The 143368-nt window shown below is 44.2% G+C and overlaps 3 protein-coding genes and 1 long non-coding RNA gene across 8 annotated transcripts; 2 read left to right on the top strand and 2 right to left on the bottom strand.

The window, feature by feature from the left end:
* Window positions 1–45506: 45506 nt before the first annotated feature.
* UQCRB (ubiquinol-cytochrome c reductase binding protein) lies at window positions 45507–49696 on the bottom strand. 2 transcript variants are annotated; one of them, XM_024572324.4, is made up of 4 exons: window positions 49597–49696; window positions 47179–47250; window positions 46355–46521; window positions 45507–45710 (listed from the first exon to the last, which is right to left on the bottom strand). In XM_024572324.4, exons 1-4 carry the CDS (start codon window positions 49613–49615, stop codon window positions 45633–45635), a joined length of 336 nt encoding a protein of 111 aa, XP_024428092.2. In that variant the 5' UTR covers window positions 49616–49696; the 3' UTR covers window positions 45507–45632. The 2 variants fall into 2 exon arrangements, with proteins under 2 accessions (XP_024428092.2, XP_045037658.2); XM_045181723.3 differs by having other exon boundaries at window positions 47179–47264; window positions 49597–49619.
* Window positions 49697–49760: 64 nt separating this feature from the next.
* On the top strand, window positions 49761–67237 carry LOC112315471 (uncharacterized). Of its 2 annotated transcripts, XR_011651531.1 has the most exons (7): window positions 49761–49900; window positions 50870–51303; window positions 62192–62385; window positions 62661–62957; window positions 63916–63972; window positions 65159–66099; window positions 66850–67237. It is a non-coding gene; the product is annotated as an uncharacterized lncRNA (long non-coding RNA). The 2 variants fall into 2 exon arrangements; XR_011651530.1 differs by lacking the exons at window positions 50870–51303; window positions 62661–62957 and having other exon boundaries at window positions 63869–63972.
* MTERF3 (mitochondrial transcription termination factor 3) lies at window positions 53062–74985 on the bottom strand. Of its 3 annotated transcripts, XM_045181722.2 has the most exons (9): window positions 74823–74985; window positions 70736–70753; window positions 69328–69661; window positions 67679–67831; window positions 63193–63382; window positions 59034–59181; window positions 58560–58631; window positions 57240–57401; window positions 53062–53350 (listed from the first exon to the last, which is right to left on the bottom strand). In XM_045181722.2, exons 3-9 carry the CDS (start codon window positions 69644–69646, stop codon window positions 53156–53158), a joined length of 1239 nt encoding a protein of 412 aa, XP_045037657.1. In that variant the 5' UTR covers window positions 69647–69661; window positions 70736–70753; window positions 74823–74985; the 3' UTR covers window positions 53062–53155. The 3 variants fall into 3 exon arrangements, with proteins under 3 accessions (XP_045037657.1, XP_024427950.1, XP_024427951.1); XM_024572182.3 differs by lacking the exon at window positions 70736–70753 and having other exon boundaries at window positions 74823–74982; XM_024572183.3 differs by lacking the exons at window positions 58560–58631; window positions 70736–70753 and having other exon boundaries at window positions 74823–74984.
* A 241-nt stretch (window positions 74986–75226) lies between these two features.
* Window positions 75227–137691, top strand: PTDSS1 (phosphatidylserine synthase 1). Its single transcript, XM_024572098.4, has 13 exons — window positions 75227–75552; window positions 86972–87063; window positions 99071–99115; window positions 102136–102260; window positions 107035–107193; window positions 110485–110636; window positions 113415–113556; window positions 115407–115519; window positions 119483–119548; window positions 127918–128017; window positions 133775–133843; window positions 134575–134644; window positions 136756–137691. Exons 1-13 carry the CDS (start codon window positions 75374–75376, stop codon window positions 136863–136865), a joined length of 1422 nt encoding a protein of 473 aa, XP_024427866.1. The 5' UTR covers window positions 75227–75373; the 3' UTR covers window positions 136866–137691.
* Window positions 137692–143368: the final 5677 nt, after the last annotated feature.

The raw sequence follows: 143368 nt of genomic DNA, 5'->3' as shown, positions 1-143368 counted from the left end.
GAGCGACCCGCCTTGTGATTCCTTCTACTTTCCCCAGTGTATATTGACACTGAGTTTTTCATTTCCCTTGGTTGGGCACTCCCATTCTTTCACAGAATGATTTATAGACAAGTTAGGAGAAACGGAATGAAGAGTTGTGCCCAAAGGATAAAATAGTCACAACCTCGCTGGGCCTCAGCTCTCCCACTCTGTCGGCTGAACTTGGTGTGACCCCGAGGTTAAGTCAGTCCCGTGCCTGCCACCAGTATGAGAGCTCTGAGATGGGGAGGTAATTGGATCCAATTCTGGATATTGAAAGAAGCGTGAAGACCCACTGTGGGCATCAACTCCATCCAATCGCTGCTCTCCCTTGTTTGGCTTTACACAGGGCGCACAGATATCCAACTGTGTTGTAGTTTGCCACCCCAGTGGTTCTCGAAGGACACCCCTGGACCAGCAGCATCAGCATCACCTGCAAACTTGTTAGAAGTGCACATTTTTAGGCCCCACCCAAGACTCTGGGCCTGGGCCCAGCTACCTATACTTTAATAAGCTGGTGGGGGCCGGGGGGTGGGGGACACATGCTGAGGGCCACAACATGAAATAGGGGCAACATACCTGCCAAGAACTTCAAGAAATGCTTTGAGTTTTAAGAGAAAGCTATAAAGGAAACACATACTATGCAACTTTATTATCAAATTAATGATTTTCATTTCTAATGAGCAAATAATTTTCATTCCCCATGCAAACCAGGTGTATTTAATTGCTCACACTCATACCAGGCTGAATGTGGCTAATCTGGCCAGATCTCTAAAAATCAGTAAAGTTGGGCCTGTTTAGAACCTGAAAGGGAGACAGAAACTGCGTCAGAGTGAAGCTGACGGTAGACGTCTTCTCGTAAGCTCCGGATGTTAAACGGAAGAGGAGGGCCACAGAGCCCACGGCTTCGCCACGCCCTAGCTATACCAACCCAGAATCTTCTAACATTAGTTTTTTCACCTCCGTCTGATGTTTTCTTATTGCTGATTATATACATCTGCATACATAAATTCTCATTGCAGATAACAGTAAGCATGGTGATTATTAGTTACTCAACTGTGTGGAGTTTTTAAAATACCAAATAATTCTGTTACTTTTAGTAGTTCTCAGTCTTTATACTTTTTCTCTGGACTTACATAATAGAAGTTCAATTTAACTACCTTTCATATTGAATTTTTTTTTAAGTAATTTCTCTGAAAAGGCTAAATTTGTTTGTCATAGTGAGCTTTCACTGTACTTCACCATGAATTTGTGGCAACACTTTGCTTCTGTAATGATTCACCATGTATTATGCTTATCCAAACATTCTAGATTAAAAACACATTGCAGTTTGCTAATAGGTATTGGGATACTCAAATTGAGCGGACCAAGTGCCTTTGCAAAGGAGCGTATCAGATGCTTATGACAGAAAGACGGTTACGTTCTAAGAATGATTTGATCCTTGCATAGAAAATTACAATTACATAGGAAATTATCTTTCCTGTTTGGGATCAGATTTGGTTTTAAAAATTACTACCAACTTTGTAAACATTCAAATAGAAGCAATAAAGATGTGAAATTTCACACAGGGGATCTATAATATTTGGATAATTATGAGCATATGGCTACTTTACATGAGATCGCTGTTAAAAGTCTATTTACTAGGGCTCTGGGAAAACAGAGGTTCTCGAATTTAGGGTTTATTTACATGTACTGAGAATGTCACGTTTACTATCAATTTATCATAACCTAGTTTTGCTTTAGAACTCTGAATAGTATTAGCTAAGTGATTGTAGTATCTGTTGTTTATTGCTCTCGTCTATTTGTCGATATGCCAGGTTTTATTGGGTTGGCCAAAAAGTCAGTTTAGTTTTTTTTCTGTAAAATAAAGACACATTTTTCATTTTCACCAATAACTTTATTGATTTGGATATTTTGAGTATGTCGGCTCTCTCCCGCTGCTGGCTTTTAGTGGGTAGAAGCCAGGGGTGCTGCTAAACATCTTCCAATGCATAAGACAGCCCCACAGCAAAGAAGTAACTTGGCTAAAATGTAAATAGTACCGAGAAACTTCACAAACCACTTTTGACACATTTGATCAGTCACAGCACCTTCTCCATACACTGCACAAATCTTTTATTTTTGCTTTAGCTGAAGTTTTCCTTTCTTGAAGTAATAAAGCATAATATACCAAAAATGTTGCATATCTTCTTCCATCTGCAGTATTCAAATGGCTGCACAAAAATTCACCAATTTTGATAAGTTTTTTTTTTTAATGCATGCTAATATGACAGCTGTCACAATACAATCTAACAAAATTGTTTCAAATGAAGTCAAAGACGAAGTCCTGGTCAACTAGCTCGGTTGGTTAGAACATTGTCCTGCTGTGTCAAATGAAGTTGAAGACAACGAAGCACTACTTGGGCCATTTTACAAAAAAAAAACCCCAACTTTCTGTCCAACCCAATACCTGCAAAAGAAATCACAAAGAACAATTGACTATCCATCAAAAGTGGTACATACTTTCTCAATCACTGTAGATACTATTTCTTACATTTCATGGTAATATTTAAGGCACAAGACTAAACTGACTGGCTTCAGTGTATTCTAGTCAAATAGAAATGATTGATATGACTATTTAATGTCATGTACTTTTCAAAATAATAATGTGTTTATTCCTAGGAATCACTAAAAATAGAGATAAATTTGTAGTTTATTCACTTAGAAATAATTAAATGAACACTTTAAATCTGAGAAATGTTGAAATTTCATTTTGAAATTGATAAATACGAGTTTGAAAAGTCAGTGTAAGCCCTTCCTTTCCTCAAAACGCCTTCTGTCCATGACTTTTCTTCTCAAAAGCTAAGATTATGAAATGCTACAGTTACAAGTTACAATGAATGAGCTTTAAAAGCAAAGTGCAGAGACAGAAAGTAGAACAGTGGCTGCCAGAGGCTGAGGGAGGAGGGAACGGGAGTTAGTGTTTAATGGGCACAGAGTTTCAGTTTGGGAAGATGAAAAAGTCCTGGGGTTTGATGGTGGTGATGGTCGCACACTATGAATGTGCTCAGCCTCACGGAACTGTGCACTTAAAACTGGCTAAAGCGGGCCCTGGCCAGGGGGCTCAGTGGGTTGGAGTGTCATCCCGTGCACCAAAAGTTTGCAGGTTCAATCCCCAGTTGGGGCGCAAGAGGCAACCGATCTATATTTCTCCCTCACATCAATGTTCTCTCTCTCTCCACTCTCTCTCTAACATTAATAAAACCTATCCTCAGGTGAGGAAGATAAATAAATAGCTAAAATAGTCATTTCTATATTGTTTTTTAGCACAAAAAGTATAAAGATATTTTTCTTTTATTTTTATGCATATTTATTCTATTACAGTCTCAATTTCCCCCCTTTTGCCCTCTTCCATCCAGCCCACCACCCACTCCCACAGTCTACCCCCCACTGTTGTCTATGTCCGTGGATCATTCACACATGTTCTTTGACTAACCCCAAAAAGTACAAAGATTTAATCAAGCAATTTAAGAAATACCCATTTGTAAATTAGTATGCTTAGAGACAGAACTTTCCAGAAAGCTTTGTTGAACATTTTGTCTTTTTAACCCCTTTGCACAGACTCTGCTAATAAAAATAACTGAGGATGAATTTATACCTATCTATACAAATGTCAAGTGGAAAATTTGTATTAGTCCTTTGGGGATTAAAACCCAACTCTTCTCTACCTGTTTGAATATATCTAGTAAACTGTCCTCAACTCCTCTTCTTACTTTTCTCCTTAAATAAAATCATTTCCATTTGTTTTCCATTATTTCTACTTTCCTGACTCCTTCAGACTTTGTTTGAGGGGTGTGTGTGTGTGTGTGTGCATGCATTCTATGGGTTGCCTGATAAAATTCTAAGGGATGTAGTGCACTTTTTTTTTAAAACACTTCTTTAGAAAAACTATCTAGAACTTATTAGAGTGGCATATAGCTAGAAAATAGGGGATCACTGAGGGACAATCGCATCCTAATTCCTTTGGAATAAATGGCTCTATCAGCAAAGGCTTCTTGTGTTAATTCCTTCACGTGGGTGCTCACCTACTTCAACAGCGTCGGTGATTCCAGCAAAAGAACCAGGAGAAAAGAGGGGTAAAGGGGCGGCGGGGCTCTGGGTGGGGCTGCTCATTGCTGCTCTTCTCCAGAAAACCAGTCAACGGGCCAGCCAGGCCTACGCCCCTGACCAGAGCCCCCACACTTCTGCCAGAACAGGTTGAGTTGGCCTCATGACTGGTGGCTGAAAAAAATAGTAAAGGCATCTACTCGAATGAAAGAAGGATGAAAAGCTGGAGTTAGCGTCTGCCAGGGCAGAGCTTACCCAAAGAAGCCTGTCAAGCAAGTAAATGTTTCCTTACAAGCTGTCTGCAAAATGTGCAGGCGGACAAAGTGTTTATAAAATCCTTAGTAAGCCACCAGCTAGGTGGATTGCTACAGTCCTAAAGATTTCCCGGTCCTGTGGTTGGTTATCTTTCTTTCACACTGGAGATGAAAGGAAACCAGTTAACGGAGGCCTGTTAATACAGGTTGCCGTTCTCCCCCACAAAGCACTGAAAGATCTTTAGAGCAACGGGTTGTTGAGTGTGACTATTTCATTCAAGACTCTTGTGAAACTCAAATACACAGACAGCAAACGTCACCTGGTTATGCCCTGCCCTCTCCCTCGATCCCACCAAATCGCTGCTTTTGAAATTTGTTAGGAAACCTCAATCCATGCCATTTATCTTCAGGGTGCAGGAATGTAATTTAGGACCAGGTAGTTGAAGAGATATAAGGCCATTGATTAATTTTAAAAAGCCTGTGGGAAACTTTAGCAGAGTGCCCGAGAGAAGGGCCAGCCATCTGGGTGCTGGTGAACTTTGGCGCCTTGGACGGACATGCTGTCTTTAACACTGAACTTTAAAATGTCTGGAATCTGCATCCCACATAAGGTGAGAAGAGCAGCATCCCTCCTGTTCCTGATATTTCTGGGAGTCCTTAGAGGAGCGTGTTTATCCTAGTTCCCTCTTACTGCAATATCCTGTTTAGGCGAATTCTTAGCTTCTGCTGTCCCCCTATGACTGCCCCTTCTGGCCATCTTGCCTTGAATGTAGTTATCCCTACGACCTCTGATTCCCCACAGCACACAAAGCTGCCCAGTCTGGCAGGTTGGTGGTGAAGGGGTGGAGAAGCTAGACTGTTACGTGGCCCAGATGATGATTTAAAAGGCAATATTAGATCTCTTTGTTCTTAAACAGTCCTAATTTGGGACAACCTCTGAGACCTTCTCGAAGGCCATGTCTACTCCACTTTCCCCTGGCTTCTGCCATGTTCCTCCCCCTTCTCCTTAGATTATTTTTGAGAGTCTTAAAATCCTACTTCTTCATTATATAAATCAAAGCAGCTTCTGTTTATTCCCTCACTAGTGCTCAAAAGACATAAGACCCATTACAATGCTTGCAGAGAAACCAGAGTCAACCATGGTGCCTAACCTCCATTCATTACACGTATAAGCTTGCCAACATAGTGAAATCCAAAGCTTACTTTTTTGAATCAGCCCAAATTCTTGGCTAAGGCACCCTTATTCTGATCTGAAATATGCTGTCCTATCTTTAAAAGCAGGAGAAAAAAATACAGACTTTGTGAAAATGTGTTTCTAACAGCATTTTTGCTTTTCTTACTATTATGAGTATTTAATAAACCTCTTGACTCCGAAACTCATTTTTAAAACATGTGACATTTAGAGTGGTACAAACCGACAACGTTGAAGGAATTTTCTGAGCGATGCAATGTGTGCTCACTCTTCCAAGACACTTCAATGTAGCGTTTTCTTGCTGGTGTTCTGGATGCATACTAGCCAGTGCACTGTGCGGCAGCCACACCTCCGGCATAAAGATCAGTGTAAATCAATGGTTAGCTTCACTTTGACTAAAGGAAAAACCCCCAACCGAGAGCTTCAGGTGAGTCTCTCAGCCTTTAGACCACTTGGCTGGGTGTTCATGTCAACATTTGGCTGGCCCGATTCCTTCAAGGCAAAAAGCGAGAACCGGGCAGGGCAACGTATACACATCACCCAAGCAGAAGGCCATCACAAAAGCCAGCTTTTTGCCATCTTTTCTTGAGCTGCCCTGACTAGGTATGCTGGAGTAAGGATCCGAAGGCTTAGTTCAGAGTTCATTCTGCTTAGTTACATGTGGCCCATAAGAGAGGACCCAGCACGTACTGGCAGGGTGTTTTCACAATAGCTGTATTCGCAGAACATGGCATTGGAAGTCCCTAGGGGCAATACCTTAGATTCCATATTGAAAATCTTATTCTTGAAAAAGAATTGTTTTAAAAGTCCATGCTCTAAATCTTCGGTAGGCTATATATCTCTTTTTAAAATATGTTTTTTGTAATTTTATCAATTTCAATATTTCTAGTATGAACCATTTCATCTGCCTGATGTCCAAGTAAGGTTTCATCTCTTTTTAAAATTCAAGTAAAATTTGATGTCAGCAGAGCATCCACTCTCTCGTGTTCTCTCCTCTTCCTGCCTTGACAGCTCCAGTTGAAAAGTTCAAGAACCCCAGTGACTTATTGAGCCCAAAGGAGTCAGTCTTTCCTCTCCCTCCTGTATTTTACCCTCAACCAAGCGTGCTCTACACCTGGGATTTCTGATGGAAACTTTAATGTTCGTGCTTGGACACTTCCCAACTCTGCCCTTTCTGCCAGAACCTGAGGGTGAAGACTGACTCCCAGACTCAAATATACACTGGACACACTCCTTTCCTTCATATGCGTTCTCTTGAAGGGTCTCGGGGGTCCTTCCTGCCATGGACTTGAGCTGAGAGCATCTCAGGTCATCAGAAAGGTTCTAATCAAAAAGGAAGTACTGGGATTTTATTTCCTCCCAGGAGGCTCCTTTACCCCTGTGCACATTTCTCATCCTTCTCCTAGACTGCCAGACCTACACATTAAGGAGCGCTGGGAAGAGTACCTTTGCTTTGTCACAAAAAGTCCTACTGTAGCTACTCCTCTGCCCAACTCCAGTGAGTGCCCACTCGCATTTACGCATCTGAGAAGGACCACCCAAATTACTTTTCCCTGCAAAAGAAAGGCGGCCAAGTGACATTTTTCTTACACACTGTATAGTGATTCCCTTTCACATGTATTTATTCCCCACGTGACAATGAAGAGCCCCAAGGCAAAGGGCCATACACAGTTCACCTCCCGATGGGGCACCTGTGGGTCCCAGACCTCAAGAAGTAATAAGCAGTTCTCTCACTGTATAAGACATGATCACAATAAAAGTTAGAAGTTAAATTCCCACCTATCATAATGTGTTTAAAAATATACTTGTTAAATTAAAGTCTCTATTGTTGTTCCCTCTGGGGGACCAGCTAAAGCCTACATTACAGATTTGGAGGACAAGTTCTTAATAAAGTAAATTTTAGGTTCAAATACAAATGTCAAGATGTGTGAGATATAATGCATGTATCTGGCACTTAATAAAACTTAGTAAACTTTGTAAACGCCTTCCCCAATCTATTTCTTTAGTAGCAGAACTCTGTTTTGTGGTTTGTTTGCTTGTTTTTTCCCAGTATCCTTTACTCTTTCTTCTGGACAGAACATTCTTTTGGGAAATCTGTGTCTCCCTACTCCAACCACCTCTTACCTCAGCCATAAGGAAGGGCCCAAGCCAAGGCTGGGCCTGTCTAACCAGAGTACCTCAGCGGTGCCCCCAGCCTCTGTGATTGATTTAGCATTGGGAAAGACAGGCTCGGCCAATCAGGACCCTTCCCCAAGGTTTTCTAAATGGGGTTGGGGAAGATGACCCTTTTTCACTCTACTGGCAAAGTTAAAACGATGTCAGCAGAGAAGAGCCGGCAACCTTGGCTCAGGCCCCCTTACAGAAAACTGTAAGTCCACAGAAAAGAGTAGAGATCAGAGCCCAGAGAGGCTACGGTAAGAGGAGAGGAAAGAGAGATGGAGAGATGGCATGGGGTCTCTAGTTCCCTCCACCGATGATCCCTCCTTGCTCTGTTTGGCCGAAGCTAGTTTCAGCTGGGTTTCTGTCACTTGCAACCAAGAATCTTGACTAATACAGAAGTTGCTTCCAGCCACTGATGACCCCGGATCTAACCCTAAAGCTCGCAGGACCAGATGCTTTTTCCATTCTGTAAGCGATGCCAAGTGTCATTACAGTAAACACCAATTTTAGTTTAAGATTGTTCAAGCTGGAGTTCTGAAACTGGCATTTGACTTTCCTGGATTCATTTCCTCTTTCCTCAGTTTCTCCATGGCTCAGTGATCTTTAGGAAGAAAATAGTTTTCTGCTCCTCCTCTGGAGACATACGACACATTTGGTTCCATGAATGTGGTCAAGGAGAGAAAAAGGGAAAAAGGGAGTGCTGCTCCATGAGGCAGGAAGAATCTCAGACCTTTCTCCTCAGGGTGGGACTTGTTCTACCAGTGAGCCTTATCTGGTTACTTTTGAGAGCTTCTCCAGCCCTGGTTGCTCCAGGCTATTCTGACCTCATAACAGATCCATCCCTTTGATCTAGCCTGCCTCACATTGCCTGGTAACAGAGGCCCTGTGCTAAGCAGATGCAGCAGGAATGAGTGCACGATTAGGTACAGTGTGACTGAAGGGGGAAGTCACCTTTAGTCCTCCATATTGAGTTGTTCTCTTCCCGTGTTCCAGGGGTACTGGTTACATTCTGGTCCTTATCCTCTGTACAGTGGTCCCTTCCCCCGTGTTTATCTCCCACAAGACAATGAATGGCCCCAAGGCAAGGCCACCCAGAGTTCATGCCCCTATGGGGCACCTATGGGACACGTGGCAAAACCAGAGTTTAATAAGTTATTAATTGGATGATGAATGAATGATCAGAGTCTGAATTATGGATTTTAAGTGTGTTTTTATTATTTTCACAAACATAGCAGCTACCGGTGTTTCCAGGTGAGTGCCCTGCTGAGACCAGCTTTTGTGGCCCTGTGGGGGTGCATTTACGACCTCCATCTACGTGTAAGGACAAAGAAGCTGCGGGCACACGCTTTGATCACAGCCCAGAGATCTGCGCAGTTTTCATTTGCTCACCCCAGTGTTTGCTCCGGAAGCCTGTTCTGGATCAGGCCAGATTCAAAAGGGTGGTAAATTCTCAACAGAAGGACCCAGCTGGCTGCTCTCGGTCCCTATGGTGGACTACTTGGAAAGGGACACTCTAGAAACACTCTGGACAAGGTGGCCTGATGGGAAGTGTGGCTCCACAGAGCAAGGGAGAGGATCTGCCGCTTGGTTTTGAGATGAGTGAAGTGGCAGCGCCTGGATAAGCTTCCCACTGAAATTATTTGAAAGTGTTCCTCATCCTCCGTAGAAGGTTCTGTGCTTCTCATGCCCAGGATCGCTGTTATTTGTCCCTCTGCCTGGAATTACCAGTTCCTTGGAAACCGTTTAAACCAGACTTAGTCATACTTATTCATCTTGAAATTGGGCAGAAAGAAATCAAGGAGTGTCTGCCCTATTTTACTGTTGGTGAGCTTAATTCACAGCAAAGAGCCCGCTACTGGCTCTAAAAATAGATCTAAAATATTGGGTTTTGTTTCACAGTGTCACATCTGTAGGGCTCTTTTTGATCAGAGCAGCGCTGGGAATCCAGAACCCCGGCCAACGGCGCCCTCTGGTGTTCAGACGGCAACTGAGCCTTTTTAAGGCCGCCAGGACAGGGGCAGTCTAGCTATGTGACTTGATTTGTCCTGTTCTTGTCTGGCGTGGGGATTTGTACAACACTGCTGCCCTGGAAACTCATCCTGATAGCCCAAAATTATCCTGGGGGACTGCCGGCTGCGAGGAGTTTGGCCAAACCAGACTCCTTTTATGTTTAAAAACACAGAACGTCACTGTCTTCCACGCACTGGGGAGAACAACGTCCCAGGATCCCATCCTTGGCGACCGGCTCACACTCCAACTGAGACGAAGCGGAAGGGACTGTGTGTGTTGTGCGCCACTCCACTGGGTGTACGATGGTCATACGGGCCGACACTGCGTTTAGGTTGTAGGGGGCTGCGCAGAGAAGAACGCCCAGGGAGGTGGCCCCCTGCGTTCCTGCACAGCCTGACCTCCTCCCACTGAGAAGCGATCCCACCCATGCAAAGGTATTTAAAGTACTTCTGCCTTCTCCTCAGAATGGCCCCAGAGCAGCAAATACAGCCCAAGATTGGCCCAGAGGGAGTGGATGCTACCAAGGGGGTTGCTCGCCACAGGGTGGGCCAGGCAGCTGGAAAACGGGCGTCTCCATGGCTACCACAGAGGCGTGCTCACCAGAGAGTGCAACCTGCCCCTCCACATTTTCTGAAAAGTGGTGGTCCAAGGAATGAGGAAGGAGCCCCAATAATTAACTTAGAGTGAATGAGTGTCTCACCAACGTTGGAGAATGGAGCTCAGGGCAGGGTTTTATTTAGAAAAGTAAGGAAATGAAATGTTTTTGTATTTTTCACCTTGTGGCATGGAGCACTCCACACCTGCTATACGTATTTGTTGATATCCCACTTCATTCCACAAAGGCTTTGAGGTCCGTAAGAGAAAAAAAACTACGCAAGTAAAGATAAAGTAATGAACGGTTACTTGGGGGTGGGGGTGTGTCAAATATCTGAACCCTTTACCCTTGTCTGAGGGATCCCCTACCACTTGAGTCTGGGTGGGAAGCAGGGCCGTCTCTCCTACACAGGCCTAGAAGGCCCGAGCCTCACCGCGCACTGCTCCGCCGGCTGGGAGGGTCTGGGTGCGTGACAGCTCTTGTCCAAATGGATCCCCTGCTCGGCCTGCATCTGCAAGATCAGAGGCCGGTGTCCGGGGCCACGGCAGCACTGTCCTCTCCTGGCCATCCCTGTGATACGGTTAGGCTGTGGTTTTGACTGTCTAGCCTGCAATGGACCTGCCCCTTCCTAAACCAAACTTCTATTTTCCTAGAGACTAGTCATAGCGATGATAAATATAGAGTTCCGAGCATAGACTTCGGAAAAAGTAAAATGCAAATATGCAGACCCTTAAAGCTTCTATAGATGCGGTATGTGAGTTCGGCCCCGAGCTTCCTGGAAGCTGACGCGAAAGGAGCAATATTGCTTGTCACTCCGCTCTCAAAGACAGAATTAGGCACTGTCTTCCCCAAAGGAAGTGAACATTCTTCTAAAGAGCTGAACTTTGAAAGGCATTTCTCACACTGGGGTTTCTCATAGTGGCTCCGGGACGATCATGTACCACCTCTCTAAAGTTATTCCAGCAGCAGGTGAGTCTCAAGGTGGTTTCTCCTAGAATTCTACAGTGGAGAACCGGGGCAGAGCACACAGTTTACCTCGGCTTAAGCCACTCTTCGCAAGGGGCAAGCTTTATCATTTTCTAAAATTTAGGGTCCGGCACAAATAACAGCCCTTGTTTTTATTACAAAATCACAAGCATGTAATTCTGTAACGTACCACTACCACACTCAAGCACACCACACGACACTTTAGGGGAAATGTTCAAGTTGCTGTCCATCTCGTGTGACACGTTCATGTACCCTGCCACCCACACTCAAGCACTTACTTCTGCCAGCCCCTGTGTTTAGAAAAATGAGGGAAGGACGTGCTTCTATGGGTACTTTTCACTAAGCTGTGTTTTTAGGAGTTTAACAGGACATTGTTTAAAGTTATTGTCTATGATAAAAGCCTGGGGAATTCTGAATTGTCAGAAATAAAATAAGACAATGGTAAAACTGACATTCTTTCCTGAGAAAGCAGTGATAATAATAATAGAATTGAGGTTTAGGGGCTGAATACATAGGTGCTTTGAATACATTATTCACTCATCAGATGGGCAAACTTGGTGCACACCACGGTGATTCTGCACTCACGGGACTTACACTCTGGTCGGGGGAGACGCACAGTAACAGAGTAAACCGACAAAGAAGGATCGCGACAAATATGCTGAGGGTCATGTAAACAAAAAAATGAGGTGGTGTGGTAAAAGTGTCAGGGCATGGGCTTTTTTGACGGGATGGTAGGAAAAGGCCTCTCCGACAAGAGGGTATCTGCTGAGGCCTGAAGGATGAAAAGAAACTAGCCACACAAATCTGCTGGAAGAGCTCTCTGGGCAGAGGGAACAGCAAGTGCAAAGGCCCCGAGGTGGGAAGAAGCTTTGCATGTCTGAGAAACAGAAGGTTTTTACCTCATGAGTCATTATAAACACTCATGACACATTGTTATTCTTATTTTACAGATGAGGAAAAGCTAGAGAGGTAAAGTAAGTAGCCCCAGATCCTGTACCTCAAGAGAGAGCTGGGATCTGGGTCAGGCTTCCCGGATTTCCCCTGAGGAAACCAGCCCTCTGTGTTCTTCATGGATGAAGGCCAACGCCAGAAAGCCCTTGAATGGCAGGGGTGTTCCTATTTTCCCAGCTTTTCATTTGCTGGTTTGTTCCCTGCGCTTTTGCAAAATGTTCACCTCCTCTTCCCTCTTGAGGGGCTAGCCCTGTGTCTGGCTCTTCTGGCTCCAAATCCAGGGGCAGCTTCAGGAACCTGAGAAGCAAGCTACAGTGATCTTGCAAAGCAGTTGAGATGAATTTGAGGCATGAAAGCTGAGGGGCTGCATGTGAGACATCGATGGAAATCTGTCTTGTCAGAAGCATCTTTGTGACATTGTTTTTAGAAAAAGAATCTTTAAGGTGACAGGTGGTTATTTAGTCCATCTTTCAGTCTCAGAACAGAAGTGGACTCAGATGCCTTCAGACAGATAAAAACCTGGACCTATGGTGAGGAGTGGGTCTGAAAAGCTCTTCAGAGATAGAAATTAGTCATATTTTGGTGGGCATTTGTTCATCTGTCCCTCTCAACAGGAAACTTTGCTGACTTCTGGTATTTAGCAGATGGAAGGAGGAAGCCCAGGATCTGGGATCAAGGCACAAAGTGGAGATGGCAGTTCCATGCCATGGGCCCCAAGGTGTGGCTCATCAGAGAAACATACAGCTGGAAGGAAGAGAGGCACATTTGGCTTGAGAAGCAGTAACAAGGGCAAGGTTAGCAAAGGCTCTAGAAGGGCCAAGTACCAATGGGCAAGCCCCTGGAGAGGCTGGAAAGGAGATTGGTGGCTTGGAAAAACCACCAGCTTCAGTTAGCTGAAGTATCCAGGGTTTCAAAAGGCAGATAATTCACAAGAGATACCCTGCTCTCTGCTTCCCTTACAAATGGCCCGTTTGTCCTGGAAGGATTCTAAGACCCCTCCTGTTTCTCTAGCTCCTCTAAGGCTTCCCCTCGGTCTCCCCGGTGTTGCAACACTGTTTTTGGATCCCACACCCTGCTTCCTGCTCCAGAACCCCATTTCTTGAATTTGCTTTGACTCCCTACTTCTCTAGGGCATGATTCTGAGCCTCTTCTCTTCAGCTTGTAATATCACACATTTGAGACATCAGCTCACCTTTGTGACATCTGCTTGAGCCGAGCTAGCCCTCCTCCCTCTGCTCACCTCTAGAAAGGGGATTATATGTTAACAAATAATGGTCACGAATCCTGAAGTAGACTTGCCTAACCCTCTTAACAGAAGGTCATTAGCTAGATGTGCAATATGGTGCCACCTGGTGGTTTGGAACAACCTGGAGGTTCTCTCAAGGTCATGGTCATTTTCTGTCCAATATTCATGTATGTGTGTTGAATATTGGGGAATCTGAAACCAACTGTAGTGATTCCATTTATATATGCACATGTGTGCACACACACACACTTTGGGGATTCCCATGGCTATCTCCAAGATAACATGCTGATAACATGTGGATATAGTTTCTTCCTCTGGGTTAGCCGTTGACAGCTGGGTGCAGGGAGAGGTACCCACAGAAAATATAGAGTCAGTGGTTTCCGCATGGGGAGGCAGCCAGCTGCTTGTTTCCTCTCCAAATTCCCAGTAAGATGCCCTGGACTCATCCTGGCTGGTGTGGCTCAGTTGGTTGGAGCGTCATCCCATGGACTGACAGATCGAGGGTTCAATTTCTGGTCAGGGTGCACACCTGGGTTGTAGGTTCAATCCTCGTTCAGGGTGTCCATGAGAGGGCAACCAATCAATGTTTCTCTCACATCAGTGTTTTTCTCTCTCTCTCTAAGCAATGAAAAAAAAAATATTCAGGTGAGGACAAAAAAAAAGATACCCTGGACTCACATCTTCTCAGTCTTCTACAGCAGGCAATCTTGGAGCCAGGAATGGGAGCGCTGGAGCTTGAGCTCGGCTTTCCCACTGTCACCGAGGATTTGTCACCACGGGAGGCACCTCTAAAGCAGTGGTTCCCAACTCTGGCTGTATAGTATGAGAATTCCCAGGGGGGTATATTAAATAGTCCCATGACCTACACTGCTCCCCAGACCATTTAAATACAAGTCTTTGGGGTGAAATCCAGGTAATTTTTGAAATTTCCCAGATGATTTTAATTCGTGACCAAATATGAGAACCACTGTTTTAAAGAAAGCCATGATTCCAGTGGTCACCGTCATCACTAACATCATCATCATCATCATCTCCACCCTTATTTATTTAACCTCTTGCCCCATCTTCTCCCACAGCTACATATTTTGACATAACAGAAAAATTAGTTGGCTCAGAATAAGGCAACTAAGAATTTTTTAGATTTCATCAGTAACTAGCTGTGTGATCTTAATAATACCACAATCACTAATGTTACCGATGATGAAGATGATGATGGCAGCTTATATTTATTGCATCCTTACTATGTGCTAGAAACTGTGCTAAGAGCTTTACATACTTTATTTCACTTAATCCTCAGAACCACTCAGTGAAGGAAGGATGAGTTTACAGAAGAAGCAACCAAGGCTCAGCAAGGTAAAGGCAGTTGTCCAAGATCGTAGAGTAAGTAGCAGAACCAAGATTTCAACTGCAGCTGTCTGGCCCAGAAGCCCTTCTCTTTAACCACTCTGATACCACCGCCCTCAGTAACTCACCCTAATTACAACACTGGTCGAGAATACAAGATTCCCTTCCACGTCTGCCCGACTGCAAAGTTCAGCCTTTAACTAGTTTGCTGTATTTTCCAGGTCATGTACACAAAAGTTAAGGCAGGCTGATATCTCTCCTCCTGACCTACTCACTTTCCTGAAAGGAATCTGGATGACAAGGAAAAAATACTCCTGGCTAGAGAGATTTAAACAATCTAATCCAGTGAAGGGGGTCACTGCGTTGAACAACAATTCAAGGGAAAAGTGAGTCCTCCATTTAAATGCTCAGGGATTTCCATTCGTAGGAAGAAAACCACAATTCATAGATAAGATTTAAGACCAGAAACTGCAGATTTGAAAGCTGGTAAATTTTTCTCGCACTATAGTCCATATGGTAGTTGCAAATGGAGCCTCTAATTTCTTTAATTTCTTTAGAGACCATAAAAAAGTATACACGTGCAAAACTCAATATGTGTTTTCTTTTCTGCCATTGCACACGATAGGCAAACACAAGCTCGTCCCAACACAGAAATTACATTGCAGGTTAGAAGGCCCCAGAAATATGTAATAACAACATCTGAACTCATAAGCATTTAATTTCAAAGGGTTCTGGTGTCCGGGGCCAGAATCTCATGGGAGGGCACATTCAGATGGTTCCTGGTGAGCTTCGAGGATATCTACGGCGATGTCTGAAATTGATTAGAGTAATATATTACAGGAGAAATGTTTTGCATGACCTTCCTGGAGGAGACTGTCATCACACGCAGATGAGACCTGCGAGTACACAGTAACTCACGCCTGACAACAGGACCTGGTAGGCAGGAAGAGGCGAGGGGCCCACGGTCATCCCAGTGGTATGTGGCCAAGTCATGGGTGTCTCTCCCTTTGCAACCAGGTGAAGAAAGCACCTTCAAAGGCTGTGTGCTAAGGGTATTTTATTACAGACTTGTTCTAAGCAGAGGAGGGGGAGGGGAGGATTTAGGAGGTCCTTATGGAGGCTAATCTTCTCAGGGTCCTGGACCATATCAGTGATTTGTAACGTAAAAAGTATCTGAGAGAGAGAGAGAAAGAGAGAGAGGGAGACAGAGAGAAATGCAGGAATGCAGAAGAGAGAAAGAGATATCTGTTTTCTTTAGGTGCTTCACTGCCACTTGCAGGTAGAATGGTTGCCTAAAGTAAGAAATAAAGAAGAAAAAAGAAAAACATTCAAGTCGTGCTTCATTTAAACCTAGAATTAAAGGTGGGCTCCTTCATTAATTCATATCTTCATTTACACATTCAACAAATGCTGACTCCCCATTTGACATAATTATACTTGCTGTATTCATCCAAAGAATCATGCAGGAAGAGAAACAAAAGTGAGGGCCTTAGTGACAGGAGAAGCAGGGGATGGGAAGGCTTGGAGTGGGTTTCAGGTAAGTGAGAAGAGAATCTGGCCTAGGGGTGAGAATGTTCTGTGCTGGAGGAGCAGCAGGGCCTGGGAGGAAAAGCAAGACATCTCATATTGGAAGCCTCTTTGTTTCACTTCCAGGTCTCACATCACATGGTTTATGACTTTAACCAATTACATAGCTTCTTTCTCTCAATTTTCTAACCTGAGATAATAATACTTATTTCTTATGGAAGTGATCAGAAGTAAATAGTATAGATTTTAAAAAACCTCTGTGAAATAAAAATAATTACAGAAATGTAATCATTGAGCCTGAAGTGTAGAGAGATAGGGAGGAGTCAGGGACAAGATTCATGCCAAGTGGAGGTGTGGTTTGATGCGGGGTGGGGGGGGCAGCTCTGCGGTTACAGGATATTGGAAAGGGAAGAGAGGCTGAGGTTTATGGAGAGGCTGCTACGGGCTGAGCGTGCCTCTCTCACACTTACCTCACTTAAACTCCACAGCAGCCTATAAAGTGGATTCTAATATTCTTCTTTTGTAGCTGAGAACACCAAGGCCCAGGAACGTTAAAGCAGACAGCATTTGCTAATGAATTGGGAAAGATGAACCAGGAAAAGGGAGACATTAAGACGATTCCTAGCTTTTTGCTTTATCCCCACACAAAGAGTAGTGGTACTTAAGGAAGCTGAGAACACTTGGCAGGAGGGGTGGGCAGCAGGTGCAGAGCCTCGTGGTGGACGCACTAAGTTGGGAATGGCTTGGAGACATTCAAATGCAGAAGGAGAGTAGGGAGTTGGCGTTTTTAATATGAAGCTCAAAAGAGAGGTTAAAGTTGGAGCTATAATTTGGGGACTCATAAATGTTGTGTTTTTGTTTTTTAAACCCTGTTATTGAGGCCACTGAGGAGGTTCTGGTTTGATTGAGGAAGAGGAGTGTGGTTAAGAGTGTGCCATGTGTAGAGGTTGAAGGAGAAGCATATGGAATGTGGGGTGCCCTGGTAAGCAAGTGAATCAAGTGTTTTGAGAAGGAAGGATAACTAACTGGGACAAATGCTGTGGAGAGGTGGAAGAGGACGAAGACTGAGAATTGACCTTGGTGGCAACAGGGAGGTGACTGGCAACCTTGTCTTGAGGGATTTCAGAAGAGAGATGGTGGTGGACCCCAATTACAGAGGATTGAAGAAAGGGTGGAGGATGAGGAAGTAGAAGCAATGAGTGTAAACATGCCTTTGAAAAGTCTTGCTATAGAGCAGAAAGGGACATAAGGCAATGTCCAGAGCAGGGGTTCAGGAGAAGGAAGATTTTCTTTAAAACATGGAAGATTCTACAGAATGTTGGCATGCAGAAGGGAGTAATGAATCAGAGAAAGAAGGAAATGGCAGCAGCAGACCCCTTGGCGGGTGAGAAGTGGTGGGACCTAGTGCACAATGGAGGGGTTCGCTCCAGAGTGGAGACAAAGACAATCAAAAGGTTGCCCTTCCTAACAGGAGGAGAGGCAGGGCATGCAGGCAGGTGTATGGACCAGCTGTTGCTCTAATGGTGGAAGGATGGAGTAATTCCCTCCTGACTGCTTCTGTTCTCTCTGTGTTGTGAGATTGGAGGTCCCAGGGACAGTGTGAAGGGGATGGCAGGATAGATGTTTTAGGAGAGGAGAGAATGTGTGAAATACTTATCTTGGGGACAGAAAGTACAAATTGAGGAGAAAAAGATGATAAGATTGCCCAGTGGTCCAGAGGGCCTACCTAAGATGTATAGTCATAGATGCAAAGGAGGAAAAAAATCAGCATTCTGGTGAGTTTTCCCCAGCTGAGTTAGCTGCTTGGGTGCAGGCACAGAAGAGTAGTCAGAGAGTTGGGCTGAATTAGAATTGGGGGTTTTCCAGGTGGGGATCATGGGGCAAAAGAAGGGTCCCAGAGTTGAGGGTATATGTAAGAGAATGACTACCATAATGGATTACAGATTTCATGCTGGGTTAAGACAGAAATGGAGATTTGGGGAATGGAAGAGAGAGTGTTAAGGAACAATGAAAAAGGGATGAAGCTTGCCCTGGCCAGGTAGTTCAGGTGGTTGGAGCATCGTCTCAATGCACCAAGGTTGTGTGTTCGATCCCCAGTCAGGACACATACAAGAGTCAAGCAATGAATGCATGAATGAGTGGAACAACAGGTCTATGTTTCTCTCTTTCTCTCTCACGCTCTCTCCTCTCTCCTCTTGTCTCCCTAAAATCAATTGTTTTTAAAGTGGCAAGGCCAATGGTTTTGAGATGCTGATGGGAATGACGAATTTTTGATATGAGAGTACTAAGCAAAGGAAGGAATGTTGGATGCTGGAAATTAAGATTTGGGAGGGATGCAGTTACATATAATGAAAATATCTTGGGTCAAACCATGGGAGTCGGGGCTTACAGGGGCTTCAGGAAAAGGTCACTGGAAGTGATGAGGTCAAGGGACGGGGGCCAGAGTGTTGAGTGGATTATTTATGTGGATGCTGGAGGCACCACATGTAATCACAGGAGTAAAGGCTCAGAAACGCCAGCATCGGGGGTGCTCTGAGCCATCTTTGGCCCCCACGCCCCGCCTATTACACAGTGTGCTGTGATCCCCATCGTGTCCAGTCTTCTTTATTGCAGAATCCCCATTTCTGAAACTACACTGAGGGAGTTTCCGTTTCTGATACCCTTAAGCCACCATCAGAGATCACCAGGAATTCCTCCTATTTTCTGCTAAAAAAAATAAATTTCTATTTTATTTCTCCTGAACGCTGCTAACAGAACCTGGGAGCAAGTATACAGATGAGACGAGGTTGGCTCCTGGAGTGGACAAGAAGAGGAAGGCAGGCTGTGTATGTTCTTGGTTTATTTGTGACAGGAGACTGGCCAGTTCGCTCTGCGATAGCCCTGAATTGCTGTTACAAGATACAGGAAATTCCCTCCGTTGCACACTCCGGCCGAGGCGGATGCGGACCGTGCTCTGCACGTGCAGGTCAGCCATACTGTGCTTTGCAAATTCTCCTTTTACATTTTGATCTATGTCCTAGAATCCTAAACGCCATCTTTTTGCAGAGAAACTACAAAAGTTTTCAGTCATATCATGCATTTTACTGGACTTTCTTAATTCTAGGACAAGATTTATGATGAGTTAAAACTCAATTGAAGCACCTAGAAAGATTTATTTTCAAAAAACAAAAGTAAAAAAGGAAGAAATGAAAAATATACACCATGATGTCATTTGAGAGACTCTGCTTCACTAAAACTCATTAGCACATCATTGAGAGTGATTGAAATTTTCACCAACTCCTAAGTTTTGGCTGCCTTCACTAGACTGTAACCTGCAAGGGGACACAGCTGTGGCTGTCCTTCCAAAATGAAAAGAGATTATTCTCAGAAATGAGCCCCTAAAATGTGTGGCATATGTGCCCCACAGGCGAGAATATCATCAGAATACCAGTCCTTCCCCTGTTTCTCTGCAGGAAAGCCATGTAACAGAAATGGATTTATCAGGTGTATTATCACTAATGTTCTCTAGACGCTGAAGTGTCCCTGTGGATTGGCCCAGATAACTTAAAAACAGCTGCGGCCTAACAATTAGGACACATGGAACAGATGAACCAGTGCAGCACATCATAAGAAACGAAACCCAAAGAAAGGAGGCCTTTACCCAGGCACGATCATCAAAAGGCACTTGGCATGTGGAACTCTTGCTTCCCTGCCCAGTAACAGCACCAGCACTTGGGAGACACATCGGGACCGAGGCTCCTGGGAATTTGTCTGCCTTTTCCTCACCCGTGAGCTATAAGGGGATTCTGGACATAGGCCAGGAAACCTGCCTACAGGTTTCTGGAACTAACCGTGCTAGAAAGCTTTTTCAGCCAAAGCACCACCAGCCTCTGCACAATGGGATTTTGGCATAAAGAGGTTTTGTTTGTTTGGTGAGTTATTTCCAGAATGTGTGCTTCATGCAACACTGTGTGTGCGTGTGTTTAAGTTCTGTTGGGTTCTGTCGGAGGAGAGGAGGAAGGTAGGAAAACTAACCTCATTTCTTGGATGAGAAACCAAGGCATGAAATAGAATATCATATCTGTAGTTATCAGAAAAAAGCTAACACTTGATAGAGAGTATCTTAAAGGTGCAAACGGAATCTTACTCATCTTTGAATTCTTAATGCTTTGAGTATTAAGAAATAGTATATGACTTGAACACAAACTGCATCATGTTTGAGGAATGTGTTTTGAAATTAAATATGTGATGCCTATAATTCTCTGGACACATATGTTATCTCATGTGATTGTTGAAACAAGGCCATCAGATAAATCTCATCACCCCCTCTCACACATAGGAAAACGAACAGAGAGGTTCAGGAGCTCTGTCAGTAAGGGTCACACACACCTGGTAATCGACTATAGTCTGTAAAATCAAATCCTGGCTTCCCAACCTGCAACCTTTATATTAGCCATGCTGTCTCCTTGTCAGTTGTCACGTAGTGGCTTCGCATGACCCTGTTCAAGGCAAACCTCGATTACAGCTCCTGCACAGGGTTTGGCTGACTGTCTTTGCAACCAGAACTTGAATTCCATAAGGGTGGGGCTTCCTTTAGGTCATATCTTTAAAGGAGTACAGCCCACCCTGGGTAGACACACTAATGAATTTATTATTTATCTTTGTATTCATATGGCTGGCTCAGGGGCTGGCACATTGCAGGTGATAATGTAAGTAATAAAACTAAGTAAATCAATAAGCAAGTTGATTCTGAGTCAAAACTAATCTACATGGAAATCAAACCCTTGCCATGAACTGTGCTCAGAAACTTCATGTATGTTATTTAATGACTGTGAGTCTCACCATGAGAAATATTTCTCAGTAATTCAATCTTTCATTCCTTCGACACTGTACTGATATGTAGCCCTGACTGTAAGGAAGCCAATTCTCTTTTGAGGATAGAACTTCCCAAAGTTCTAGTCTAGAAAAGCCCTGGAAGGAGAAACTCCAAGCATGACCAGGCCTGATTACGGCCTTTGTCAACCCCTCCACCCCATCTTCTCAACCTCCTGCCACTCACTTTGCCATTCCCTATGTCCCAAAGGACCTAGAGACCCCCACCCTCACTCCACGACACCATTATCCTATCTGTCAGCACTTCACCTTTGCTCATGTTGACCCCTGTGCCCTATATTTTCCTCCCTCCAGACACTCTGCCTGGTCACCCCTAATTCCTATTCACATTTTATGACTCAGTTTAGATGGCACCTCTTTTTGGACTCCCTGGATTTCCTTCCAGGCTGGCAGATCCACCTCCTCGGCACTTCTGTGTGTCTCCCAATCACTGCATTTCTACCTTACACCAGGCTGTGAATTTCTCAAGGAAAAAAAACTGTGATTTACTTGTGCCACCCCAAAGGAAGAAGAGAGAGGTTTATGAGTTTGGGACAAGGAAACATAAGGAAAGCAGGTCCCCAAACTGGGGACAACTTAAGAAAAGACTAAGTTGGTGGGAACACTTATAAATATTAGAGGAAAGGATGTAATTACAATAGGACCAACAGATAGAAGCAGGAGGGAACCAAATAAACTTCCTTGGTATTTGCTGCCCATAGCAAGAAAACAGGCAACTGTAGAAGCAATCTGATTCTCTAGCTATATAGACATTGCTGGGATTTTTTTATTCTCATTACTTAAGTGAGTCTTCGAGCATGTGCTGGACTTTTATAAGCTTATGTGGCTGGGCCAACTTTGCATAGTGCACATATTCTGTAGAAATGAATATTTATGCTGGGAGAGTTGGACAAATACACAACTCACTGGAGTTTCTTTCCACAAAAGCTATCAAACTGAAAGAAAAGCTGAATCTGTGTATAATGGGATTTGTTGAACGTTTGTCCCAGGGTTGTGCCAATGTGGGGCTAGTAGAAAAGTAATTCTATGTCTATTAGGTGGTTAAAAGCAGTTGCATAAAATCATCACCAAGTATCATTTTCATAGGGCCCCAATTCACTCTCACCAAGTAATTCTAGAGTTAGGAACCTTTCCAAAGAATTCCTGCAGAGCTATACTGGGATAAAATCTGGCCCATTGTGAATATAAAATGGCAATTTTATTTAAACAGTTGTAACTCCTTGGGTCTCTTCTGGCTGACTCTAATATTGCTCCTTGTCTATGTACTTTGGACACATTTTCACTTTTCTCTAAAAAGTGTTCTACAGCTTAATCATCTTCCTTTTGCTACCTCTGCTGAGTTCTGTGTTGAAAAAGTGGATTAATTCTTACTTGGCAGTATTTTGATGAGTTCCACAGGAAAGTTATCACTATTAATGCCTAATACATGTCCCTAAATTTGGCACTCTGATCAAGCCACCTCACCTTCCTACACTGTTAGTTTTTTAGCTGTTAAATTCAGCTAAGTCTTAATACCTTTACTTTCTACCTCTAGTTTCTCAGCCGCTAAGGGTTCTGCTGCTTTGCCTTCCTACCATTTCTTTGCCCAGAGTGAGTAATGGCTTTCAACTCTGTTTAGATTTTTTTTTTTAAATAATAGGGAAGACTCAGCCATCCCAGGTATTTTAGAATCCTAAGGATATCAGAATGAAGTGCCAGTTGTCAGATTCTTTTAATAATAATGTATCTTCAGAGCTTTTGCTTCAACATCTAGAAAAGAATTCATTTTCTTATTTCATACCAATTAAAAATGCTGGGTGAAAGAAGTCACTCATGGCCTATGACTTCATAGAAAAAGTTGTTTCATCAGAATAGTGTACCCACTATTAATCTGACTTTGCATTGACTAGGTTTAGTGTATTTATAAATGATGAACTTAGTTTCTGAAATTCAACTTTTTATTAGCAATTAAAAAAATAAGTAAATAAAAGGCTGACAAATTATTGTCCTACCTCTGTCACTTCTGTGGCAAACATGAGCTAATAAAATGCATATGGCCTGAAAAATTTTTAGTAGTTGTTTTGCATGGGATTTCTAGTTTATGACCGTGAACTTGAATTGACTATGCATTGGCCAAATAATCTGATTCAATAATAGATTATGATTTAATTTTTGATTAGAGGAAAAATTAGATTGATTTGTGTAATCAAGAAACAATTATTGGGTGTGTATTATGCACCTCGGGTGGTGAAGGATGGTGAAAGTGTTGGTTGGCTGTTTTTCTTTCTTTGGTGGTGACAGTGAACTATGGGTGAAGTAGTTTCCATGGCAATAGGTGTTAAGAAAGGTGCTTATAGGTGCCCAACAGGTAGTGTCTAAGCAAGGGCTCTGTCCTTGTTCCAACCTTCTGGTGCCAGTTAAGCATGGCCACGATTTTATCCTTTTTCTCTAGAACCCTTTGGCAGAGTAGAGAATCACACGTGACTTCTTGGGAGTAATTGGTATCTATGGGAGAGCACACCACATGAGCAACCCCAGCCCATGTGTGCAATCTTGCCTAAAATCTACCCTAAAACTTCCCCTCCAACAACCATCCAATTTGCAACCAAATGTCTTGAAACAGAAACCCACATTTACTGCCAATATTTTTTACCCCACTTTGTTCCCTCCTCTGTTTGTCTGCACCGCCACTCACTGTGGCATCCGATCACGTTACTTTACTGCTCCTAGAGCTTTCCTGGTTCCCAGAGGCCTACCCTGTGTGGCGACACCCCACTCCACCTACCAGTGACCTCTTCCTCAGTGGGGCTCCACTGCACCCCATTCAAGCTTTATCAGGTCAAGCATTTTGTTTTAATAATCTCAGTAGAAAAAACCCTTAAGGACGTATTCCTTTTCATGTGTTTGCACCCTAGCATTTAGCAGAGCCTGCACATGTGTTGAATGGCTTAACTCCATCTCCAGCTATTTGAGATTTCCCTCGCTCCAACCCACATGCCACCTCTCACAACCAGAATTAACAAAGCCCTCTTCGGCACCCCCAAAGCACCGCGCTGCACCACCAGCAAAGCACGAGAGCCACAGAGAGTTGCATGTCTATCTGTCCCCTGCCATTTGATCCCCATTTCTGTCCCCGATCTTACCTCCTCTGCTGTCCCCTTATTTTTTTCTGCTCCAGCCACACTGGCCTCCCATCCTTTGCTCAGGCAAGTGCATTCCCAACACAGAGCTTTGTGCTTTCTGGGAACTCTTCCCCAGAGCCAAGTGGCTCACTCCCTCTCTTCCTTCAGGTTTCTTTGAAGGGTCACCTCCTCAGAAAGGCTGCCCTCAAACACCCTATCAAAGTAGCAACCCTATTGTCATTCTCTAGCTCATGTTCTCATTATGGCACTGACCCCTACCTGCCTGAAAACTTCCACTTCTTTGTATGATAATTGTCATCTATAGTAAAAGGTAAGCTCTTTGAGTACAAGGATTTTGTGTATTCTTAGAACAGTGTCTGGCATATAATAAGCACTTAATAAATACTTGTTGAATGAATGAATGAATGAATGAATTCCCTAAAGGACTATGAGTCTCCAGAGCCAGACTGTGTCTTACTCATTTTTCAACCTCCAGGTAATGGTCAGCCTAGGGCAAAATTTGAAGTTACCTGATTTATGATGCAAATTAGTGGTATGCGCCACAAAGCAACTAACCTGTACTGAGTGTTTACCCAGTGACAGGTCTCCACTGGGTGCCTCAGGGATGAGGCTTTGTCTCGTCCTCACAACTTGAGGAGTAGTTGCATTTAAGAGTGGAAGAGGCTCAGTGTCAGATTGCTGATGCAACTTGCCCAAGGCCACAGAGCTAGTGAAGGGCTGACTTGGGATCCGAACCCAGCACTCACACCAATGCCTATATTCTTTCTTCTGCCTCGTAGCCTCCCCTGAGACCACAGCCACATTTAAACAAATGGATATTTGACTAATATAAAGTCCTGTAATTAATGAAGCAAATTAAAGTAGAGATATTAGAAGATGGTGTTCTAAGTAAGCAATTTTACTTTCCCTGATTTTTAAATTTATTTTTCTCTTGGTCAGTGATATTGTCAGGCTCCCTGTCAAGAGGAATAGGATGAAAGTTATTATGATAATGAACATGGCAGTTACCGAAACCAAATGTGAAGACCAAGTGCTATATAAAGCAGTTATTGTGAAGCTAAAGCCATTGTTATTGTTATCGCGTTTCTCACGAAAGTTAACTTGCTCTTGCAGCTCTTTTACCTTCACATAAAGCATTCACAAATTCATCGTTAAAAAAAAAAAAAAAACCCCGAGGGATTTGTAAACACTCCATGCTTGAGGTCTCAGGGAAAGACATCCTTTTCCCAGAGGCACACTGTTTGGAGTGTGAGGGAGAATGCAGCAGGAGACAGAGCTCTTCTCCAAACTGTGTTTGGGGAGAACCGTTTGGAAACTGGGGGCTGTTTTGCAAGAGGAGTAAAGCTTGGGCTGATTTTATAAAATTATTGATTTTTAAATAGTTTGCATTTTCCTGAGTCTGAAGGCAACACCATCGCCAGATGACACCGTTTTCCTGGTGGTTGCCGTCCATGCGCTGCTGAGTCAGCCGAGGACACACCAGGTGAGTGGAAGCATCTAGAGGCAGTTGTTTGTGCTGCTTTGACTAAATAAAGGTTTTGCTGGGTGGTGGTCCTGTCAAATAAAAGAAGACAACACAAAATAAACACTTGCCTTCACTGTTTAAGGGCTAAGTTTCCTCAGCTTGAAATACAAGCTGTGTGCTGCTGACCCCTCAGCTTACACTGTTCATCTGAGCCCCTTATGTGCACGCTGTTGCCCATCTGTCAGCTGCTGCTCTGTATGTCCATTTAGATGTCTAAACGGCATCTCACAGGTAACGCAGCCCAAACTGAGCACTTACCTGGCCCTTCACCTTGACCACCCGAACCAGCTCCAGCGGCCACCTGCCCTGTCTCAGGAATGGGAACTCTACTTTTCCAGTGGCTGAAGTCAAAATTTCGGAGTCATCCTTGACTCCTCCGACCTCTCACACCGTACCTCTGAGCTCCTGCCGGCTTTACCTTTGAAATATACCCAGAGTCTGGCCCCTTCTCTCCACCTTCGCTCTGCTACCCCAGGCCTAGCCACCATCATTGTTCACTTAAACGCCAACCATTGTCTCCTAACTGGTCCCCTTGCTTCTGCCCTGTACCCAACACCACATGTAGTCCCCAAAGTGATTTAAAAAAATTTTTTTTAATCCTTACCCCAGGGCATTTTTTCATTGCTTTCAGAGAGAGAGAGAGGAAGAGAGAGAAACATCGATGTGAGAGAGAAGCTTCAGTTGGTGCCTTCTGTATGCGGCCGTACCGGGGATCACATGCACCCACACTGGGGATTGCAGGTGGGCCAGGGATTGAACCCACAACCTAGGTATGTGCCCTGCCTGACTGGGAATCGCACCCAAAACCTTTTGGTTATAAGACAACACTCCACCCAATTGAGCCACACCGACCAGGGCCCCAAAGCCACTGTTTAAACAAAAATCAGATCATGTTGTTCCACTACTCAGAATCCTCCAGCATTTCCCCACATCACTGAGAAGGTAAGTCAAATTCCTCAATGTGACCTCTAGGGCCTGGATTACTTTCCTAGGGCTTCTGTAACAGATTACCACAACCTCTGTGACTTAAAACAACAGAAATTCACTCTCTCGCAGATCTGGAGGCCAGAAGTCTGAAATCCAGGTGGCGGCAGGGCTGCACTCCCTCCAGAAGTTCTAGGGGAAAGTGCATTTGTTGCTTCTTCCCATGTCTGGTGCTTGGTTCCTTAGCCCGTGGCTTCTCTCTCTCTCTGCTCCGTCTTCCCATCACCTTCTTCTCTGTCTTATAAGGGTACATGTGATTGCATTTAGGGCCCATCTAGATAATCCAAAGTCAGCCCCTCCTCTCAAGATCCTTAGTCATATTTTTGCCATACAAAATATGGAAAAAATACTCAAAGCGCTCTTTTGTACTATAAGGGAATATTCACAGATTCCATGGATTAGGGCATAGACATATATTTTGGGGGTCACCATATAATCAATACAGGGTCCTACACGACCCACCCCTGCCACCTCTCTTGCCCCATCTCCTGCTCCTTTTACCCTTATTCTCTCCTGTCCATGCTCACTGGTCTCCTTGCCGTGCCTCATGTACGTCAAGCTCATTCCTGCCACAGGGCCCTTGCACTTGCTCTTTCCTCTGCTACCATGCCGGTTCCCTCACATCCTGGGCTCATAACTCAAAGCCCCCTTCCCAGTGAGGATTTCCCTAGTCACCCCATCTAAAATTTCAACACCCCCTAAAATTTCAGTTACTCCTTCCCTGATTTACTTTTTCTCCTTAGCACTTCTAGTATAGATTTTTACCATTGTATCTAACTTATTATAGACTTACGTCATTATTTATTGTCTGCTTTCCCCACCAGAATAAAAGCTCCCATGGGTGGCTTCTGAGCCCCATATTCTGAGGTATGGGGGTTAGGAATTCAACATATGATTTCTGAGGGGCACACAGTTCAGCCCATAACATTCCTCCATCAGACAGCTGACAAAAAGGAGCCCCTTATTCTTAAATTCTTGACCCATAGTTTATTTATGTCTGCCATCTTTACTCTTTCTATCTTTACCAGCTCCTTCTCTTCTGCCCACAAATACACATACATTTATCCAATTTTTTAAAACTCTGAAGTTTTCCATCCCCTTCAAGTTTGCATCCATTCTCTTTCATTTCACTGCCAAACTTCAAAGGAGTCGCTTCTGTTCTTGTTTTATCCCTTGAAATTGACGAGGAGAGAGATAAGCCCGCACACCAAATTTCCAGAGATCTGGAAAAAGATACTAGGTACTCACCTTACACGAAAAAGAATCTCAAGCCAATTGATTTCAACATCGAAGGAAACAATTATTCGTATTATCTGTAATTTGACTTAGAATAATCCAGCATAGACAGAATGATCTCATATATGTAGTCTACAGCCTAGGAGTTCCCTATCAGAAATGTGGTGAGCGTTCGGAAGGCCTTATTAGGCGTCTACACTCCAGAAAGAGCCACTGCAAGGGCTTCAGTGCTACAGTCAGGTTTGTAACTGGCATGAGGGGTGTTACAGATATGTTTCACTGGGACGATGAGTGGTGCTTAAGATATGGAGGGTGGCTTCCGTGAATGGGGCATAAGATTCGGTGAATCCGGCAGCCTAATGCCTTTGGAGGGTCCTGTTTCAGTCACCTCCTATTTACCCCATCAACGAAGGGAGCATTTCTACCCTAAGTTTATGGAGAGGACCAAACATGTGGCACTTGGCACTGGACAGGTCAGATAGCGTTTTATTAGTCACACATACTCACAGGCTGGGGGTGGACACCAGTGCCACAGAGTCACACAGGGGCTGCACCTGGGAACAGAGTGAAGCAGCAGGGGCTGTGGGAGGCAGGTGTTGTAGTACCCACACTGTGAAGGGGCTCCTGGCTCCGTTGAGAGGATGTGATTGGCCTGTTTGAATAATTCCATGGGCTGTCAGGGAACGTAAGGCCTGACTCAGGGATAAGCAGGAATTGTGTCTTGTCCCCATGTTAACGAGGTTTGTTGGGCTAGAGGACATTTTCCATGGGAGCAGAGTGAGGGGGGCACTTGCAGTGAGCCATTCGAGGCCCTCCTGGTTTTACAAGATGTCAAGTCTTGTAAAACTATTGCACCTTGATTTTAGACCACATGACACCTAAGCTTAGGACTCCACTTGGTCCTGGGTGCCCCTACTTCAAGGAGGACTTATCCCATTAGCCTGGGATAAGCTGGGACAAGCTGATCCCACCACTGGAATATCGTCACACCTGCCTTGAGAGAACACTACATGAAAAGCATTGTTGGAGGTCTAGGCCTTCACCAGATGTAGGTGGTTAGATGAATGTCTTTTGCTGTACCTGCTCATTATGTGTGTGGCAAAGTCCCTCTGAGATTTGCTTCTTCCACTAACATAACTTCTGATGGACATGTCCTGTGGGAGAGACCACATACTTCTCACGAACCTCTACCTCTCAGACTTCAAATCAGTCCGGCACTTGTGAAAGGCCAACAGGACCTCTGCCCTGGTGAGCTGGAAGACTTGGGGATGCTCAGGGGTCTGACACTAGGGAAACATAAGCAATCCCCCAAATTGGTTTTCAAGACCTTTTTCTTCTGACTCACACTTACTCCCCAATGCATTTATTCACAGGGCTTCAATTATAATCTCTGTGTGGATTTCCCAGGATCTCAGATCCTGGTCTTCTCTGGACCACCTGATTTACTTTCACATCTGTATGGTGGGCATTTCCACATGGTGCCATTCATTCATTAGTTCAACTGTTTATCGGACATCTATCGGGTAGCGAGTCTTCTAGATACTAAAATATATGAAAAGTCTTCCTGTCTTCATGGAGTTTATGGTCGGGTGAGGATGCCATTCAGGCACATAAACTCAACACGTCCAATATATTATTACCATATTCAATCACAAAATCGATCCCCCCCTTTTTCAGTTAGGGACATCACCATCCCACCACCTGCTAAAATGTACACTTCCGAAGTCATACTTGTTTCCTCTCTCTCTCTCCATCACCCCCTCGATTCCATGTTACCTCCCTGCCCTTGATCTGGTTCAATTACCATTTGCTAAGCAAGACTATAGCAATACAATGGCAATAAAGGTTTGCTGGCTTGAACCAAATTTTACTACAACCCCCTTAACTTCCATCTCCAAACTAATCACCCAAATGTTTTATTAAGTTATCATTCCTAAGGCCCTCTTGTCAACAGAGATTGTTGTCTACAAAGACTTGTACTTGGTGTGTTAACATTTGGCTTACATCTTTGAAACGTATCTCTTAATCAAAGTTCTCAGTATTTTTAAGGTTACATTTCTAAGACTTCAAAAATTCTGAAAACTTCATTGTCTAGAAGATGGAAAGCAAGCCAACAGACACGGTCTGGCTTTTTAAGGCCAGATCTGAGGTAGAAAAGAAACGTCTTTGCCTCTTGGAAAGATGCTGATGGTGTTATTCAGAAAGGGACTCTGAGGGCTCCAGTTTTAAACAAACTCTAGTAACAAAACACTTTCAGCCAAAAGAGAAAGCTGATCTCTTGACATAAAAGGTGCCAGCAATACCACCTTCCTCCCAATGACGCCCAGTGACGCATCTTCCCCCCCGGGTTGTGGGAGAGCCAATCAGTTCCCTTTGAATGAAATCTTTCTTCCACTGTTGAAACACTCCTGGGGGAAGGGAGGGGAGAGACAAGAGAAGTATTTCAGAAACAAATGGAGACCCACATGCCAAGTTTCTGTTCTTGTCACTGTTCAGGCTTTGGCCCTGTGAAGGCAGTCTCAATTCCATGTTTTTCATTAAACTGGTTTGTTTGGCAAAATCCGATGATACACACAAAACTCTGAGGTCAGTCTCACCTTACTCGGAAAGCTGGAGCTGGGAAGTTCAGCTTTCTGTGGTTGGGGAACTTGGGAAGCTGCTGATCTGCCGTTGACAACGGGAGGCAGTGATACGAGCCAGATAATTTTTTCTTTACAAATGTACAAATCTAGGACTTTCTCCCCTTAAAAACCCAACATACAAGCAATCCTTTGTTGATAGCCCAGCAATGGTGGCTGGGTAGGAGAGGAGAAGGCAGGGTGGATGTTCAGATTGGGGGAACAAATAAGATCCATTTATGGGCCATGCTCTCTTCTTTAGTTGCTAATAATCACCAAAACTGACCCTTGCCTTTCCCCCGTTTTTGTTATCCTCAGCTGCTCATAGGCGGTCACATCCCCAAAAGGGCAAGACTGTAAGGGCAAACGGGAGGGAGCCTGGGCCTAGATATTGTGCAGACCAGCTGGTCAGCCTGGGAGCGTTGGTACTGACCTCTAGGCACCCAGATCCACTTTCCTGGGGTTGCCCTCAAGATCACGTGCCCCTGCAGCTGATTTTCTCCAGTTTAGTAAAATAAGCTCTCCTCCTCTCCAGCCATGGTCAGCTCCCCTTACTTAAACACAAAGGAGTAAATTTTAAAAAGAATCTGTTCTAGTGTTAGAAATCTGCAGGCCAAGGTTAAGGTTTAGTTTCTGTGTCACAAATTGTGAAATCATACTGGGCAGCCTGTATTAGGTGCTTACTAAGTGTCATGCACTGTTCTATGTGCTTACCCACTCAATCTTATGAAATGAATTCTGTTCTCATCATCCCCATTTTTAATAGATGAGGAGATAGATGCACAGAGAGACTGAATAACTGGTCAAACATTACACAGCTAGTAGATGGCGGAGCTGGGGTTTGAACCCAGGCAGGCTGACTTCAGTGACCATGCCCTTAAGCACCCTTACACAGACCTGGCCTGTCCCCTAAGTAAAAGCATGTGACCAAAAACTAAGTGGCCTGGGCAACACTTCTCCCCCACACCTAGTCCCATGGGTGAGGGGCAGTAAGTGAGGATGACCTAGAAGAGCACAGAGAACCACACTGGGGGAGGGCAGCAGCGGCAATCACCCCTCGGGCCAGGTGCTGCCAAGAACACAGGTGTCCCTGGGCTGAGCCAGACACAGGTCCCCTACATGCCAGCATGTCAACAACCAACCAATGAGAGAGGCCCGAGGAGTGCCTTGACGTTGCACTGTCATGAGTGGATGCTCAGCCTGATGGGAGAGAACGCAAAGACAGCCAACTGCCCTCCGACGTGGGTAGGATTGAGAGGCTGACACCGGCTATTATACATGCAGGATGGGGTCAGGGTCCTTATGAGAAGAGACAGGAGAGAAGCTGCCTCCCCTTCCTCTGCTCTTCTCCGTGTGCAGATACAAGAAGACAGCTGTCTACCCACCAGGGAGCAGGCCATGCTGGTGCCTTGATCTTATAATTCCTAGCCTCCCGAACTGTGAGAAATATATTAATACATCTCGATCCAGTAACCTACCAAAGATATGTAGCTTGGATTAGTTTGTGGACTAGAAAATAAACAGCTCAATTATCATACAACCAAAAGATCTATTGGAGGTTGTCAGGCTGTGGAAGAAATGCCACAGACTACATGTCCTAAACAACAAACATTTATCTCTCACAGCTTGGGGGGCTGGGGAGCCCAAGATCATGGGACCAGCAGGTTGGTATCTGGGGAGGGCCTGCTCCCTGGTGGGTGGACCGCCACCTTCTTGCATCCTCGAAAGGTGGAGAGCAGAGAGAGAGGAAGCAAGTTCTCTCCTGTCCCCTGCCCTGGTACTAATCCCATAATGACGGCCCCACCCTCTTGGCCAAAACCCCTATCTCCAAACCATCACACTGGGGACCGGGGCTGCAACAAATGAAATCTGGGGCGAGGGGACACAGACAGTCATTCCATAGCACGTGCCATTCTATAAGGCCTCACCAGCACCATAAAAAATCACACACACACAGGGAGACTGCGCAGGCTGGACTGAGCTCACAGAAAATTTTATTCCCTCCTTGCTCCCGAATGGCTTCTTTAATGTCACTGTGTCACCGGCGCAGGCAGCCTATCTGTTTTGTCCACCACAGTGTGCCCAATGTTCCGTCGCCGGGAACGACGAAGAGCTTAGCTGGAAGTGCTGGATTCCATTACTCAGACTATCCCCTTCCTCCATGTAATCGGGGTCCGTCTTTGTCTTCTTCCTGAAACTTCCAGGGTGTCCAAACCTCACACAGTACCCCTAGATTCTGACTAGACTAAACTACCTCTGTTGACTCACAGCAGAAATGCTACAATTTTTAGTTATTACCAATGTTTTTGTAATCGAAAGGAAGGAAACGTTCCAGAGCAAGGATAATATTGGGTCGAGATTAACTTAAAGATTTTCCAAACTATCACAGAGAAAACCAAAAATACTCTATCTCCATTTTTGTTTAACTCAGGCACAACCTCTACAATTAAAAAACAGATTCTTTTTTTGTCCAATGAAAGATTCTCTTTAGATATCTAAGCAGCTGACTTCATCAATCCCTCTACTCTCAAACCCCTATCTTAAATCTCTGAACTTGTGTTCACAGACCCTTTTCTCCTAGGAATGATGAAGCTATGGAATCGAGATTATAAATCCAGTCAAGCCCCAAGACCAAGTTCCAAGTTGACGTGTTAAGGTCTAATGTTGATATTTTGCTTTTCAGATTAATCACGTCATAATTTGAAACAGCTGTTCATTGGCAAATCAGTTTTCTTTTTCCTGATCTTCAGATAACAATTTCAACAGTTAAAAGGGATGGCTGGGGTGGGTAGGGAGTGGTGGGGGGGAAATGGAGACAACTGTACTTGAACAACAATAAAAAATGTGGGAAAAAAATAAAATAAAAAGCTTAAAATCTCCCAATGATCTTAAATAAATAAAATACAGGTCAGTGAACTAAGCTATGCCTTTACGTCTCAATACTCGAGTTAGTTAACTAACAAAAGCTTAATACCAAAATTTCAATGTGGGTTTGAAAAAAAAGAAATTTGGAGAGAAAAAGGAAAAATGAACCATTGCCCCCAAATGACTGTTCCTTTTTTTGGCTCACTTATCCGTGCTCTAAGTATTGGAGTAAGGTAAAGACATAAGGCATTCTCTCTCACCCCAGAGATAAGTTCTACCCAATGGTTCAACATATTCTCTGGCTTCTCACTCTATTTCCAGTAGGAAGCTCCCTTCTACCCCCAAGAAAGGGCATCTGAATGCGTTGCTTTTGTACCAAGTTTTGCTCCTGAAGTTAGGTAACTGCGTCTTGCAATTTTCCAATGTAAGGGCTTTAAGATTTGACCCTTGCTCTGGAGGGCAATTTAGGACTTAATTCTTTCTGCAGTGGAAAACTGCTCCCCAACTTCCAAAAAGGGACTATGAGAGTGAGTTTTTGATAGTTGGGGGCATCGAATGTTATTTAAATGGTGGGAAAGCACAATGGCTTGCTACTCAGAAGAGCTCTGCCAGCAAGTGCATGCAAAGCACTTTACAGATGACAACAAACACAACACAGTAAAGAGCGAGAAATTTCCGAGACATACGAGGATGTTAGAGAGAACAGCACTTTCTGGTAAGACACATGCTATTAAGATATAACAGAGAGGTGAAGAAATGAAGAGAATCTTAGACATTAAATGTCTCACTTCACGAAGAAATGAAGAGAGGTAAGGCAGTGGCACCGAGACAGGTTTGGAGTTTGGATTTTTTCATATGGGAAATACGTAGTATATCAGTGGCCCCTAGCCAGGGGCGCCCAGATGATTCAGATGATATTTTGCATGGTGAGAGCCTCCGGGTATGTGTACTGCAGGGAAAGCACCCCAGGTGGTTCCCATGAACACCCCTAGGTAAGAAAATTTGTACTGCATACATATTTTTATCCTTTATTGTCTCCAACTATCACATTTTTTCAAATGCCATTCATTTTTTTAATGATCTGATTATAAACACAACTCACTGAAAATTTGAAAAATATGAAAAAGCAAACATTAAAAGGCTAAAATTGTCTCTACTTCCATTAGTCTTTTTATTTTTTGATTTGATTTTGTTTTTTTTTAACATGTCCATCTATACTATCTTTATTGAACTTACTGGGATGACATCGGTTAATAATTCCATACAGGCTTCAAGTGTGTAGCTCTATAACACATCATTTGCATCCTGCACTGAAAGCTCGCCACCCAAAGTCAAGCCTCTTTCCACCTCTGCCCTGTTCCACCTCCCCCACCCCTCTCCCTCTGGCAGTTGCCAAGCTGTTGTCTATGTCTATGTAGTTTTCTTTCTTTGCTCAATCCCTTCACCTTTTTCACCCAGCCCCCTGCAACCTGTCACCCCTCTGGCAGCTGTCGGTCCGTTCTCACTACCTTTGAGTCTGTTTCTACTTTGTTTGCTAGTATATTTTTTCAATAGATTTTACATATAAATGAGATCATATGGTATTTGTCTTTCTCTGTCTGACTTATTTCACTCAGCATAATGTTCTCCAGATCCATTCATGCTGTCACAAAAGGTAAGATTTCCTTCCTTTTCACAGACTAGTAGTATTCCATTGTTTCAATGTACTACAGCTTCTTTATCCACTCATCTACTGATGGGCGCTTGGGCTGCTTCCAAATCTTGGCGATTGTAAATAATGCTGCAATGATCATAGTGGAGCATATATTCTTTCAAATTAGAGTTTGGGTTTCCTCCAGATACATTTCCAGAAGTGGAATCTCTGGGTCATAAGGCCATTACATTTTTAATTTTTTTGAGAAAACACGATACTGTTTTCCACAGTAGCTGTACCGGTCTGCATTCCCACCAACAGTGCACAAAGCTTTCCTTTTCTCCACATCCTCGCCAACGCTTGTTTGTTGATGTATTGGTGATGGCCACTCTGACAGGTGTGAGGTGACATCTCATTGTGGTTTTAATTTGCCTCTCTCTGATGATTAGTGATGTTCAGCATCTTTCCATATGTCTTGGCTCTCCGTATGTCCTCTTCAGAGAAAGTGTCGATTCATATCCTTTGCTCATTTTTGCTCATTTTTTAATTGGATTTTTTGGGGGGTTTGGGTCTCAAGTTGAGTTTTTATAAATTTTGGAAAATAACCCCTTAATCAGATATATCATAGTTCTCCCATTCAGTAGGTTGTATTTTCATTTTGTTGATGGTTTCCTTTGTTGTGCAAAAGATTTTTAGTCTGATGTATTCCCATTTGAGAAAGATCCTGTCGATTTCCACAGAAAAGTATTAGAGTGTGAGTGTATTAAAGTGTGAGTGACTCTAGTTTTCAGTCCGTATGCTTTTAAAATATTGTGTGTTTGGTTTCTTTTCAGGTCCCCTTTATTGGTAAAGTTCTTTTGGGAAATGACAGCCCGATAAAAGGCCTAAGTGTCCTTAAATGAGCTCCCTAAAGAGGAAGAAAAGAACTCACCCAAGCTCCTCCAGTAGCCTCCTTCAGACCTCAGCCCAGGCATCTCTTCCCGAGGACAATGACCCCGAGGATCTGTCCCTCCCTGCTGTGCAGTTGTGTTAGTGTGTCCCTGGCATCTGGACCTGCTCCTGGCAGGTCAAGGGAGGCAAGCCTTCACAGTGGAAGCCCTGGTGAAAGGCAAACCCCTGCCTCCTGCTACCAGGCTTCAGGGGCAATACGCCTTTTCCCGGCAGTCAGCATGGGGTGCCTGAGCCAGGGTCCACCAACTAGATGTTCCAACTCAACATTTTGTCTTGTCAAAACAATACAGGTGTGAGGATGGCTGAGAAATCCCTCAGGGTGGGAGCAGGGACCAGCAGCTGCCATGGGCAGTGCAGAGCTTCAGCCTGGTCCTGGGGCAGGATCTCACTGTGTCTACTTGAGTCCATCCATTCCCTTCTGGAGCCTTATCTCTTGCCTGCTCCAGTCCCCAAGACGTCCTTGTGGACATACCACCTTACATGGCACAAGGGACTTCGCAGATGTGACTCAGGTAAGAATCCTGAGATGGGGAAATTATCCTGGATTATCTGGGCAGGCCCAATGTAATCACGTAGGTTCTTATAAGAGGGAAGCGGGGGTCAAAGAGAAGAGAAGGCCGTGTGCTGACAGCAGCTGAGACTGCAGTGATGCGGCCACAAGCCAGACAATGCTGGCAGCCTCCAGAAGTTGGACGAGTAAAGGCACAGATTTCCCCCCAGAGCCTTCGGGAGGAACTGGCTGTGATGACACCTTGGTTTCAGGCCCACAAGATTCATTATGGACTTCTGACTTCCAGAACTCCAAGACAATGAATATGTGTTGTTTTAAGCTAAGTGTGTAGTGATGTATCACAGCAGCAAAGTTAATACACCTTCCATTGATGCCATGATATTCTCCCAATACAAATATTTGCTTAATTTAGCCACAATCCATTTCTGTTGCTTATTACCAACTGAATGACACCCACCTTCAGACCTCACCCCAGTGTTGGTGGGGTCCATTCCTCCATGTTCCCACATCATCTCTTGCTTTCATGAAGAAGTCCTGCTCACCCCCAATTGTAACTCTGCCTACTGGGCTATTTTCCCTCCAGACTGCAAGCTCAGTGAGGGCAAGGACTGCATGTGACTCCTCTTTGGACCCCAGCACCCAGTACAGTGGATGAATAAATATTAGTTTAGTGAAAAATTAAAACTTATTTTTTACATAATCACGTGCAAAAAAAGTGCCTTAAGAAATAAAGAACTTTATAAAAAAGATTTTATTTATTCATTTTTAGACAGAGTGGAAAGGAGGGAGAAAGAGAGGAAGAGAAACATTGATGTGAGAGAGAAACATCAATTGGTTGCCTCTCACTCATGCCCTGGCTAGGGACTGAATCTACAAACCAGGCATGTGACTTGACTGGGAATCGAACTGGCGACCTTTTGCTTTGTGAGAGGATGCTGAACCCAGCCACACTAGTCAGGGTAAAATAAAGAACTTTTGAATAGATGGAAAAACATATTAGGCTCCTTTTCTTTAGACAATTTTAAATAGCATCTAAAAGAGAAATTCTATTGTATGACAAGATTTGAACAAGCTGACTTTTATGTGAACATAAAGCCCTAAACATACAATATGCTTGCTAAATTGCTGGGACAGAACCGAAAGCAGAGCAAATGTAATCAATTTACGGTATTGTTAAAACCCAAGGGGAAATGAAATGTCCGTTTCAGTAACGCTGGGTGTGCCTGTGTTTCTCACACTTCAGTGTTATTGTAGGTCACTCCAGTGGCTGCTTGCAAAGTCTTGATCGTCTGCTACACCTGGCTTTATCCAGCCTGGTGTGGAACACGTAGCTGAGATGCTTGGGTTTAAGGGATCTCTCTCCCTTGCATGACAGGGAGTTTTGAGGGCTTTCTCCCCCGCCCACCAACCACGTTCCTTGTCTAAATTCTTTAAGCCTTTGGAATCTGTCCTATAAAAATGCAAAAACTCAAGTGCACGAGGATTTCCACTGCAGCTCTGCTGGTGGTACAATAGCATTCCATTGGAAGCAACCCAAATGTCAATCAACAGTAAAGCGAAAGAATGAATTATGGGACATCCATAATCTGGAGGGTTATGCTTTCCTTAAAAAGAATGAGTTTTACACATACTGCTTGCTTTCAAATCACAGTTCACCACTCTGCTTAAAACCCCTCAGGGCTTCCAGTTGCATTTATGTAAAACTTAAATATCTTCCCTTGGTCTAAAATGCACTCCACCAGGTGGCTGTGCCTGCCTTTCTGACCCCAGGGTTTACATGCTTCCCTCCTCTGTTCAGATTCAACGTGCTGGCCTTCTCCCTCAGCTTCTCCTGGGCCGCTCCCAGCTCACTGCCACCACACAGCCTTTGCACTTGCTACTCTCTCTGCAGGGAATAATCTTCTTTAGACCAGTATTTTTCAGCCTTAGTTACACATTAAATCCATCTGCATCCCAGGCTGCATCCCAAGACAATTAATTCCTACTCTCTGGAGTGGTTCCTAGGCAGCAGGCTATTTTGGTTTGGGTTGCCTGCTTGTTTTTGCGCTTCTCAGGTGATTCTCTGCACAGCCCAGCTTGAGAACCAGGGTGGTTTTCCATGGTGACTTCTCGCTAGCATTTAGGGTATAATTAACTGTCACCTACTCAGAAAAAGTAGGAATACGTGTTTTTCTAAAACTAAATATTTTGTTTAACTGAGAGGGTTAAGAAAGAAAAGATAAACCAAAAGTAAGTGCAAAATGAAATTGTGAACGTAAAGATGGGGAGGATGAGATAGCACACATTGAAAAGGCCGCATAGCAATTTCAGGGAAGACAGAATTTAAATCTCAGTTTGCTCACCTGCTAACTGTGATCTTGCATGAGCTACCTAACATCCCTGAGACTGTGAAAAGTGGATAATCAACCAGCCTTAGAGAGTTTTTAAGGAGTAACATGACCACGAATAGCACGTAGTGAACACTAGGTAAAAACTACCTAGTATTATTTAATACTAGTATTATTTAATACTAGTATTAGCTAATACTATATAGTATTAGCTATTGCTAATTATCAAATGGTTGGTTGAAGCAGCATGTGCTTCATAAATTCAAAGAAAATAGAAATGTCAAGGGTGTGGGGATCACAGACAGCTTCTCGGAGTCACTGGAACTTGGCCAAGCAGAGAGAATGGTGAGTGTTGTGAGTGACATCCCAGGAGACAGGGAACAGGCAGGACAAACGACAGAGGAAAACTGTTGCAGAGTGTGTGGGGGAGAGAGAGTGAAACAGGAGGAAAGAGCTTGCCCAGACAGACAGGGCAGCAGGGTGCTGGGATGGGCGGGCCTTCTGTTTTCTGTCACGCAGCATCTTTTTGGCATTGGCATTTCCCGGAATTAAATTGTGTAGAAGAGTAAGTGATTGGAAGCAGATCCATCAGGCAAAGAGGTTCGGGGGGTGCACTTAGGAGATGGGCAATGGAGGCCCATTCTCTTCAATAGGAACTTGTGTGGTCTTTTTGAGACTGACTCTGGGCCACAAGTTGGCCGACCTCAAAGAAACAAGCTTGTGTAAGGTTTTCTGAGGACAGACCACAAACCAGTTCCAAGTGGTAGCACCTGGTGCTCCCATTGGGGAAACCCAACTACTCTTGCGGGGAGCTCAGCTCTGCCTATGTGACTCAGGGTCCTGACAGGACCCAATCGGGCGATTGAGAAACGGCCAATGCAGGGTCTACTAATAAGGGGCCGGCAGGGTTAAGAGGAACAACAGGGGTGGGCGCAGGGTGGGAGAGTACTGTGGGAATCCTGAGAGGGGCTGAATGACAGAAGAGCGGCCTTCTGCAGAGGAACACAGCCACTGCCAATCCATCTCTCTCTTCTTGTCTGGTCTCTCCTGCAGGTGGCTTCCCACTGGCCAAGTCCAAGCCAGAGAAACCAGATGGCAGAGCAAGGGAGAAGTGTAGAGAGTGAATCTGGAATACCCAGCCCAGCAAACAAACCTACCCAGAAGAGGCTGACTCCAGCTTTAAGAGATCCCCCTTGGTCGGTCCCCTCCATGCCTCCCTCGCCACACCATCCCCACCCCTGCACTCATCATTTATCACCCAGCCTTGCCAATTGGGCCTTCTAGTATCTCTCAAAAATATACTCTGCTCACGCCATACTCATATGCCTGAATTCCACGGGGATTAAAGATTTGTGGTTTTACTTCTTTTAACCAAAAGGACTAAATGAAAAACTTGCTGGATATTTACTTCACCTTGGAGTAAAGGGAGGACTTCCCAAAGCATGACCTTAAATGCGAAACCACAGAAGAGAAGACTGATGATAGATTGTACCATGTAAAAAACTGGAAATGTCCACTTGACAAGAACCACCAGGAACAAAGTTTAAAAGTCTCCAAAAAGATAACCAAAACAAATTTCAAACAATGAAATACGAAAATATCATTTTAGCAAATATAATTAAAAGGAGTACTGCCTAAATATACAAAGGTCTCATACAAACAGATAAAAACTGACCCAAACTTGGGGTGGGGCGACACTAAGAAGAAAACTAAACAAATAAGGAAAAAGATGCAAATAAAATTAGGTGCATAGATAAAGGATGTGAACAAGATTAAGAAGGAAAAACAATTGATAACAGCATATGGGAAAATGTTTACTCAATCCAAGAAATGCAAATTTAAACAAGAAACTCTCCAACTATATTGATAAAAATTGGCCCTGGCTGGTGTGGCGCAATGGATTGAGCACCAGCCTGAGGTCGGAAGTGTTGCCAGTTCAACTCCCAGTCAGGGCACGTGCCTGGTTGCAGGCTGGGTCCCAGCTGGGGCCTTGCAAGAGGCAACCGGTCAATGTATCTCTTGCACATCGATGTTTCTTTCCCTCTCTTACTCCTTCTCTAAAAATAAATAAATAAAATAGTTTTAAACACACACACACACACACACACACAGATTGTTCTTAATGAGAGCATTCAATGCAGGCAGGGGTGCAAAGAAAAAGGTCTTCAAGAATTGTTTAGAAGAATATAAATTATTACAAAATTTTGAAAGGCAAATTGGCAGTGAAGTATTGAGAAACTAAAATTCATCCTCCCTAACCCAACTTGAGAATTCTGGGAAATTTCACCTCGCAGAGTCTACCCAAACACTTTCCTGCTTTCAAGGCCCAAACGTCTCAATATGGCACATACCTTTCCAAGTTCCAGCTCCCACATCTCCCAGATATTTGCCGCTCGATCAGTGCGAAACCGCCTGCTCTTCTCTGCGCATACGCCTGCACTTCCAGGCCTCCGAGCGTTTCCTGTTCTTCCTCTTCTCGCAGAGCCCCTCACCACTTTCTCCGTGTGACCAGCTGTGCTGACTATCTACAGAGCCAGCTAACCTGTCAGAGGGTCATCTCTGATCTCCCTCCAGGATGAGTGAGTTTCCTTTCTCCTTGTTTCCATAACACTTGGTACATATTTTTTCCAGATAATTCACACATTTATTTACATGTCTATTTACATATTTATATATCTATTTATAGATGTGTGTTTCTTGGCTTCTCTGTTTATAGCCCCTATATGAGTGATTTTCAACGGAGAACAATTCTGTCCCTGAGGGGACATTTGGCAATGTCTGGAGACATGTTTGGTTGTCACAACATGTGGGAAACTGGAGATGCTGCCAAGCATCCTATAGTGCACAGGAAAGCCCCCCCAAAATTATACAGCCCCAAAAGTCTCAGTGCCAGTGTTGAGAATCCCTGCCCTACACCTAGCTTCCCTCTAGCATGCAAAATAAAAAGCATGCCTCCCCACCCCAAACACACACACACACACAAAGGTAAAATGATCTTTTTATGCCCAATTTATTCTTCCATATAATGGGCATAATAGTATCTATGCCAGAAGTTTGCAAGGAAGATTAAAAAAGACAACATATCAAAGCCTAATAAAAAGCTACTACTCCATTATTAGTTTGTATTAATAATAACATGCATAAATTAAATACAGACCTAGAATGTTTTGGTGTTGAAATGAATCTCAAAGGCCCTCTGGTCAGACCCTTTCATTTTATAGTTGAGGAGCCCCAATCTCTAAAGGCTAACGATTTACCTAAGTCGTTGACATCACACTTCAGGTTCCAGTTTAGTGGCAAACCACATTTTAAATGCATGCGTAAGAAAGCAGTTATAAACTCTTTTGTAAGACAATTATTTTGAGGGGGATTGGCTTATAATGTTCATATATATGTATAACATTTTCTTTAAAACAGTTAGAATACGAACAGAACAATGATACAGTTGAATAATGTTACCAGAAGTTTCACAGGGATTTATTTTAAAATTACTTTTTGGAATTTATGCAAAAATAGGCAAATGTATTAAATTACAAAGTTAAACAAATACATTCTTTCAATTGCAGGAGAGACATAGTCAGAATCCTTAGAATAACTTAAATAGTTTCTCTTAATACATCATACCTCAGTCCCTCAAATATTAACAGGCTTTCCAGAATCTATGCTAAAAATCAGCTACCTTGTACTGATTCAGTCTGTCTTCCCTGCCCAATTGCTACTACATACAATGAAATTTCTTCACAAAATATAATTCAGAGGCACCATCTGACCTGAGATCTCAAATTCTAATGTTATGGGTTTTAATAGGAACACAAGTATAACCAGAATTTAAACAAATTATGGCAAATAAATTAAAACATTTAGATTTTAACATCTATGGACTTTATTAGGTGTTTCTTATACAGTCATCTGGTATGTTTAAAGAGTGAGCAATCATATAAAAGGAAATATGGTCATAACTGATTGAAGTAATAAAATCCTGAAACTAAATAACATCTCATAATTCATTGCACAGCACATATTAGATTTCATTACATCAGTATATAGCCTAGTAGTAAATTCTCCTGATGGCCATAAACCTCTAAGGTGTTGTCATCCTGAAAAATGAAGGGGAGGGAGTTGGTGCGGGTACAGAATGGATAAATCTTCAGTAGTGCGGTATGGTGCACCTTGAAGTTGTAAAGTTGCAGTGCATCGCCACCTAGTGGCAGAATTTAGTACCTTATTTCAATAAAGGGACCTTTTCCCTGTATTTTCTAGGTACGTCTCTCATTCCCCTTTTAACTGTATTCATATCTGATACTGCAGTCCCTAAAATTTATGCCACCCAAATGAGTAAACCCATTTACACTTCGCTCACCAGGCTTTCAAGTATTTGGTTAGTACAGACTTTATGTTCAACTAGCTTTTAAATTCTAAATTCTTTGCTTATTTTCAAAGCCATACATAAGTCTATGTTAACACCATCCTGTTTATGAATACAGGATTATTATGGCTATAGAAACCTTGGGCTTGGGCTAAGCTTTTATTCTTATTACTAAATCTTTTAGCAAGTCAGAATAGTGCTTACTGTGTGCCGGGAACTGTGTTCTATGTGCTTGACATAAAATGAAGTCAGTTAATTTTCACAACAACCCAGTAAAGTAGGTTCTATCATTAGCCTCACTTTAGAGCTGAGGCAACTGAAGCACAGAGAATTTAAACCATACTACCAAAGTTCCCCAATAAGCCCTGACCAGTGTGGCTCAGTTGGTTGGAGCATCATCCCAAGACTGAAAGGTTGTGGGTTCGATTCCCAGTCAGGGCACATACCTAGGTGGCATGTTCCATCCCCAGTCGGGGAGTATACGGGGAAACAACTGATTGATGCCTCTCTCTCTCTCTCTCTAAAAAGCAATGAAAAAAATGTCCTCAGGCGAGGATTAAAAAAAAAATTAAAGTTACCCATAAGTGAGGCTGTGGATCACTCTATTATTCTGTCTACATGGGATGATGAGCCAAAAAGGTTATGTAAACATAACAGTAATCATCAGTGTATGAGGTTCAAATTCATTTGAAAAGGTCTGAGGAACCTGGAAAACTGAAACACTGGGCAGTGCCTGTCTGAGAATGCCTCTGTCACCGAGTTAGGTCTAAGGGGGAAGTACCCTGACACAGAAACATTCACTCATCAGCTGACCCTTACAAAATAAACAGGCCCTCACTGAGATGTCCATTAACATTGGCATCTGCCACTATCTCTATCAGTTTCTCTGTGACTTGCAACACTGTTCCAACCATAAGACTCAAATGTATTTATTCAAAGTCAAACCACAGACCTTACAATACATTAAGCGTGCTGAAGAACTGCTTTTACCATGACCAAAACTTTTCTCAAAGGAGGACCTAGGCGACTCAGACCAGACCAAAAAACCCCAAAACCATGATTTCCGAGTGTTTCATAAAATAATCTCAATATCAAAGAGAAGGGAGGCTCTTAGGAAATTTAATGAACTTTTTGAGTATTTCAGTAGATTTTTAAGACATTGTATTTATGTTACAAAAGTCCAATGTAAATAAATGTCTGTCAACATATTTCATTTTGTGAAAACATACCCAATGTACATACGTTTGTTTCTCTTTAGTTTTAGGAACGTTAACCGACACAAAACTTCTTTTTCACACTGCTGTTTCCTTCTCTGAGGGCAGACCCTACCATGGCCAGCAGGGGCCCACGGGATACTGTGCAGGCTGCAGGGGCTACAGCTCCTCCCCCTCTCATGACGGCTCATGCTCTCGCTTCCACCAAAGCAAGCATTTCAGAGTTTAGGGGTGGGGATGATGATATCACTGAATGGTTTCAATTTATATTTTAAAAAATTACCCTATAACCTTAAAACTTTTAACTGTTAAAAGCATCCAACCCTTACAATATACTTTATAACAATGATTTCTAAAGTAGAAAAGTCACTGGGATGTAGGGAGAAAATATAACGTCTTTATATTTTTGTCCGTTTTCCAATGTCTAGTTTTTGTTTTTTAATACACATAATTTAAAAAGATGGGATGCAAAGTCAGTATTACTTTGAAAGCAGTGGTTGAAGAGGGCTGTTTCTCAACCCTGTCACACCAGGGGCTGAATCCTTTCTCCTTTAATTCAGTAACTTTGGAAGTCAGAGCCAGTCTGCTCAAATGCTATTCGCTTCAGATAAAACAAAATGACTGGCACTCGCTTCTTGTTCCTTCCAATCCAGCAAGTTAGGCCCTGAGGGGGCTTCTAGGCATCTCGCTAATCTGCAAAGGTGGTATCAAGGTGACTCTTCTACTTGGAAGAGTATTATATCCCTCAGTAAATCATGAAGTTATCCAACCAGCAAAGGAAACTGATTAAAATGGCTTCAGAAGGCAGTTAAATACTAACTGAAAAATACCTCGTAAGTTTGTAAAGAATTTAACAGATACATAAACTCAGTACTTATCAAGAATGAGATTTAGAATTCAAAAACTCCAACAAAAGTTATAACAGATATTTATTTAAAGTAATGTATTTGCAACCCAGATGGTCCTAAATTGTACATTTCAGGTTTAACCGACGTTAAAATGCTGAGGACAGACGCATCCGCAAATCTGATTACATGATTATTTCTTCGCCCATTCTTCTCTTTCTTTTCTTTCCCGAATGACCTCTTTCAGATATGGTTCAAGGTAGGGCTTATCCTAAAGAACAAACAGAAGAAAAATATCATACACTATCATCACACACAGATATATCACAAGTACCCAACAGGTCTTAAGTAACAAAAGAAAGTCACCAAAATTAATTTCCAACTTAAGAAAAAATATTCTCAGAGATTGTCTGCTTTTCTAAAATGTAAAACCTGTGAAGATACTGTAATCAGTTGCTTTGGGAGGTTATGAGAGCAGTCTGACAGAAAAGAAAAAGAAATGAGAGTCTGTAAGCTTTTGCCTAGTTTTAATGCAGCTTAAGGGGCAAGGGGTTGCTTCATAGGGTCCTTCCTGGGAGCTGGAGAGCCACTCAATGGGCTGATCACATGCACACCACATTTTCACCTGAGCGGGAAGCAGAGTGAAGAGGAAGAAGAGCAGCCTGGGAGGCAAAGGACCCCGATTCTAGTCTGGGACGTCTGTTAGAGCCTCGCTTGGTGGTACTGGAACAGTCACTTCACCTTTACGTCTCACTACGTTTGTCTCTAAAGTGGAGTGAACACTTGCTCTGTCAACCTCACTGTAAAAATATCAGTCAGATTAAGAACTCTAAAGCACTCTGCAAATGAATGTTTCTGTTTATAATACTCAGTCCTTAATGGCGAATATTGTCAAATAAACAAAAGCTGTTTTACCTCCTCATATTTTGTCCACTGCTCTTTAGGCAAGATCTGGTGCTTCATGGTGAGGTCCAGCGCCCTCTTAATGCGAAACACCCTGTCATTATACAGGTTCTCAGGAAGCCTTCTTATGGCTTCTTTTACATCGTCATTCACGTGTATCGTATCATCTCGCATTAACCCTACGACAGAAGGAGAGATTGAATATGTACCTAAAAATTCAGGAATTTCTAAAAAATGAGTATCTTTGACTTACACATTTAAGATTTGGGTAAAATATCTTAAGTCAGCTATGATGAAACTCATATTTCATACATAATAAAGGGTCATTATTTCTAAAATGGTACTGTGAAAACAATATGAGCCTTTTAAAATCCACTGCCATGAAACTCACATTTTATCTAAAACAAATTTTAAAATATTTAAAATGTCTAGATTGTTTTTAAACAAACATCAAATATTTTAAAAAATCTCTATTTTCAAACTTCATAGAACTTAAATTTTAAATGCTAAGTGGAGGAGTTGGGAGAGGGAGTATATAAGGAAAATGTCAAGCTACCAATTTAAAGGACATAAATTATTTCTACCTCAAACATTTGAGACAATTCCATCCCTCTCTTTTCCAAAATAATAAAAAATAGATGTGATTTAACATAACAATAAAAGGTCATCTAATTTTAGTATCTTCTAATGTATGCAAGTACAATTAGTTATTTTTTTGGACTTACAATGATTTTTGCAAAAGGACTGCTCTCAGTAAACCACACCCCCACCCCCACCCTCACCCCCCAAAAAAAGAAAAGAAAAAGAAAACAGAACAAGAAAGTGCGGATACTCACCCAGTTTATTGAATCCTGCAGCATTGTAATACCATTTTCGGATACCTTCCAGCCACCGGCCTGACGCTGCAGCTGATATTGTCACACTGTTAGTTGCTACAATTTACTCATTGTACTACATGAAAATACTGACAGACAAGCAACTGCTACTCTGGGAGTCACCCTGTTAGAGAACGCACACATAGGGAGGAATTTCCTCTTTAAAGCATATACTCTAGGCCCTGGCTGGGTAGCTCAGTTGATTAGAGCGTCGATCCCGTATGTCCAGGTTGCAGTTTGACCCCTGGACAGGGCACGTACAGGAATCTAACAATGAATGCACAAATGAATGGAACAACAAATTGATGGTTCCCTCTCTTTGCCCTTTCCTCTCTATGAGCAAAAGGGATTGCAGGTTAAAAAAAAAAAATTGGGAAGTCATGGGGAAAAAAGAGTAAACTCAAACACCTAATGTCCAAAAGATTCAACAATTACTGCCACTCCGACTTCTCAAAGTCAAGCATGCCATCCCTTTATGTCCCCCCACAACTATCAGAATTAAAGGGGTACGGTACAGGAAAGGAACTCGAAATTTCTCCATTTCTTGTCGTTTCAGAAATATATTACAGGTAATAAATATAAGTTTTTCTTTTAAAGAGAGCTGGGGGTGTGTGAAAAGAAGGTGAGGTCTCAGGATAGGTTGGCAGGTCTAAGTGACCCTCGTCCTCTAAAATTTTTATTCTACATTACCTTTTTATTATCTAGCTACCCTCTTGAAAAAACTGTATGTATTTCTGGGAGGATTTTGATACCATTAATTAGTCATTTAACAGCAAAAGAAGCCAATTTTCCTCCTCCCAAGCACCTAACTTTCCACCAAGGGAATGGATATTTGAAAATGGATGAGGAGAAACAAGTAATGTTAAAATTCCTCGGGGAATAGGACTGACCTTGAGGGGCTAACCCGAGTAGTTGCTAAGGGCAACACCACAGTACCTGATGTTTGTAAGAGAGAGGTGGTAGAGAAGGGGAGGTAGAGCAGGTTTAAAATTTCTTTTAAAGTTTTGTCTAGGGCTAGCCCCTTACCAGGGAAGGAAAGTAAATTCTTTTACTCCAACCCCTCTAGCTTCTACTCCTTAGCACATTACAGAGTACAAGGCTTTGGGATATCTCCTTGGTAATTAAACACCATGGATAACATTGCTTCTAGCAAAACAAGTAATACCAAAGAGCCAACGGTCTGCACACATGTAGAAAAATCAGTTATTTATAAGTATATTAAGCAGTGATGGTGATAGTGATGAATATTCATTGAACACTCATAGTGTGCCAAGCACTGTCCTGTTTGCTTTACCCAGATTAACCCGGTTTATTTATATAGCACCCCCGTCCCTGCAAAAGGGGAACAAGTCTTACAGAAGTCACACCATCCAAGATCAAAGCCAGCCAATGATGGAGTTGAGGCCAGGTCTATCTAGTTCCAAACACTGCATACAGGCAGAGCGCTCTCAATATTTGTAAGTTAAATTAACTAATGAATTCTTAAGTGTCTCCCCCACCCTAAAAAGCTCGATGTTATTTAGGTTAATGAATCTTTCTGGCAATTTGAAGTCTCAATAGCTTCACAATTGCTGGGCGCCGGGAGAAAGGGACCAAAATTTTTAAAAAGCTACGTCAGTTTATACCGCCAGAGGGCAGAGATTAGCAACGACATTAAATACATAAACCAACCAATCCACCCACCCACCCCATAAAATTCTATTTGATGTTCTCGCTGTTTTAAATATCCCGGTAATTTCTGTATTTCAATCAATAATAAATACGTTTTAGTGTCCACAATAAATACAAATTTCTTCAAATCTACAGCCCTAACTGATGTTCCAAATAGGGTTAACGAAACTTCCCTGTAACCCTTGCTCAGCTAATTCTAATTCCCAGTTTGACAAGCGCGCGCGAGGGGTGGAATGCTCGCTCCAGTCCTATTTCCAGTCCCACTGCTTCAGCTATCAGCGTAAAGGGCAAACTAATATTCCTCTCGTGGAGCTCGCAGAATACTTTATCGCACTAATGCACACTGGCAGCACTTGGCTCACAGTAAGCACGCAGTTCGTTTTGGCTGACAGTCGTGCAATTGTTTCCTTGTGCCCTTGAACTCTTCTAAGGCAAAGCGAAAGGAATGCCGAGCATAGGCAGATGACACGCCAAGGGAGTCGGAGCCACCGCGAGCACCTTCCCCAAGAAGGTGGGGAGATGCAGTCTGCATCCCAACCCCCTAGGGCGAGCCTGGTGTGGGGAGAGCGTCCTTTAGGCTGGCCTGGAGCCGCCCCTTCTCTTAAACCGCAAAACTGGCCACTTAGAGCAAGGGAAGAGAAGCAAGTGGCTGCGAGAAAGAAAGATCGAGAGTAGCGATGCCCACTAGATAGGACATCGGTAACCTACCTGCAGGCCTGCTCGCCATTTTGACCGGACACTGACGCGTTGCCTGCTGGGTAAGTCAAAGAGGGCGCTCTGGGTCCAGTGCGCAGGCGCCTTGGCTCTGGTCGCAAGGCCAGGGAAGACGCCCGCGCAGGCGCAGTTCTGGCGGCCGATGTTGGATACCTGTCTGTGTTCCCTTCCGCCCGAGTCCTTACCGAAGGAGTAGGCCGAGCATTTTGTGCGCCAGGTTCCAAGAAGCAATTAATGTGACGTGATGGGAAAAACCCCAGGGAAGCAATTAGAGCATTGGGACTATATTCTCGGCTCTGTAAGTGACGACCTGTGAGAGCTCGGGCAGTATTAATTGTGCCCTTGTGGCACGCAACATGCTAAGCGTGTTATGGGCATATTCTCATTTAATTTTCTCATTTCTAATTCTAATTCTTAAGTACTCTGAGTATCCCTATTGGATAGAGGAGGAAAGAGGCTCAGAAGGGTAGGACACACAGCTAGGAATAATCCAGATTCATCTTCCAGAATCTCAGAATCCAGATAAAACTTTGGGACTCCTTAATTCTAGGGCCATATGCTACCTCTAGGAGATACTAATCCGTCTCTGGTCTTCAGTTTCTCCAGCTGAAGACTTTCATCAAGCCATGTTAGCACAGTTAAAGGATAGTTCAGGAAAAAGAAAATTAATATTACTAAATCTAAGGTAATATTACAGAAATGTGCAAGCAATTAAGGTAAAAGCAAGTACACGTTTAAGGTCTAAGCTCCAACATATTACGTCTAGGACATGAAAATCTAGAGACAGAAAAAAAAAATCAAGGGAGTTAGTATGACTGCTGCTCATTCAATTATGGTGAACCTTTACCATCACTAGTCTTGGTTAGCTAAGGCTGCCATAACAAAATACCATAGACTGGGTAACTTCAAAAACAGAAATTTCTTTGTTAACATTTCTGGAAGCTAGAGGCCCGTCAAGGTGTTAGCAGGGTCAGTTTCAGGTGAGAGCTCTTTCCCTGTGGCTGGTAGTGTGGGCCGTCTTCTCACTGAGCGCGTGCACGGCAGGGAGTGATAGAGCTGTTTTGTGTCTTCTAAGGGCACTAATCCCATCATGAGAACCCCACAGTTAGGAGCTCATCTAAACTTAATTATTTTCCAAAGGCGCCATCTCCAAATGCCATCACATTATGAGTTAGCATTTCAACATACGAATCTTTTTGGGGGGGAACACAATTCAGACCATAGCAACTACATACCAATACCTACTTTTGTTTTCTTTGATCTTAAGATGAGACCTGGGACAGCAGACTCCAACCTCATTATAAGCTCAAAAGGTGAGATCTAATGGCCTTAGCCCATTTCAGTTCTAAAATTGTTGCCTTCTCTCTTTTTCTCATTCTCTGTGCCACCACATTTTCTCATTAGTCATCCTGTATGCATAACTAAAAACGTACACATACCTAAATAATGTTAGTGATCTGAAAGATGTGAAGAAATGCAACACATTTGTACATTGGCACATTGCCTTAGAAGAAATAGTAAACTCTTCTCCCTTCATCTGTCCCTCCTAAATTCCTGTGACAAGAGAAGGAAGACCTTGCGAAGGGATCAGATACCCAGGACTGTTAAAAACCCAGCTCCAACAGGCACTCATTCTACAGCCTGGATGTTTGCTGCTAGTCATTAGTGTTGATTCCGAAATGATTTTTGGCTTCCCTCCTGGTACGTAGAACTGCACCCTCAAGGCTAGGCATGGCCATGTGATAGGCATGGCCATGTGATGGTTTGGCTAAGAAAAATGTGAGTTTTTAAGAGCAATTTTCCACATTCCTTTCTCTTCTGTAGACTGACTGCACTCAACGTGGTGGAGGGTCCATCAACCTCTATCACTAAAGATGATGTAGAGCAGAGCCTTTTTTGGTCACAAGTGGAACATGAGTGAGATAAACACTTTGGTGGTTTTAAATCATTTGAAGTGGTAGGACTATTCTGTACAGAACCACAGCTAGCTATTCGGATTTGAATAGGTTAATAAAGGCAACATGAGGTTCTCAGCGATAGAAAGACCTGGCAGGATGCTTCCATGCTTTTGATCCCAGCTGTACCTTCTTCCTTGTTTCCTGTTTATTGATGTCATCCATTAGAGAACTCCATGAAGGCACAGATCTACGCCACACTCATCACTGTATTCCAGGAACTCAAATGCTGAGCAAATTAATAAAACACTTAACAGGAAGGCCATTATACTTGGCCCTGACCAATCAAATTTAGTTTCTCATGACGTTTCAAGATCCAACACATCACGGAATACTGGTGCACAACACACTATCCCCTAAGTTACTGGTGTAAAACACTATTGTTTCTCCCAATTCTGAATTCAGCTGGGTAGTTTGCTCCATGTGGTGTCTGTTGAAGCTGGAATATCCAAGATAGCCTCTTCACTCACATCTGTGTTCAGTTGGCATCGATCGAACAGCTGAGATTTGGCCAGAAATCTCTTTCCATCAAGAGCGTAAGGGCTGATGTGCAAGTGGTTATCAAGCAGAGGCTTGATGGCATCCCTTGGACCAAACCACATTGGCTGTTTCATCCTGGAGGAAACTACAGGAGTGCAAATACCAGGTGTGGTTCCCTGCGGGCGCCCAGTGTTAACGTTCTACTCAATCTTGAGTCCCTAAGGCAGATAACTGAAGTGATGATGCCTCATTTTCCAAATAATCACACTCAGAGGTTAAATCATTTGCCCAGGATTACATACTAAGCAGTAAATGTAAAAAAACCCCATCAATTAATGTTATAAATCTCTGCACACAGGCAGTTTAAGTTGTTTGTTACGACCTTTTACAATGTCTTACTGTCTACTTACCTTCAAAGTACTTTCCACCCTATTCCTTTTCCTTTTCTGATTCTCAGTAGCCACCTGTGGGTGACTCTGAATATCCATGCTTCAGAAGACAACAGGGTGGAGAGGCCAAAACTGCAAGTGTTTTGTAGCATTATCTAAGTGAATAGAAGAAAATACAGCTGTCTTGTGATGAAACCACTTTAAAAGACCTGTCACTGAAAGAGGAAAATTCTCTGCTTTCTCATCTTCACCAGAATGACAACACGCCAGCCTATATATAGTAAACCGACTCTCTTTCTCTAAGCTTGCTATATTTTAGTCAAGGGTCCCCAATCTCCAGGCCTCGGACAGGTACAGGTCTGGGCCTGTTAGGAACTGGGCCACACAGTAGGAGGTGAGCTTGAATGTGATGTGCTTGAATCATCCTGAAACCATCCTCCCACTGCTGGTCCATAGAAAAATTGTCTTCCAAGAAACTGGTCCCTGGTGCCAAAAAGGTTGGGGACAGCTGTTGTTTTTTCCTTCCCCAGAAGGAAGAAAATGGTTGAGTCAAAGAATTAAGTCACTAGGAGCCTTTAAGAAAGATCTACCAGAAGTGTACCCAAATTTCCAGTATCAAGAAAGTGCTTCCAAAGTCAAGTAAGGCTTGTGGTATTTATTTTGAAGTACAGTATATTAATTTATTCATACATACATTTACTTTACATGATTGCATTTTAACACCAAAAACTAAAGCGTTTTTAAGAATTTTTCAAAGTCCTGTACTGAGGCTTTGGCAATCTCTTCACAAAATATTTCATCAGGCATTGATACCAATTTGTCCAAAGAGATGAAGTTAGGTTTTGCTGGATCATACTGTGCTCTTCCTAAGTAGGTTAGAAACAAATGTCTTTCTTTGACTTTAAACAACCTTGTATTAAATACCTACGGAAGACAAAAAAAGTTAACAGAATGGTGCACTGAAAGATGAGCTATCAAAATGTTCATACGGCTACAAATAAAGTACTGACCGCACGCTCAGTAAACATGCTAAGTGCCCGGGTTTACACCCCATAGCTTCCACTGAGAAATTATAATTAAAGAGAGACTCAAAACTCACAAACAGAACAGTTACAAACAAAAATTAAGGGCTACACTGTAGGCAAAGAGTATTAACTAACCAATACAGAGACATGGGAGAAATTGTTAAAAAAGCAAATCCTCAGGCTCCACCCCAAACCCACGTAATCAAAAACTTTGGGGGGTGGGGGGAAGCCCATAAGTCCTCCGCAAGATTCAGAAGCCTGCCAAGTTTGAGAACCCAAGTTAAAGGTCAAGGTCCATGGCATCAAAAAATGTGTAAGATTTCACAATCTGTGAAGCTGCCCTATTCGGTTTTTTTTGTTTTTGTTTTTTAATATTCTGCTCATATCAAAATGAAATGAACCTGGCAACTAGGGCTTGAAAGAAAGAAGATCATCACCTTTCCTGCCTCAGGGTTGAAACTCCTGAGGAGGAGAGTGAGTAGCAGCAACTTTAAAAAGGAATCAGAAGCAGGCTAAGTCCCTACATCAGCTGCAAGAAAGAAGGGAGAATTGGGAGATCCAGCCAGGCTGGAAAGACGGCCCTGTGCTGAAGGGACAGACACCTGTGAGGCGCTGGGCAAGGCCCAAATGAACCACATTCAGTATCGTGTCTCAGGCTCTTCTCTTGACTATGTTTCAGGTGCACTGGGACCACTCCACGTGGCACATGACCTCTAGGAGCCATTCTTTCTGTTCAAGTGGAAACAGTATAGCAGATCACTTGGCAAGGTCATATATAAAACAGTTGTTGAAAACTAACTACAGTGACCAAAAAAAATTATGGTGTGCTAACTCAACATGGGATTGGCTTGCTTTTGAACAAAACTTTTTTCCTCTCTGAAAAAGCCAATTACAGGCTGTTCTGCCTTCATTTTGATGACTAAATTCCCACTACTGCTCATAAAAATATAGGGAGCTTCTGGATGTGTTTCTTTAGAACAGAAATTTTCAACTGGTGTGCTGCAAGAATTGTAAAACACGCAGCACCTGACTATTTAGTCTGGGGCACTGGCCTCTTTTCCCTTAGACTGTCAAATAAAAAAACTGACAACATCCAACACAACAGAAGCTATCTGGTGTGAATGAATCAACATTGTATTTATTTGGGGGGTAGATCAGCAAAAAGCATAATATATTTTTTGGTGTGCTGCAGAATTTTATAATTAGTTTATGTGTGCCATGAGATGAAAAAGGTAGAAAATCGCTGCTTTAGAAGTATGACTCTTTTACACTGACTCTTGGCTTACGAAATTATCATAAAACACACAAACAGGACCACAAAGAACTGTGAAGATTCCCAACTGTTCACTATAAATTTCCTAAATATGACACTTGAAAGCATTTGTATAGTTTATGACCAGATATGATGTTACTTCTCTAATGTTCAAGTCACTTTCTTATTTGAGATTTGGGTGATCTTTCCAGTCCAAAAGCCATAGTCCAAATTGGGGTTGTTTTTTCTTCTTTCCTTTTTTGATTGTTAACCACCAGGGGCCACTTTGCCACTGGCAGAAAAATTTCATTCTGTTAATGATCCTTTCAACTATCAGGGATTAAAACAAAAACCCAGCCTGAGAGTCACTGATCCCCTGTGGTCCTAATGTGGACTCCGCTCTGCCTTCAGAGAAGCCCAGTGGCAGAGGAGACACAAGGCCTTAGGGGCTCTTGAACATCACATCCCTCCTCAGCTAGGATTTGCTCGTGTCATTGCCCTACTGCTTTTGTCATCCATCACCACTCACGATCCTGCCTTGAAAGACTACATTAACCATACCTGTTATAATTGTTTCCCATTGTAACTAATCAGACAATAGGTGCCAACAATAACTTTTGCTTGTGAAAATTAGTTTCACACCAGAATTTTTAAAGCACCTGCCAAAAAATTTAGTCTATGTATCAGTTCCCTCACAGCCTGTTGTCAGTTAATGTATTTTTCCATTAATAAGTGTTGTTGTTGTTGTTGTTTTAAATTTTTCCAGTAATACTACCCAGATCCCTAGGAGTCTTAAGGGTCCCCATTGGGAAGTCACAGTTCTACAACTGGGCTTTGCAGAACCTAGAGTTGGGGTACCTAAAATCTGTGTTTATAAGTCTGATTTTAATGCATCTGCTCAAGTTTATAGTTTCCGCTACTTATAAAGTTACTGTCCATCCTTGAGACGCCACTCATTTTATTGACGACTCAAATGTCACTTCTTAGAGTGGCAGCAAATCCTAGTGAAGAGCAGGGTTTTTAAACGCGCTGCCAAAGTTCTAATGTCTGCCCCTTGTTACCTGGGTAACTCTAGACAAGTTACTGAACAAGTTATCTCTTTATGGTTACTTTCTTCATTCATAAGATAGGAATAATAATAATTCCTACTTCATATGGCTATTGTGATGATTAAATGAATTAGTACAAGTAAAGCAGTAAAGGCGGGCTGGCACATAATAAGCGCTCAATAGCTGTTATTATACCTATGATTTTCCTACCTCTTCTGAATTAAAATAACTCCGTAAGACATGTGGTTAAGACTCTAACTTTATGTAAAGCAATTACATTTTTAAAACCCATCTTCCATGTTAGATTACAAATTCCACAAGAACACAGGTCATGTCCGATTGATTTTTGTGTCCTCAAATCACATTCTCTCACCGTGCTTTAACTGTCACTGAATGATCTACGAGCTCCTGGGGAAAAACCAGGCTCCGTTGCTTTTTAGTTGAAGATTACTTACTTTACAACTGTTCCATAAGCCAAAGCTGCACCACTGCAGGCTTCTAATACTTTTTATAATGAATATATATGCATTTGATAAAACAGGAAAAAATTCTCTACTAAGGACCCATTCATAATGAAGTATAATAGGTAAATAAACATTGCCATTTGTGAAAGGATTGGCCCCAATGCAAAACAGTTCTGAGAGTTATATTAAAGTCATATTTCTTTTGCCCATCTTTATATAAAGAACACATGTAGCAAATGGAGAAGGATCACTTTAATAAAATTCAATCACTCTAATCACATGGTAAGCAGGAAAGAAGGATAACTTTCGTGAAATGCAATCATTCATTTGTTCAACAAATATTTACCTAGTGCCTACGTAAATATTGCCAGGTAGAGTTCCAGGCACTGGGAGTTCAGCCGTGTACACAGATAAAACAGAATCTATGCTTTCAAAGGGTTAACATTCTTAAAAACAGGCAGATAACGTCACTCCCTAGGTAAAGTACAGGAAAGTCTGACTATCTTTAAAAGACAAGGCTTTGTCATGATGGCAAACTGGAATGTTTTATGCTTTGGTAGGAGATCATTACAACATAGCTTGTTAACTAACAGATTGAGATAGACTTCCAATGACAAGTATGCAAAACACTGAAAGGACCTTTAAGGGAAGTGATCCATTTCAACCTTAAATGGAGAAAAACAAAAGAGGATGCATTAGAGTCCAACAGGCCTACCGAGGAGCCAGTGAAAAGTACAGAGAAATAGATCCATCATTTATTTCTGTTCTGCAGATGGACACGTGTGCCCTAGAAGTTATAAACTTTTCACAAGCCATCTCTCCCTCCACTCTGTTTGCTAGGTGTGCTCTTGACAAAAAGATGAGCAAAAGAAATATGACCTTTATCCAATTCTCAGAACTAGACTGCATTTGGTCCAACTCCTTCACAAACAGCAAGGCATCTTCCCAAGTGAACAGCGCTAGGCGAGAGAGCAGCTCCAGACAGAGAGGGCAAGGGCAGCTCCTACAGAGTGTGTGCATTACCTGCGGGAACCTGACAATGACGTGGTGGGGAATACTCATCACGTTGTGCACATAATCGAAAATCTCTGTAAGTTTCCTTTTATTTGCAGTTAACAGCTTTGGGATTTTGGTGATCATATGTTGAATTTCATTATGTTTAAAACCTAGTTCAAGACGATAAACCTAAAAGAAAGTATAGTTGCTATAAATCATGAATACAAGGTTATCTTGGTACTGTGCCTGAGGACACACTATTCTCTTAAAATTTAAAATAAGGACATTAAAATCTGGAGACAGCTATGCCAACGCCCTGAAGGGATCATAGCTTCCTACTTCTGGGGTAGCCTGAATTTCAAACCCCTCCCCTGAGCATGAGCTACTCACAGCAAGGTGGTTAACAAGAGGACCCCACGGGAGTTACCGTAACTATGGGAGAATGAAGGTGGGCACAGGAGGCCTGGCCAGGTTATCATTATGGGCCCCACCACACAGACCAGCAGTAACAGTTTCAAAGTGCTTTTTGAGCCTCTGCTCCGGAGTGTTATCTGAAAAAGTACGTGTCAAAATTCCAGACAGATGAAAATACTAACCACCCAAATGTGGGTTCAGTCCTCTCTGTGGTCAGTAGCCCATGCATCCCCACCAGTCCCCTGCTTGTACTACTCTGGACGCTGTCCCCCCCAGACTGGAAGCTCGGTGACGGCAGGGACTCTCTCCTCGGCATCATGTGTGGGCAGATGCTCAAAAATTTTTTATAACTGAATATAAAACACTTTAAGTACCTCAGAAAATAGGCCTTCGATAATAGTTTCATCAAACACTACCACAGCTTTATATATTAACTAGTCGGCTGCCCTTGGCTCTATGCTATTCCCTGGGAGAAAAACCAGTGAAGACTGTCTGGTATGTCTGGTGATAGACCTAGAGCTGGCAAGCGGCACAGGTGCTAAGAAAAGTGACATGCTGGCCACTTCACAGAAGTCTTTTGCATCCAGCCTCCAAAACTCATCTCCCACCCGGGTGACAGACACAGACTCATCCTGGGCAATGGCAGCAGTTTCCAGGGACCACCCAGATTCCTAATCTACCCCAGGATTATAGGCATCAGCGTCTGCTGGGTGACTTCCTCATGAAACACCTGGTAAACGCATGAAAGTACTATCAACTAGGACAAACTGCCCGCTAAGATTTACTATATCATTTTCTATTTTCATCTTTTTAGAAATAACTTCATTTATAACAGTTTATTTTTAAGATGACAACAGCAAATTTTATCCTCTTCGGAGGACCAAAACCCTTAAAGAAAGAAGCTGACTTCTCAAAAGCTTAAAGCCATCCTACCTTCATATTTTCTTTCACAGGCTCCAGACTTCCAGTTAGTAGCCTTGGGAGACGAACGACCAGATCTCTGGTCTATAGTTATAAAACAATCTGTTATTACTATATGTGCACATCCAAGCAGTCTGAAAAGCCAAAGCACTAACAGAAATATAAAACTAAAAACCCTAAAATGGCCTAGTCAGAGAAGTGCTGGGAAACCCATACATACTTAATACCTACCCATAATCTCATAAAAACTTAATACTGTTTGAGGAAAAAAACCAAATACTAAAAACTGAACTTAAGGAAACAACTTATTACATATTACTATTATTACAATATTATTACTAATATTACATCAATAATATTATAAAATAATACAGCTATGTGTTTAACCTAGCACGCTTATTCATTCATACCTATTAGAAACACGCGATTTAACATTACTAAATGCAGCTGACATGGAAATATGTAAATTTCCCCCACTTTGCTTACCTTCTTCACATTAAGTTCAAGTTCTTTCTGAAAAAATCCCAATCTGTTATCCAGTCTTTCCACTGAAAAATTCAGCAAAAACGGCGCATTTCTGACCATCTGTGTGATATCTGCCTTACTGAAATTTTTTGACTGTAGATAAGCCACTCTGAAGAAACAAAAACAAACATCATTATAAACATCGACTAGTAGCATTCTATGTTCCAAAATATCTACATTTTCTTTTTTAATTAGGGCTTCCACACCAAAAAAAAAAAAAAAAAAGAGATTAAAGAAAAAACCATTCTACAATAATAGCCCAAATATGGTTAAATCAAGCATCCACCCAACTATTAGAATGGTTTCCATTTATAATTAAAAATAGAAAAATAATTCCCTTTTTAGTTAATCTGACTTATTGTCTTACTTGGTAGAAAAAAAAGAAAGATATTCTTTAAAAATTTTTTTTTGTCTAAGAATAGACAATACACAAATTAAGAAAACAGATTGAGAATTCTTTTTACAAAGAAAGACTTTCAAGTATGAGAGTAAATTTTTTATTTTAGTATCTCAGAGAAACTTTGAAAGGAATTTTGTATTTTAGGACATTTCCTGAGTATGTATTTTCATAACTAACTTTTACTGCAGTCTTTCCACATGTATTCTGTTAACAATAAAGATATTTCCTGCTAAGTTTCTGGAAACCAAAGCAGGATACTTAAATATACAAAGTCTGAAAGCCTATAAACATAATAAAAGTCAGTTTTATTAAATGCCTAAAACATACCAGGACATTATCTTGTTTAATTCTTACAAAAAAAAAAACCAAAACAAAACCAAAAAACCCAACAAAAACAAAACCCTGTGAACCAGATAAAATTTCCATATTACATTTGAATAAAACATAGATCCAGAGAAGTTAAATAACTTTTAAGTCTACCAACTAATTAATGACAAGTTGAGATTTCACCTAAATTCTGACTACCTTTAATACCTATGATATTTTTATACCATGTATTAGACCTTATATTTTACATTCAAATGACTATCATTCTTTAAGCAGTCGGTTAAAAACAAAAAGAGAAAAGACTGATAAATTTAACTACATATATATAGTTTATTATATATAAATTTAACTATATAAAAAAATTAAAATTCAAGGCAAGAAAACAGCATCAATAAAGCCAAACACAAGTGACAAGTCTGGGGAAAATATTTACAATATGTCATAGGAACAAATTTTCTTAATATATAAAAGAATGCTTACCAAAAAAAAAAGGAAAGAAAATAGACGTATAAAAAATGCTCCAAACATTTGGTGCTCAAAACATCATTTCAAAAACAGTGAGGCATTGTTTTTATCTATAAAACGAACTGAAATCATAAAGTTTGATAAGACCATTTTAGTGAGGAGAATAGCTCAATTGGCACTTCTGCACACTGTTGGTGGGAGTGTGAACTGGAGAACCACCACCTATAGGACAGATAATTTGTCAGTGCCCAGTAAAATGACGAATGCACACACACTTTGACCTAATAATCGCCCTAGCTACACACCAGTATGTATGGAACGACACATCTACAAGGGGAGTCACTGCAGCCGCACGGAAATAGTAACGGCCGCAAACAACTACCACGTTTACCAAAATGAGACCAGACAGATCCAGAGTATAAACTACAGTAGGGGTAGAAAAAGAATAGGAAGCACCAGGGAAAAGTTATGTCCAACATACAGCTAAAGTAAGAAAGTGGGGTTTCGGGTAGTACGTTTACATGCCACCAATTGTGTGTGTGTGTGTGCGTTCATGTGTCTGGTGGAACATTCTCAGCTGAACAAAACACTTGATAATAGTAGCTGCCTCTATCGGGTCTTAGAAGGGTGATGAGGGACAGGAATAAGTAGGTGGAAAGGAGGATTCCTTTCTATACGTGTGGCAGCAAGGATTAGTATCTGATTAAAGCATAAGAACACCTGTCTGCATTATGGTTAATTTTTCCAATAAAGCATTAACATATAAGGCACAACCAGAAAAAATAAATAATTTTAATACAGATTATTCATTTGAAAATTCCTACTAAGAATCAAATAACTTCTTTATACATTTAAAATTTTCTTCATTAAAACTAAACAAAAAAGGACAAGAAAATTGTTTTAAAAAACCATATGAATTCAATGCAGGTATAGAAATTCTAGAAAATAAAAATGTTGTACATATACCAGAACTAGAAGCTAAGTTCAATTAAATATTATTTTTCATTGTATATCCTTTTTTAATTTATTTTTTATTTTTAAAGATTTTAGTTATTATTAATTTTTAGAGAGAGGGGAAGAGAGGGAGAAAGAGAACAAGAGAAAAACATTGATCAGCTGCCTATCATATGTGCCCTGAAACCAGGACCAAACCCACAACCCAGTCATGTGCCCCGACTGGGAATCGAACCAGCAACCTTTTGTTTTGTGGGATGATGCTCAATCAACTGAGCCATACCAGTAGGTTCATTGTATATCTTTTTGAGTACATGTGGATAAAACAGCTATTAAAAAAATCAAAGTAATTTAAAAAATCCTCCACAGTTTAATTTGTCAGCCAGGGGTGGGAACCATTAGACTACTATCTACATGAGAATACGCCTTAGTTGTTAGGAGCATGTGTAACTTAAACTCTCTTTAAGCTTAAGTTTCCTTCAGAGAATTAAAAATACAGACACAGTATGGTGTAGACTCTGGAGTCAGACTAACTGGGTTTGAGTCCAAGGCCTGCCTTTTACACTAGCTATGTAATCTTGAGCAAATTATTTAGCCCCTCTGCGCCTCCCCTATAAAATGGGGTATTAATAATGGCACTGCGGTAGGAAGCCCCTGTAATGGCTCCCAGTGATCTCCGCCTCCTGGTATGCACACTTTCTCAGAATTAATCTGAGCAGTAAGAGTATGCTGGGTTTTGAATGGGAGGGAGCTGGTGTTCCAGACAGCCAGGAGAAGCGGATCTGGATGTGTCAGACTGAGTTTCTAGAATCGTTCTTTCTCTCCCCTGTGCTATAATGCAAGTCCCATGAAGGGACAGAGCGTGACTGTTTTATATGACTCAAGTCTAGCTCAGTGCTTTGCATGTATAATAAGGGCTCACATTATTCAATATAAGGAATACCATGTTTTGTTTTGTTTTTTCCTAATTCAGAAAAAAGGACATTAAACTATGAAGGTTCAAGGAACTGTAAAGCTCTCTGAAAGGAAACATTGGTGCGAGACTAGTCTGGGGGAGAAGACTAGAGGCCGGCCAGCGAGGAGACCACGGCAGCAGCCTTGCTGTGAAATGATGAAGTCTTTGCAGATTAAGAAAAATGCATTAACTGACTTGAGAGAGATAAAAAGGTAAAAGTGATAGAGTGAGGTGATTTATTAGAGGCAGATGCTCTAAGAAGAGTAGCCCAAGTTAATACTAATATTTCCAGCTTGGCAGGGTGACAGTGCTCCCATTCAGTGAGTCTGGGAGTGCAGGCAAGAGATTTAGGTGGGAGGTGGGGGCGATGGTGGGTTCAAAGTGTGAACTTACTGATGAGGACTCTACTGCTCTCTCTGGCGTTCCCAACGCCTGGCAGAATTCTTATCTCACAGAGCAATACTGTCTCACTATATCAATATCCCAGGTTCAATAAGTTCTCTGAATGTTGAATGAAGCACAAAGATGTTTACAGAAGTGCTATTGAAAGACGACAGAAAGGAACAATGAAAACAGCCAACTTATGGGAAAGATTAAGCAAATTATACAGTAATCTGCCAAGAGGATGTCCAATGTTTACCATCAAAAACTGGCCAGTAAAAAACACAAAACCTCAAACTTTCTTAACTTTAAGTGTACTCTAGAAAATCCTGCCATCTGTTAATGGATTAAAAACAAAAACAAACAAATAAACACCTTATTCCAGTTTCCGAAGAGAAACAGGGTAAGTACTGACTTAGCAAGAAGTTTTTATGTTTTTGTTTTCACATAAAAATAATAGGGTATTGAAGAAAAAAAGCTGTGTGAGTTTCAATTTTGATCAAAAAAGGTCCAAACAAAACAGTAACGTTCATGTTCATTATCTCAGTTGAACCTTGTGCGACTTGAAAAATAACTTATATATTATTTCCTTCATAATCACTTCTTGGGATAAACAAGAATCATTCCAAAAAGCCTACCTGATCTTAAGATTTTCAAGGTCTTCAGAGAAAATAGCATAATTTTTAGTCAGGAATGCTCCCAGTTGATTATTCTCTATACCCAAATCTTTAAGAAACAGGAGTATTTGTTTAATGTCTTTTTCAAAATCCAGTCTCAGAAGGAGGTTGGCTGCATCTGGGTGTTTTTCTATCTTGGACAAGTCCACTCCTACAATAAATTACAAACACTGTTGGAAGAAAACCGCTTAACTCTGTCATTAATCTTCACACAGAGAAGTCCAAGAAATTAGTGGTAGAGATCAACAACCTATCTGAAGGGGAACAGGGAGGCCAATAGAAACTTCAATATATTTTTACACTAAATTGCTTGCAGAAATAAAAGTAAATTAAAATTAAAATACAGTATTTATTTCAAAGCCCTATGTAGAGAAAAAGAATGAATTTGGGGCTAAATTTCCACCCAAAACAAATTCACTAAGTCATATGAAGATCATCACCATTATCTACGGTTTCTTGAGTATTGTTTGAAGAGGGCTTATATGAGCCCCTAATGAGCTCCACAGTAATGCTTAACTGGTAATTCTGTGGGGTAATGAACCAGGTGAATAAACTGGTAGTTTCCTTGAAGTTTTGTCTTTATCATTTTCTTAGTTGTTAGCGTTATTTTAAAATATTCTTATGGTCCCCTCCATAGGAGGAATAGAAATGACCCTGTATCTTACTCATCACTGTCACGTCCAGGTCTCTGGCAGAGACAAGTGCCTTGAAGGGGCTCAAGAAAGGTCTGTGTGAGAACAGGTGAGCATATCAGCCTTCCAGTCCACCACAAAGCAGAAAATACACAACCTTGAACTTTCACATATTCTTATAATCTTAGGTAATTGAAGTCAGACGAAAGACAGGAGAGAAAGAATAAAAAGGGGAAACCAAGTTGTTATTTCAATTCATTCTTTGGCTATGGATATAATTAGATGTCAGTGTTAACTAGGTAGAGAACCAAAGTAATCTGTAATTCAAAATTCTCATTAAAACTGAGCACTCTATTCTCTCATTTTTTCCTTTTATTTGATTAAAAAAATAAATTATACATGAATAGGAAAGGCCTATTCCTTATTTTTAGAGTAAACATTTGAAGATAATATAAAAGTTTAAGTTTAGACTCAGATTTCATATTCGTGAAACTCATCAGATTTAAAATAACTCTCAAACTGATTTCTAGATGCAACTTTACAGTCTTAAATATAAATTCAATGAAATGAAAACATTCTTTGCTTAATGGTGTCCACAACTAGAAAAAATTGTAATTCCATATTGTTAGATCCAAATATAATTCTAAACTCAAATTCCTGGATATGAAACAGGTATTGATATAAGAGGGTCGAAAACAGAAAAACAGATCATAGACACACAGAATGAAGACCGGAAACAGTCCAGGATGAGCTGAAAGTCTGGCACACAATAAAAACGGCATTCAAACCAACAGGGAGAGAGGACTATTCGTCAGAGTATAACGGGACCACTTGTAAAATTAAGAATTCCTTTTATTATCTGATACAAAAACTAATTTCATATAGATATAGACCTAAAAACATACCAAATTTAAAATTATTAGAAGAAAACAGAATTTAAATAATAATGTTAAGTTTGACTACATTTAAGTATGCAACCTATGTGTAGCTTTCTATACGGTAACATTTGCACAGAAAGAGGTCTGGGAAGCTACTCAACAAATTGGTAACGACAGGTACCTGGACCTGCAGATATAGAGAGGGTGAGTTCTTTCTTTTGTAATATTTGTACTTTTAACAACTCAATGTAATTCTTTTGTAATTTAAATTATTAATAGAAAAATAAAATTTTTGAATGGATGGATAATTATATTAGAAACCAGTTCCAAAAACCTGTGCTAAATGGGGGAAGGGATGCTTTAAAAATAACACAAAGGGTTCAGACTTTAAATTTAACTACATATTACCCCTTACAGGTGCTAACGAGCCTCGCTCAGCAGGAGCTGTCACACCCTGACTGCACTGAAAAAGCAATCCTGAAAAGCTGCTTTTTAACAGCAATAAGAGTGCAGAATCTCACCAGGAGGGCACACCGCTGTCAGCACAAATCACGTGGGCTTACTTACAATTTCATTAACTGGAAAATATAGTCACTGAATGCCTACAACGGACCAGGCAAATCTGGTAGGCACTGGGGACACGGAAAAGGAATCATAAATGCATGATCCTAACTTGTAGGGGACCACAGTCCAAGCTGGCTTTGTCCCTTCAGTTCGGTAAGTACAGACATTACTGCTCTGTTCGCTCAGTGTTATACATATTTACTGGGTCAAGCAGAGTCTGGCAGGCAAAAGAAATCGCCCTAAAAAGTTCAGATGAAAACAACTTTAACGAAGGAGCTCTATACAGTGATGTGACCAGAATTAAGAGAACAAACAGGGGCACCCCTAGTGCTAAAGAGACGGAGAAAAAGTAGTACCCAAACCCAGGGGGAGCTGGAAGCGATAAAGAAGGGATTTCTCAGTAGGAGCTGTTGTCAGGGAGGAGGCAGTTACAAGGCCCCAAGCAGGGAGGGAACAGGGGAAAACTGCTCCCACCTGCCCTCCCTCTCCTCCCACAGGTGCCTCCCACTGGCTCCAGCAGGCCAGAAGCCAGATGGCAGAGGAACCCGAGTGCACAGAAGTTGGCCTCCTGGGATGTGGACGGGACAGAGAAGGCAGAAAGCAGATCTGGGAAGCAAACAGAGAAGCAGCAGATCATTAAGGTCCTCAAAAATACTGCCTAGCAACACACTCAAGGTTCCTCTATGGCAGCGTCACTCAAGTTGCCTCTAAGATGGTCTGTGGAAGTATCAGCATACGGAGAGGAATGGCTGACACATACTGCACAGCCCTGAGTATACGTAAATTATTTAAAGGTGGGGACCGTGTCATCTGATCTTGTCTTACCCAGAGCACCTATCACGAGGCTGGGAGAGCTGTTCTCGAAGGAAGGAGACCAGCTCCCCTTCTTGCAGCAAACATCATCTTTCTCTCCCCTTTGAGCCCACAGAACACTTTATTTGTATCTCTTGCATGGAACTTACCACTTTCATCCTTGCATTCGAGTTATTCTTATATGTGTGTGTTTAGAGGTGTGTAAAGCCCTGAAGCTTCTTGAGAGCAATTCCCCATACATTTGGGTCACTTGCACAAGGAGAGAGGAGTAAACAATTACAAGGTTATTAGTGCTAGGATCCAATCAAGGACAGACTGAGCCTACAGGAGGGTCACTCTGTTGGAAAGGTGAGGGAAGATATTGTAAAGTTACTTGATCTGAATCAAGTTCTCCAGTTGACCAGGCTGGCCAACCAAAAGAAGGGTGGCAAGCAGCAAAGCGAAAAAGGTAAATGGGGGAGCAGGAAGAATTTTGAAGCCATAGGAAAGCTTTGAAGGATTTCAAGTAGGTCACTGACATAGCCAGATTTGCATTTTAGAAAGAACACTAACATTGGAGAGATTATCGGGGGGCAATACTGCTGATAAGACAACTATCAAATTAGAAAGCTCCTAATTTCTCACTGAAAAATGAGGACCTGAAAAGAACGAAGGCAGTGACTAGAGAGAATAAGAGAAGCAAATGGATTTGAGAGACAAACCCTTACTTAACCTGTCCTCTCATCCTCCAGGAGTAAGGAGGTTCATCATCTGGGAAAATCAAGTAAGAGAAGTGCCAGACCCAGAGGCCATGGAAACAGCAGAGGGCTGCAGTAAGGTGCTGGACCGAAAATAAAGAGGACCAGGTAAAAGCTCACAGTGAGATCCCTCGGCTGCCTTCAACTATCCAGATCCCAGCGCATTCCCTGTCAACAAGCTGAGATACTTACAGAGAAGTCCTAGAGAACCCGCCCAAATCAGGACAGTAGGCTCCAGGACAAAGGCTGGGGGTGGTGGTGAAATGGAGCAAATACATCATCTGATACGGTTAACTGTAAGAAAAACTGTCCTGAGAGGCCACTGGAAGGTGTGGGAAAATGTGGCCCGAGGAATAAAGAAAACTAATCAAATGAAAAACAATGATTAACCATGGAAAATGAAAAGTTTGACAGGAAGGAAAACAATCATAATACACTTCCCAGAGAACAGTGAGCAATATTTAGTCATAATGTAATCACTGACTAATGATTTATCTAAAACTTGTTCATATAACTATATTGGGAGAATCAAAGAGAATAAGGAAAACATACGTGTGTATATACAAGAGATCAACTGGTGTCTGAAACTGATGAACCCAGCAACAGCACTTTTAAAGTTACATACAAACAGAACGAGCTCCCTGATGCAACATTAGGAGGGATGAAGCAGGGAGTACAGTTTTTCACTGGTAGTCTTTTAGGCTATTTGACTTCTGTTCATGGATATGTATTACTTTGATAAGATTATAAACACTTAATTTAAACAAAGTAGAAAGAGAAATGAAGAGTACACTCAGAAAGTACTCGCAGGTTACTCACTTACCTAGAAGGACTAACTTCTGCAGAGTCTCAGAATGATCCACATAGTCTCTAAGTGTGAATGAAGTAGGGGGCAATGGAGGGTCTGCGATAATCTGAACAGCCTCCTCCTCTGAAATCGGCTGCAATGGAGACAATGGCGGCACATCGTCCAGTGCTTTGAAGCCAGCCATGTGGAAAGAAAAGCAAGTTATCTCTCCCATCTGTACACTCAAAGATATTTCTACAAAAACAACTTCCATAGTTTGCTATTTTTTAAATCTTAGGATCATCTCAGGATTAAGCATCTAAGTCCAAATATTTTCTACTTTTTAATAGGAAAGGCTAAGACTATTTAGAGAGATCAACTACTCTTCCAAGATAAGACATTTCTTTTTTTATTTTTTAAGACTTCATTTATTTATTTTTAGACAGAGGGGAAGGGAGGAAGAAAGAGAGGGAGAGAAACATCAGTGTGTGGTTGCCTCTTAAATGTGGTTGCTCCCCACTGAGGACCTGGCCCACAACCCAGGCATGTGCCCTGACAGGGAACTGAACTGGTGACCCTTTGGTTCACAGGCCAGCGCTCAATCCACTGAGCCACACCAGCCAGGGCATTCTAATAAATTTCTATTCCATTAGAATGAGTCCTGTACAAAATCCTTTCCCCTTTCCTTCACTTTAATTAATAGTTAAGAAATGGTAAAGACCAACTGACCTTCAAGTACCTTTAGAGATTAAATTTTCCTCAAAAAGATTCATAGCTTGTTAACTTGGCCAACGGTGTAACATATTCTACCAGCCTGAATTGTATGGGTTAAAGCAATCATCACATTCTAAAATGTCTTCATTTTGATTCGTTCCCTTCTCCAAGTTATCCTCAAATATGCCTTTAAGAGGCTTCTATGACTGTGTTTCTACCACCTGTAGTCCTTCGCTAAGTGACTCTCTCTTTGCTAAGTGACCCTAGTGTAGCCTTGATTCTGAGGTTTTGTTTCATCTTAAATCAAACTCTGTATGGAAAATACTGGAAACTGCAACCTACCTAAGGCTAAGGAATCAGGACTGTCATATTTTTTTTTTTGCCTCTAATCACTACACTTTCTCATTTATTATATCCAGCTTCTCCTCCTAGCCCCCTTTCTCCCCTCCCCCACAATCCTGCATATTCTACTTTACCTAATGTCTCATTTGTAGTGAAATATTCTTACCCAGAAACATTCCCAGAATAGGAAGCACAGGAGGTAGAGGACTGAGTAGGCGGACCAAGGGAGCTTTTGGGGGTGATGTAACTGTTGTACTGACTGTGGTAGTCATTACATAGCTAAATGCGTATGTCAAAATTCATAGCACTGTGTATCCAAAAAGGATGCATTTTTCCTGATTTTATTCTCATACCCTAATAAACCTGATTACCAGGAAAAAACACTTACAATCTAGATAAAGTATGTAGAAAGTTGTTTATATAGCTATAAAACAATTTTATACATATTATCCTACAAACTTTTTATCTTAGTAAAATAGAGGCATAATAAAAATAAATGAATAGAACCGGCATTTTTATTTTTCATGCCTGGTATGAAATACGACTTGAAATAGGCTAACAATATAAACAGGCAGCTTATTCAGACTCCTGAAGTGGGGCAAAAGAGACTTTCTGAACGTCAGAATTACCTTCCAGAGACAGCTCAGGATCAAAGTTGGGTATCTCTCGTGGCTGCTCATTCACGGAAGGAAGCCTCGTGCTTTCATCTGCATTAATCTCTTGTTTGGTGGGCTGGGAACTATTATTCCATACGGAGGAAGTCCTGTAAGTCTTAAATGCCCACTGGAGAAAGCAATTGTGAGAGGACACCCAAGGGTGAGCAGAGAATCCATTCGACAGTGTTTTTGCTGGTCTCTGAAAACGATTTCCAAGTTGTGCAGCAGTAACAAAGCTATTCCATCTAATCGAGCTGAACCACCTGGGTATCTGTTGGGCGGTCAGGGCCATTTTTCTTAACGTAGCCTACAAAGAATGTACATAAGCATTCAAAAAGAGAAATGTACTTTACTTAAATGTTTAAAACAATATTCAAACAATAAAAAGATAAATTGAAAACTTTTTTATAATTAAAAGGTATTAAATAAATTTAGGTGACTAAAGTAGTTTCTTGAGCACAAGAAAAGCCAAAAACAAGACAGTCACATTTACAAACCAAAAGACAAGAACTTCTGAACTTGAAAAATACATATGCTTTACAAAAATAAAATCACTGGTGTAAGAAAAATATTTAAAACAAAAATCTGTGAATGTTCAAATTACAGCTGAACCAAAAAATCTGTTAATTTAATAATTTAAAGAAAATAAGGTAATGCAATCAAGTGTTCTTGAAATTTGGTTTGAAGGACATTTAAGAAACAGACCGTTGATCAAAACCACACTGAATTATTCAAATGCACTTTATGTACATACAGCAGACCCTTAAACAACATGGGAGTTAAGGGCCCCGTGCTCCCCGACACCTGCAGTGTAAAATCCATGTAAAAGTTTTGACTTCTCCAAAACTTAGCTACTAATAGTCAACTACTGAACAGAAGAAGCCTTATCAATAACATAAACAGTTGATAAAAAATACCATTATATGTTTTATATAGCGTAGTCTTACAATAAGTTGGAGAGATGGAAATGTTAAGAAAATCCATTGACAGTAGTGTACTGCATTTATCAATACCATAAGTTTATATGAGGAACTGTTAATACCTGCCTCAATACTGTCTTACATGATACAAAACACTACAGATGTCATATGCATTACTAACACTAGACGTCAAAAATGAAAAGATAACGTGAAAAAGAAATTCGCATTTATTAACAGGTGTAACAATTCATGCACTGATAACAAACACCAATATAATTGCTTCATGGTTATTGATTTGCCTAGTGTAATCGATATGATTATCTTCATACGATAACCTATACACTAATGAAAAATTAGTGGTTATACATTAAATGGTTATACATTTTTATGGCATACAGTACTAGTCATGTTCATAATGCAGTGTTGGAAACATTGTTACATTCTTTAAAATAACCACTTACCTGTGATGGTATGCAGTTCTATAATCATTGGAGAGAGGGAGGGAGGGAGAGAGGGAGGAGAAGGGGAAGTGCGGGAGGGAGGGAAGAGGAGAGAGAGAGAGAGAGATACTTTATGGTAATGTAATTCTTTGAAAGAAGTTATAAAACAGTGAGAAAACTAACACTATTAATTTTATATTAAATATTATCCACCCTATGGCTATGTAAGGATGGGCTATCTGCTTCCATACAAGTCTTACAAATGATGTTCTACACGATGAATACTTAGGCAATGATGGTAAAACAAAAACGTCTCAGAGAGTTCTTGTCAGTTATTAGATTCTCACACAAAGCCACACTCCCATACACAACAGGTGAGTTTGCTAACTGTAAGGCATGAAGATTATTTCCTATTCATTAGGTGGAAGTGGAGCATCATGAAGGTCTTCCTCCTCCTCATCTTCATGTTGAGGAGGCTGAGGAGGAGGAAGAGTAGGGTTGGTCTCTGCCTCAGGGGAGGCAGATGCTGAAGAGGTGGAGGAGGTGGAAGGGGAGGCAGGAGAGGCGGGCACATGGGTGTAACTTTATGGAAATACATTGTAATTTCTGTCTGACGATATTACTTTTTCATCTCTAACGCTGTTTCCACACGGTACCAATCCTTCCCCCATTTGGGGTATACGAGAGGCAACCACACATCGATGCTTCTCTCCCTTCCCCTCTCTAAAAATAAATAAATAAAATCTTTAAAAAAACAAAAGAAGTCCAAAGCAGTCTTGAATAATCAAAACTTTTCTGCCAGATTGTCTAATGCCGGTGTGTGTTCTGGCACCGCTTCCTCCATGTCTTCTCCCTCATCATCTGGCACAGGTTCAGAAGCACTCATCTCCATGACATTGTCTTCTTTTAATTCTTCCGGTGTGGTGTCTATTAGCTCTTGAATTTCTCCAAGATCCATATCTTGAAACCCTTTAGCTCCCCCTCTCTTCCTTACTAATATACATGCTTTGTGGTGCTTTGTTTTTCCAAGACACTTTCATCTGCATTAAAAACCTGTTCAGGCAGATATCCATTCCCCTCAATTATATTCTTAATGTCTAGGAACTCCTCTGCTGCCCCTCAGTCAGAAGATGCTTCTCCTGTTATCTTGACCTTGTTAAAGCCAAACCTCTTTCTAAAATTACCAAACCATCCTTCCCTGGCATTCAATTCTCCAGCTTTAGATCCTTCATCTTCGTTTTGCGTTGTCATAAAATAAATTCACCTTTTCTCAAATCACATTAGAGTCTATAGGGTATGCCTTCCTTCTAACAATCCTGCACTCACAGAAAAGATGCATTTTCAATATGAAATAAGAAGGTATTTTGCAAAAAGTGTAAGGTTTCAAGGCAAATGCTTCATGAATTTCCTTTTCTTTTTTTGCAATGGTCCTTATGCTGGGTTCATTTATGTTGAAACGCCCAGCAGCCGCAGACCATATCAAGTACATACGAAGGAATTCAGCTTTTCCTGTAATGCCATGACCTCCCTCTAGTTCTCAGGAGCACTTCCAGAGTCACAGTGGCACTCTTTACGGGTCCCGTGGCGTCACTCAAGGGTTTGGGTGTTGCACTAAACACAATGCGATATGCAATTTACTTTAGAGGAGCTGTTCACGTAAAGATGATTAGTGTCACACAATGGGTGTGCTAAAGGGATACTGGCAACACTTGAGTGCACCACAACAGCAACACAAAGTGGCTATAAAATTATTACAGTGTATGCCACAGTGAATTTCACGCAGTTATATCTAATACTTCATCTTATATTTGTTTACATTTCCCTTGACTGAGACTGCAAATATTACCATGTACAGTCTGTAAGTACTGTCTGTGCAAGTTTTGATGTTTTAACTTTTTATAATAGATTTCTGTATGTTTCATTGTAGTAAATGATTAAATGGACCAGTATCTATGTATATTTTACTCATTCATGACATAGCTTTTTCTTAATTTTTTCAATATTTCTAGGCTATGTGGTTTGTGTCCAAGTTTCTTAAAACTGTCACAAATGTCTAAACATGTTTCCAATATATTTATTGAAAACAATCTGCATATAAGAGGACCTGTGTAGTTCAAACCCGTATTGTTGAAGGGTCAACTGTACATGAGTCACAGAATAAAAAACAGAAAGAAATCTACTGTGTCTGAAATGGATCATCAGAGAATTGCTATCTAGGAAGTTGCTCCTTGCTTCATCCTCAGGGCTAACCACCGTTGATATTTACAGAATTGAAAACCAGCTCTGTCAAATTCCATTTGTAGAAAAAGAAATGTCTTTAAAAAAAAGTCTAAACTAGAAATTGAAGAGAAATACGTTAGCAATCAGCAATGTATACATGTATATTAATGATAGAAAAACAGTTGCTTTATGAAGATTTTCATAAGGCCGATAAATGCCTGGAAGGAATATGAAGGAATTTATATTTAGCCAGATTAATTAGAAAGGTAAATTTGATAATATATAATTTCACTAATAAGTTAATACATAGAAAACACAGCCTGGAGTTCAGCATATGGAAAATGCTCCACAAATATTACTGGTTATTATTATTGATTACACAACCAAATGTAAATGAATTGAACATAACTTTCTGCTTTGTTTTTCTATATACTGGAATTCAGCTTGTTTTATGCTCTGAATTGGACCAAATAATGCACAGTCTAACCTTCTCTTGGAGATTTTCACAGCTGACCATTGAACAGTTTGGAGGTTAGGGAGGGGCACTGCCCATCATGCAGTTGTAAATCCGGGTATAATACAGTACTCTCCACATATGCAAATTCCCAATCACAAACCAAAAATGCTTAAAGAAGTCTCCTGAAAGGGATTTTAAAATATTTTTTTAAAAGAAATAAGCATTCACAATAGCCTGTGACATAGATGATTTTCATTAAATTTTGTTAGGAAATGGGTCAAGTTTTCCCTCAAACCTCTAACATTCATTCTCTGCACAGCAAAGTTGTAAGGCACTAAATTGAAAGCCAGAAGACCTCAATTAGGCTACGTTGACAAGACTAAGTTTCATGGGGTGGCCTAGAACAATGTCTGGCCCATGATGGGATTCAGTAACCATTCTTTAAATAACAAAATTTTAAAAGGTTACAGGTACAATAAAATGATTCATTCTTAAGGTCCCTATTAACTGTAAAATGTTTTGACACTAAGTTTATCTAAGAAATTCCTCCTACTTCAAAATAAACTCCTGAAATTCCAATCTCACTCTGAATCCTTTCCAGTCTTAAATTAATCCTGCCTCCTCCCACAAGAGACAGACTAGCTTTAGTATTCCATTCATAGTCATGAAAATACCTTTATGTACACAACTTATGTTTATCCCTATCTTTATTTACAAGCGCACCACCTTCTCCACATCATTTCACTTCTGTGTATATCTCTTAATGATTACTAACTGTTCCTTCGGGAGAGCAGGGGCTCATCTCTGGATTCACCCTCCCAGTGACTATCCCCATTAGCCTTGCACCGGGTGTCGGGCCGAAATAAATCAATTGCAACTAAGGCTAACTCATTTGCCTACACTGCAGGCAAGACATTTTCGTAGGTGTATAAAAGCCTTAGTCTGTGATGGCAATCTTCTAACAGGACTCTCTCAGCAGGAATATTGAAGAAAAAAAGCCTCAAAGAATCCTTCAGTCCATTAAAATATCACATCCTTCTCAAATGTGTGCCTTAGTACTTCACTAGGGATAGGAATAAGCACTCAAAGGCTGCTCGAGATTTCTACCTCTGTAAGGCTAATAAAAGAGGAGATGAAACGGCTGGAAAGACGGCTTTGTAAGCAAACCCTTCCTAGGCCATTTTAATTCACTTTGTTACTCACACCGAACTTCCGCAGAAACACACAGAACTTTGGCGTCCTCTATACAGCGCACTAATAAACACAGTTTTGGTCTCATCAGCCAGGGGTAAATAACAAAACAAATTACCCTCGATTGGGCCGGGAAGACTACAGGCCAAGAGGCCCTGGGACTCGGCCTGGACCCAGGTGGATGGGGACCCAAACCCTGGCCAGAACAGCGCAGTCGCGCTCCAGCAGCTTTCGCTTTACCTGTGGCGAGGCCTAGCTAGGTCTTGCGGTTCGTTCCGCTGGGGCAGACAGGGTGGCGGGGAAGCGCGCCCGGTCCCACCACCCAGAACTCCTCTCCGTCCGTCCTCCCGCCGCGCCGGCGCCGGAGTGCAGCCTCGCCCACGTGGGCTGCGGCGGGAGTGGGCGAAACCATCTGAGAGAGAGAGAGAGCGCGGGGGGAGAGGTAGCGACATGCGGGGAGGAGAGAGGGCCAGGGCCCGCAGTTTTCCTTCTCCCGCACGCTCCTTCGCTTAAGGCTCCCCCATACGGAATCTAAAGACACCAGGAAGGCACAGTGATGCCTCTCCCGGAACGGTAGCTGGTGCACGGGCGGCAGCGCACCCCGCCCAAGGCCGCGTTGGCGGAGACGCGACCCCGCCCTCCCGCGCCTGCCCTCCTTTCGGCTCCCAGCTTTCGGTCCGCGACAGACTCGGTCCTGCGGTCCGGCCTCCTGCCCGCTGCGGCTCGCCACCTCCGGGGTCCCAGCCTCCACGGGCCGGGGCCACCGACGCCGCAGGACGGGGAGGCGGGCCATGGCGTCCTGCGTGGGGAGCAGGACCCTGAGCAAAGATGATGTGAACTACAGGATGCATTTCCGGATGATCAACGAGCAGCAAGTGGAAGACATCACTATCGACTTCTTCTACCGGCCACACACCATCACTCTGCTCAGCTTCACCATCGTCAGCCTCATGTACTTCGCCTTCACCAGGTGAAGCGGGCCCGGCCGCGCGGGGGGCGCGCCCTTGGGCCGAGGGAAGGGGTGGACGGGAGGCGGTGTAGGGGAGCGTGGCCCGGGTTGGATCTGTGTGAGGAAGCGGGCTGGCTTTCCTCGCACACACTTGCAGACCCGCCGCCCACGTCGCTCCTCACCCGCCTGGTGTCTAGCAGAACACCCATCCCTTGCAGTCCCTCTGCACCTGCGTTCGCCCCTATCCTCCAGCCCCCACCCCATGTTTATACCATCTCTCCCCGTACGGCGCCTCGGGCTACCTCGGAACGCTCACGGGGCATCTAGCTCTAATGTCCCCTCTCCTGCTGCACTCAGCATCGCTCCCTATTCACATCACGACACCAGCCCCCTCCTCTCCAGTCCGTGGTTCTACCCAACGCATCGCATGAATCATCTCGTATGCACCACTTTCAGAGCATACCACTACACACTGAAAACACCACAGTCCACAGCGCCACCACCCACCAGGCCCAGGCCACATCCCAGACCCTTTGCGGTGGAACTCTTCCAGTATTCAGCACGACCCCCCATGTAAAAAATGCACTTATGTGGTGCACTACATCTCCCGTATGCACTGCACACAAATCAGCTGGTATATCCCTTCCTCCAGCCTCAAACACTACCTTCTCTACAAAACAAACTGTAGACACACATATCACAGTGCACCTTTCTCTTTCTAGCACAGCCAGTACCTGTCACCTCTTGTGTACATTGCTACATAGACACAATGCACCCTTAATCACCTAACGTACTTGCTGAAATGAGATATTGTCAAGCAATTGTAACAATGCCTGGTGCATAGTAAATGCTAAGGAAGTGTTAAACACATAAACCTCACCCAATATAGCACAACTCCCTTATCCCCCTGAAAACACACACTCTCTCAAAGCACATCTAATATATACACCTACGCATAGGAGCTTGCCTGCCCAACTCTTGACACCCCGGTCTTACAACTCTTTGTCACTGAACATGTGGCTTCTCAACCCCAAGCCAGGGAACTAATTCATCCCTGGTTCATAATGACACACAACCCATGGGTCCCACTTTCAAAGGATTTACATTTTCTGGATGAACCTCCTTAAAGAAAGAAAAGGCATGCCTACCACACCATTATGGCTTAAAAGACCAACAACCCAGAGAACTGTGGTTTTGGAGCCAGAGAGTTGGTTTCAAAACTATTTGTGTGTTCTCTGTTAAGTTATTTACCCTTTTTCTAAGCCTCAGCATCCACACCTGTAAAATGGGGGTAAAATATATACTTAACTCCTACAGGGTTATGAAGAGTGAATGAATATGTGTGCGTGAGCCTAGCAGAGTATTTCGTGCACAATGTGTGGTTAATATCAGTTACTTCTCTCAACATTTTTATCCCGCAGTCAATGGTTCTCAGTCCAGGTCAGCAGAAAACGTGCAGGAGTATACTCGGTGATCACAAGCTTTGGGGAAACTTCTGGTATTTAGTGGGCGGGCATTAAGAATGCCTAATGTATTACAACACATGGGACAGCATTGTACAACAAAGAATGAATTGTCCCATCCATGCAGTCGTGCATGTACATGTGTGTGCACAGGCACACAAGTGCCAATGGCTCCTCCCTTGGGAATCATTGCAGTTTTTCAGATTTTCATAAAACTGGTAATATCCTCCTACATTATACTTGTTCCTTACCTCCGTAATGCATTTGACTGTTGGTTTTTATTTTGTGTTTATCTATTGGCACGAATCTGCCTAAAGCTATAAGCAGGGGTGTCCAACCTGCAGCCCCGTGGGCCACATACAGCCCAGGATGGCTGTGAATGCGGCCCAACACAAAATCGTAAATTTACTTGAAACATTATGAGATTTTTTTGTGTGATTAAGTGTTGCAATGTATTTAATGTGTTGCCCAAGACAACTCTTCTTCTTCCCATGTGGCTCAAATATGCCAAAAGATTGGACACCCCTGCAAGCATATGAAACAGTTACTTACTCTTAATGATGGAGAATATAGCTGCTATTACCGTAGTCTTCTGCTAATGCTGTGCTGTAGGGTAAGACGAGCCCTTTGCACAGTGTCCAGCCAAGGACACATTTCTAGCTTCGGAGAGAAATCAGTCTTGTCCCTAATTCTGGTTACCCTTAAATACTTCACCATGTCCTCCGATTTTACAACTTCATTGAGCTTTGTGGTCACTTAATTTTGCTATAAGCTTCAGTTTCCTTATCTGTATGTAAAATGAAAAGATCTGCTATTTCTTCACAGGGTTTTCTGTCATGAGGTTCACTTTATTTATTTACTTATTGGTAATTGGTGTTTAGCTCAGTGCAAATAGTAAGTGCTCAGTAATATTAATAGTCAGTTAATAGTCAGTAAACATTAGCTGTTATCAGTAATCACTTTATTGTATGCGAACACTTTCTAACTTGTATTTGTCCCTGACTGAAGATGTGACATGGCCTATAATTGAGAAAAAGGAGAAAGGCGTTGGGAAAACGCACGTTGCTTTGCTTGGATAACATGCCGGCCTGTTTCATATTGACGTCAGTTTAACGTCATCTCAGGTGTGGGTTGGCAATGATGGGATTAGTGCAGGAGTTTCTTTGGACATGAGGAAGGTAATCATATTTTATTTTAAATAATGAGAAACAAGAATGAGCAGTTTGCTTCGACCTTTTTTCTTTAATGTTATCTTAGACCTCTTCAGAATGGATCTCTCTTCTAACATAGGAAGTCATATTCTTCTACAGTGTATTCTGTCAAAACATTCAATAAGTAGCAGCAGTGAAACTATAAGAAATAAGTGTGAATTTTAACAGCTTGTCAAAAGTAATAGAAAAGGCAGAACCTGGATTTCAAACTATGGCCTTTTTCAGAAATGATAATATTTCTTCCACCAATCTCATAAAGAGACAAATCACACACTGAAGAGCTAATTAATAATAAATTTCACCTTGTGTAAAATCATAAGCACCATTAATAGAATTAGTAATCACTATATCTTACGTTTTGTAATGATTTGTAACCTTTTAAAGTGACATTTTACAATGATAGCTCTACCTTCCTCCTTAAAAATTGCCAGCAGTCGTTAGGAGGTATCTTTGAATCCTTGAGCTCACTGAGTAGACATCATGAGCAGAGTGCACCCTCCCGAGTTAAAAAATAATTTATAGACAGGAAGTTGTCGCTGAAATTAAATGGTGACAGACGCATCCAAGGAATACTGCGGGGACTGGGTCCCTTTATGAACCTTGTGATGAAGGAATGTGGAGAGATGGCAGCTTGCGGGCACAGCCCAGCATTGGAACGCCGGCAACAGGAGAAAATAGTGCCGTCCTGTTAGCGACCGTGAGATGGGGATGCAGGATGGCTGTGTTCGCCGGAGAAGCCAACTGCTTCCACATGTCCCTGGCCCACAGCACCTGTTTTACTGCAGAACAGAAATCGAGTTGTGCACATTTGCACGTTGCACCTTTGTTAAATAAATGTTTGTGTTGCTCAAGATAAAAAAGATTGAAAGTAATGACTTCGTAAATGAAAGTAATGATTTCTTGCTCTGTGCTCTTTTGTAATGATTCTCTCCAGTACCTGAGACTTACTTTGTAACAGAATTTTAGTTGGGTGACTGTTCAGTGCAATTCTTTCGGTGAAACTTTAAAAATATGTCTTACAGTTTGTTTTTCAAAGACTGGTAGTCTAGGCGAATAGGAGATAGAATACTTTTGGGGGGTCATGTTCCCAGGGTGTGAGCAATGGTACTGGGTCACGTCACGTGCTCCAGAGGCACAGCAATAATTTAGGATAGTGACAGATTAGGTACCTTGCACAGAAGTCTGAGACGAGTTTGGATTTGTCAAATAGTTCTTTTGTTAAATGGCAACTAGGCCAACTCACTGTTGAATCATAGCATTTAAATGTCCTGTCCCTGTCACTGTTATTAAAGATAAAGCCAGATGCTATCGAATCATTCTCCCCAAGATTTAAAGAGGCTCACTTTGCTACCTTTTGGAATAAGGATTTCTATAAATGAAATGCTTTGGTGTATGTTTTATAAGTTTGTTCAGCCAAAGTGGGGCAAGGAGAACCTTTGTCTTAAGCTCAGAGTATAATAATTACCAAAGTGCCTTATATTTATCTGCTTACAGAGGTTGGTAAACTTGCCAATGCTGAATGGCCTTAGTTTCAAACACTCAAGCTTTAGATTTGAAAACACCGAAGTCTACTACATCACATTCACAGCAGCCCGTCTCTCTTTCAGAGGCACTTGGCAGTGAAACAGTGGAACCAGCCTCTCCAGTAGTACTTGTCCAGCGGACATTGTCGCTTACCTGGAAGAGATTGCCTTCCTGCAGCTTGCTGTACCCCAGTGATCTCGAGCCATCCAGGCTGGGTTTCTCCTTGACATGGGATTAAGGAGATGGACGAAGGCAGGGAAATGGACAGACCTCGGATCTATTTTTGTTTGTTTGTTTGGTTATGAATAATGGTTTTTTACTTCATTTCCCTTAGTGGCTTTGGAGCTCCAGCTTTGTGTCATATCATCAAGATAGAGTTCCACCTTCTGTGTCACTTCCCTTGTGGATACCTGCCAGCCTTCTCTGCTCTTCTCCTTTTAGACCGTATGGATCCCATTAGAAAACATCTCCCGATACTGCTGATTCAGTTGTCTCGGCCGTTTCCTGCACGTACATCGTGTTCTTTCCCTCCCCATAATGGAAGGCCTGCCTGCCCTCGTTCCCCGAAACCAGCTATATTAAGTGATGGTCCACGGGGGCTGTGCACTGCGGTTAAACTGGCCCTGGAGGTGAACAGAGCACACTGTTTGGTGGCACCCTCTAAAGAGGTCCCGTTAACGGTGACCTTAACATTTCTCCTCCCCACTTCCTATTTGAATTGTATTTTTAAATTGAATTTACATAAGCATGCTTCATGTCCTTCCTTATACTTATTTCTGATGTTTTATGTCCCTACTAAGATGATAAATTTATTGAAGGGGAAAACGTGTCATATATTTCTTTGGCATCTTCTGTAGTGTTAGGCACCTGGGTGATTTCAAGTATTTATTTGGCGTAGACGATGTCTTACCCCAGAAAGTTTACATGGCTAGAAAGTGCTGCCTGGTGTTTAGCATTTTAGGTATGATTCTGTTACCAAGTATAACATAGTTTATCTTGTGATATAATCCCTGTAGCCCCAGATTTCTGTAGGGAAATGAGCAGTTTTTCAGCCTCAGTGAATCTAGAAGCCAGGGCTCATCCAGTCAGCCAGGACTGCTTCCTGAGCATCTGGTTAAATTCATTTCAATAGTTCAGCAGTCTGTGTTCCATCCAGCCGAGGTCCCCGCCATAGCAGAGTTCATCTAGTTTATCTTCCCTGGGCCTGACTAGGCCTTTATAGCTAGCTTTCAGAGCTCTCCTCGTCCCCACACCAGGCCTTAGCTCAGCAAACCCCCAGCCCTTTGGGATAACACGCCCGAGGCCTTCACTCCATCTCCCTCTAGTCCATTCTCCACAGGGCTGTCCCTGTGACCTTTTAAAGGCAAAATTGTGATCCTCTGTGTCTCCTGCTTACAGCCTTTCTCTGGATCTCTATCACTGGGAAGTGCCTTTCATTATAGAGCAGGTCTGCTTCCAGCCTTAGCCCAGCCCTACCTGTGCACAGCACACATAGCAGGCCCAGACAGTGTGGTGCGCCAGCCCCATAACCAGTGCCAGGTTGGCACCTCTCTCCAACTGGAGAGCACCTCCCTGCTCCTCACTCTTACTCACCAACCCATGGCATCCTTCACAGCCCACCTGGGTGGTCCCCCTCTCAGACACCTGTTTTGATCCAGGAAACACAGAGGAAGAAATATTTATATACTTCCAAACACCTTTTATTTTTATATCTCCCGTATTGTAACATTTGTTTCTATTTCAGTTCCTACAGACCAAGTATCTTAATCTTCCTAGGATACACACCCAATAGATGCTGAATGAATCAAGTCCAAGAAATACAGCCAATAAGAACTTAAGAAAATATTACTCTTCTCCTGTAGTTAACATGTTAGCTATAATTCTTGTCAAGGATCATAACTTTGTATGAAATGAAGTGAATGTCGTTCAAAGATAAAACCAAAGCTAGTTAACATCTGTCTACGTTGTAACCTGGGACTAAGTTTTCCACTGGGAGACAGGATCTTTAAACAGTGGCTAGCCTCATAAACATGACCCTACCTATGTGTCTCAGTTTCAGGGACTCATTAAAGGGAAGGGAAGGAGAGGATGGGAAGTTGCCAGGCGGGGGTGGGGTGATAATCAGCCTAGCAGCCTTAGGAGTCAGGATAAAGGTTGGGCTATCTTGTCTGCCCAACCTGGGGACACCGCTTAGTCTAGAGATTGTACACAAGTGAGTAGATTTTGCTGTGATTTCCTGAAATCTCCTCACCCACTGCCTGTAGTCAGAAATGAAACTAACACAGAATCTGAGTCCAAAACTTTTTCTGAGTGCCAGCTTTTTTTTTAAACTTTGTTTACACATTTCCTGCTTCTAGGACAGTCTGTCTTCCCTGGGTAGTTCCCTGTACTGGTTGAAAGAGTGATTGGACAGGAGTTAAGGTGTTTGAATATTTGCTTGGTCACTGAACACTGGGACAGGAAAGTCACTGTCATTGGACCCTGTGGACTCAGGCTGTGATTCATCCTTATGTTACCTGAGTTACTGGGCCCACTCAGCCATAGTGCCCTGCCCTTCCCGTCACTCCACTGTATTGAGAATGCCTGCTGTGTGTCCAGCATTGTGTTGGTACCGGAGATACTTTGGGGGTGTAAGATAGGACCTGTCCCGTCTGGAGCTTAAATTACAATTTTATTGTCATCTGTCCATTTGTATTTTCACTGTGTGTGGTCAGGGCCACCCAGCATGCTTCTGGAGCACCTCCTAAATTTAGCAGAGAGAAAAAAAGGAAGTGTCTGTTTGTATCGTATTGGTAAATGTAGCAGTCTTAACCTAGAGCCAGCATTCCAGAAGCCCTGGCTCCTGCTTCCGCTCTGTCTCTGTGTGTAACTGTGGGCAAGATAAAGCAAGAGCTTTCTTTTCCTCATTCTTCAAGTGAAGGTAATGCCCACTCCCACCCCTAAGCTGTTGAGTAAAATGCCAGTTGGGAAAGTTCTTTGCAAAGTTCAGAGTACCAGGGACTGACAGAGACTGAGACCGTTGTTCTTAAGGGCTGCAGGAGACCTAGGAATTGAGAAGTCAGGGAGTTGTCGCAGCATCACCACGGAAAGCCTGAGACCTTTTGTCTTTTGTTGCTGTAAAGCAAAATGTCTTAGTGGAGGCGGACTCCTGAGGCCAGAAGCAGTTGAGGAGGGGATCAGGCAGCCCTGATCGAAAGTTCTGATCTTCCCTGGGAAGTGGGAACCTGAATGCCTTTAGGAGCAGTAACAAGCAGGACCACCCAGGTGAACAGTCTTGTAGTCTTTTGGGAGGTGGGGTATCAGGTTCATTAGAGGCAGTTCCAGCAAATAAAAAAACACAACAAAACTTTTCTCTCTGGCTAAAGTAAGCTAAGATAATTTACTTTTATCTCTCATTGTCCCTTTCGATTATGATTCTTTCAAGAACAAGGGCCATGTATGTTCATTTTTGTCTCCTCAGCAAATCCCCCCTGCGCCCCTCCGCCCGGGATAATGCCGTCCCCAGCGATAGGTATTAGCCACATGGGGGAGTGAGTGGCCATAAATGAAGGACATTCAAACATTGTGAACTAATAACTGACACTTGCTCTGTGTCAGGCTCTGATGTAAATACTGTGTGTGTGTGGTTATATTCTCCTCACAACCCCGTGAGGTGGAACTCTTATTGTCCTTGATGTACGGGGTGGGGGAGGGGTGGTGGGGGAGGTGGAAGCCAGGGCACAGAGAGGTTGGGTAATCTGCCCAAGGTCACACAGGCTGATAAGTGTTGAAGCCAGAATTCCGGCCCAGGCATTCTGGCCCCAAGCCTCCTCAAGGGTGAAAAATTTGAACTTCAGAGCCAGGCCCCATCAGGAAAATGCAGATTGTGATTTTCCCCCCTTCTTAGGGTGATGTGAAGACTGAGAGAGCTAACATGCAAAGTAGCTGGCATCCCGAGTGAGGCACAGATATGGTGGATGTTCAGAGCTAACTAGTTCTTATCCCCTAATTGGGTTTTCTGGATTTACCGATGTGGTCTTGTGGCCTTTGTAGCCAAGCTGCTCTTCATGATTAACTATGGGAACTTTCTGTATATCTCAGTGTGTGGTTATGTCTCTAGCTTATTGAGAGTTTAGAGAGGATGGACTCCCACCAGGCCATGGAGAATAGCCCGTGTGTGGTTAGGTTGTCAGGCGGTGGGGAGGACTGGGTGGCCTCACAAGTCGTGCATTCAGTTCTTTCTGGGCTCCTGCCTCTTGTAAGGGACTGTGGGTGCACTGTCTCCACTCGAGAAACTTGGGGTGCGAAGCTGGGCTGTGTGTGAGAGGACTCAGATTTCTTCTTAACCTCACCCACCGCCCACCAGTCTTCGAGCACAGAAGTTTGCTCTCCCTGTTCTATAGACTTTCAGTTGATCGGATGACCTTGCTGTCCATCTTTGATACGTTTTTTCCCCTAACTAGACAAATATAAAACTGCCACCTTTTCAGAACCACTGCTATTTTATTCAGGTTGTTTAATTGACTTTCTTTTTTCCACCTGAAACTGGGCCATCCATTGGATCCTCTCTTTCTAACAAAATTACTCAAAATTTACGAAATTACCATTTCATTGGTTGTATGCCTGTATTTATTACTGATTGCAAGTTCTTATAAATTTAATGTTGATTTCGTTTTAACTATTTTTGACCTATTACCTATTTTGACTAGTAGGTAATTTTAAATAGAGACTGATTTACTAACTTACTCTGGCCATTTATTTAATTAAAATTTTAATTAATTGACCTTTTTGAAAAGAATAACATGTCCACCTTGCTTGACATCCAAGACATACCAAAGGGAGGTGATGGGAAGCCCCTTTCCTGCTCCTCTTTCCTCCTCTTCAGAGAAAACCGTTGTCACTGTTTCTTGGGGAGATTTCCAGAGACGTTCTTTGCAGCTATATGCACAAGTTACAAGTGTATACATACGTGCACACACCCCTTTTTATACAAATAGTGCTTACTATCCCCACTGTTCCATGCTTGCTTTATTCATGGTATCTCTTAAATTATTCTGTATCAGTTCATTCATACAAGCGTCTTCCTCCTCCTTATGGCTCCTAGCATTCCGTTACGAGATGGGACCATAATCAGTCCCCTTTTGGTGGACATGTAGCCTGTTTCTAACCTTGTGCTGATACACATAACGCCCCGCTGAGCAACCTTGTACATACATCATTTTTGCACAAATGACGGTATATCTGTGGGGTAAATTCTCATGCGTGCAATTGTTGAGTCACAGGTATACATGCATGTGTAAATGTAACACGTTGCCAAATTGCGCTCCATGGAGGTAGTTTTAGTTTAAACTACCACCCGCGCAACGTGTGAGAGTGCCGGTTGGTGTTACTTCACGTCCTTATTAGCTCAGTTGTTAAATTCTTATCTCTGTCTGTAACGTGGACGGGAAATGTTCTCTCAGTGTTCATTTGCCCATCTCTCACCACGAGCAAGGTTGAGCGTCGTTTCACTTGCCTGAGAGACATTAGATTTCCCACGCCCAACTGTCTTCTTCATGTCCTTTGCCCATTTTTCCCCTTGTTTTTCTTCATCTAGTTGTTGTTCTTTCTGGTAATTGACTAGGGGGAGGAGGGTTCTTTCTATATTAGGAAAATTAATACTTTGCCTCGATCTGAATTGCAAATGTTTTTTTCCCTAGTTTATCATTTTTCTTTACAGATTTCTTTGCCATGCAAATTTACTTTTTCTTTATAACTTTTGAGTTTTATGGAATATTTTTAAAAAATATTTTATTTATTTATTTTAGACAAAAGAGAAGGGAGGGAGAGAGAAAGGGACAGAAACATTGATTGGTCTCATACACCCCCAACTGGGAACCTGGCCCACAACCCAGGCATGTGTCCTGACCGGGAATTGAACTGGGACCTTTTGGTTTGTGGGACGATGCTCAACCCACTGAACCATGCCAGTCAGGGCTGTGTCATACTTTAAAAAGGTCTTCCCTACTCTGAGAGTGTTGTATTTTGGTTTTTAAAAATTTTACCATCATTTCTTCTAGATTTTTTTTTTTTGGTTTTTTACTTTTATTCTTTGAATGATATAGACTATATTTTGGTATAAAGTATGAGTTGTGGAGTCAACTTTCTTTTCCCAGGCAACAGTATTGAGCTCAGCCTTGCTTTTGTTTTGTGCCTGACAAACTGTGTACCCCATCAAACGCTCTGGCCGCGTCCCAGTGCGTCTCACATGAGTCATACCCGTTCAGGATGATGTAATTTTTTCAGGAGGCAGCTTGTCATGAAGACCATCCTCATCAGAGTCTAGCAGACCTGGTTTTGAATGCCGACTCTTCAGTGTCTCACCTATACAACCTTGGGCAAGTGACGTAACCTTTCTGAGCCTTCGTTACTGCATTTGTAAATTGACTGGGTTTTCCAGAGTTACTGATGTGGACTTGTGGCCTTTGCAGCCAAGTTGCTTCTCATGATTAACTCTGGGAAATTTCTATTAATACCTTGTTCTGCAAATGGGTTGTGACAATTAGAGGTAACATGTATAGATTGCTATTCAGTGCCTGGCACACAGTAGATGCTTGATGAAGAACAGCTATTCTGACTGTCGTCACCGTTACCAGTATCAGCAGTGGGATGCTGGTCTGAGTGAGGACGTTGTGTCCCCTCCCCTCCCTGTGCGGGGCCATTCTTCAGTAAAAGCTGCTGTTCTTGGAAACTGGCTTCCCTGCTTAAGCCAGAGGGCCTCACAGGTACCCTGGTAGTTATCAGGCTGGCATTCTTAGGGCTGTGCATAACATCTGGGCAGATGTTAAATCGTTACAGTGGCCATTAATGTAGGATTGCATTTTGCTGCAGGAGGAAGTCTCTCCGATTCTGTAGTTGGGTTCTATAATCAGATCTACATGAAGCCAACAGTCAAGCATTATTTGTCCAGCATCTTACCTTTTGACATCCTGGGTATTTCTTTTTTAAACACAGTGATTCTCAAATGTTTGAGCAGAGTGTGTGTTGGTCTATAAGGCTGCCAGTTGCCTTTCCTGTAAGAACTGGACTTTATTTTGAGATTGTATTATTTTAGGAAATGATAGTGATTAGTGAGTAATGTATGTAATGACTTTTCTCAGCAAAATAAAGTTAGCAATCTCCCCCCTGCCACACACTGCCCACTGGTTTTTCTAACATGGAACTCTGACTCCTTCTAGGTTTGGATCCGAAAATGAATACTCAGTGTTCTTTTTCTCTTCTCAGGGATGACTCTGTCCCAGAAGACAACATCTGGAGGGGTATCCTCTCTGTTATCTTCTTCTTCCTCATCATCAGTGTATTAGCTTTCCCCAATGGTAAGTGATGTACTGCTTTATCACTTCTCTCCTGTGCATCGTGCCCTTTTGTTATTTTTGAGATGCATGCATCTAGAAGACGAAAGTAAAAGGTGGAATAAAACAGTAATCAGAGTTTTGTGTAGTGGTCGGGGCACAGGCTCTGGAGGCAGACTGCCCGTTCTGCCACTTCCGAGCTCTGTGGCCACATTGAAAGTGCTGCGGTTGCTCTATAAAGTGGAGAAAACAGGTAGGTGCTGTTGTAAGGGTTAACTCAGTTAAGACATGTTCGGTGCTCTGAATGGTGACTGAGAAATTGCAAGCTCTCAATGAATGTCAGCTGCTGTTCTTGTTGCTATTTTTGTTGTTGCCAGCCGATTACAAATGCGTAATTATTCAGTTACTCCTTTTTGCTAAGGATAGGGTCAGTGCTCTAATGAGTATTACTTAATAGTTCTTTGTCCTAAGTGATCTTTTATCACAGTAAACTTTGCTGATTATATATTTGGGCTATGAATTTTCATCAGCAGGTAAAAAAGACAGTATGAGTGTGAATTTTACCCCTGTCATGATTACAGAGTGAAGCAAAAACCTTGTTTAGGAAACCAGTTTGGTATTCTGCCATACTTACGATCATCCTTTCCTCTGAATTGTCCTTTGTGCTTGCTTTCATTTTTCTTATTCCACTTCATACCTTCTTCCTAGAGTATTATTATTCTCTGTAACCATTTCTTCATGCTCCCTCCTGTATCCTATTTCTTTTACAGGTATGATATTTTGAAATTGTCTGTCTTTTTTATGAGTTACGCTCCATGAGCCCCATGCAGATTTTAAGTACCTAAGGTGTGTTACTTCTCCGCCCCTTTATTCAGTACAATGTAATGTGTAATATAAGAAGCTTACTGCGAGTGTCACTGATTGCTTCCTGGAAATGTACCGTGGTAATAGGATTGCAGTACCAATGCCAGTGTGTATGTGTCGGTGGCAGGTCTTCCACCAGCAAGCAATGCTCCAACACCAGCGGGGTGCTCTGCGATTCAACACAATTCCGACACTGTCTACGCAGAGATAGTGCCAGATCCCATGGGTTAAGGGCTCAGACTCCACTTCAGAGGCCAATTGGAAGTCTGGGATGTTGCCGGTACTTCTGACTGAGTAGCTATAAATTAGAGGTTCCCATAACCCACTTGGGTTCCATTAACTTGCTAGAGAAACTCACAGGACTCAGGAAGCCAGTTTACCACTAAGTGATCCTGTCAGTTCATTACAAAGGCTGTTCATCAGCACACAGATGAACATACATGAAGTGGGGAGGGCGGGGAGCTTCCGTGTCTCCTTCAGGAGCACCACTTTCCTGGCGGGCGCACGACTTCACCAACCGACAAGCTCTCCAAACCCACCCTTTGGGGTGTAGTGGAGGCTCTGTCACAGGCATGATTGATTCAGTCTTTGGCCATTGGTGATGGAAGTCAGTCTCCTGCTCTCTCCCCTGGACTAGGTCTGGGAGTAGAACGGAAAGTTCCAACCCTCTAATCACACAGTTGGCTCCACTGGCAACCAGCCCTCGCCCTTAGGTGCTTTCCAAAAGTCACCTCATCAGCATAGCAAGAGACACTTTATTACTCTTATCACTTAGGAAATTCCAAGGGCTTTAGGAGCTCTGTGTCATAAACCGGGACAAAGATCCTGTTCCAAATATATATTTATTGTAAGCCACGATAGCACACATGGCAAAGCCTTCAGGCCCTCCGAGATGGTGGCAGTGGGATTTTGTTCAGTATTTTTGCTTGTCTTACGTAGCACTCTGGTTTCTTTGCTGGTAGCATAATAGTCCAACTGGTAAACCCATGACTGAATCCTTAAGGGAATGAATTGTCGTAGATACCCAAATTATTGGGCAGCTGAGTTTACCTCTCCAGCCACTCAAGCTTTCAGATTAAAAAAAATGGTTTTCAGTGGCAACCTGCTGTGCTGGTCAGTGCAGGCTGCTTTCACAGGACACTGTAGACTGGGCAGCTTAACAGAAGATTCACCCTAAAGCAAAATCTCTCTCCCTCTGCGACCCTGAAGCCGGACAAGTTTTGTGCTTCCAAAGTACAAGCGTGGGACAGGCACAGGGTCCTCACTTATGCTGCACAAGGGAGGCTTAGGAAAGAAGGAAGGGTGATGGGCCTGAAGCAAGTCCAAAACCTAGGAGGGCGGATTCTGTAAGATCTTAAATCAAGAGCAGGAGGTCCTAAGGTTTAAGACGCTTGGCTGAGTGCTTGCCCATTGAAGTCGAGGTGGAGGCTGCCCACCTCCCCTCCATGGCCTTTGCACTCTGAGCCTGCGATGGAAGTGACAGCCCAGCCTGGATGATCTCTGAGTCTCCCTTGGGGTCCTTATGTTAAGGAATAGCCAACGTGCCCAGTCAAGTAACTCTGCGGTTCAGTCCTGCGGGGTCTAAGAAGTTCACAGTCTTGGCACGTGGGAATTAGGATTTCAGCACAGGAATTGGGGGCGGGATATAAACATTAACACCTGCGTATCTTGTGCAGCTATGGCAAACATAGGTTAGCCTTTCCATGACAATTGAGGGTTTTGAAAATGCGTAATTATTGGGGTATGAAGACAAGAGGTCCATGATATGGGTAGGTTACAGAATGAATTGACCTTGCTATGGAATTCATTTTCTAGGAGAAATCCCTGATGTCAGCTTTTTGACTATTCACCAACTTTCTCTTCCTTCCCAACTCCAACACACAAAATCTCAGAATGTCAGGTTTAGAGAGCCTGCACGTTACGTAGCCTGTCCTCTTGTTCAGCGGTGCCGTGTTGTAGTGCCAGCGAAGTGGCCACGTGCAGCAGGAATCCTTTCACGCACACTGGAACCACCAGAGGCTGCGGTGGCCCCCCTGAGCTCTGGAACCTGGCCTTTTCATACAAAGGTAGCGTAAGAATACGGCCCAATGCAAGCAGATTGTAAACCCATCTGAGGTGGGTTACCAACACAAGACCAACACCACCAAAGCCCCAAGGGAAGGTGAGTAGGTGACATTTCAGGTGGTGGTGGTGACTGCCACTCCTCTTCTCAGCCATTCTACCTTCTGTGTCCTGTGAAGGTGTGCGCTTACTCCCTTCTCATCACTCGATGACAGGACCATGATTGGTCTGTGCGCTCTACTTTTATTCCTTATCTCGTCTGTCTCCGGGCTTTCTACTGTTATTATTATTATTATTTCTAGTCAGAGCAGAGCACGTGCTCAGGAAATTGATCAGTCCCAAAGTGTCAGGTCTGTTCTTCAAGTCTTCTGCTTTCTTTGGCTGTGTGTTAATTTGTTGCTTAGTTCTTAAGGGTTACTTCTTCACATTTTGAAGTTTCCGTTTTGCTTTTTTTTTTTTTTTTTAAGTTGCCATTTCAGAAGTCCGAGGGTCCTAAAAGATTAGCTTCTCAATAGCCATGATGTTACAGCCATTTGTCCATGAGGCGTCAGCAGGAGCTGGGTTTGGGGGCTTCATCAGCAGATGTTTTTCTTAGGGTGCCAAAGGCCCAGAGGTTGGGGGCTAAAATCTGTTGGAGGTAACGTTTTGCATGATTTCTCCTGGTTTGCCCTCTATTCACTAGTGAAGTCCTCTAATCTTCGAAGTCCCCTCATCCTCAGTTTCTCATGTGGAGCTGGGCTTTTGTCCTCCTTCTAGAAAGATAAAAGTTAAGCTTGTTTCATGCTCTACTCATCCTGGCTGTGGGGGGGGTACTGTGTGATACGTAGAGAGCGGGGAGGTCCCGTAGGGCTACCTCGTTCAGCCAGCTCCGTGTGCAGCTGAGGAGCGGAACCCGTGGTTGTCATTCATCCACCAGGGTCACTGGCCACTTGATGTCAGCCCGTGTGAAGGCCCCGGCTCACATGTCTTCCTTTACTCAGCATTGCTTTGGGTCATTTCTCCTATTAGGTTCATTGCGAAGTGTTTTATCTCCCTCTGCTTCTCTTCCTCTCCATCAGTCTCTGGCTTTTCTCTTCCTGGGACTGTGGTCTCAGGGACTTCGCTGGCCTGTACTGGGTGCTCTGGGGCCTTCAGAAGGCAGGTGGCGGATGGGCCCATATCCTCCTGTGTTGCCAGTGTCGTCCGTGATCAGCAGAAGCCAGCAGATAATCTGAACGTCCCTACTTTCTCCTTTTCCTGCTCTCTTCCTGCTTTCTCCTTCCCTCACCACCTCTGTACACATGCTCACACACACTCGTCTGTAGGCAGGACATTCCCCAGACAGGGTTTCAGACAGACGTGGAAAAGGACAGTGGCACTTCAGGATTCTTCGAAAGAAGCATTAGGATGTTAGGGAAGTCGGTCTTAAGAGGGATTCTCCAGAAGCCGTGTGTACATAGCAAACACAGTGTTTGCCTTGTTTTCTGAAGGTCCATTTATTTACACAGTAGAACTCTAAGTTTTCCACATTGAAGAATGTTATTGAATATGTTTAGGTCAGGGGTGGCTTTGGGAGGTGCCATAGAGATGACACCCCCCTGGGGAGTTTGCCGGGCCGCTGGGAAGGTTGCTCCCGAGCTCTGTGGCTGTCCCCTCCCAGAGCCAGCATTCAGACCTTGGGCCTGTCCGGGAGCCATGATGCTGGATGGCTGCTTCTCTGAGTGGAATATTTATGCCCCTTCTTGCTCCTGCTTGTCACCAACATTTGTCTTCTCCTTGAAAGGCACTTTTGAGGAAGTGCCTGCAGTGAATGGCATTCCCAGAATGGTTCTGTTTTGGCAACTTCAAATGCATTTGTCCTTGACCTAGTAAAGGCTGCCCTGTGTGCTTGAGTAGAGGCCTAAATATGATTGCGTTCATATGTCTCATGTGTGCGACTTCATATATGCCACCTGCATGGTAGAATCGGTCAATTCCTACGGGAAGGGGGCCCTGTGATTTTTTTATATTGGTGTTCAGGGTCTAAATAACAAAGAAAGCCCTTGACTTTCTCCATAGGGCTTTATGACAGGCAGGACACTTTTGGCCACAGGTAATAGGAAACCCATTTCAAAAGGAAACTGCTTGCTTTCATACATCACCAGAAGTTCCCAGGTAGAGGGGCTCCAGGTTGGCTAATCCAGCAGCTGGGCGACTGCGAAGATCCGGGTTCTTTACCTGTCTCTGTTCCGCCACCTTCAGCACATTGGTCCTAACCTGCTTCGCTGCCCTCGTGATCTTAGGTAGCTGCTGCAGTGCCAGACCTGTGGTGGTGGGCAGTGTCCAGCAGAAGAAAAAGCCAGTTCTTCCTGTGTATTTGTTTTAAGAGTGAAGAAACCTTTGGTAGCACAGTGGCCCTCAGTTCTCTTGTGTAGAGCTGGGTGACACGGCCCTGCACCAGAAACACATAGTGCCTGGGGGGGGCAGGTGCACCGTAGACCCCCAATGGATCTCATTGCCTGAAAGAGTAAAAGAACAGGATTACCTCCCTCAGCCTAGAATTTACCGGATACACGGCATATGGGGGAGGAGTGGATGGCGACAGAATTTACTGTGACAGTCAACAGGATGAGTAATAATAGGCTGAGGCTATGGAGTTCCTTCCTTCAGCCCTGTCGACAGACAGACGTGGAGGCAAAGACCCTGCAGTAAGACTGGGGAAGGAAAGGGTCCTGTAGCCACCTCACACTTCTCTCCTGCCATCTACTTCCATCCCATTCTCTCTTGGTTCCCTCAAATCTTTGTTTGTTTCAAATACTGCCTCCATCCCGTTACAGCAACTGACACGCAGACGTAAGGGTAATTTTAACGATACCACTATATCATTAGAGTGTAATTATAACTGTATCACTGGAGTGAAATTAGAAGCCTGTTTCAGTCTCCAGTTGGCTTTGAGATTTCTTTCAGCAGGTGACCTGCTGGTGCACTTTTCTGGCTTCTGAAGGCATCCCTGAACTTCCTCCCCCTCTACACCACCTGAGCCTGCCCTGCACGCCAGGGTCTGGCCCACAGTGGCCTCTCAGTGAATGCATGTTGAATTAAGTAACAAATCTGTCAGCAAAAAAAATCACGGTGTTAGCCTCTCTTTTCCTTCACTTATCTGCGAGAGAAACACCAGTCAGCACTTCTTCAGGTGTCGTAAGGAGTGTGAAGTAGTAGTATTTCTTGATTTTCCTGATTTTATCTTAGTGTTTGTCCTTCAGGCTCATTTGACTTCTGAACTCAGCATGGTGCTAATTACATCTCTGAGATTTGAAGGTGATCCAGAAGGTGCGCTGTCTTCTAAATTTAAAAAGTTCTTGTCTCCCCTCATTCTCTGTCCCCTGCCCCATTACTTTTTCTTGTTAAATTTTTTTTCCTTAGGTTTAAAATTTGCATAGAAATAATTTTATTCACTTTTCTAGTTTTTGAAGGGACATTTAAACTTTAGTAATAATAAAATATCGTATAGTCTTCTCGATTATACCTCACTAAAGAAGAAAAAAATAATAAGGGAAGAAGCAGATTAAGAGGGCCCGAGGACACAAATGTAAACTTGTAGTTTTTTTAAGCAGAATTACACTTTCCTGAGGTTTGGTCCTTTAAGCTTAGTTACAGGTGTAACTGTTGCTGGCAAGTCAAGCAATGACCTTATTTTTAATTTCTGAGGTAACTTTGTAAATGCTCCGCCTCTCGTGATGAGGATATTTGGTGATGAGGATATTTGGTTTCTATTTCTTTTGAAATTAAACTTGCTCTTAATATCTGATTAAAATGAGGAACTCTAGCTGTAGGGACTGATGAAGAAGATAAAACGTGTAGTTTTTAAATGTGCGTGGTGAGAGAACCAGAATCCAAAACCAAATGGCGCCCCTTCTTCACCACACTCTCGAAAGCCTTCCTCACTCCTCCCTGCGATCAAGGACAAAGAGGAACACCTGAGCCACAGGCCTAGACTCTTCCAGGCCACTCTTAGCAGGCTGGAAATAGAGTAGGTGAGAAGCACGCCCCGGGGTGGAGCGGGTCAGGGGAGGAGAAGGAACCCTCCCTTCCCTGGGACCCTTGGAAGCAGTTGTTGTGAGACAAGGTGTGTGGGGAAGGCCTCGAGGTGAAGCACCGTTCAGAGGAAGCTCCAGGTGGGACTGTATTCCTAGGCAGATGCATGCTGTGGAAGGCCAGCTTCAGAGAGGTGACTTGATTGGAGTAGCCAAGTGTGGGTGATCTAGTGAGCACAAATATCAAAGCTCATGATAGAGAAAAATACCAGCCTCATTCTTGTTTTTTTTTTTAAGTATAGTAATACTTTTAGTAATATTACTGTGTGATGGTGGAGATGGTACTCTTAGTGAGTAATGTTACTGGAATGCACTTCTGAGAAGGGGGCCGATTTGAAGTTTGCTACTGAAGGGGCCACCTAACACTCTCCAGGGCTGTATCTCACCTTTTGTAGGTAAGAGGCACAGATGGTTCCCACCAGCCTGTTCAGGACAGAGCCCCTTGGTACTATTATTCTGTCTCTTCTGAACCCCACCACGTCAGATTCCCTAAATGATCTTTTCAGGTCTAGTGTATTTCACTTTGCAAGCTGAAAGGTCATTTTTAAAATCTGTCTTTTTTGAGAAACATTGTGATGTGATATTATGATGTATAAGTGGGAAATCTAGAAAAAAAGGAAAGAATTCAATTAGGGGTTAAGTCAGGGCTTAAAAAACCAAATAGCGCTAAATAAAATGAAAATTCGCTTTCCAGACCCTGGAACAGTGAGTTCCTATTGAAGGGAATAATCACAGAGTAGCAGGGGGAAGCACCCTTGGGCTGAAGCCCTTGTGCATCAGGTTAAGAGAGCTATAAGGCCCTCAGCTCCAGGTTCCTCAAGCACCCTGTCTATCCTGTTGTTTACTCTGGAACACACTGCCTAGGGGCAGGTAACTGGGGGCCCGGTAGGCTTTCGGAAGTCTTCTCTTAAAGTAATCAAGGTGGAAGAGGACTTTGCAGGCCTTTCTTCTGGTTGATGTGAGGGAACTCCCATCGGCTCCCTGGCCTTTCCCTGGCCTTCCTGTTTTCCCTGACCTGGCTGATCAGTTCCACATTGCAGGGCCTCGGCACCACCCACGAGCTTGCTTCTCCCAGGACTGTCTCAGACACTCAAGTCCCCCGCAGTCTCTCCTCCTGAGCTGACCAAGGCCCATCAGAATTGATGGAGAAGTACATATGTGCTCCCTGGCCAGAGTGAAGTCCTGTGAGCTGTGTGACCCTGGGCTGGTTTCTCTGGGCTCAGTGTCCCTATGTGTAAAATGGGGATGAAGGTATCACCCTCATCACCCAGCTGTCAAGAGAACTGAGAGGGAATGCGGGGATACCTGAGCCCCCAACCTGGTACGCAGTGGGTGCTCAGGAAAGCCCTGCTGACTATTAAATGTTGCGATTGCTCTTGAGAATAACACCGTTTGACTTGAAGTATGGATTGGGCATGCAATTCTGTTGCAAGTCCAATAAAGTTTAGAGTAGGGCCTTGTAAGAGGAAACCACAGAGAAAGCTGGGTTCCCCTGTGATGTCTGAAAGGTTAATTCAGTGGTATGGATGAAGTCATATTTGCAAACCAGATATCCATCATCATTCATGGTGAGAAGTCAAGAGCATCAACCAAAAATCAGTGAAGAAGAGCATTTGGAAGAGAAAATTACTTAAAAGATGGCAGTATTAGCCATCAGTTTTCCAGTGTTGTTTGAAGAAAGTTAACCATGCTATCTTTCTTCAAAAAGGTAACGAGTATCTCCTTAGATACTTGTTATCTCCTTAGGAAGATAAGGGGCTTAACCTAAAAGGGGCTTCTGGTTGCTCTGCTTCACTGTGCTTTCCTGAGAAAAGAGCCAATGACTAAAAAGAATACAGCTGTTCCTCGCTGTCAGATCTCAGAAATTGAACAGATTTGGATAAACTTTTAAATAAATCTCTGTCTCTGAGCTTGTGACAGAGCTCACAAAACTGCAAGCGAGCAGACTGGGGCCGTTCACGTGGTGCCTCCGTGTAAGGCCCAACAATGCTGGAAGGAGCATGTCTATTTGCAACACTCCAACCCTGGGGGAGCCTAGAGCACTCAGGCTCTGAGTCCAGTTTTCCCACGGGACCCAGCCCGTCCCATGCTCCCCACCTGGCTGCGAGCCCAAAACCCCCCAGTTTCCCACGTGCTTGTCTGTGCAGGATCTGGAATATGTTGCATCAGCCTCCATGGAAGAGTCCAGGAAAGCATGTGCCGTGTTACCTGGATCAGGGTGAAACTCAGGAAAGGGCACAGGTCTTAATAGTCCAGGTAAAATCCAAGTGCAGCAGGACAGCGTCTTGCAAGGACATCCTTTGCAGCCCCGGAGTCAGCTAGAGCCAGCACGATCACGGCAGCAGTGCGTGGGCAATGCCTTCCCACGGCCTGCGTGGCAGAAACTCTCCTGCTCTCTAAACCATGTGCCAGAGAGCATGTGCATGAGAGAGAAAGAGGGAGAGAGAGACAGACAGACAGACGCCTCCCATGGCTCTCCTACTCCCTTCCAAAACACATAGTCTAAAGAGCGTGAATGGCTGTGTGCTTAGTTTACATATTCACCCCAAACTCCCATTTCCCACGGAGCTTTCTGCTTCTTGCACAGGTGCAGCAAGCTTTCCCATCCTCTGCCAGAGTTGGGGGTTTTCCTGTATACCCCAGGGGCTTCTTAGCCTGCACCCCTTGCTGAACCTCATTCCGCACCTACTGTAAGCTCTCACTACTTGCCATCCAAAACTTAGATACCAGATTCATTTGGATAAAGCAGACTCTCACAAACCTAACTTACTTTCTGAATTCTCACCATCAATACTCAGGAACTGAACAGAATTGAACGGTGAGGATACTTGTAACTGGTTTTCCTAATGTGGACTTGATTTGAGACAGGATTGTGAGAAGTTAGGAAAATTCCTTGGCAGGTGGAATGGGGAAACTGAGACAGGAGAGAGGAACAGAGTGACTGAGCCATTCACAGCCAGGTGCAGGTGGTCACCAGGGTGGAAGGCCCTAGTGCCTGGCAGGGGGCAAAACTGGGAAAACAAGGACCGTACCCCAGGGTGCCCTCTCCCCTGACCTTCCTCCTTGGAGATAACATCTAGGCCTCGGTTGTGTTTCAGTTCCAGAAAAGCAGTGAAGCCAGGTGGGTATTGGCCAGAGCCAACTTCAGTGACTGCCCCACCAGTGACCGATCAGGGAGACCGTGACCCTGAAAGGGCACCCCTGGAGAACTGATGAATGTTCTACTGAACCCCGCCTCCCCTGAGACCTTTCCTAAGATTCCCACCTGCAAGAGATAAAAACCTTGTGACAAAGGACTCAATGTGCTGTCCCTCTGGGGAGCAGCCCACTCCATTACCTTTTCCTTCTTCTCCCACTTCTTTCCCCACAGGCACGTGACTCCCTAAACTCTAAGGCAGTGGGCAGCTGGCAGCTTGCCCCAGGCTGATCCTCTGAACCTGTCCCCAAAGCCCCCTCTTACTTCTCAGGGAGCTCAGGCAGCCCATCCTAGGCTCTCCGGTTGCTTCTTCTTTGCTAAGCCCTTCCTTGTTTCACTGTCCCCATCTTTAATAAATGGATCCTCATGGTCACCTGGACTCGTGTTGTGAAATCTTTCCTACGTGGAGTCAAGAACCCACACACTACTGCTGGCCTTAGGCAGGCTCCTCAGGGCCAGGCCCCTGTCCGGCAACAGATTCATCAAAAGAAAGCAGTTCAAATGTTTTAATGTAGTCTGTGTGAGAAGAGATGAATTTTAGAATGAGTGCCAGGCTGAAAATTATAATGTAATCTTTGCTTCAGACAGGATTCCTGGAGGCAAGCAACAGAAGATGACAATGTTGATTTAAAGAAGCCTGTTACCAGGATATCGGCGGGCTCTAGGAGGAATTGTAGAAGGCTAGGAGACAAGTTCCCAGGAAAGCTTCTAGAAACTGGTGTCACTCAGCGCTGGTCCAGTGAGGACACCCTAGTGAGCATAGACTAGTCTCTGCCACTGTCTTCGTCAGTGAACTCTCATGGAACCTCCATTGCCACAATCAAGCACTGTGAGAAGTGCCAGCTCCCCAGCACTGTCTCTGCCGGCCAGCACCAGGGAGAGAGGAGGAGGGCTATGCACATACATCTGTCTCCAGCTCCTGAGGCCAAGTCTGGCACAGGTGCAACTGAAGAGCCGTTATAAAGAAGGCTGGGCACCAAGTTCTGGCATCTCCCCGGGAGGCACGGGATTCGTGATGCCGCAATTCTCCAGGTGTAGGAAGGCTGTCCCAAAGGTGTGGGCAGCCCCAGATAGGTCCCATTAGAACAGTGTTCGAATTTGGAGGTATAACTCTTCAGTTGGTTGTAAATCACTTTAGTGGATCAGGGTCCAGCTTGCTTGTTTTCTTCTTTTTTTAAAAATGAAATAAAATAGAAGAGACAGTGCTAGTGTTTCACCTGGAGTGAGTCTCACCGTGTGAAACTTGTTTGTACTGTATGGAATCTGCATCTGTGTATGGAAACTGAGATGCCGGGCAAAAGCTATTTTGTTGCCACAGTTCATGAGCCTAAAAGCCTGCGTGTTCCAATGCTCAAAGGGCTGGTTTTCAGTCTCACTCCCCACCTCACTTATTTTCAAAGCACAGTATTTCTCCTCTTCTATTTTCAGAGTTAGTCCCTCCCCTCCCCACTGCCACACACGTGCATACCCCGCACGCACTGTCCAGAACCTCTTTCCCCTGGTGCTCCTGGGATGCGGGGCAGTTTCACTTGTCAAGGTACAATACGTGTCACATACACTTAAAGACTAGCCTGGTAACCTACTTACTGTTACAACATTGTTTCCCTGGGAAATGATGGTCTGAGTTCTAAAGAAAAAAAAACTGTTGTGGAGATTTGGTGCCTGTTACGCCTGTGTTACAATGTGGATAAAACATTTCAACCTAGACTTTGACCTCAAAGTATCTGTCGGAAAAAAAAAATAAGTAGAGAGCTTTTGTTATCAATTATTTATCTCTATGGAGATCAACGGCACTGTCCTTAGTCTTCCTCTCCGTTTGAAATCAGTTCGTTCTAACTTTGTAATGTTACCTTTGCAGGTCCGTTTACTCGACCCCATCCAGCCTTGTGGCGAATGGTTTTTGGTGAGTACCCAGTAGCTTTAAAAATATAATTCTACTTGCAAAAATTTTTTTCTGTATACCATCACAGCAGTTTTACTTACCACTCTACAGAAAAACTTTATAGCCTTTTACTTCTTGGTGTTCCTAGTATAAATTTTTTATTAAAACCTTTGCCAGGCCCTGGCTGGTGTGGCTCAGTGGATTGAGTGCCAGCCTGCAAACCAAAGGGTCACTGGTTCTGTTCAGGGCACATGGCTGGGTTGCAGGCCAGGTCCCCAGTTGGGGGTGCGTGAAAGACAACCACACATTGATGTTTCTCTCCCTCTCTTTCTCCCTCTCTTACCCTCTCTCTAAAAATAAATATATAAAATTAAAAGAAAAAACTCCGCCACAAAATGCTGTTGATAATCAACACTTGTACACGTGAACTGTTTCAACTCCTCTTGCCCACTTCTCATGCCGTTGTCTCTAATGTACACAGGATGTGACATAATGGAATGTGGCTTGTTTTTCTTTATGCATTTTCATGTTTCTCTTCACTGGTGCAAGCTCAAGTGTATCCTGTGAGCACGTTGGTCTCATCAGCACCCAGGAGGACTAAAAATCCAGCAATGTCAACGTTAGGAATGTGAGAGAATTTGGAAAAGGGAGAAGTCTTTTGGCAAAGAGCCCTGATTTGAACTATGGTTTAGTGATAAGCATTTCATCTAAATATTTTATTTGATTTCTAGTCCAAATAATGAAATCATCTGAATGGATTTAAAACAGGTCTTCAAAACTAGAGATATTGGCTTTATCTTGCCTAAATAAGACATCAAATAATTGTAACTTCAGAAAATGTAATCTTATGCAAAAGGACCCTAAAGATGGACCTTTTGCTCAAGGTGGCCTGTTTTTGTTTCAGTGTTCAGGGATCATGGGAAATCCCTTTGAACGTAGTGGTCAGTCTCCACAGTCATTCAGCAGGGGCCCACTGGGGACCTGTGTGTGCAGGTGCTGCTCTGGCCCCGGGGCTGAGGGTTGGGAGGCAGACAGCCCAAGAGCAGCCCTTCCAGTCTGGAAGCGCCTTGCAGAGGGAGAACTACAACACACCGATCATTAATCAAACCCATAATCCAAAAAAAAAAAAAAAAATCAGATGTTACTTAAGTGGTAGGACATTTATTAAAACCAAATGAGGTGATAGTGACTGGCCGGCTGCTTCTTCCTATAGCATGGGAGGAGGCCAGAGGACAGGGCGCTTAATCTGAAACCCCCATGCAAAGAAGGATGGACATATGCAAAGATGCGGGGGCAGGGGCGGGCGTGGGAGCCAGGCAAAGGAATTGCTACTAAAAAGGTCCCCGGCTAGGAAAAGTTTGGTGTGCTCCATGGCCAGAGCACAGCAGGCCTGGGCATAGTGAGGGAGCGGTTAGAGTTAGGCGCAGACAGAATGCTACGAGGCATGGAGGCCGGTAAGGACTGTGGGTGTGGAGGGCAGCGGGAAGTCATGGGAGGATCTTCTGCAGAGAAGCGAGGTGATTCATTTACATTTTTAAAAAGATAGTCCTGGTTGCGTCATACTTACATCTCACGGATTTAATATTGCTGCTTGAAGTCGAAAGTTGTTTTCAGCTGGTTGGCTACATCTGCTTTTCCTGTTTCAAGCGGTCCATTATAGGTAACGAACAGTTTTGTTTCTCAGCTGAGATCTTTTGGGGATCGTGGAGCCTTTGACCGCCTAAGAAGAGCAGTAGATCCTTGCCTTGCCTAACCGGCGCACAGACACACATGCACTCACGCGTGCCTGCTCACACACACGCAGGGAGCATGTTCTGCGTCTTCTTCACGGGCCTTGAAGCCCAACCATGAACCCCAGTAAGAATCCCTGCTCCACAGACGGGGGCATTTCAGTTGAAAACTTGTAAAAATAGCTAGCTGGTGCGGAAGTACAAACCTGAGGAGGTCCTCATGCCTCTGTGCCTAACAGCTGGGCTCCCTGGGCCCTGAGATGCACCACCTGGGGGGAACGCTCCTCTTGAGCCCCTCCCCCGCCCCAGCTCCCTGTTGGGAGGCCTGGCTCTGTGGCCATTCCCTTTCATTTCAGCCATGAATGCTCTCTCCTCGGGAGTGGCACGTTGCAGATTAGTGCCTGCCGAGCCGAGTTCATATGGGGTGCTGTGATCCAAGGTCATTGGTATCACAGTGTCTAGATGTCCTACATTAACATTTTAATTCTAGGAGGTTCACAGACAGAGGAGTGACAAAGCCACTGGTGGTTGGTTTTCAGTCTTTCTAAAATGTATTTACAGGGTTTTGCCTTCTTAAAGGAGACTGACTTTATTTTTGAATGGCGGGGGATGATTATGTGGGTACCAATCATGGTATGATGTGACCGTAACAGTGCCTGCACGGACTAGCACGAGGTGTAAGCTGTGGGTGAGGCGCTGGGCCACTCTCGCACCGTATACCTGTCACTACTGAGGTGGCTGCCCAACCGGACTGTGTACACCCGGCCTCGCCCCCCTGCATCCGCTCTCCTCACAGTGGCCAGAGTCGGCTTCGTAAAATGTGACCCAGATCATCTTATTTCCCCATTTAAATCCCGTCAGACAAATTGCTCCTTGTTTCACATAAGATGAAATCTGAAGTCTTTGCCTGGCCCCCAGCCCTGACTGTCGCTTCACGACCACCTTACTCCCTTCCCTGTTCTGCTGGCCCCCCAGCCACCTGCCAGCTTCCAGACATTTCTTTTTCCAGGACCTACCTGCCCACCTTTCTCTGCCTGAAAGCTGCTTCTACCCCCCACCCCCTCTGTGTGCCAGTCCCCCAGGTGTCAGTGCCAGCATGATTTTCTCAGTGAGTGCTCCCGACCCTCTTACTCTGAGTTAGGGCTGTGGATCCGACTCTCACCCAAGGAAACAGCAGATGGCGAGGGGTGTCAACAGGCTGTAGTACAGTGTCGGTGTCCGCGTTGGCCCTGGGTGACTTGAGTGTAACCTGCGCTCCACACCCGACACCTGGGTCCTTCCTCAGGGTGAGATTGTTTTTGTTTCCTTCAGGACTCAGTGTGCTCTACTTCCTGTTCCTGGTCTTCCTCCTCTTCCTGAACTTCGAGCAGGTGAAGTCCCTAATGTACTGGCTAGATCCAAACCTTCGCTACGCCACGAGGGAAGCGGATGTCATGGTATGTATGTGTCAGTGGCCTCCGACACCGGTGGGCTGCTGGTGTTGGCGGTGGTCAGATGCGCATTCTGCATTGTTCCTGCTTTGTATTTCCCGTGTAGAGATCTGAAAGCCAGGTCTCTGCGCAGGTCGGTGAGGTGCGTGGTTTTCCTGAGGGAAACCCATTGATGAAATCTTCCCTTGGAGCAAAGGCAGATGGTGGGAAGAGTGTGAACGTCAGCCTGAGACAGGCTCAGGTGGCAGTTCTGCCCCTGTCACTTGTTAGCTCTCGGACTTGGGTAGCCTGCTCTGTTTATTTGGGGGGGTTGGTTGCGAACTAAACGGGGTGACATTACCCATGAGGAACAGCACAGTGCTTTGCACACACCAGGACCTCAGTGATGGCAGCTGCGGCTGCTCAGTCACCCATGGCTCCTCTGTTTCCCCCTCCAGCCCCAGTGCCACGGTCCTTCCCCCCCACTTGCCATGAAGAGCCAGTTGTAGTGATTTATGCCATTGTATTCATTATTTTTATTAAATCACAAAAAATAATTTTAATGTTGGCTAAAACTACTCTGTACTTTGACTATAAGGGACTATATTACATAATACAGTTGTTCCTCCCCCCATGCCTTTTAAATGCCTAACACTTGTTACAGATTGAAGAAAAAGCTAGTAATGCTCAGAAAAGAACAGGCATTCCAGCCAGAGACAGACCCTTGTTTAACGAACGAGAAGCTATAGAAGGGACTTAATAAAAGGTCCGAGAAGTGGTTGAAATTGGTCAGGCCCTTCTCTGAGTGGTGTTTCCAGGGTTTATCTTTAACTTTTACAAAGGGCATGCTAACGGCAACAATAAGAATGCCAGAATGACTTAAAGCTCTCGGGGAGAACAGTCTGTTGGGGTTCTTACTCTAAGGAAGAGGAAGGTCCAGGGTGACTGCACAGCTTCTAATGACAGTGATCGTGACGGTTACGGTGAGGGTGACAGCAATGACTGATCGTGGGTTGTCGCTCTGCCGGGCGCTTGGCTGGGCACTTCATTTTGACTCTGTGTAAGTCTCCCGTCTGCGTGGCAGAGAATAGTATCTCTGTCTTACCGAGAAGGTGGAAGCTTAAAATAGGTAAGTGTCTTGAGTAGAGCACAAAGTGGCAAGATCCCTTTGGCTCCAAAACCTGTACTTTCCCTTTGGGCTATTCTTCAATTATACAGTTGTAGTAGTAGTAATAATAACAACAACAACAACAACAACGACAATAATAAATGTTTTGAAACCCACCGAAATCTGTGAAGTAGAGATTAGGAGAAAGGTGTCTCAGCTATGATATTTTACCCCCACAATTTTCTTGGTCCTTTGAAGTAAACTGATTTGTAGGTGGATTTACAGGTGAGTATGTCGATTGCTTTCTTACAGCATGCTGGGGAGGTTAAATATAATAATGCTTTTGCATCTAGCTCCCCTAGGAACTTGACTTCAGAGAGTTACTCCATTGTCACGTTGACAGCCAGCCCCACAAGAGCTGAAACTGGGTTTCGAAATCTAGTTTTCAAATATTGGCTAATTCTTGCCAAAAGCAAAGCATGAGGCTGTTTTCAGCTCCTAAAGTTCCAGGTGGTGCTAGAACACCTCCGGCTTCTCCATCACTAAGCCTCAGTCACTTCCTGTTTCCTTAAAGTAATCTCTCACAGTTCTAAGGACCTGTGCCTTGATGGCTCTGGAGAAACGCCTTCCCTCCGACAGAACACCGACAGGAAGGCTGTGGTTTCCTCCTGTGCAGGGTCCCCTGCTTCAGTCTCCTTCAGTTCTGCCACCTTCTCCCTGTTCTCCGTGGGCTCCAGTCCATGCCTGCTATTGCACGTTGAAGATCACACTCTTTTCCCTAATGTCACTCAAAAATACGTGTTCTGAGCTTCAGACAGGCTTTCGGAGCGCAGCTCGTTTGTAAACTGGGCTGTCTGCAGCGGCAGTCTTCCGTCTAGTGGACGGGCGCTGAGCTTCGTCTGCGCGCTGGACGCTGCTGGCTGGTGGTGCAGGGAGAGGGGGAGGCACGCAGCCTGCCCCTTGGAGCTCAGACTCTACAGGAAGGCAGGTGAAACAAAAAATCGTTGGCTCTTTTTCTTCTACTCAAGACAACTTCAACAATTTTTTAAAATTTTACCAACACATGCCCAATCTTGTTTCATTTCCCATCCTCCCCCTGACATCTTGGATTGTTTGGAAACAGTTCTCACACATTATGTCTAAAGTATAGAGACTTTCTGAAAATAGTTGCTTAATAGTTAACAGTGTGCAGTCATTGTCCACATTTCCCCAGTCACCTCACAAAGGCTTTTTTACAGTTGGTTTGTTCTAAATAGGATCCAGACAAGATCCACACGTTATATTTACTGTAGATCTTAAATCTCTCTTAATCTGTAGTCACTCCCCACCCGTTTTCACCTTGCGGTTTATTTGTCAAAGAAACCATAGTGTTTATTTTACAGAGTTTCTCGTGTCTGGATGTTGCAGCCGCACTTGCAGGGTATCATTTAGCACATCTCTCTGTGCCCCATATTTCCTACAAACTGGATGTCAGCTGTAGGAGCTGCTTCCAGATTCCTGTTCAGTCCGCGCCCTGCCCTGGGACTGCTTCGCACATGGTGCTGCATGTCCCAGCAGGAAGCCCCCGATGTCTGCCTGTCTCTCTTTCTGTAGCATTGAGATTGATCGTGGGGGTCAGGAAGTCAACATCAATTTTAAGATATGCCATCAATTAATTATAGATATGGCTTTTGGGAGGGGGGAAAAAAGAAGCCTTCTGTTAAATGCACCAAACATCGTCATCTACTGAAATTCTCATCCCACTTGTTAACTCCTGTGGTGCAGAAGGGATGCGTCATAGAGACAGGAAGGCATAGCGATTACAGATGTGTGCAGTGCAATGGAGGAAAAGAAGGGGTGCCATGAGAACTCACAAAAGGGACAGCCTAGTCTAGGAAGTCAGGGCTTCTGCGTAGAGCTGATGTTTAAGCTGACAACCAAACAGTGAGTAGGAGTTGGCTGAGCAGAGTGGGGGTAGGGGGGTGGGGCCACTACTCAGGAAGGGGAAACAGCCTGTGCGGAGGCCCTGACTACGGAAGCTGGGGTCTGTCGAAGCTGAAGGAGAATGGAAATCAAGAGGCAGAGGAAGGTGGTTCCTGAGGCCGGGAGACTTGGATGAGGAGTTTGGGTGTTATCCCGAATGTAATGAAAGGCCATAGAAGGTTTATAAATAGAGTGGTGACATGACCTGTGTCGGTGTTTTAGGGGGTCAATTAATAATACCCCCCATCTCCAGTGAAGCTTGGAAACAGAGAAAAGAGCGCGGAATATCAGCTGATTTCTTCCTGGTGAAAGCTCAGTGGGGCAGATGGCTTCAGACCTGGCCTCGTGGCCTTATTAATACAGCCCCTCTGCTCCCGAATTAGCCAGGCTTGTCCTTGTCCCATTGGACGTCCACAAGCTTTTTCCCGAGAGGAGGGAGCAGACAAGAACTCTGTGCCGTCTGTAGGCAGATGATCTCCAAAGACGTTGGAGGTCATAACGTGCATTCTTTCTCAAAGGCCACCAACCTTGGACGTGAGAGAGAAAGTGAGGTGGGAGGCCGGAGTGTGTGGCAGTGCGGGTCCTTGACACTGGGGGGGTGCCTTGCCCAGACACCCCCACGGACACCCACACCCAAAATGACCTGATTCTTCGTCTGTGAAATAGCTTTGTTTGTGAGGAATCGATACCAGGAAGCAAAAGCAAACATAGGGAGACCAGTTAAAAGTCTCTGTTGCCTTAAGCTGGAGGGGGGTACTCAGGTGCTTATTAGAGTGTTATCTATACTCTTGAGTATCTGAAACATTCCATAATTTTAAAGAGCTATTGTAGACATCTAAGCAAGAAATAGCAGGTGGTGAGATGGAGAAAAGAAACACCAGAGGAGATGGAAGTACTAGGCCTTGTATTAGGTTAAGTTTGGGGCAGCGAGCGGGGGACAGAGCCCCGAGATCAGCCCTTGGAGTGGCCAGGAGACTGGCAGAACATGCTTCACCCCCTAAGTCAGGCTGACTTCACATGACTTCAGGATGTATTAAAGACAGAGATGGTAGAAATAGAACCAAAAGTGTTTAAAGCTTTGCCATTTTTTAAATTTTTAAATCATGTAATATTTAGTACATTTTAGAGTGGAGGATTATTCTGTTTTTCTAATTTCTGAAGTTGTATGCTCTGGTTTCTCTTCTTTTCTAATATAAGTATTTTAGGCTTTTCGTTTCCCTTTAAGTTCTGCTTAACTGCATCCCATCATTTTTGATATATAGTATCTTCATTATCATTTATTATTGAATGTATTTTAAATTTCTGTTATGATTTCTTCCTTAATTCATGATATTTGGAGATATGTTTTTAAATTTCCAAGCCCATTGGGACTCTATTTATTCTTCACTTATTGGGATTGTATTTATGTTTTTGTTACTGGCCTAAGCCAGTTGCCCTGTGTTTGGGTGGCATAGGCTATGTGATACCACTTCTTTCAGATACGTTAAGCCTTTGTAAAATTATTTTGCTTCTCATTTTAGTCCACCTTTTCTATTCAGAGCAAAGCAGTTTAATTTATAAACTCTAATGCTTGTCCATATTTCCTCAAGAATCTTTCATTATTAAACCTTTCTTTTCAGTGGGCAGGGCATATGTTAGTTAACAATGTCGTATCAGTGCCTATTTATCAGAATCCCGGGAGCAGGCTGATTCCTGGAGTGTCATTCGTTATCCCCTTTTTACTTTAAACAGGAGTATGCTGTGAACTGCCACGTCATCACCTGGGAGAGGATCATCAGCCACTTTGATATATTTGCATTTGGACATTTCTGGGGCTGGGCCATGAAGGCCTTACTGATCCGCAGTTACGGCCTCTGCTGGACCATCAGTATCACCTGGGAGCTGACGGAGGTAAGAAGGGGGCGCAGGCCGTTATCCGGACCCTGCCGTGTGGGTGGGTAGTTTATATGTCGGAAGAAGATGGTCTGCCCCTTAACCGCCAAGCAGTCCATTCTCCAGCCTCTGGGACGAAACCACCCCCTGGTGGTGGTTGACAGCTTTGGGAGAAAAGAACAGCTTCTCGATAACTTAAAGTGTGCCCTGTGTCACACAGATCTTAAAGAGAAACAGAGGAAATGGAGCTATGGAGTGAAACTGAAATCCCACGTGAGACAAAGGGTGATGAGATCTGCTTAGAAGTAAATAGTTTACCTACTGACTGGTTTCCAGTTTGCAGTGAACAGGATTGCGGCCTTGAGACGTTATAAGGGCATCAATGATATTTTGTCACTGAATAACAAATGCCCAATATAGCTTTACTCAGTAGTCAAAAATATTGTCTCATCTAATGAATCAGAGATATATTCTTGAAAACCTATTAGCAAAGTGAAATTTTAGAAACCAACTCATTTACTGTTCACTCATTGTACTATTCTTACTCATTCCCAAGAAACCAAACAGGCCCTGTGCACAGTGTATTTCTCCAGGCCACTCATTAACCTGGTCCTAACTTAGAGAAGTGTACCAGTTCAACGGAGCTCCTATTAATGTCTCTCCCGGCCCTGGAGGCTCGAAGTCCTCGTTCAAATTGTCAGCAGGGTTGGTCCCTTCTGAGAGATGTGAGGGGAAATCTGTTCCAAACTTGTCTCTTAGGTTCTCATGGTTCGCTGACAGTCGATGGCATTTCTTGGCTTATAGACACACCACCCCAGTCTCTGCCTTCATCTTCACATGCGTTCTCCCTGTGCGCACGCACCTGGTGTCCTTTTCATAGTGCCCCTGGTCCTGCTGGGTTAGGGGCCTGCCCTGCTCTAGTATGACCCCTTAACTCATTACTTCTGCAATGACTGTTTCCAGGTAAGGTCACATTATGAGACAGTGGAGGTCAGGACTTCACCATATGGATTTTAAGAGGACACCACCCACAACATTGTACACACTTCATCCTGAGTCCTCACCATAAACCGGAAAAGGCTGTGTATATCCCCCATGTGCACACGCAGGAACCAGAGCTAGGAGCCTTGCTTCGTCGTTGACCCAGGACTGGAGTCCGATGTACAGCCCGTGCTCCTGCTCTTACCACGTTTACCTCTGTGACTTCCATGCATCTTCACGAACTGGCTTCTCTGTGTGACCTTGTGCAAGGCACTGGGCCTCCTGGGCCCCCTCTGCCCTCCCACTACAGACTGGGCCTGCAGTGGTCCAGTTTCCCTGCTCCTCAGGGTCCCATTGCCCCCAAGTTCTGTAGACTCTTTTCTAGACACCCTCCAGTCCGTGAGCGTCTTTGCACAACTCTGCGCCCACTTGTATCTAATCCACTGCCATCTCTTGTCTGCGTTACTCTTCTCCTCCTCTCATACAATCTTTTGACAAAGTGACCCTTTTCAGACCTCAGTCCGATCAAGTACTTGTCCTACTAACAACTCTTTACTAATGTTTGTCCATTACTGTTAAGACAGAATCCCAAGTTCTGAAGCAGACCACGAGGCTCCATGTTCCCTGGCCCAGGCCCACCTCCCCAGCCTGGTGACCCTGCTCCACCTTGCCCTCTGTGCCCTGGTCATCCTTGCTTTCTTTGTTTCAGAGACTCTGTGTCCTTTCCCCTCACTGAGCCCTCCTCCAAGCTGTTATCTCTCTCCCCTACCCCCTCCACCTGCTGTGCTCCCTGTGTGTGCACCAGAAGTAGAGCTCCTGGTTTTTCTCCTGTGAAACGCTTGCCATCTTTTAAACACTTGATAAGTGTCTCTTTTCTGCTAAACATTACGCCCTGAGAGGGCAGGGCCCATATCTGCATAGTCCCAGATGGCAGATAATTTCCAAAGCCCTAGTGAAGGAATTATTGCTGTCTCCTCCTGCTGCTCCTCAGGTCTCTCAGGTACTTCCTAGGAAAGCCCCTCAGGCTGCATTACGCCCTCCACAGCCCACTCCCCTGGCTAGTTTTGTTTCAGCAAATACATGTCATCGACTCTGCTGAAGTTTCTCTCAGGATAAGGGCTAATGCTGCAACTCAAGGCTGGGAGGGAACCTGGGAATGCACCTCGGGCAGTGACTGGCCCACCCAGGGTCAGGACACAGGCACAAGTCGTCACAGGCTTGCAGCTGCTTGAGTCTTCTTAGGAGCAGGCACACGAAGAAGGCAAACTCCTCGTGTTTGTAATGTTTTACACATGCTTTCATGAATAGTTGTATTTTGTAGTGTCCATTATGTTATTTCAGAGTCATTCCATTCCATTCCATTCCTTTCCTTTGTAATTATATTAGTTTGTAATTACAGCATTGCTTCTTTCTGGAGAACCCAGGGCAATTTCTCTGTAATTTCAGGCCCTAAAATGGGCCTTCACACAGCAGGGCGATCTGCTCTGGACACCTCGTTCCACCCTTGACCTTACTGTTCCCCTTTCTGAAATGTCCTCATCGTCATCTCTGTCCTCTTGAGGCCGGTCTTTTCTGTTCTTAATGACCCCACTTCAGTCTGTCTTCCTCGCACAGGCCTGCTCCAGTTGCATCTGCCCTGATGAATCTCTTGTCCCTGTGTCCATTTATGTCACCACTGTAACGCTTGCCGCAGCCTCCCTTATTTTGTGGTTCTAGATAAACATCTGACTCCTGCCCTTGAGATCAAGAACCTTGACTTCGTTTCGTCGTCTCAGCACCTTGCGCACCACAGGCGCTTCATAAACGATCACCTTACTGTGGATCAGTTAGTGTGCGATTTCCTGTTAAGCTATCAGTTTCCTGTATCATGCCATCAAGGCTAACCTTTTCCCCTTAATCGGCTTGGACAGCTTCCTCACTGTTTTACCCAAATGTCTGTGGAATTCTTCTGAAATGCACAACTTGAGTTATCAAGCTGCTAATTTTGAGTATGGTACCAGTAGTGCTTTGCTGGCAGGTATGAAGATTGTTCTCCTTTACCCCTCCTGACTCCTTGTCATATGTATGTCACTAGCCCATGTGACTCACTAGCAGGATTTCCTACAGTGGGGCCGCCATTGCTTTACTGCCCTATGTCAGAAGGTGAGCTGTTTGGGTTAGCACTACTCGTAAACCATCCACAGTACAAAGAGCAAGACCCCGATTACAGACCCCGCTTTTCTTTTTCATTCATTAGGAAAAACGGACATGTCGACAACTTTTCGTAAATCGTGTATATTAAAAGGACATTGATCTTTTTTTACAACCACCGTCTGTTGTGTCTCTCAGCTGTTCTTCATGCATCTGCTGCCCAACTTCGCCGAGTGCTGGTGGGACCAGGTCATCCTGGACATCCTGCTGTGCAACGGCGGCGGCATCTGGCTCGGCATGGTCGTCTGCCGGTTTTTGGAGATGCGGACCTACCACTGGGCGAGCTTCAAGTGAGTGATCTTTCTGAGCATCAGTCACAGCCGTCACAGTGTGTGTCTAACCCTGTGGCAGCATGCAGCTTTACGGAACGGTCTTTGATGAGAAGGAATAAATTATACATTGGTAATTGAAACTCATAAATGGTTATAATCCTAGTTTCAAGCGTTCATCCAGCAAGTGCTAAGTCATTTATGAGTTTCTCAAATCTATCCGCTCCTTTTTATCTTTAGGCCTCAGCCTGTGTTCAGACTCCCATCCCTGGATTAATTAGTCCCTGTCCCCAGGTCAACCCCTCAAAGCCTCCTCGCACCATTGCTCCGGTGATTTGTGCATGAGTGTGCAGTTCGTCGTACCCTTCCCCTGTGATAGCTTCTCGTGGTCGTCAGGACAAAGTGCACGTCCACGGACCCCGTAGGTCAGGCTCCTTTCTGCACACCCTCCCGGCTGCCCAGCGCCCTGAGCCCACGTACACTCTCCTGTCTGCCTGGGTCGGACCTGTGTCCCCCTGGCCCAGGTCCTTCCCTTTCCTGACTCGGCTCACTTGTCACCTCTTCAGGTAGTTGTCTCGGACTGTCAAGTTTAAGTTGCCTGCTCCTCCTCTGTCTCCAAGGAGGACAGTGCACACGCCCCTCATTCTTTTCCATGCTTCTCTGAACTTGCCCTCAGTTTGACCGAGCAGGAACCATGCCGCGGATAAGGAGGAAAAAAACAGTGGTAGTGACAGTGAAAATACTGTAGTGGTTGTTCACATTGTGTTTAAAACTTCGTTTATTGATAGATGATTTTAAAGCGTTTATTCATATCCAACATATGGATAACTGATGTACTTAAACAATTCCCTTTTATGGTCATTTCGTTGTTTCAGAGTTTTCACTTTAAGAACGCCAGAGTGGACATTTTTGAATATGTATCTGTGTGCATCTCTGATTTTTTTAACATAAATTCTTAGAAGTAGAATATACCAATTTGTGTTCTCACCTGTATACACCAATGAATATCTGTTCATTTTGGTAGTTCTTGGAATTTTACTTTTAAACTTTTGTCAGTTTTATTACACATAAAATTTTGTGATATTAAATTTCTAGTGTACTTCTATTGGATTTTTCTCTTATTTGTGCTTTTTATAGATTAAGGATATTAACATTTGTCATAAATGGGATTTTATTTTCTATGTTTGTCATCCTCTTAATTTTGTTTGTGGTAGAGTTGTCATTTAAACTTTAAAAGCTTTAAATCTTTTCATTTAGGTAAATATTAACCTGCATTTTCTTCTAGTTCTTTAATGGTTTAGTCTTTTTATTATAAAGAACTTTTATGTTAATAATTCTTTCTTTGGCCAGTGACTTGAAAGGACACTTTTTAATACATTTAACACATTGTATAATGGCACAAAAATGTCGCTGTGCTATTGCTCCAAGCAAGCTCTGGCAGCACTGCCTCACTGAGCTCTCTGTCGGTCCTGGGGGCAGACGCTGTATGCTTTTCATTTTAGGGATGAGACAGGGAGCCTTGGGTTTAGTGACTTGCCTGAGGACACACGGCTAGCAAATTGTTGAGTGCGAATTTGTGTCTGTCTGGCTCCTTAAACCCTGACATAACGCTTCCCCACTTAATATTTATGCTTCAAATGTGACTTGAGAATCATTTTGTCGGGTCGCCAAACTAATAAATAGAAAATTCCATTTTTTTTTTAAAGTTACATTAAACGTACAAATGAATATAGAGTAACTTGACTTGAATCAACATCTTTACTATTGTATATTAAGTATTCTAGATCTCAATCATGCTGTATTTCTCTATTCTCATCTTTCTCTACCCTTTTTCATGAAGTTTGGCCATTTTTTGAAAAAATGGGCCCTCCATAGTTCTTGTTTATTTTTGGATAGTTAGTTTCTATTTTTTGTTGCTTTTGCGCCTCATATCTGCTTCCTGCGAGATTTTCTTACTACATGTTTGTTAATCAGTATGTGAGTGAATGGGCCAACCTGGCTTCCTTCCACTTCCCCTACCTCCCCCGCAAAAATAAAAGGCCTGACTTGTTTGCGCTTGTGCTTTTGGCGCTAAGCAGTGTCTGAGACATAAAGAACCTTGATATAAGTTACCAGTTACTAACTGCTGACTACTTTGGTTTCGGCTGTCCTGGACAGCGGGCAAGGCTAGCATGCACGCCGGCTCTGAGGCTTGCAGAGTGAGCCCGCGCCAGCTGGTTGCTCTCTCTGAACCTGAATGTTCTCATTTGTAACTTGTGGACTGCTGGTGTCTGTCCTGGGAGTATGAAATTTTTAATTAAGTCATTTCTAAAATTAAAAAAGAAGTTCAAAATCACTGCTCACTTGTCTGAGAAAGAAACAGGGTAAAATAACAATGTGGGAGACCTCAAGAATGTGGAATGTGTCCTCTGTTTTACTAAAATGCCCCAACCTGGGAGGCAAACAGTGGGTGGGTATCAGATTCTCGATGGCAGCCTCCTCCTTCCTGGCTTGGTTCCAGAAGGTTGTCCCTAATGCCTCTTAGCTTCTTGGTCACCAGTTCACAAATTAAGGCCTCTCCTGGCTCTGCGGTACCCTGACCTCTGCGCTGTGCCTGTCACCCCTGAAATTCCCCAGGGCTTCACCTGGCAGTAGAAAGGCCATTGTTGGAGAAACAGTTCAAATCAAAAGGAATCTTTTTGTTTGGAGCATTGGTTATAAAATACTCAATGTATGGGGGTTTTTTTCCTCCTCATTTTTGTGGGTGTTTTCTTCCCCTTACCTCTTGGAATTTTCACTGGAGCCGTTTTCTTCTTTCAGGGACATCCACACCACCACCGGCAAAATCAAAAGAGCTGTGTTGCAGTTCACCCCTGCGAGCTGGACCTACGTTCGCTGGTTCGACCCCAAGTCTTCATTTCAGAGAGTGGCCGGGATATACCTTTTCATGATCATCTGGCAGGTATTACTTCAGAGGCCCAGAACTAGGGAAAAAAACTAAAACTATCCCGGAACTTAGAGGTAGTGCTAGTTGACATTGCTTACCAGCTGGATGCTTCCTCATGAGGCATTTTAAAATACAGATCTTTGAATTACAAATCAGAAACAGATTACAGTTCCCTGAAAGAAACTCATGGTCAGCATCCATCACCCAATGAGTAAGTCATCGTATTGCTTTTTAGAAAGGTCATTTTCAGGACCAAAGGCATGAAATGCCAGGCTTTTTCTTATGTTCCAGAATCAATGTATGATTTTTAAAATTGTGCCTCAGCTCTCGCCACTTTGGGTAATTTATAGAGTGGTAAAATCTGGCACCCTGGGCGACCTGGGTCCTGCAGAGTGGTGTCGGCAGTGAGGAGAAGCTCTCGTTGTAAGGTGATTGCCGTCATCCACCCAGCCAAGGGGCCTGGGAAAGGGCTACCAAACATCTGTTTTCCGGAGATAGCCATTTTCATTGATCTTCCTGTCCTCAGGCTGTTTTCCCACTTTGGGAGACTAGCCGGAGGAAACCCGCTTTCTCCTGGAGGGTCTTTCACAATCTTCAGACATTACACGGGGTGGGGCATAAGTAGATTTACGGTTGTTCATATGGAAAATGATACAATAATTAATAAATAATAATACAAGGATAAACTCTGTGTTGCGTGTACTCACAGCTGTAAACCCACTTTTGCCCTGCTCTGTATTTTGAACGCGTGCACAAAAGCTTCCACGTAAGGAAAAATCAGCATGTGTCACTTTTAAGACAGGCAGTCCTTGTACACACACAGAATAAGAATGCCCGTCTCAGCGAATGGAGTTTATGGATGCGGAGGTACATGTGAATAGTCAGTCACCATGGTTTGGGGAGTCAGTATGTATAGACGTTGGAGTGTAAATGGATTGGGATTAAGTTTTACCTTCTCAGGGCAATGTCAGGGAAGGTGTAGGTTTTCTTCTATCACAAGAATTGAGGCGGGACTTGGGTCTGTCCAGGAGGACAGCAGTGTGCTCCTAGAATGGCAGCATCCATAGGCACACCTTTCCCTGAGTGTGAGTGTTGTGCTGTGATCAGCCTCCCCCCTGAAGTGTCTTAGTCAGTGGACCATTTTTTGTTCTATACCTTTGAAGTCAGTGTTATGGGAAAAGACACAGGTTTTATGTCACTGAAATGAACCTGCGGGTCCATACGATGAGTTCTCAAGCAGTGACCTTTCCTAGTCTCTGCCTCTTGCTTAATCTGGAGGGGAAATGCAGGACGTGGGCTCTGAGCTTTGAGCACGTACTTCCCTGTGGAAGTCTCTTCTGTGCCCCTAAGGACTCATAATGCAGTGAGCCGCACTGGGTGCCAACCTGGGGAAGTACCACCATGCCCGGTGAAACTTGGACCAACCCTTCACACCCGCTTTCAAGGGCTCCCTTTGGTCAAGGGTCTGCCAGGCCCAGGATGTGCCTGATTTCTGTAAGGCCACACGTTTGTTTTCATGATTTCTGCTGTTTTCAAAGGATGTCTCTCCGGACTGTCCCAGCAGATCACACACATGACCCAAGTGACAGTCATGTGAACCAGGAAACATGACGAATACCTAGTGCCCCCATGTGCTTCTCCCAGCATCCGGCCCCTCCCCTTTGACCCCGATTGGCTGGTGCCCATATTGTACTGGCTGTTAACAAGTTTGAACAGCAGCCCTTGAAAGAACCCATGAATTTTCTGAAAATGCTTTGAACATACCAGTTATTTTTAGTTGTAGAGTGACCGCAAAGGGAATATATGATTATGACTTAGTATGAAGTATCAGGTTGACTAATGCCTTCTTTTTTTTTTTTTTTCAGCTGACTGAGTTGAATACCTTCTTCTTGAAACATATCTTTGTGTTCCAGGCCAGTCACCCGCTAAGTTGGTGTAGAATTCTCTTTATTGGTATAATCACAGCTCCTACAGTGAGGTAATTCTGTATAAGTCTGACTCATTTCAGCACTTTAACCTGCTTTATATTCTCCTGTTTAGCATAAGGGAAGTCACATGAACTAGCAGATTTTCCATGAAAATATTCTAAAGAATTACACATCCATAATGTGAAGAAAAGATTTTGCTCTCAGACCTCAGTAACAGTGAATAATCAAAACCCTTCACCTTTTTCACCCAGCCTCCCAAAGCCCCTCCCTTCTGGCAGCTTCTATCTATAAGTCTGTTTCTGTTTTGTTTGTTCATTTATTTTGTTCTTTAGATTCCACATATAAGTGAAATCATACGGTATTTGTCTTTCTCTGTCACTTAGCACAGTACTCTCTAGTTCTATCCATGTTGTTGCAAATGGAAAGATTTCATACTTTTTTATGGTCAAGTAATATTCCATTATACACATGTACCACATCTTCATCTACTCATTTATCGATGGGCACTTGGGTTGCTTGTATATCTTCGCTATTTTAAACAATGCTGCAAAGAACATAGAGGTGCATATATCTTTTCAAGTTAATGTTTGGAATTTCTTTGGATAAATACCCAAAAGTGGGATTGGTGGGTAATGAGCTAGTTCTATTTTTAAGTTTTTGATGAATCTACATGCTGTTTTCCATTGGTGGCTGCACCAGTTTGTAATCCCACCAACAGTGCATGAGGGTTTCCTTTTCTGCACATCCTCACCAGCACTTGCTGCTTGTTGATTTATTGATGACGACCATTCTGACAGGTGCGAGGTGGTATCTCATTGTGGTTTTAATTTGCACTTCTTTGATGATTAGCGACATTGAGCATCTTTTCATGTCTGTTGGCCACCTGTGTGTCCGATTTGGTTTGGAAAACATTCCATGGACATTTGTTTCCTTAACCATTCAGCTACCCTGTGTCTTTTAACTGGATCATTTATTTACATTTAAATGTAAATTTACATTAAATGTGAACTTATTTACATTTAAAATGATTATTGATAGGAACATAGTTATTGCCATTTTATTACTCAAATTTATGTTCTTTTTTCCCCTTTCTTAAAGAAGTCTCTAATATTTCTTATAATATCAGTTTGGTGGTGATGAACACCTTCAGCTTTTCCTTGTCTGGGAATGATGTTATTTTTAGAATGAGACTGTATTAGCTCTTTTAGAGCCAATTAAGTTAATTTCCTTCTATAACAAAGTGTCCTTCCCATAGTGCAGCAGGACGGCTGGTACAGGCTCAGATGTTCATGAGCACCATTTCCCCGGGTCCTGCGGGGCCCTAGACATGAGGCGTTATCGGAGACCGTCCCTCACATAGACTGATCCCAGTGAACTTCAAAGCAAAACACTTCCAGTGTTTTTTTTTTTTTTCTACTTAGAAATGACATTTGTGTTTTTTTACCAATATGGAGTATTGGTGTTGATTAGTAGAAGCAACCAAAAATCTCTCAGCAGCTGATACAAATACAAACTCTACAGTTAAGAGGGTTAGCTTTTCAGAAGCTGTAGCAGGGGTGTCCAACCTTTCGGCGTCTCTGGGCCCCACTGGAAGAAGAAGAGTTGTCTTGAGCCACACATTAAATACATTGCGACACATAATCACAAAAACATTTCATAATGTTTTAAGTAAATTTACGATTTTGTGTTGGGGCGCGTTCATAGCCATCCTGGGCCGCATGCAGTTGTGGGCCGCAGGTGGGACACCCCTGCTGTAGGGTAACTTACTTTATCATTTTAATTTTTTGCAAACTACACACATAGAGGCCTCACTTGCTAGGGAGAGTAGGTGCTGTTTTTGGTCAAGCAAACCCCTCATCTCCAGCCAGCACCTGTTCTCATCCATTATTACAAATATATTTGTAATATAATATTTGGGATATATATCCCCATATGCTGAATTGAACAAACCGAAGAAGACGTAGCTGAATCCTGTGGTGTTAGACCAGAAATTCCATTTCTTCTTTCTGTTTTGAACTAAACAGGAAGGTAGCAGTTGGCAAGCTGGCAGCCCTTTGACACCTTATAGGCCAGTGATCTGGTGAAGTAGTTATCTTACATGCTGCTTTCCATTTGCTAGATCGGAGCCTCCCTCCCTTATTTAAAATTTAATTTAATTTAATTTGAGGCTCACAATTATTTTCAGGAAAGACTAGCAGCAGTTTCTTCATAAAATTAGGAGCAGTTAACAAAGTCAATAATCAGGGAAAGAAATGTCTTGTAAAACAGAATAGCAAATCACGCCTGATTTATCATGAAATTTCAATATTGTTAAACATTTCAAGATAAAACTTAGAGGCTAAAAATCCAGTATTTTGACTTTTTTGAGAGCTCTTCAGAATTTTTGCCAAGTGCTATGGATTTCCACATGATTTTTTGTTTGTTTGTTTAGAAATTAGTGCTTTATTTCTTATGTCACTTGGAGCCAGTTTCTGCAGAAGGAGATTAACGCTCCAGTTAGCAGATGGAGAAACAGCTTACAGGCACCAGTGTGAATTATACCCTCCTTGTCTGCATTTCCTTCCTTTTTGGTTAGACTTTCATATGAATCTGCTTTGAGAAAATATTTGCACGAACCTTCTTTTAATCTGATAGACGAAGTGCAGTATAAGGGGATGGATGCATTAGACCACAGGCGGCAAACGCAAGGCCCGTGGGCCAAATCCAGCCCTCCACCTTGTTTTATCTGGCCGGCACCTTGTGTCTGCCTGGTGGCCGTGCCGAGCTCTTGCTTAACCGTTAAGGAGTAGTTACACTTATACAGTCTAAAATGACATTCAGCCCTTTGAAGGCAACTGTGAGGCTAATGTGGCCCCCAGAGAAAATGAGTTTGATACCCCTGCATTAGCGGGTAAAGCAGCTGAACTGGTAAAAGCGAATTAGGTAACTAAAATGCGAAGTTAGAGGAAAACCTGAATTTATCACTGGAATTCTTCACTGGGTTCTTTAGGGTGAGGAGGTGATAGTTCATGGATGAGCTTTTGGTATAAGTGAACCCCTGAAATCTAATGCAAAATGTTGTGTGTGTTTTTTATGCCTTTATCACGGCTTTTATCAAATCCCCAAAGGAGTCTGTGATCCCAAAAAGATCAACTGCTGGTTCGGATGCAACTTCTGAAGGGATGGAGACTCCAAGCCTGTGCCATCCTGCACGGCAGCCACTCACCGCCTGCGGGTGTGAGCGCCGGCCTGTGGTGGGTCCACACTGGCATGTGCTGCAGTGCAAAGTACTCGCCAGGGTTTGGAGACGTACAAAAACAATATGAACTACTTCTCTGTGATGCGTTCAATATATTGGGTTAGATAACGTATTACAAAAATGAAGTTTACCTCTTCCTTTTTACTTTTCTAACGTGACTACTGGAAAATTTAAATTGCCTTTGTAGACTGTATTGTGTTTCTGTTGGGTAGATGCCTCTATGAGCCTTTCAGCTCTGTGTCATTGCCTCTTCCTTTTTGATCTTGTCAGTAACATTCAAAGTCGTTGGCATTTGGTAACAGCAAGGTGTAGGCAGGGTCCCATTCCAGTTTCTGAGAGAGAGAGAGAACGTGAACAATTTTTTTTTTTTTGGCCTGGTTACCCATCAGCAACCTTTGTCCTGGGGAGAGCCAGGGGAGACAGTTAATGACGGTGTAGGTGACTCAGGAATCACCCATAGAGGGAGACGGAAGTACCCACTGGAGTTGCTTTGGCTTTGGGAGCTTGTCCCTGAACCAAGACCTCCTTTGCCAATAACCTGGCTCTTTAAACCATGCTCCTCTCCCTCCCACCCAGCCTGAACTCCTAACCTCTTTCAGGAATGTTTCAACAGGCTCCAGCTTCCTAGCCCCTTGAGTAGAAGTAGACCAGGCACCCCGAGTACGTGGAACGAGGCTGGACATTTTGTACATGCGTTCTGTCTCAGTAATTTAACTCCATACTGACTTGTTGGTCTTACAGAAGCTCTCAGTGAATTCCACCTTTGTCTTTTCAGACAGTACTATGCCTACCTCACCGACACTCAGTGCAAACGCGTGGGAACACAGTGCTGGGTGTTCGGGTAAGTATCTCTTATTGTGGAGGTTTCAAAAACACTTAAGCCTTTAAATTTCTTTGATTATTTCTTAATCCTGTGTTCAGTGCCTTTCAATGCAATTTTCGTATGAGGGCTTGCTGATGTTTTTATATGGCTTTTTTTTTTTTTTTAAACCTTAGGTCTTTTTATTCTCAGAAGGTAAAGTACAAAACATAGTGAATTAGATAATTACCTTATACTGCCCTTTAATTTAAGGTAGATTAATAGCTCCAATTTTGATTTTTCCAAATGCTTAATAGCTTTGTATTTTTTCTTTTATTTTTTACATTGATTTTGTTTTATTTCTAAATTATAGTTTACATTAGTTTCAGCTGTATAACATAGTGGTTAGATATTTATGTAATTTGTGAAGTGATACCCCTGATAAGTCTAGTACCCACCTCGCCCCGAACATAGTTGTTACAGTGTTGTTGACTGTATTCCCTGTGCTGTGCTTCACATCCTCACGACTCCCTTGCAACTGCTCATCGGTACTTCTCAAGTCCTTCACCTTTTACACCCCCTCCCCCAACATCCCTCCCATCTGGCAGTCATCCGTTTGTTCTCTATACCTGTGAGTCTGTTTCTGTTTTGTTTGTTCATTTATTTTGCTCTTTAGATTCCACGTATAAGTGAAATCATGTATTTATCTTTCTCTATCTGACTTACTTCACTTAGCATAGTACCTTCTAGGTCCCTCCATGTTGTCACAAATGTTGAGATTTCATTCTTTTTTAAGGCCAGGTAATATTTCATTGTATGTATGTATCACATATTCTTTATCCACTCATCTGTTGATGGGCGCTCAGGTTGCTTCCATACCTTGGCTATTGTAGATAATGCTGCAAAGAACCTAGAGATATGTGGTTTTTTTTTTTTAATTAGTGTTTTGGGTTTCTTCAGACATATCCCAGAGGTAGAATTATTGGGTCACGTGATACTTCTATTTATACTTTGTTGAGGAAATTCCATACTGTTTTCCACAGTGGCTGCACCATTCTGCATTCCCACCAACAGTGCACTAGGGTTTTTTTTTCTCCACATCCTCTCCAGCACTTATTGTTTGTTGATTTATTGATAATAGTCTATGGCTTTCATTTTTAACATTACCTTTTCTGATTTAAGTTTAGAATAGCTGATTGGCAAATTATAGAAAGAGGGTATAAAAACTACTTTTAGAAAAATATTAAGAAATCAAAAGACATCTCCCACCTAGAACTCTCATACCTTATGAAATAAATTAGATACAAAATGGGTTGTTTTGGTTTCCCCTGAATTTGATGATGAGTTTGGGAGATCATTTTCTGATGGGCTTACCCACATTTTATGTTACTTTCACATCAAAAAGACTGCAAAGCAGTTGCTTGATATAAGCTAAGATATAATTTTATTGTACCAAAGAGAATTATCACTTGTTATGGATACAAATGCTGTATCTGATTTACAATAATTTAAGTGATGAAAGAAACCAGCCACAGGTTATCTAATTTATACCCCCACCATGTGAAATGTGAGAACGTCTCTGGTATGCCAGTTAAGTGGTCTTTCTTTCTTTCTTTAGAGAGTGGAAGGGAGGGAGAAAGAGAGGGAGACAAACATCTATATGCAAGAGATACATTGATCGGTTGCCTCTTGCACGCCCCCAGCCGGGGAACCTGGCCCCCCTAACCCAGGCATGTGCCCTGACTGGGAATTGAACCTTTTGATTCACAGGATGGCACTCAGTCCACTGAGCCACACCAGCCAGGGCAGCCAGTTAAGTGGTTCTTAAACACCATTAACAATTTACAATGCTATTTAGCATTTGAAGTTCTAGGGCAGGGGTGTCAAACTCATTTTCACCAGGGGCCACATCAACCTCACTGTTGCCTTCAAAGGGCCGAATGTAGTTTTAGGACTGTCTAAATGTAACTATTCCTTAACAGTTAAGTGAGGGCTCAGAGCTGCCGCTGGGTAGAAACAAGGTGCTGGGCCGGATTCAGATTCAGCCCCAGGGCCTTGCGTTTGCCACCTGTGTTCTAGAGACATCCCGCAAATCTTTACATGGAGTTAAGTCCCTTAGGTAGCCTAGATTGAAGACCTATTCTGTGTTCTAACTTGAGTATGAAAGCATGTATTTTATGAAAACCTGTATTGGAAAAATTACTACTTTCAACAGATTTTTGAAGAGTATAACATTTTTCCAATTAAAATGTAGTACATGTACATTGATAAACAATTTACAAAAGAAACTAAAGATCATCCAAAGAAATCGTTCATTTAGAGTTCATTGCTGCTAACACTGCAGGGTTATTCCTTCCAAGTATTTGTGTGTGTGTGTGTGTGTGTGTGTGTCCACCTCCCACAGTTTGAGGGGTTACTCCAGTTAGATTGAGGCCAGTCCCCCCCTTGCCTGAAGACAAAGGGCCATTGTCATTTGTTTCTCATAAATTCGGTGATCTAAGCAGATTTTCCTAACTAAGGTGATTTCAGCTGAAAGGGAGATAAGGTAGATTAGATTTCTGTTGCGTAGTGATCTGTCCCGGGAAAGAATTTCCACCCTACCAGATTGCTAGCGTGCAGGCAGGCCCTGTGAAGGCACGGTTGTGCAGTCTCAGAAAGGAGGCCGGGGGGGGGGGGGGGGGGGGGGGGGGGGGGGGGGGGGGGGCTTTGCTTCCTGTCTTCGCTTGTTGTTTTACCAAGGAGGTGTTCTTTCCTGCATCTGAGCGCTTTGCCACCTGCCTGTTCTTTCCACACCCATTTTTCTCTTCGTTTTTAAAAGTTCTTGTCAAGGTCTTACCTTAGCTGTGGAGTGGGTGTATTTTCACAGAACTGTATCTGTTTACCTGTTGAGAAAAAGGAGGTGCAGAGCAGAGAGAGGTAGTGTTACAGCGCAGTGTCTTTCTAATCAGGCAGCTAAAAGAGAAACCCCGTCCGTGGTGGGGAGCAATGGCAGAGATAAAGTAGGCCAGAGTGGCAGGAAACGCAGCTGCAGAGAGCTGCGCCTCGTTGGGAAGTGATAAAGTGAAATGCAAAGAGGAGATCGTTTGTCTAGTTTAGTATGTTTATGGAGAATTGAGAACTCCCAGTGTAGTGATATCGAGATTAATGAATCTCAAGACCTCGTGGGCCATGCTGAAAAAGAACAGAGCCCTCTTCATAAATCACACCCGCACGTCTGTCTGGGTGCGTGCACCAGAGCTGCCTCTGTGCCTCCACACGGTACGGTCAGCTGGAGGGGTGACGGGAGGCCTGAGCCTCCGTGAGTCCCTGGCCCGGTTTCCCTGAATGTGTGCCCCCCTGGGCTACCCCTCCCCTCTGCTGTACCATCACTCCCCCTCGCTGTTCTCCTCCTCCTGTCAAAACAGCAAACGTTTAAGTGTCTAATTTCCTTTAATAACTAGTAGCTGATTTATAGCTTTTTTTAAAACTAATTTTGGAATAATTTCAGGCTTTAGCAGGGTGTGGCGATGTGGGGAAACTGTAGGAGTGCCTCATATAGTGACATGTGGATTCTGCCTTTGGGGTGGTGGGGGAGGGGTAAGGTCAAACAGGACCTCTGGACGCTCCTTACCCACAGGTCCACATCTTTTTCTCCTGAAGAAAGTACTTTTCTGTAAATGTTATACCCTCACAAAGTCTGTATTACTCACTGATGTAACTAAATACAGGCTTAGAACGTGGTCTCCTACAGTTGTGCCAGAGAGCTGAGCTTGTAAGCCCGTTAGGCTTCAATGTGCTGTGCCCAGTACAGATAGGACTGCGTCCAGCTGGGGAATGGGTACCCTCCAGGGAGAGGGCAACAGTGTGGAAAAAGTTGGCTGCTTCTTTTTGTAGAAATTCCATTACTTCAGCTCTGTGAGAGTATTAGGGCTGGCCCCATGGGAACAGATTCCCCCCACCTAGTGTGTGCTAGATCTTCATCATTTCTGCCTACTACACCCTCGTTATAATTGAGCTTCTGAGCCTGAGAAAAAGAGAGTTAGCCTGGCTTAGAAAGAAAAGCTGTTGGTTACATGGACCTGGAAGGAAGGTGTCCAACCTCGGCTTTAGAAGGACTGAGCAGCCACTTTTCCCCTTCCTGAAAGTTCCTGGGTTGGGTAAGCGTGGACGGGGCCGTCCTGGGGGCCGCCTTCCCACGTGTTACCCAACCCCGCTGGTGCCCGTCACCATGAATTTCAGCCTTTGCCGCTCTGCTGCCTCGTCCTCTCTCAGGTCAGCTGCTCAGGTCAGCTCCAGAGCAGCAGGCCCTCTCTCCACCACCTCTCTCTTGCCAGCCCCGCAGTGTCTGCCGTCTCACAACTGTTGTCTTCCTGCTGCAGCAGCTGCCCGGGCTGGCTCCCACTTTTCTCTTTCTGCTCAGTGTCCTCTGCTGGCTTCCCATTCCATTCCCTCACCCGTGTACAATGTCGTATAATTGTGCTATTCTTCCAGGCTTTTTTTTTTTTTTTTTTTTTTTTAAGGACAGACAGGAAGCACAGGCTGCATCCAGGGTGAGGGTGTGTGCTGAGGACAACTATAGGAGGCGTCATCTGACTCTTGACCCTTCCCAGCACTACCAGCCACCACCTTCTTCCTGGTGACCTTGGTTTCACAGCCCCTCCTCCCATCCTGGCCTTCCTTCCAGTCCACACACATCTGTGTCAGGCCCTCGGCACTCACACTGCTGGGGTCGCTTCCCTTTCCCAGCACCTTCCCCTTCGTCCCATCCTCCTCACCATTGGTCCTCCTTTCTCCTGCTTCTCCCCGACAGCCCCAACCCTGGGACAACAGGTTTTTTTTTTTTAGCAGCTGAATCCCTTTCCTCGAATGACATCTTGTCCCAACCCCTAACACACGTGAGAACCAGTGAGCAGAACTGTGCGGGGTGTCCCACCCGGGATGCTTTGCCCTCTTCTCATCCTGCCCTCCCTGCCCCACTCAGGGAGGTCAGGATGTTCCAGGAGCACAGCTGAAAGTTTTCTATCTAGTAGGGCCCCACTCAGCTACTACTTCCTCTAAAAAGACACATTTACTCACCCTAATCGAAACTGGGCCCACTCCGGAACACTTCTGGCCTCCTGTGTGATGGTGAAATAGTTGCGTCACGTTACACGTCCCTCGTCCCCACTGTCGGAGGGTCACCTCCTGGCTGACCGGAGAGTGGCTCGCCCGCACCCGGAGCAGCTTCGGGGAAGTGTTGGTGAGATGCTGGTAGGCTGTGGCAGCCTCGGAATCCAGCAGCAGATCCCGTTGGCAAACCAGAAGCCTCCTCCGCTCGTACCCCGAGCTTACATGCACTGAGCCTGGAGCTTTCGTGCCCAGGTTTCTGTAATAACCCTGCGTGCTTCTTGTTCTGAGCACTGAGGAACGCCTTACCCTGACTCCACATGAAAGACTTCATTTCCATCCTGTCTGTAAACAGCAGGCTTTTCCAAAGAGGGGGAGCTGGGAGTGTGAGTCAGCTGACCAGCCTCACCCTCCAGGCAGAAACATCTCAGGCAACCCAAAATTTTATTTGCCTTCAAACCTTGTGAATTCAAGATGAAAAAGGCCACAGATGTCAAAGGGAGTAGGAGCCCAGGTTGAATTTCGTCAAACCACAATTTGGCCACTGAGCTCAGTTTGGTAAGGATCAGAGAGATTGCAGTTTGCCCTGAGTTCAGGGAGCACCCCTCTCACCCCCACCCATGGAGGGGCAAGATGGTGGTGCTGTCTCAGCTGACAGGCTCCCACCAGGCCCAAGCCTTGGCCTCAGCCCTAGGGTACCAGCCTTTTGCCACTCGTACAAAAGTAAAGTTAACCTTCCAAAGGGATGTTGTTCATTAGGAGTTCCCTGGGGGCAGTGGCTGGTGGTTAAAGAGCCCGTGTGATTGTCAGGTTAGTGCCCCCCAGTCCCCGCCACTTCCCACGTCTCCACAGCTACTCCCAGGTCCTCTGCCTGCGTTAGAAGCCTCCTCACCATTAGTGCTTAGTTCAGCCACCAGATGGGCCATATCGAAATGTAAATTGAATCATGTTAAACCCTCTGCTCCAAACCTTCCAAGGGGGCCTGGCTCCCTCAGACTAAAAGCCAAGCAACAGGGAGGCCCTCAAGACCCATGTTACTCTATGACTCAACTCTGCCACTTCCCCGCCAGGCCCCCTCACTGCCCCAACTCCCCACCCAGTCTTTGCTCAGCGGTCACCTCATTGAGACGGCCACATGCACAGACAGTGGCTTAGCTAAGATTGCTTAGCAATAGGAGCAAAGCACATCCTGAAGTTGCTGACCAAAAAGTTCTGGTCTTAAGAACAAACTTCAGGTCATCATGAAGTCAGCTGGGTAGGTCCTGACCAACATTTTCTTAAGGTGAAAATAGAAAAATGTGAGTAAGGGAACAAAAAGATTCTGTGAGTCTTTTGTTTCAGTGTGTGGTGTGTATACAGGGTCACAGAAAAAAGTGTGTTTCTTGTCGTGGGTCTCAGATCACAGAAGTTTGAGAAATACAGCTTCTAGTCTGCTGGTCACATGCTTTTGAAAGGTGACCGACTCCGGAGTTCAGTATCTAGAAATCTCTCCAGATAAACACTGGGAGTTCTGTCTAAGGGCAGATAGGCACTTGCTTCCTGGGCTTAGCACTTTCCACTGGAGTTCTTCGAGAAGTCCCAGCTAAACATTCTTTTTCTGTTAACTCACCCTTTCCCTCACTGTGCAGCCTGGAAGTAACCAGAGTTTAGCTGCCATCTAGTGTCGGCTCACAGTCTAGGCCTCAGGATCTCTGGGAACCTCAGGCGTGTGCTTGAAAGCCTCCGTAGTACCTCAGCTAGAAGGCAGCTTTGCTGGGGCAGTCTTCGCAGATTCAGGCCAGCCACTCCCAGACCTGCTTTGGTTGGAGCGAGGGGGAAGACAGCCCCAAATTCTAAAGATACATTAAGGAGATTTCCTGTTTTGCTGAAGTGATTCTGGTTCCAGGCACCCAGTTGCTTAGAGCCATGCATACTTTTGATGACGGCAGTATCTGCTGGGGGGTGGGGGACCCAGGCCTTCTGGGCCCCTTCTTTCCTGTCGGAGAGTGTCTGCGCAAGTGCATCGGTCCCTGCCTGCAGATTCCGCCGCAAACCAGGCGCACTGTGTCTGAATCAGAATGTTTTCTTAAGCAGTCTTTGGGATCGGCCACAAGCTGGGTCACCCTCACCTCATCCGTTCTTGCCTTAAGTCCTGAACCTTAATAAAGATTTGGTTTTTAGATTCGTAAGTGAAAATGTAAAACATACGAGTGGCTTTTTCTTGGTGTTTTAATTAAAGAGTAAGTCATGAAGTTTTTTATATTTAACAAAATTGCTTACAGATCAAGAGAGGACAGAAAGTTTTGTCAGCAAATATAGAGGATGTTGAATCTGAAATTCTTTGAAGGCTGGGAGGAAATGTGATTGCTGCCTTCCAGTTAATGGAAAGACTCACTTGGCCGGCTCAGACTCACCTTGTGTGACCATGGAGGGCAGAGTTAGGACCCGCAGGTAGAGGGGGGCAGAGACCAGCCTGAGACAAGGGAAAACTTCCCAACAGCCAGGGATTGAGCAGCAGAATAAGCCACCTACAAAAGTAGTGAGTTTCCTGTCCTTGAGAGGGTTCCAACAGGTGGTGGCTGTCCGCCCAGGTGGTAACAGGCTCTGAGTTAGAGGATAGTGGGTGCTTCTGGCTACGAAAACCTATGAGCTGAGATGTCAGTCTTGGAGGGAAGGAAGAAGTAAAAAAAATATTTTATTACACTCTAACTGGTGTAGCTCAGTGGATTTAGCAGGCGCTTTGAACCAGAGGGTCGCCGGTTCAATTCCCAGTCAGGGCACATGCCGGGTTGCAGGCCAGGTCCCTGGTAGGGGGCACGTGAGAGGCAACCACACATTGATATTTCTCTCCCTCTCTTTCCCCTTCCCTTCCCCTCTCTCCGAAAATAAATAAATAAAATCTTTAAAAAACTACTTTATGATGTCTGGAGAGGGGTAAACCGCAAAGGGTTTTTGTGGCAGTGAAACTGTATGATCTGTAAGCGTAGATACACGTCATTATGCATTTGTTTAAACCCATTTAATGCACAGTATCGAGAGTGAAACCAAAGCCTCTAAAAATTAAAAGAGGAGTGACAGTAAAATAAACTTTTAATTACATACGTATTTATTTATTTATTTACACATACTCACATACTCGGCCCTTGAACAACAGGGGCACGAGGGGCACCAACCCCGTGAAGTCACAGATTTGCATATGACTTCTGACTCCCCCCAGTGGGTAGAAGAACAGTGTCATTTTGGAGGGCACTAATTGAACTTTTCAATGTAATAATGCATATTTCTGGTAATGTATGTGCTGTGATCATCTGAATTAGTATTTAACCTCTTGTTCTTTGTTTAACTAGGGTCATTGGTTTCCTGGAAGCCATTGTTTGCATAAAATTTGGACAAGATCTCTTCTCTAAAACCCAAATACTCTATGTTATACTCTGGCTTCTTTGCGTGGTAAGTCATTACTTTTTTACCCAAAGGGTTAAACTCCCCCTGGTGTGTTTAAAAAAAAATAATAAAACACACGAAAAGACTCTGTTGTGCACCACGGTTCCTTAGAAATTCGCAGACAGGACACTCTATTTGTAATAACCTGAGAATGGTTGCCATTCTGTAGTTTAAGAATAAACACGCAGCCATGGGAAATGGAGAAGCTGAAGAACGTATACACATGACCCATGGGTATGAACAATTCCTTCAGGGAGCGGGGGTGGCAGGGTGGAGGGGGACAGAGGGGGAAAAATCAGGACAACTATAATAGCATAATCAATAAAATATAATTGAAAAAAAAGAATAAGCACATAAAACCACATGGCATCTGAAATGGGCCACCTTCACGCTTCCGGTCAGAAGCCCTCAGCAGGTGCGTTTATTTCCCTTTCAGGGATTCACCTTCACATGCTGAGAGTTTCAGGCCTGCCAGGAGGTGACAAGGACAGTTATAGAGCGCCCGTGACATACACGTCACCGTACAAGCACTTACGTACAAGATGACAGACTGTAGTTTATAGCCATGTGAGTTGGTTTTGAAGGTAATCAGACCGTGCAGTTTCTGCCCCGCCGGCCCGCCTGCTAGGCCAGGCCTGTGTGGGGGGAGCTTCCTCCCTGAAGGGCAGAGCGCTGGGGCCTCCAGCTCCGCAGTCCAGGGACCTTCCCTCCCCTTGACGATGAAGTGAGGTCTTGCCTAGCTTACCCATTCTGTGACTGCCCTCCTTAATCTAGTTGTTTTCTTATTTGGGAGAAAAGCCTTATTTCACATTTAAGCTTAGCGTTCTTACTGACTTTGTCCAGAAAAGTAATCTGAGCTTTCTTTATAAATATTGAAAATGTCTCATATATTTGGAAGTAGATAGATGACCCCTCATGTACCCATTACCCAGTTTCAGCAATTACCAACTTGTGCCAGTCTTGTTTCCTTCTATTTTCTACTCACTGTCTTCACCCTGAATTATTTTGAAACAGATCCACCTGCAATATTTCGAGATGTATCTCTAAAAGAAGATAAAATTGATTTTTTTGTTTAATGCAACCACCATACCATTATCACATCTGAAAAAGAATTAATAATAATTCCTTAACACTATCAAATGTCTAATGTTCAAATCACTAACATGTTTTAAAATTTTCTATTTTTTTTAGTTTGTTTGAAACAATATTTTTCAGTTTGTTTGAAACAATACCCACTTTCTACAATTGTTGGCGTGCCTTTTAAGTCTCTTTTAGTTTATAATTTCCATCTATCTCTAGCTCTCTCACCTTTGCAATCTATTTGTTGAAGAAACCAGTTCTTTTGTCCTGTAGATTTTCTCACAGTGTGGATTGACTGATTCCATCCTATACTGTAATGTAACAGATTTCTTTGTATTTTCTGTAAATCGGTAGCTGTGTCTAGAGGCTTAATCAGATTCAAGTCTACTTTTTTTTCTTTTGACAGGACTAAACTTTCTATTTTTAAAGTGTTTTTTATTGCTTTCCATGGTATCTATTTTTAGGGTTACTTGTGAGAAACCCTCACTGTGCCAGGGTGCCTTGGGCCTGTTCTCCCTGTTTTATCTTGAACAACAAAAGGGAATAATGATTTCCTTTGTACCGAAACTCCAGAGTTCATGCTTGAGTGTCTTTTCTCTGCCCCCGTGGGACTGGGCATCAGGATTGATTAGGGAGGTGTGTGACATGTGCCTGGAAATTTTAACAAGCACTGGTCACCTTGCTGCCTCTGGCTTGTGTACCTCAGGTGTGTGAACTGTAGCATGACCTACAGCCCTCACCTGGGACACAGTTAGAGGCCAAGCCGGGGTTGAGAACAGGCTGGGGCTGGAGAGCAGGACTTGGAAGACGAGCAGGATCCTCCAGTGGGTATAATCAATTTCAAGTGCCGTGGAGGGGGCCTGGCCGGATGATGAGCCCATGGGCTGCAATGGTTGGGGCCTCCACTGCCTGGCACAGTTACCAGTTAGGGGGCGAGAATGCAAACAAGGTCCTCGTGCTTCTCTGTGTTTGCGGCCTTTGTCAGAGATCAAGCTTGATCTCAACCTCCGGAGCGAGGCGAACATGACGCAGTAGAGCAGTGTTAAGTTACGGAGCCATGCCTCCCACGTTACTCAGAGGAACAGACCCGCTAATTACCCCGTTGCTTGGTAAGAGAACATATCCGGGATTTTAGATTAACGTGGGAGCAAAGACCCGAATGCGGGTAAACAAGCCTCTCCAGTGGCGGTTGTCGGTTTTGGTAAATTTGGAGGCACGTTACTGCGATGTGGAGGCCAGCCCCGTGTTCCGCCCTCACTGCTGCCACAGCCTTGGCCTTCATCCTACATACTTTTCTTTTTCTCCTCCCCCCCTTTCTTTAAACAAAGTCTGTACAATCACTGTTTTAAATTTAGTGCTTGACATTTTAAGTGAGTACTTGCCTAGATTTCCACAGGTGTGATTGCAAACCCCAAATTACAAGCTTTTGTCTCCTGGGACAAGTGTGAAATGGGCCTTTTGTACCCAGGTGAAGTGGTATGCTTGGCAGTCACAGCAGGCCCTTTGTGTGGTGATTGTGATGATAAGCTCACCTCCAGCCAGTGTCAGCCTGTCCCCTGCATAGCTGTTCACCCTGCTGCCCCCACGCCTGCCCTCTGCTGGGAGGAATTCAAATGACAGCCCAGCCCGGAGTGCTCCCATTGGTCTTCCTGAAGTGACCTTTCTCTGGCCGGCCTCCCCACCCCCAACACACAGCCAATGACCCGTCAGCAGAGGTGGGAACCATCCTCCTTAACCTCCCCGTCCTTGAGAAACCTAGGATAGCCTGTTTTGCTCCTTGTAAAGGATGTAACACACACCTAGGTAAGCGCTGCAAATCCTCTTTCCCGTTCTTTCCAAGCCGTGAAGGTGGCACATGTAGTGGGTGGTGTGTGTTAGGAATCCGAGCAGGTACTAAAGTATGGTAAAGATCAGAACTGGTTTTTATTTTATTTTACTTTATTTTGATGTATTCATTCATTACCTAATTTGGGGGTGGGGGTGGGGATATGAGCTTCTTTTTAAAAAAACCTCTGATCTATAGACGGATGCCAGTTTGCATATGGCTTTAATGTAAAATGCACTAGTATTACTGTACAGCCACGTGGGGTTCTGCTGCCTGCTGCCAGTAAACTCCAGAGGCAGAAGTTTGGTGAAAAAGGAGAGGTGTTGTTTATTTAAAAGCTATACAATTTTGGAAGAATAATGGGCTTCTGCCTCAACACTTACTTCCTTTAAAACACCCAGAACTGCCCTGGCTGGTGTGGTTCGGTAGATTGAGGGCCAGCCTGTGGACCAAGGGTTGCTGGTTTGACTCCAGGTTGGGGCACATGCCTGGGTTGCAGTAGTGTCCCTAGTTGGGGGCATGCAAGGTGCAACCACACATCGATGTTTCTCTCCCTTTTCCCCTCCCTTCCCGTCTCTCTAAATATGAATCAATAAAATATTTTTTAAAAGACACACAAAGGCAAATAACTTCCCCCCCACTTGCCAACTTAGTTCAAGGATGTACCTGGAAGCCCTTCTCCCATTTAAAAAAATAAACCGTCCTTTGGGAAATACAGGTGGCTTAGCTTGTTCCCAGTTACAGTTTGGCTCCAGGCATCTTTTGGAGTCTTTGCTCCAAGGTAACCATTTTTGGGCAAGCTGCCCTTTTCCTCTGGCTGGGCTTTCCAGTGCCCACTCCCCGCCACCCCCGCACTTGTGTTCCATCCCTCAGGCCCACGCTTGCCCCGGCAGAGCAGGGCCGTGCAGCACAGTGGGCCACTGCTTTTCGTGCAGGAGAGGCACAGGGCTTGGCCCCTGGCCACGCAGTCTCCAGGGCCTGCCAGGCAGCAACGCTTTGGTCCCCAGACCTGGCAAGGGGAGCAGAAAGAGAGCTTCCGCATCTCTCTGCTTTTAAAGTCGGTCCAAAAACCCATGTGCAATGGAGGCATTCAGCTTGTCAGCAATTTGAGGCTTACGTCCACCACGCTCATCAGCTGGCATGGCATCTTTGCGCAGGCCAGGCCGGGCTGTCACCGGGGTGTCACCGTTTTCACGCTCGGCAGCTGGGTTATGGGGGCATCTGCTGGCGCTGTGCTGGCTCCTTACCATTGCCTGTGGGCATGGAAAGGCTGTCACTCGGTTTCAGTTGCCATTTCAATGGCACTTCCTGACCCCTCCCAGGGGTCCCTCTAGGCTAGGGAGTGCAGGCTCTTGCGCTGCTTCTTGGGTTCGGGCCAGACCCCTCTGTTACATGGGCGGCCCTGCGTGTTTCATGTTCTCTCCACCATGCTGCTCTTCCTGCTTCATTGGTACGGAGGGAGGAGGCCAGTTGGGACACTCAGGCTCTTCTTTTTGGACACTTAAGATGACTCTGTGTCCCCAACAGACACTTGGTAAAGATCACTAACTTAAAGGAACTGGGCCAGAGCTAAACTAGTGCAGAGTTCCCAGCCCCAGCCTGTCCCGCACTGTGGCTCCTCCTCCAGGCCAGGGCCTGGGATGCTGGCTATTGGCTGGTCCCGGGATGCTTTTCATTCTCTGGGGCTTAGTTGGGCGTAAAGTCAACATCTGCCTTGTCAGCCATCCCCAAACCTCATATCCAGGGATATCGGTGGGCCTGTGTTCTGGCTCCGGTTCTGCCATATCCTGGCTGTGTGTCCTTGACAGGGCCATTTTCACTCCTCTCCTGTGGTCTGTGTGGCGACCCTTTAAGATCTAAAGTTACGATTCTTAGGAAGAATCTGGTGTAAATGGGTTCCTAAAGCAAGGCAATCTGAGGAAAGGAGTGGTAGAACCCGGCCGTCGTTTCGTTCCGGCTGGTCCACCTGCAGCCAGAAAGGGGAGGCTGCGGGGGACCCCAAGGGCTTGGCCAGGAGCCACCTGTCCTGCGCTCATTTCCTGCTCAGTCAGAAGCTTCTACCCGACTTTGGTGTTTGACCATTTTTAGACTTAGGGGTCTTGTGGGAGCTATTCTTCCCTTCACTTAGAGCATCATTTAGGGTGGGGTGCAGGGTGGGTGGGGATGCTGGGGAGAAGTAGAGGTTATCGATCATCCCTGCCTCTGGGTCCCCCTGGACCACTCCCTTCTCCTTTCACTGACGGGTCTACAAGATGTATTTATTTTCTGATTAGTTTCCTGAACTGGGGTCAGGGTGGGGCCATGAGACTACGACGCAGTAAAAAGGCCGTGGGGAGCAGGGGCAGCAGTGTCCTGCCATGTTGCGCCACCGACACAGTGGGCGTTTGTCCCAAACGCCCTCCAGACTGAATGAAACGGCTTTTTTGTTCAGAAATCCTCCTCTCCTCCAAAGCTGACACATGGAGCCCTTGCACCTCTCCCCAGTGATGGAGGGGAGAGGATGGGCCACACAACCAGAAATACAGTAGAGACGCCTGCGTGTCCTTCTGAGCAGAACCGGCGAAGCCGATCAGAAAATGCATCCCCCTTATCCCTCATCTAAGCATGTTTGCGTTCTAGTAGCAGCGCACTAGTAACCGCTCTGATAACTCTCCTTGTCAGAAGCTCTGGGAGATGCTCCCCACTCCTCTCCTGGGGTTCATCGCTGGCACATCCAGCTGTTTTGTAACTGGCATCCTGGTAGAGGTGGCAGAAACACATCTTGCCATCTTGTGTGAGTCCCCATTGGAGCCCACGAGTCCTGGGGAAGGGAGCTTGTGCACCATCGCTTACACAGTGTGCCCGTTTCTCCCTTCCAGGCTTTCACCACCTTCCTGTGTCTGTACGGCATGGTGTGGTACGCAGAGCACTGTGGTCACCGAGAAAAGGTACAGGAGGGGGCAGCGGCCGTCTGTGCGTTTCGCGTAATCCTGTCCGGCTGGGGGTGTTAGTGCAGAGTGTGTTCACGTGTGAATACAGCATGGCCCGCGCGTAATAGCTGGGCTCCAGTCTTGCCATGTGGAAACTTACCCAGTTCAAGACTTCGTTCCCTCAGTGGCTGTCTGTACTTGTAACTGCCCCGTTCCTTATGTTAGTGTATTTATCCGCCTTTTGTAAGAGGTTTAAAATTTAATTATTTGTTTAAAAAAATCGTTGGGTCAGCCATGGACCAGTGTGGGGGAGGCTGACCTATTCCCGGCCCTTCTGCTTTGTGCAGGCCTCTCCCGTGCCCCAGCTCAGGGCTTCCGTCACATGCCTGCCCTGTCCCCTGGGCACACACGTGGACTGAAGTAGAGAACAGTGTGTGGGCTTAAAACGCTAAAGCAGTCTTGTCAGCCGTAATGTTTTAAAATAAGAATAACATCTTTCGTCCTTTATTCATACCTTGAGTCTAAGGAACTAATGGTAGTTTCTAGATTTATTTTGCATCACCTGGGAAATAACCTTGGTTTCATAGCTGAGAAACGTAAGCAGGTGGAGGTTCTGTCACTTGGTGGCGGTGGTCCCAAGCCCCCAGAGGCAGGGACAGAGCATCTCACTTGTCTGCTGCCTCTCCCCCATCCCTCCGCCCGCCAGGGAGTGCTTCAGACTCCGTCACTGAGCCTGTCTCTCTTCCTAGACCTACTCCGAGTGTGAAGATGGCACCTACAGCCCAGACATTTCCTGGCCTCACGGGAAAGGCACAAAAGGTATCTCTTTCTTGCCCACTGTTTAAAACTTGACTGGGTCCTACCCTTCCCAAAGCCCAGTAAGGAGATTTCAGAATCGACCTTTCTCCTCTGAGTGTTGATAACTGTGTGCCCTGAAGGGTCTCAAACCCACTCCTCATGTGCCTCCTGTTACTTATTCAGAAACGTGGAAAGTGCTCGCAGGCTCTGCCCAAGAAACTTCTTCAGAAGAGGCACCACATGGTTCTGCCCTCTCTGAGGCAGGAAGTTGTTACAGGCCCCGCCTGTCTCCAGCCAGCTGATGGGAGTGCTCTTCCTGTTGGCTGTTATCCTGAGTGAAGACAGGAAGGAAGGGTTGTGTGCCAGGAGGAAAAGCCTTTGGAAAGAGGCAGATCCATTTATCGCCTTTATCCAGGAGGCAGGCCAGTTTAAGAGGGATTTCAATGGTATAGCTGGGCTCTCCCATTGGCCTCTCTCCAAGGAGCATTTTGGAAAGATTTCGGACCACCTGATTGTTTTAAAGAATTAGGCACCTGGAATAATGACACTGAGGAGGCCCCAGTGGACAGCCATTCCCTGCCAGCTCTTAGGAGCAGACTGGAAGGCGTGGCTGAAGGGAGAGCATAGAGAATGCGAGGGGCCGAGCTCTGCAGCTCACAGGATTGCTCAGGGGACGGTGGGCCTGGGTGGAGGAAAGCGCTGCCGTCCTGGTCGCTCTCCTGAGCTCTTCTGTGGTCGCGCTTCTTAGGGTTCTGCCTTGGGAAGACGCTGCCGTACACTCTGCTGTGTTGCCACTCACCCTTTTCCAGGTGGTTTCTGCTGAATCAAGCAGCTGTCCAGCAACCTGTTTTGGAATGTTGATAGAAGTGGGCAGAGGGGTTCCCCAGACCTCCATGATTCACAGGCAGGCCCTTGCAGATCAGTCCATGGTGCTTCCAGGCACTTCTCCATTGCAAAGGCTAAAAGAAGCAAGCAGTGGTAGATGCACATTTCAGTGAAAAGTAGGTAGAATAGGAAAGAAAGGAAGGAAAGGAGGCGTGGAGGAGGGAGGGAAAGAAGGAAGGGAGGAATGAATCTTCAGAGTGGTAAAAGTGTCTCTTTTACCACTAAGCCCAGTGGTAAGCCTAGTGCCACTTACAGTACAGACCAAACCCTCAGAACTGTTTTTACATGGCTGTCTTAAGAGGAGGTTTCCCCTGGGATTGGAGTTGGGGCTGAGCCTGGGGACAGACAACCTGTTGGCTTGGCTGCTGGGCCAGGGGTTGGCCACGTACCTAACCTAAGAGCAGGGCCCACCCAGTGCCTGGAGTTTGCGGACCTCCCAAGCCTTACACATCTGTAACTGGAGCACGGGCCTTCTGTCAACTCCCCTGGCCCCACCCTCCACCTGGCCATGGCCGGCTGATTGCTCAGTTCTCTGCTGGGGTGGAAGTCATTCTCTGAGCTCTCAAACAAATCATACAGTGTGACAAGGGATGTCCCTGTAGACTGTGAGCATCTTGAGAGCGTGAACATCTTCGTAGTGTGGCTCCAGCACCTTCCATCAAAGTGGCCTCCAGATCAAAGGATAGAGGTCACATGATATCTTTACGTTTCTAAAGTCAGGAATCTCATCCAGTGCAGAGATGTGGAAACCCTGGTGTGTGGCACATCAAGGAATGGAAACCTAGGTACTGCATTCTGTGGGTGGGAGGTAGACTTGACACCCATGTGGTTTAGGATTTCATTGTTCCTCCCTTGTGCTGATTTCATTTGTACTCTCACTTCTGGTTCCCATCAGCATGCCCACGATTCACCCTACACATAGTGCAAGTATAAGAATTCTGCAGGACCTCCGCCCGCCCACCCTCCCCACAGCCCCACCCACCCTCCCCACAGCCCCACCATGCCAGCCCCCAGACTTTGTGAGCCTTGCATTCCCAGGATCCAGCAGTGGTTCGGCACTCCAGGTTCCCTGCCTTGCCTTAATTTGTAAGTGCAGCCACTAGGTGGAGCACAAGTATCAGTGGAAGAGCCTGAACTTTACCCACAGGCCTAGTGCAGCTGGGCAGGGAGAGCTACAAATCAGAATGAGCCCGGGAACCGCACAGCCCATGGGGATGGTGACAGCCTGTTGTGATTCCTTTGGCCAGGTTCTGAAGACAGCCCACCCAAGCATCCAGGCAACAACGAAAGCCATTCTTCCAGAAGAAGGAATCGACATTCCAAGTCGAAAGTCACCAACGGAGTTGGAAAGAAATGAAAGACCCTGGTTAATCAAAGATGTTCCAGAGAGTGCCTAGAACTGAGAGGGAAGTGGAATCATTTGGACCTCCCTGCTAGGAGGTCAAAAAGTACAGCGCAAACAGGAAGAGGAGAGGGGACTTTGGGGGGGGGTGTCATTATTTGAGAGTGTAAGTCTTGTTTCCCACAGACACGGCCACATCAGGCAGACCGCTGCGTGGGGTCCTTCGCCAGTGTGGGGTCTCTTCACATCAGCGCTTGGCCTGCGGTCACTAGTAGCAAGCAGTACAGTGTGTTTGAGGGAAAGGGGAGCTATTTACTCACAGTTGCCGAGAGCAGCTTTGTGCTTGCAAGTATTGTGGGTACAGGTTAACCATCTTCATTCAGACATGGCATCAACCGCACAGTTAATGGACTGGTCGTCAGTTTTATTATTATTTTTTTAATGAATCTGCCTTTTCATTTGATTGGTTTACATTCAGGCCACTTTCTGTCTTTTATTTTGTTGTGACTTGTTTTTAAGTTAGGATTCTTTACCTTCAGAAGCAGTTGCTGAAATTGAACTGAGAGGGCTCTCCTCTGTCTTCTAGAAGAAGGAAAGGGAGAGCTTTCGTGTTACTCTTTAGCAAACCTCATCCCCCTTTTAGGACCTCAAACCCCACAGCAGGTGTAAGCCAGTCTGAGGAACGGTTAGCTACCCACACAGGGTCCTGGGCTGCGGAGCAGGACGTTTCTGGACCATTCCGATTGTCACTGTCCACCGACCCGCGTGCACAGAAGTGGACCTGCCCGAGAGGCAGCACGCACCGCGGCCTCTCCCGCAGCCGGTGCCTTGTACCTTTCGTTTGTTTCCCTCCCGTGGCGTGTTGCCGCCGTTGTCTCGTACCCCCGTGTGAGGTGCTGGTGAGTATTACCTTTCATCCATGCCGTGCTCTAGAGTGTCTGCCCTGATAGTTCATCACCTCCGACGCTCCCTGTTTTAAATAAAACCATTCACGTGAAAGCCTGTCAAAGATCTGTCTCTGCACAGTGCTCATTTCTCCGCCTCATACTGGCACTTCCCGCTGTTTGTCAGCAGTCACCGTTTTCCGAGTGACTAGCGTAACGTGACTGTGTATGTGTTTTATGTAGGAAGAAGAAAGAAGAAAAGGTATTTATTTTGGAGTGCTATTTCCTAAATTTCCCAAGTGACCAACAGGAAGTGAACAATACTGTCATTTTCACTGTAGTAACGGTGACATCAACCAAGTTGGATTTTTTCTCTAACTAGTGGCCGGTGCCCAGTTGATTGGCTTATAGACAAACAGAAGCGTGCTGAAAGCAATCCTTTTTGTCCCCTCACATCACGGGGCACATGGGTTTTGATGTCTTTGCTCCCCTTAAGGACATCTCTAACCATAGGAGTGTAATGTTTTCCTTTTTCTGCAGAAGAATTCCAGGGTGAAGGGGTTAAGTGAATCACTCGAGCCAGGGTCACACCCTGTGTGCTGGGCCTCTGGCGACAGCTTGGTCGGGAGCCTCACACAGACTTGCTGGGCGGTCACCGGCTGGCACGGTGAGGAAAGGGCCGCTGCTCTGAGCTGTCACAGCCCCTTTGAGCAGCAGCCCACCTTTCCCGCGGAGGCACCAAGGCAGAAGGGCTGGTCTCCTACGTAACCCACAGTACTTTTCTGAGCCATCAAAGAGGCCTCTTGAAAACACGGGCCCAGTGTACACATAGTCACTTTCACAGTAGGTGAGTTTGTTTTGTTTTTCCCTGCATTTTGCTTTCTGAACACTGAGTGTCTCTTATACACGTCTGCCTCTACTCTCCTTTCTTGTGCCTGGACCACTTCCCGAAGTGTCTGCAAGTTCATTTGCTGGGAAAATTGGGCCTACTTTGACTTGAGCTCCTCTGACTAATCATTAGCTGATTAATAGCTCAGTGCAACTGATGAGGCGCACTCTCTTTTTCCCAGGCCAGCAGAGAGGGAGGCACCTGTGTGACACGGGGTGACTGGGCTTTCCTGTGGGTATGCAAAAAGCAAAGTGCACGTGAGACAACTTTTCCTCTGTGGCTTTGTACGAAATGGCCGGGAAAGTCCTCAGATACTTTCCATGCCCTTTCTTGGAGTTTAAACTTCCCTTTTTTTTTCCTTTCAGCAAGGACTCCTGCTTACAGTGGTTACGAAGCCAGTGTGGGTGGGACTGGCCAGCCCCAAGGCTGCCACTCCTAGAAACCACACCCTGGGGTCTGGCCTACTTTCCCCGCCCGTTTCTGTGGAAATGGGCCTCACATTGATGGAAACAGCATACATGTTTCAGAGACCTCATCTGATATTGGGACTTAATTTCACAGCAAATTATCTCACACTCGTCATTACCAACGGCCCTCTTAAGAAGACCATTGTTTTGGACGTAGCGTGGGAGGAATATTTTATGTGTTTTTCTCCGTAGGTGGCGTTGCAGTCGAGAGTTAGGTACTTCTCCCCGTTTGTCCTTCGTGGTCTTTCTCCGTGGCCTCTCCCTGCTTTTCTGTGTCTGTTTTCACCACCTGTAAAAGCCGGGCCCACACCGCTCCCACTGCAGTGCTAGGACGTTTCATTGACCCGTTAAGCGTTTCGATGATAAAAAAAATCCTATAAATGCCAGTCTTACTTTCAGTAGGATGGATTCTGTAGTGAATTGGTGAGTAAAGTGCTCATCTAGGAGAAAAAAAATAAAGTTCCTTACCAGATACATCAGGTTCGGACCTATGGGTCTCCTTCAGAAGTAGCAGCGGGGCCTCGCTGAGTGACCCGCTCGTCCAGGCCCCACCTTTGCGGTCGCACCCCACCGTTTTGTTTACAGTAGTGCCCTGCCGCAGGCCCTCGCGGGGGGGAGGCCGGGCACCGAAAGGAAGGCCCAGTGCAAGGTGGAAAGGGAAAAAATGAGCCGTCGAAGCCCAGGCTGAAGTGAGCACTTCAGACACCATCGAACTGGTGAGCTGCGGGCATTCTGCTCGGCCACTGCGGCCGAGCTCCCGGGCCCAGCGTGTCCTGGTGGTACTGTTAGGAACACTGGAGGTCCCACAGGTAGGGTGTTGCAAGCTTCAACATATTTCCGCTTGCTACAATTAAAATCAAGACGCGAGGAGAGCCAAGACTGCTGTGTATCTATCAGTGTTTCATTACAAAGCCGTCTGGCCTTCGCGTGTGTGCATTGCAAGGGTCCCATGTGACGGTTGGCCTTTCGCACAGGTCAGCGTTAGTGACGACGAAGACCCCCGGTGCCGCACGGCCTCGTTGCCAGCCCATAATCGGACTTTACAATACTTCCCTTACCACATGTTGTTCTACACCTGCTGCCACAACCATCACAGGTGTTCTGATGCAGAACTTTTTCACTGAACTTTGGTGTTATCTCTGACGCAATAAATACTTGTGTCTTTATTTTTTTATTTTGCTGTCTTCTGTGAAATGAAAGGAGTTCACCAAAGAAAGAAAGAAAGGAAGAGTTAGATGTGAATTTTTTTAGCTTGTAGGGATGCTGAATTGTAAAAATCTTCCTTGTCTCCTGGGTTTCTAGAGACTGCCTTCCATCCATTTCAGAGATTTGTCTGTGACTTTGTCTGCCCTAACATTCCCTTTCTTGCCTCTGCTGGGTGGATTTTGAAATTGTACTAGGAGATGTTTGTTGTCACAATCGAACACCGTCAAGGATTTGCAACAGGTCCAAGTAGCTCCAAGGTCTCAGGAGCAGAGCTGAGCTTATACATCGTGATATTGTGGTTGAAAACTAGTCTGGTGGAGAGGACGGTGACAGGCAAGTTTCCTGCCGGCAGGGCTGACTCAAGGGACTCTGAAGCCCCCCAGCATTATTGTCCTGTCGGAGCAGGGAGACTGGCAACCGCAAACCCATCCTCTGGTAAACCCAGTGAGGATGGAAACATCATTCAGAAAATAGAATTCGCCGAGAGTTTTGCTCTCACGGCTGATGCAGCCACCCACCCAGCCTCCTTCGTTGTTCTGGGCTCTGCTTGAACCTCTGGTGCCCCGGGTGTTAATTATCTTATTTGTTAACGTTGGCGTGATAATGCCTGGCAGTGGCAGGAAGGTTTTCTCAGAGCCGCCTGGCCTCCTGCCCCTCCTCCCCGGGGCCTCAGACACTGGTGTTCCTGCGCAGGGTGTGGCCCCCTTTCTGGATGCTGAGTAAAGGGGACTTGTGGCTTTACAAACCACAGGAAGTGAGGTTGGCTTGCCTTTAAATGAAAAATAGAAAAATTTGAGGCTAAAGAACCAAAATGTTGCATTTTCATGTCTGAAGTATACTCACAATAGGTTTAATTACAGTGTCAAATTGCAAGCAGAGTTTATGTAACAGTCCATACTGGAAAATCTGGATGATGGACCTTACTATTCCCAATTGCCTGACAAAGGGCTATTTTGGGCTCATTCTGGTCAATCCAGCTGCATACATGGTGGACCAATTAGGTTCTGTATTTCACAGCTGCAACCTGGGAATGGCTTAAGAAATATCTCCAGCTTTCAAAATGTTTAGAATCCTCCGCCTTCTCTTAGAGTAGATGAAATCCAGACCGGGAGCAGGGGGCTGAGCTTACTAGGGTCACTGCTAACAAATCTTCCAGATAAAAGCGTTCGGAGCACTGGGAACCTTGGGAAGACCCCTGCATGGGGCTCTTGGAACCCCCTCCTTCCCCTGAATCTTCCTAGTGACCACAGTAGCACTTAACTGGCTTTGCCAGAGGGCCGATTGCCAGAGCGCATCTTCATTTCCTGAGGAAAGGGCGTCCTGCACCAACCGCCCACCCCACCATGTGCCCGGCGCCCTATGTGTGTTCTTGAATCCTGTGAGTTGGGTGTGTTATCCCCATTCTCCAGAGTCTTCAGCCTTAGAGGCTAAGTACTTGGTAAGAGTACACAGCCACAAGGGGGCGTCAGGTCATCCCAGAGCCTAATGTTCTTCCCTCCGCTCCAGGCTCCTTGATTTCTGGGCATCTATCTTATGTCCTTTAGGACCACAGTCTCCACTCCCTGTCTCCACCTCGCTCCCAGCCAGTCTCCGCAAATAAATGGTGATGAGTCCCTGGAACACCTGCGCCTTTCTCTCCCTTCCCTTTGGAGGGACACTTGGCGTGACTCAGGTCCAGGGGCTCATTTTAAGGATGGCCAATCCACCATGCCCCTCTCCAGGTGTTGGCCCTGGGTGTGACTGTGGCTGATTGTTCCGTGGAAGGAATAACTGCCATCTTTTTGTGTCTCATGCTCCCTTGGAGCAGGGCCCTATCTCTGCATCCGGGGTCTTTTCCTGAAATTCTGACACATTCTGCTAACATTGAAGGCCATGCCTCCTGCCTTTAGCAGCCCCCTCTGCCCTCAGGAATCTGATTTATGATCTGGTGAGGCCATAAACCTCTGTTCTTCACTTCTGAAAAATAGCAAAGTATGGGAAAGAATGTAAATTATAAATACCGAATTCCTATGGTCAGCAATAATGTAATGGCATGGGTTGTTGGTTTTTAAATACGGTATGCATATGGCTTTAATTTGTAAAGGGCTGGGCTCTCCCCACCCCCCACCACCATATTCCTATGGAAACAGATAACGGTGAAGTGTCCCGCTGAGAGAGTGTTTTTCAAAATGAAAAACAGCATTTTTCTGATGACTCACTGGCCAAATAGTTGGAAATGCCACTCTTCACTGAGAGGTGGGACAGTCTGTGACAGTGACGACTCTGTCCTCATCATGTTGCTGATGTGGTGTTGCTCACTCCAAACCAGCCCCCTCCCCGTGTTCTCCCTTTGCAACCCCGCCCCTCCCCAGATTTTAACTTTCCGGGAGAAGGCTTTCCTGTAGATTTTTGAAATTCTCTTCCTGTCCCTTTTATCAGTCAAGGTTCTGCTCACTAAGTGGGAGCAGACTTCTTCACTGCTGCCGCAGGCCTTAAGAGCAGTCACAAAGTCCTCCTGAAGACCAAACAGCAGCAAGGGTTTGCATTTTTATTCCCGTGGTGGGTCAGCTCCAGGCTTGGACCTCACAAGCTGGACAGAAGCGTCGCCTTGCTCTGCTCAGGCAGGAAGGGGCCACTGGTCACCGCGTGAACTCCTGCTGCCTCTCCCACCACGGACTGCGAGGCCCGAGATTGCTGTGCTGGTGTTCGGCATTTTTCCCTTTCAGCCCAGCCTCGCCCCAGTTCACAGTGATGGGTGAAAGCTGAAAAAACACCCGGAGTCTCAAAGTTCCCAAGCTACTTCTCTAGCAGCCCGAGTGTGCCAGAGCATCTATGAAAGCTGATTGGCTTGTGTTTTCCTTCGTGTGGCCAGCAGTGGACAGCATTCTTTTGTTTTCCCTTGTTCTATATGTAGCTTTTGAATTCTCTCCCCCCCTCCTTTTCAAATGTCTTTAGCACTTTTCAAACACCTCAAACCAGCTCAGTCTTTGTCTACTCCTGATACTCTACTTTCTTGGGGGTTTTGCCACCCTTCTATAAGCAATCTTGGCTGTGTGCACTCTATTTTCATGTATGCCCTTTAAAATTCTGGAC

Source organism: Desmodus rotundus, chromosome 8, assembly GCF_022682495.2.
Source record: "Desmodus rotundus isolate HL8 chromosome 8, HLdesRot8A.1, whole genome shotgun sequence".
Lineage (NCBI taxonomy): Eukaryota > Metazoa > Chordata > Mammalia > Chiroptera > Phyllostomidae > Desmodus > Desmodus rotundus.
This window is presented reverse-complemented; position numbering and strand designations above follow the sequence as displayed.

What these genes read in the sequence shown, in the direction of transcription:
- UQCRB (XM_024572324.4), bottom strand. An exon ending in TGCAGGATTCAATAAACTGG is followed by an intron (nt 46,522 to 47,178) that starts GTGAGTATCCGC and finishes CTTCTGTCGTAG; the next exon opens with GGTTAATGCGAGATGATACG. An exon ending in AGTGGACAAAATATGAGGAG is followed by an intron (nt 45,711 to 46,354) that starts GTAAAACAGCTT and finishes TTTGTTCTTTAG; the next exon opens with GATAAGCCCTACCTTGAACC.
- MTERF3 (XM_045181722.2), bottom strand. Translation starts at nt 69,646, where the DNA reads ATGGCCCTGACCGCCCAACAGATACCCAGGTGGTTCAGCTCGATTAGA. An exon ending in CTTGAAAATCTTAAGATCAG is followed by an intron (nt 59,182 to 63,192) that starts GTAGGCTTTTTG and finishes TTGTTTCTTCAG; the next exon opens with AGTGGCTTATCTACAGTCAA. An exon ending in TTGAACTTAATGTGAAGAAG is followed by an intron (nt 58,632 to 59,033) that starts GTAAGCAAAGTG and finishes TTATAACTATAG; the next exon opens with ACCAGAGATCTGGTCGTTCG.
- PTDSS1 (XM_024572098.4), top strand. Translation starts at nt 75,374, where the DNA reads ATGGCGTCCTGCGTGGGGAGCAGGACCCTGAGCAAAGATGATGTGAAC. An exon ending in CTTGTGGCGAATGGTTTTTG is followed by an intron (nt 99,116 to 102,135) that starts GTGAGTACCCAG and finishes TGTTTCCTTCAG; the next exon opens with GACTCAGTGTGCTCTACTTC. An exon ending in ACACAGTGCTGGGTGTTCGG is followed by an intron (nt 119,549 to 127,917) that starts GTAAGTATCTCT and finishes TTGTTTAACTAG; the next exon opens with GGTCATTGGTTTCCTGGAAG.